Source organism: Colletotrichum lupini, chromosome 8, assembly GCF_023278565.1.
Source record: "Colletotrichum lupini chromosome 8, complete sequence".
NCBI lineage: Eukaryota > Fungi > Ascomycota > Sordariomycetes > Glomerellales > Glomerellaceae > Colletotrichum > Colletotrichum lupini.
Genome location: NC_064681.1, coordinates 1,407,875 through 1,524,359, shown reverse-complemented (window position 1 = coordinate 1,524,359; position 116,485 = coordinate 1,407,875). Strand labels below are relative to the sequence as shown.

General features: G+C 45.5%; 30 protein-coding genes across 30 annotated transcripts; 18 read left to right on the top strand and 12 right to left on the bottom strand.

The window, feature by feature from the left end:
• Positions 1–2,271: 2,271 nt before the first annotated feature.
• On the top strand, positions 2,272–2,703 carry CLUP02_14921 (uncharacterized protein; the record flags this gene model as incomplete). The annotated part of the gene is made up of 1 exon (XM_049293847.1): positions 2,272–2,703. A coding segment is annotated over one exon (432 nt), but the record flags the coding sequence as incomplete, so codon positions are not given.
• Positions 2,704–3,132: 429 nt separating this feature from the next.
• Positions 3,133–3,837, top strand: CLUP02_14920 (uncharacterized protein; the record flags this gene model as incomplete). The annotated part of the gene is made up of 2 exons (XM_049293846.1): positions 3,133–3,392; positions 3,819–3,837. 2 exons carry the CDS (start codon positions 3,133–3,135, stop codon positions 3,835–3,837), a joined length of 279 nt encoding a protein of 92 aa, XP_049150992.1.
• A 151-nt stretch (positions 3,838–3,988) lies between these two features.
• Positions 3,989–4,973, bottom strand: CLUP02_14919 (uncharacterized protein; the record flags this gene model as incomplete). The annotated part of the gene is made up of 2 exons (XM_049293845.1): positions 3,989–4,466; positions 4,537–4,973. 2 exons carry the CDS (start codon positions 4,971–4,973, stop codon positions 3,989–3,991), a joined length of 915 nt encoding a protein of 304 aa, XP_049150991.1.
• Positions 4,974–6,692: 1,719 nt separating this feature from the next.
• On the top strand, positions 6,693–7,894 carry CLUP02_14918 (uncharacterized protein; the record flags this gene model as incomplete). The annotated part of the gene is made up of 2 exons (XM_049293844.1): positions 6,693–6,762; positions 6,894–7,894. 2 exons carry the CDS (start codon positions 6,693–6,695, stop codon positions 7,892–7,894), a joined length of 1,071 nt encoding a protein of 356 aa, XP_049150990.1.
• Positions 7,895–9,737: 1,843 nt separating this feature from the next.
• Positions 9,738–12,367, top strand: CLUP02_14917 (Cullin family protein; the record flags this gene model as incomplete). Its single annotated transcript, XM_049293843.1, has 6 exons — positions 9,738–9,808; positions 9,878–9,947; positions 10,026–10,042; positions 10,093–10,178; positions 10,239–12,124; positions 12,179–12,367. 6 exons carry the CDS (start codon positions 9,738–9,740, stop codon positions 12,365–12,367), a joined length of 2,319 nt encoding a protein of 772 aa, XP_049150989.1.
• Positions 12,368–14,594: 2,227 nt separating this feature from the next.
• On the top strand, positions 14,595–17,254 carry CLUP02_14916 (uncharacterized protein; the record flags this gene model as incomplete). The annotated part of the gene is made up of 5 exons (XM_049293842.1): positions 14,595–15,078; positions 15,131–15,254; positions 15,310–16,786; positions 17,006–17,126; positions 17,232–17,254. 5 exons carry the CDS (start codon positions 14,595–14,597, stop codon positions 17,252–17,254), a joined length of 2,229 nt encoding a protein of 742 aa, XP_049150988.1.
• A 145-nt stretch (positions 17,255–17,399) lies between these two features.
• CLUP02_14915 (uncharacterized protein) lies at positions 17,400–17,981 on the bottom strand (the record flags this gene model as incomplete). Its single annotated transcript, XM_049293841.1, has 1 exon — positions 17,400–17,981. One exon carries the CDS (start codon positions 17,979–17,981, stop codon positions 17,400–17,402), a length of 582 nt encoding a protein of 193 aa, XP_049150987.1.
• Positions 17,982–18,474: 493 nt separating this feature from the next.
• Positions 18,475–19,020, top strand: CLUP02_14914 (RNA polymerase II transcription mediator; the record flags this gene model as incomplete). Its single annotated transcript, XM_049293840.1, has 3 exons — positions 18,475–18,516; positions 18,582–18,696; positions 18,761–19,020. The coding sequence occupies 3 exons, from the start codon at positions 18,475–18,477 to the stop codon at positions 19,018–19,020; spliced, it is 417 nt and encodes a 138-aa protein (XP_049150986.1).
• A 226-nt stretch (positions 19,021–19,246) lies between these two features.
• CLUP02_14913 (pyrimidine 5'-nucleotidase) lies at positions 19,247–20,616 on the bottom strand (the record flags this gene model as incomplete). The annotated part of the gene is made up of 6 exons (XM_049293839.1): positions 19,247–19,416; positions 19,471–19,932; positions 19,985–20,013; positions 20,066–20,150; positions 20,183–20,436; positions 20,510–20,616. 6 exons carry the CDS (start codon positions 20,614–20,616, stop codon positions 19,247–19,249), a joined length of 1,107 nt encoding a protein of 368 aa, XP_049150985.1.
• Positions 20,617–20,968: 352 nt separating this feature from the next.
• Positions 20,969–23,605, top strand: CLUP02_14912 (uncharacterized protein; the record flags this gene model as incomplete). The annotated part of the gene is made up of 1 exon (XM_049293838.1): positions 20,969–23,605. One exon carries the CDS (start codon positions 20,969–20,971, stop codon positions 23,603–23,605), a length of 2,637 nt encoding a protein of 878 aa, XP_049150984.1.
• A 6,669-nt stretch (positions 23,606–30,274) lies between these two features.
• On the top strand, positions 30,275–33,484 carry CLUP02_14911 (KH domain-containing protein; the record flags this gene model as incomplete). The annotated part of the gene is made up of 6 exons (XM_049293837.1): positions 30,275–30,787; positions 30,847–31,116; positions 31,173–31,634; positions 31,688–32,365; positions 32,419–32,616; positions 32,672–33,484. 6 exons carry the CDS (start codon positions 30,275–30,277, stop codon positions 33,482–33,484), a joined length of 2,934 nt encoding a protein of 977 aa, XP_049150983.1.
• A 1,289-nt stretch (positions 33,485–34,773) lies between these two features.
• Positions 34,774–36,833, bottom strand: CLUP02_14910 (uncharacterized protein; the record flags this gene model as incomplete). The annotated part of the gene is made up of 2 exons (XM_049293836.1): positions 34,774–36,543; positions 36,594–36,833. The coding sequence occupies 2 exons, from the start codon at positions 36,831–36,833 to the stop codon at positions 34,774–34,776; spliced, it is 2,010 nt and encodes a 669-aa protein (XP_049150982.1).
• A 500-nt stretch (positions 36,834–37,333) lies between these two features.
• Positions 37,334–39,028, top strand: CLUP02_14909 (uncharacterized protein; the record flags this gene model as incomplete). The annotated part of the gene is made up of 1 exon (XM_049293835.1): positions 37,334–39,028. One exon carries the CDS (start codon positions 37,334–37,336, stop codon positions 39,026–39,028), a length of 1,695 nt encoding a protein of 564 aa, XP_049150981.1.
• A 59-nt stretch (positions 39,029–39,087) lies between these two features.
• CLUP02_14908 (CT20 family protein) lies at positions 39,088–40,554 on the bottom strand (the record flags this gene model as incomplete). The annotated part of the gene is made up of 4 exons (XM_049293834.1): positions 39,088–39,134; positions 39,191–39,292; positions 39,356–40,282; positions 40,335–40,554. 4 exons carry the CDS (start codon positions 40,552–40,554, stop codon positions 39,088–39,090), a joined length of 1,296 nt encoding a protein of 431 aa, XP_049150980.1.
• An 83-nt stretch (positions 40,555–40,637) lies between these two features.
• On the top strand, positions 40,638–45,925 carry CLUP02_14907 (Spc97/Spc98 family protein; the record flags this gene model as incomplete). The annotated part of the gene is made up of 11 exons (XM_049293833.1): positions 40,638–40,646; positions 40,714–40,769; positions 40,853–40,940; positions 41,003–41,186; positions 41,246–43,952; positions 44,062–44,081; positions 44,147–44,287; positions 44,348–44,485; positions 44,550–44,656; positions 44,731–45,730; positions 45,801–45,925. 11 exons carry the CDS (start codon positions 40,638–40,640, stop codon positions 45,923–45,925), a joined length of 4,575 nt encoding a protein of 1,524 aa, XP_049150979.1.
• Positions 45,926–46,316: 391 nt separating this feature from the next.
• Positions 46,317–46,676, bottom strand: CLUP02_14906 (uncharacterized protein; the record flags this gene model as incomplete). Its single annotated transcript, XM_049293832.1, has 1 exon — positions 46,317–46,676. The coding sequence occupies one exon, from the start codon at positions 46,674–46,676 to the stop codon at positions 46,317–46,319; it is 360 nt and encodes a 119-aa protein (XP_049150978.1).
• Positions 46,677–47,046: 370 nt separating this feature from the next.
• CLUP02_14905 (uncharacterized protein) lies at positions 47,047–55,471 on the bottom strand (the record flags this gene model as incomplete). The annotated part of the gene is made up of 25 exons (XM_049293831.1): positions 47,047–47,188; positions 47,371–47,543; positions 47,618–47,692; positions 47,761–47,809; positions 47,882–47,968; positions 48,064–48,117; positions 48,253–48,381; positions 48,411–48,528; positions 48,687–48,775; positions 48,834–48,903; positions 48,963–49,095; positions 49,192–49,245; positions 49,324–49,416; positions 49,467–49,568; positions 49,660–49,787; positions 49,869–49,921; positions 49,999–50,118; positions 50,221–50,255; positions 50,323–50,514; positions 50,754–50,995; positions 51,049–51,329; positions 51,412–51,478; positions 51,769–51,868; positions 51,941–52,146; positions 55,465–55,471. The coding sequence occupies 25 exons, from the start codon at positions 55,469–55,471 to the stop codon at positions 47,047–47,049; spliced, it is 2,799 nt and encodes a 932-aa protein (XP_049150977.1).
• Positions 55,472–64,738: 9,267 nt separating this feature from the next.
• CLUP02_14904 (uncharacterized protein) lies at positions 64,739–77,848 on the top strand (the record flags this gene model as incomplete). The annotated part of the gene is made up of 4 exons (XM_049293830.1): positions 64,739–64,745; positions 70,514–70,552; positions 77,545–77,653; positions 77,716–77,848. 4 exons carry the CDS (start codon positions 64,739–64,741, stop codon positions 77,846–77,848), a joined length of 288 nt encoding a protein of 95 aa, XP_049150976.1.
• Positions 77,849–77,953: 105 nt separating this feature from the next.
• On the top strand, positions 77,954–79,778 carry CLUP02_14903 (cytochrome P450; the record flags this gene model as incomplete). The annotated part of the gene is made up of 5 exons (XM_049293829.1): positions 77,954–78,116; positions 78,174–78,324; positions 78,384–79,348; positions 79,401–79,684; positions 79,740–79,778. The coding sequence occupies 5 exons, from the start codon at positions 77,954–77,956 to the stop codon at positions 79,776–79,778; spliced, it is 1,602 nt and encodes a 533-aa protein (XP_049150975.1).
• Positions 79,779–80,389: 611 nt separating this feature from the next.
• Positions 80,390–80,706, top strand: CLUP02_14902 (uncharacterized protein; the record flags this gene model as incomplete). The annotated part of the gene is made up of 2 exons (XM_049293828.1): positions 80,390–80,520; positions 80,613–80,706. The coding sequence occupies 2 exons, from the start codon at positions 80,390–80,392 to the stop codon at positions 80,704–80,706; spliced, it is 225 nt and encodes a 74-aa protein (XP_049150974.1).
• Positions 80,707–80,752: 46 nt separating this feature from the next.
• CLUP02_14901 (rhodanese-like domain-containing protein) lies at positions 80,753–81,493 on the top strand (the record flags this gene model as incomplete). Its single annotated transcript, XM_049293827.1, has 2 exons — positions 80,753–81,092; positions 81,183–81,493. The coding sequence occupies 2 exons, from the start codon at positions 80,753–80,755 to the stop codon at positions 81,491–81,493; spliced, it is 651 nt and encodes a 216-aa protein (XP_049150973.1).
• A 285-nt stretch (positions 81,494–81,778) lies between these two features.
• On the bottom strand, positions 81,779–82,784 carry CLUP02_14900 (Yip1 domain-containing protein; the record flags this gene model as incomplete). Its single annotated transcript, XM_049293826.1, has 3 exons — positions 81,779–82,212; positions 82,276–82,666; positions 82,734–82,784. The coding sequence occupies 3 exons, from the start codon at positions 82,782–82,784 to the stop codon at positions 81,779–81,781; spliced, it is 876 nt and encodes a 291-aa protein (XP_049150972.1).
• Positions 82,785–84,995: 2,211 nt separating this feature from the next.
• Positions 84,996–86,842, bottom strand: CLUP02_14899 (forms a complex with the other RRN protein RRN6 and RRN11; the record flags this gene model as incomplete). The annotated part of the gene is made up of 5 exons (XM_049293825.1): positions 84,996–85,414; positions 85,467–85,835; positions 85,885–86,098; positions 86,147–86,659; positions 86,720–86,842. The coding sequence occupies 5 exons, from the start codon at positions 86,840–86,842 to the stop codon at positions 84,996–84,998; spliced, it is 1,638 nt and encodes a 545-aa protein (XP_049150971.1).
• An 846-nt stretch (positions 86,843–87,688) lies between these two features.
• CLUP02_14898 (eukaryotic translation initiation factor 5A) lies at positions 87,689–88,636 on the bottom strand (the record flags this gene model as incomplete). Its single annotated transcript, XM_049293824.1, has 4 exons — positions 87,689–87,759; positions 87,836–87,968; positions 88,037–88,303; positions 88,616–88,636. The coding sequence occupies 4 exons, from the start codon at positions 88,634–88,636 to the stop codon at positions 87,689–87,691; spliced, it is 492 nt and encodes a 163-aa protein (XP_049150970.1).
• A 1,612-nt stretch (positions 88,637–90,248) lies between these two features.
• On the top strand, positions 90,249–92,283 carry CLUP02_14897 (Vps52/Sac2 family protein; the record flags this gene model as incomplete). Its single annotated transcript, XM_049293823.1, has 2 exons — positions 90,249–90,687; positions 90,746–92,283. The coding sequence occupies 2 exons, from the start codon at positions 90,249–90,251 to the stop codon at positions 92,281–92,283; spliced, it is 1,977 nt and encodes a 658-aa protein (XP_049150969.1).
• Positions 92,284–92,478: 195 nt separating this feature from the next.
• CLUP02_14896 (GTPase-activating protein gyp10) lies at positions 92,479–93,855 on the bottom strand (the record flags this gene model as incomplete). Its single annotated transcript, XM_049293822.1, has 3 exons — positions 92,479–93,374; positions 93,454–93,609; positions 93,684–93,855. The coding sequence occupies 3 exons, from the start codon at positions 93,853–93,855 to the stop codon at positions 92,479–92,481; spliced, it is 1,224 nt and encodes a 407-aa protein (XP_049150968.1).
• A 2,222-nt stretch (positions 93,856–96,077) lies between these two features.
• On the top strand, positions 96,078–96,735 carry CLUP02_14895 (uncharacterized protein; the record flags this gene model as incomplete). Its single annotated transcript, XM_049293821.1, has 4 exons — positions 96,078–96,175; positions 96,251–96,452; positions 96,492–96,586; positions 96,636–96,735. 4 exons carry the CDS (start codon positions 96,078–96,080, stop codon positions 96,733–96,735), a joined length of 495 nt encoding a protein of 164 aa, XP_049150967.1.
• A 1,030-nt stretch (positions 96,736–97,765) lies between these two features.
• On the top strand, positions 97,766–102,063 carry CLUP02_14894 (thermotolerance protein; the record flags this gene model as incomplete). The annotated part of the gene is made up of 5 exons (XM_049293820.1): positions 97,766–97,996; positions 98,118–99,254; positions 99,309–99,820; positions 99,880–100,193; positions 100,247–102,063. The coding sequence occupies 5 exons, from the start codon at positions 97,766–97,768 to the stop codon at positions 102,061–102,063; spliced, it is 4,011 nt and encodes a 1,336-aa protein (XP_049150966.1).
• Positions 102,064–103,405: 1,342 nt separating this feature from the next.
• CLUP02_14893 (uncharacterized protein) lies at positions 103,406–106,794 on the top strand (the record flags this gene model as incomplete). Its single annotated transcript, XM_049293819.1, has 4 exons — positions 103,406–103,849; positions 103,911–104,420; positions 104,482–106,469; positions 106,548–106,794. 4 exons carry the CDS (start codon positions 103,406–103,408, stop codon positions 106,792–106,794), a joined length of 3,189 nt encoding a protein of 1,062 aa, XP_049150965.1.
• Positions 106,795–107,591: 797 nt separating this feature from the next.
• On the bottom strand, positions 107,592–114,892 carry CLUP02_14892 (class VII chitin synthase; the record flags this gene model as incomplete). The annotated part of the gene is made up of 20 exons (XM_049293818.1): positions 107,592–107,876; positions 107,934–109,878; positions 109,950–109,981; positions 110,070–110,131; positions 110,220–110,292; positions 110,394–110,516; positions 110,574–110,797; positions 110,838–110,981; positions 111,043–111,120; positions 111,160–111,197; positions 111,241–111,356; positions 111,427–111,518; positions 111,614–111,684; positions 111,756–111,821; positions 111,856–111,896; positions 112,005–112,121; positions 112,189–112,276; positions 112,320–114,542; positions 114,606–114,772; positions 114,824–114,892. 20 exons carry the CDS (start codon positions 114,890–114,892, stop codon positions 107,592–107,594), a joined length of 6,054 nt encoding a protein of 2,017 aa, XP_049150964.1.
• Between the last annotated feature and the right edge of the window lie 1,593 nt (positions 114,893–116,485).

Below are 116,485 nucleotides of genomic sequence, written 5' to 3'. Positions count from 1 at the left end.
TCTTTAGTAAAAGTATTTATAATATTAAGATTAAGAGTTAGTAAAATCGTTTTTATTAAAATAGATTAGTATATTAACGGGTAAGTAATATATATCTTAATATATATAAATATACTTACGTTTATAAAAATATTTCTAACTACTTAAGTTCTAAAGGCTATTCTATATAGATATACACTCTAACTAAATTATACTTCTATTTACGTATATACCACTAATTCGTTCTAATTTTATTAACTTTGTATAAATTTAGAACTCTTATTAAATTCGTTATTAAAAAGGTCGCCCTTACGTTATTTTTAGTTAGCTATAGTAACTATATTATTAACTTACGTTACGAACTATATAAGACTTTATATAGCTAATTAACTAAAACTAAGTTTAATAACTATTAAACGCTATTTAGAATAGTAATAATCTAAACGCATATCTTTTTTAAGCTACTTTATAGATTTATACCTTAATTATTAAGGGCTCCCTAACTATATTAACTAAAAGTACGAAGTTTAGTAAGGCTAATTATCTTTATTTTAAAGCATATTAATATTTTCGTATTCGTTTAAAATAATATATACGTAATAAGCTCTAACTAGAAGTTACTTTACTTAGTAAACTATAGGGCGGTATTATGTAAGTTAAGTAGAGATTAGAAGACTTTAGAATTAATCTTAGAGTATTATGTCACGGCAGTGGGCATCAGGGCCCCTGTGGGCCCCGTGGCTCAGCCTCAGGCTGCGAGGCTGAGCTCCCAGTGGTCACGTGACGAGCTGGACCGCTGGGCCCAAAGGGCCAGCTCGCCAGCTTCTGCCCACTGTTCTGTTTTTTCCCTCTTCACGTTAAGTCTTCAGTCAATTAGGTCAATACAGCAGCGTTCCGACCTGCCTCAAGTTCCCTTTCGTGACAATTAAATAGCTTCGTAATTACGAGCGATACTAAGGATAAAAAGGAATTATAAATATAATTATAGTTTACTCTAAACTATTTATTAACGAGAATACTCGTTTTTATTTTTATAGTATACTAAGTTATTTATTATTATAAACTTTATTTTCTTATTAAACTATTATAATCTTATTTTTCCTATCGTTTTTATCCTTTTTAACTTTTTTCTTAGCCTTTACTTCTTTTTTAACGATCTTTTTTTCTTACTTAATTAATAATTCCTCCTTAATCTTTATTATTAGTTTAATACTAATACTTATTAAAAGCCGTATTTTTAGAATATTTCTATACGTCGTTTTACTTAAAGTTTTAGTTATAATTAGCTTTATACAACCTTTTCCCTTTTTTATTAACTAAAGTTTAATAATTAGTAACTTAATTCTAGTTTAAAAAATAATAAAAAGTTAGTAATTATCTTTTTTATATAAGATCGTAGCTTTAGAAAAGAATTTTTTTAAACTTATAGCTTTATACGCTACTTTATAATATTCTAAAATATTATAAAAATTCTTTATATTAATTAAAAATACTATCTATTCTATTAAAAAAATTTGCTAGTTTATTATAAAATATAAAATAATAAATCGTATTATATCTTAATATAAAGTAAACGTTAAAAAGCGATTACACTAAACTTTTTTAATAAACTTTTTAATAACTTAGACGTTAATATAAGTCGTTATTTAAAAACCGTTAAGTTCGTTCTTAAAAAAGAATACGTTATATAATATAATAAAAATATTAATTATTAGCGATTATTTTAGCTCCTTTTTTATTTACTAAATACTTCGTTCCCGCTCCTTTAAGCTTATAAAAAGAGATTTTATTAATATCGAGGCTTATACGTTTATACGTTCTTATTATATAAAAAAGGCAAAGCCTATACGAGTATTATTATCGATCGGTCGTTTTAAAATAGTTTTACGAGGAGGTATTATAAAGTTAATTAGTTTAGTAACGTTTTATATAGAGACTAGAAGTTATTATAAATCTATATTATAATATTTATAAGCGAGCTATTAATTTAATAACTTAAATAAAGAGTAATTTTTATTTATAGGAGGGTAAAAAGTAGTAGTTACTTTTATAATAAAGTTATAAAGAGAAAAAAAACTTTTATATTGGGGTACGATATTATGCGATTTTATATATTATTATACGGTTTAATATATTACGAAATTAAAATATCTCTTAAGCTATAAATCTTTATAACCCCTATTTATAAGTTACTATACTAGTCTAGACCCTATCCTAGGTAGTAGGGTGACTGTAAAATATAATTTCTACTTTAATATATAAAAAAAGTGTTTTGGCAGAGTGCCTCTTGCAGTCTGCCGTAGGTACCTTCGGGCTTCACGCTTACGGGCCACACGGTCCTACGGCTCACGGAGGGAATCGGGGGAACGGACGGCGAGCGAGAGAAAAGGCGTGGCGTGCTGTATGCAGGTAGGGAAAGAGATGGATGGAGAGAGAGAGATAATTACCTGCATGCCGATTCCGCCATGGTTTTTAAATCCCATATCAACTGGCACACCCGACATGCCCGCACTTGAATCCGTGGCTCTTCTCGCAAAATCTCCATTCACATTCATCCTCTCGTTTTCCGTGTTTATGCCTGCTCGTCTCTCTTTCTACCTTTTGACTGAATGCCTGGGCTTATCACATCCAATCGCCAAATCGTGTGGAACATTGCAGTTACGGGGTGGAAATCTCGCAACTGACACCAGGGAGGAACGTCGGCTCCATCCCTCTCGTGTCTAGTTCCCTCCAGAGACATTCCAGACGGGCGTCCAGCTCCATATCTCTCATATCTCGCGGCTATCTCTTCACAACCACACCAGCATACCAATTCGCACTTTTTTTTCTTAACCGCCTCCATTATTGACATTGGCCACCTTCCTCCAGTCCCCCCCTCTCCCTTCCCGGAGCAATCATAATCCTCCTTTGCAACACCATGTCGATAACAGTTGGTTAACAATTCACCATCACCTTCTCGAAAGCGACCCATATCTTCTTTCTCCCACAGAAACCAAAGAACCCACATCTTTCTAAACCGATCGTCGCCCTAATTACACGCCTAATTGCACGTCTTTCAGACAAGCAAAATATCACTACACGGATTAGACAAACACGCCTAGAAAGAAGAAGACGAAGAAGAAAAGAAGCACCAACACAACAATCACAGAAAAAATGCTTCAAATGTCACAACTACCAAACCGGGCAGGCTACAGCCCTCTCGTGCCCTCACCCCTAAACCCAGACGTCCACGCCGTCGCGCCGCAACGCTGCCACCAGAAACTGCGCGAAAAGAGACGCCAACAGGGCCGCGGCGACGTGAGCCCGACCCAGAGACTCCTCCGCCACAAGGCCGCCATGGCTTGGAAGTCGGAAGCCCTGACGCGGGAGAGCACAATGTACACGAGGGACGAGATCCTCGACATCCTCGCAGAGTGCGATCGCCAAGACGAGGTCGCGGCGAGGGGGCTCATTGTCATGGCTACCTCGAATCAGCCGCCGTGGCCGCCGTCGTCCCAGAAGCAGCAGCAGCAACAGCAGAAGAAGCAGCCAAAGGTCCACATTCGGGCGGCGCACTGGAAGGAGCACGAGGGCGAGGAGTACGATTTCTTCTGCGAGGCTGACGACGACGCGGACGAGAGCGCGCGGCAGTGGGGGTCGCTCGTGCCCAGGCTACGAAGTCCCTTTTCCAAAGATAGCGCTCGCAGGGTTGCGTTGGCATTCGGGTTGATGTGTATCTGTGGATGTCTACCGGCCCTTCGAGCCCACGGCTTCCACATGTATTCGGCTACCGAGGCTACGTAAAATCTCATGGACCCCATTTCTGGCCACATTGAACAAGTCCACCAACTCGTCATCAGGCGGGATGAAACTTCATGATTCTAGCCCGACCCAAAAGCAAAAGAGAAGAGTCTGTCTATCGGAGCGGGGCTTTATCGTCATACATACATCAGGCCGAACCAGCTCACGTCTAGAGAGCATACATTACAAACATTACAGACGTCCATCATCCTACAAGTCGTTGCCGAGGCTACTTCTTCTCCTTGGTCGGGTCGGAAGGCTTTTCTTTATCCGTCGTGGGATTGGCATTGACCTGTTTTGCGGCTTCCTTTGCGGCATCGTCCGCGGCTTCAACAGAAGCCTCTTCCTCCTTGGCCTTCTTGGCATGGTTCACCTGCCAGATGGCCCGCTCAATTTCGACGCCCAGCTCGGGTACATCAAGCGTCTTGGCAATCCGTTGGCCATTGGCCTGCGAGAGTAGGATTGTTTCGTCCTTTGCGTTTTCTCCCTTGCCTTTCAAAGGCTCCGTGCTGCCAAGGGCTGGTTTCGACGGTGTTACGGTTGTGTTTTCTGGGATTAAAGGCGTATAAATGTCATTCAATAGCTTTGACGGGGACAAGGCCAGGAGTTTATTGTCAACGAGGAATCGGAGGTGCTTGCCTCCCTCGAGAGCGCGCCAATGCGACCAAGCTCTGTAGACGAGATAGAAGAATGGCAGATTAGGTATCCTAGGAGGATAATAATATCAGCAATGCACTTCTTCCACACAAGAGAATCGGAATCGAAGTTTCAACTTACACGGGCACCAGGGCGAACGGCGCCGAGATGGGCATGCCAATCAAGCACCATATGAGCTTCCTCTTGTGCAGCGCATCTCGTTCGGTGGCCAGTGTCCTGACGACTTGCTCAGCCTGCTTTGTTGGAATGATGGTATCCGGGAAGACCAATTCAATCTTCTCTTTGCCCTTGAGCTCCTCGTCCTTGCGTCTCGCAGAAATGGGTGGCACCGACTTCAACCCCCATTCTTCGTACGGAATTCGACGCAGGGCGTAGTTTCCATAGCTCACGACCTTCTTCTGCCATCCGCTCTTTTTTGCTTCCCAGCCAGCCCACAGCTTGGCTGCCCTCTTGCTGACCTTATCTGCCAAGCCTTGTTGGTTCGTCGTCGCAATGTTCAGTCGTTGTGAGTAGAGAAGAGTCCGACTCGTGGTAATGGGGAGGAGATAGAGACGCATATCGGACGACGAGGGCTCAGCCCGAGCGATGGGTGCCGGAGGTTGGCTGCTGCGACTAACTTCGTCTTCGTCGGGTCTATCGAGGAATATGCGACGCGCTGCCCCGCGGCAGTTGCGATGGGATGGAGGGGGAAGGGAACAGAGGACGCTCTTGGCTCAGAGATTAGCAGACAAAGCTTCTCCCAGTCCGCATGTCGAGTGAAATACTGAATTGGCCGAGGGGCGAAAAGAAAATCGCAAGTGATGGAAACCCCAGGCGGCCTCTTGTCCCTTGTCGAAGAAAGGAGGCAATTTTGACGTGTGTCGTGGAGTTCCAGGTCTGGAAGCTCTCAGCCTCTTGGACTTTGAAGAACTAGAGCCCTGCCCCCTGTCATCCATCTTAGCTTCTGGGTCAAGCTTCCTGGACTGAACCCGGACGCAGAGCAGTGACGCAGGTTGGCGTCATGGGCCGTTCCTGTGATTTGAGTGGTGCGCCGAGTGCGAGGGGCCACTGTTAGGGCGATACATGAAGGGGTATCCCCGGAGCTTAAGAGTGCTTGCATCAATGCCTATCGAAGCCCCCTGCTCAGCTGCGCGATAGGGGAAGATATGGGCCTGACACCATGTCTGTTATAGCTCAAAACCGACTGCCAAGCTGACGTGTGCCCCTCTATCACGACTGAATTTTCCTCTGATCCCAGATCGCGCTCGCGCAAATTGGCTTTCGAAACCCGCTAAATTCCTCCATCTCGAGGTCGTGACAGTGTGACTGCCCGCGCATTCGGGGAGTACGTACCTGGCATTTTCGCAGGCAGCCGGCATCGAGGGGCCCACCCGTCGGGTTGCTCCAGTTGTTAGATTGCTCCAGTGCGCCGGTGCTACCAGCCTTCCAATCGGGCTGTTGGACACACCTCTTTCCCTTTCTCTCCCTTCCGATTCCCTTCTCCCCAGCCCTTCATTTTGTCGTCCAGTCTGTTTGGCGCTGCAAGAGGTGTCTGGACTCTGCAGTCTTTCTGCAAAGTTTCCCGGTTTGCTGGAACGCCCGGGCAAAAGTTGCGGTCATAGACCTGCATGGCACAATCCGAGTGTCGTGTGGTCTGCTTTTCTTTTGGTGTTTCTCTCCGGAAACTTAGGCTGGCCACCGTCAGCTTTGGGATTCACCCTGGAGACAGAACCAAAGAACGGGACTGGACGGGGACGACGACGAAGCCAAGAAATAGCGACGCCAGCCAGCACCACTAGCTCATCTCTCCCCACGAGGACACAGCCGCCGCCTCCGCCGCCGTTGAGAGAGAGACACACAGGGCGCACCCAACCGTTAGGTTGCTAACTGTCTCCCATCACGCGCACCTTTTCTACCGTGTCTTTTGCCTTTTTTTACTTTACTTTGGACTTTGGACTTGATCACGGTCTCGTTACTATTTCGCCTTCTTGCTTTTCTCAAATCATAATCTTATTTTCTTACGTCTCTCACCCGCTCCTTCGTCCTGACGACTTTCCTTCTCAACTTGTGTACACAAACCTCGACGATCAAGTGCACGATATCACCTGCGATAATAATATCGATACCTCGCTTTCGTACGGCCTCGACCGAAAGGCGGAGGGCATATTAATATGCGAGCCTCTTTACACGCCATTGACGAAGCGTTCCACTCACGACGCTCACAATCGCAGACGGCCTCGTCGTAGCACCCCTCCTCTCGAGTTCAGCGTCCAGCCTCAGCCAAGGCTGCGACTGCGATGAGCACATCCAGTCACCCACCTGGCAGTTCCGCCTCGGCCGACTTTCGAGCTTCAGTCGGCACAAGCAGTACAGCGATCGATAGTAATGGTGCCCCGCGCATGCGCTTACAGCCGAAATCGCTCCCTCGTAAGGATGATCTCCGGCTTGTTCGGATCTTTGATTGAGTAGGAACCGGACTAATTCCCTTGTCGCAATAGCATGGATAGACTCTTACGAGACGCGGTATGGCAAACCCAGCGAAGATCAGCTTCAACTGCTATCACCCCCGGCCCGAGCCGTTCCACCTCACCACAATCACCAGCCTAAGGAGCCTGATCGTCGGGTGTCGCGTGACGGCTGGGTCGACTACACTGGCGACCCCGTCTTAGAGAAAGCTCGCCCAAACACAAACGTCCGGCTTACGGACTTCTTCCGCGGCAAGGGCGCGCAACACGGCCGAAAGTGGGATCACCTACGAACAGCAGAGCCCGTCATCGTCTCAGCACACAGGCCCGCAACCCAGGGCCCACCAGCAGCATGGAAGGACTTTCTTCACTCGTCGGCCTACGGGCACATGGAAGGAGAGCAGTCGGAGGTTGTGGACGTCAGTATGCTGGATAAGTTGCAGCCTGACTTCAACAAGCGATACGACTCGCACGCCCACAGAGACTTGGAGAAGGGATCGACGAAGCAGAAGAGAACGAAGACCTTTAGGCAAAGAATGTGGTCCCTCATTCTACGACACTACTTAGTGCCCCTGGTTTTCCGGCTTACAGTCATGTTCACGTCCATCATCGCGTTGGCTATAGCAGCCCGCATCTACGAAAAGGAGAACGCCAAGAGCAATGTCAGCCCGGAGCGCGCGCAAAGTATTGTCGCTATTGCCGTCGATACAGTTGCTGTACCTTATATCGGGTACATGCTTTGGGACGAGTACACGGGCAAGCCATTGGGCCTCCGACCAGCTGTCCAGAAGATTGCCCTCATTCTGCTCGACCTCTTCTTCATCATATTCAAATCGGCCAGCACATCATTGGCATTTGAATCGCTCGTCTTCCATAATGTCGAAGCAGGGCAAGTGAGGCAGCTGAGTCAGGCCCTGGCGTCGTTTATGCTGGCGGGTCTGCTGGCGTGGACCTTGAACTTCATGGTCAACATTTTCCGAACGGTTCAACGACTTGGAGGAGGCGAGGATGAAAGCTCTCACGACCGCATGTAGTTTTGGGGGGCATGGGAGGTGTTTTCTTTGGTCTTGTTGGGTATACCCGGTTTAGTAAAAGCCTACACGATAACTTCAGCGCGCAACAGTAGCTGCGGTCCTTCCTCTTTGTTCATTATACATATTTCTGGCTGTCTAGTCATGTTGATATCAACCTTTGCACAGTCTCAGCGATGTAATATGTGACTGGGCCTTTTGTGTGATGTATGTCAAAGTGCGATGTATTTTGGCATGTCAGATGAGAGGTGACAGATCTGATGCTTTGTGGCTGGGGATACTATTCACAACAAGTCGTGCCCGCCTCCTTGGCTCTGTAGAAGTGAATGACAAACATCCATAACAAGGTGGCATTATAAAGGTAGCAAAGCATGCGACTCAATTTCAGGTGGAGTTTGTAAGATGGCGAAAAACAGTCAGCAACAAGTAGTCTATATGTGATACGAGTTGACGTGGCCATATCCAAGATCCATGTATTTTGAGAAAACCAGACAGAATGTCGACGGAAGAGTTTTGTCATTTTGGAGTAATCGCTGGGGGGAGAAGCATGGTCAAGTCAGAGCCATGAGTCAAGACCTAAACAATCTTTATCCATGGAGCATCGTGTCTAGAAGCGATGGGTAAACACGTTCTTGAGCAAATGGGAATGACAAAGTTAGTCAGTCTAGGCATCTCAGGTGTAAACAGGAATAAAGTTAACTGTGGTCAAGAGTCCCAACTACCTTATGTATCCTCTTATAGAGTACCCTTGGATCGATAGGGTCTGGGTGGGTGCAAATCGAAAGAGAACAAGGTATTCGTGCCAATCAAAGAAAAAGGTAAGGCTGAGAAGTCCCAATGTCCCCTCGTTCCCGCCCCCAGCAAACCCTGAAGTGAGGTACCTTTACGGAGTAGGCTGTGTCTTAATTGCCTGGTCGCGTACCTGAAGCAGAAGCCCATAAAGCACGCCTTCCCTATCGCGGATTACCAAAGCTCATGGTTAAGGGCGGTCGCGCTCGGCAGAAACTCTCCGCTAGACCCTTCCGGTTGGAGACCCACTTCGCTCTCCGACAGCCAGTCCCAAGCACCCAGGCCTCACCCGGGTTTAGAGGGCAGAGTCACCACTCTCCACCACTCATGCTGTGACGGAGAGGTGGACGTGGGCTGGCCTGGTCTTGTCGCAGCCTAGAGCATGGTCGTGTCGCTACCGTATCCGTAGCTGGCCACCACCTCGAGACCTGGGTCCTCCACCACCGGACGCCGCCTCCATCTGCAGCGCCTCTCACCCAGCAAGCAAAGCAGCCTTTCATCCTACCCACCAGTCGACCAGTGTCTGCCTGATCGCGTTCACAGCTCTTGTGGTCCAGGCTAGAAACTTCTCTTCTTTATTTTCTTGCTTTCCCCTTCAAGGTGTTATTTGAGCGAAGTACGGCCTCACTTCCCTTCGCTCTGACTCAGACAAAGGCCGCCGTGTTCCTTCCCTTTTCCCCCAGACCCTGGTAACGTAAGGCAGCCTCTCCCTCCTTCCAACCCTTGCGACCACCGGCCTTTCCTTTGCATCTCCATTCTTCGACTTTGATTTCCACAAGCGTCCGAGTCCACGCCACGACATCAACCCTCCACCACCATCTACTGATTCTCCTTATCCTTCCACCAACGGCAGGACTGGAGATCCAAATACATTTTCTCCATCTCTTGCCTAGACGGGTTTTCTAAACTTCTCGTCTCTTGCAGCAGGTCCCTCCCCCCGCCTTCCACGCCGAATCGACCCCCGAACCAGCATCCGCCCCTCCCCCCACCACGACGGCCACGACGGCCTCACCAATTTCTTCCACAGACAGCGCGCTCGATCTGAGAGCTTGGGATCATGTCTACAGCCAAGATGGCGCCTGCCGTCCAGATGCCTCCAGTTCCTAACAGGGAGGACATTGGAGCCACGTGAGTGGACCTCCGCAGCCTCGCGACTCCGTCGCCGTTGGTCGAACACCCCGCGCTGACTGCGTACAGATGGAAGTACCTCGAGGCTGGCATCCAGCGTATCATGCTGGATCTTGAGCGTGGTATCGACATGCAGATCGTGAGTTGAAATGCCCAAAGCTGCTCCACGTTCCTCGTGCCAGATGGAAGAGTGCTAACCACTGCTCGCTCGCCACAGTACATGGGAGTCTACACGTACGCCTTGCTGACCGTTCACTATCTTCATCTTCTAACTTGATCTCTAGTGCCGTCCACAACTTCTGCACATCCCAAAAGGCTGTCGGATTATCCGTTCCCCAGGGAAGCATCGGATCAGGCAACCACAGAGGAGGTGAGCATGGAACACGCTTCCGTTGCTGCGTGGGGCAGCTATACTGACATCTCGTGATAGCTCACCTTCTCGGAGAGGAGCTTTACAACAAGCTCATCGAGTACCTCAAGCAACATCTCGAAGGGCTCGTTCAGCAGTCCAAGACGCACACCGACGAAGCCTTGCTGACATTCTATATCAAAGAATGGAATCGATACACGATTGCGGCCAAGTACATCCATCACCTTTTCCGGTATCTGAACCGACACTGGGTCAAGCGCGAGATGGATGAGGGCAAGAAGAACATCTACGACGTTTACACGTTGCACCTGGTCCAGTGGCGTAGGGTTCTCTTCGAGCAGGTATCGACCAAGGTTATGGAGGCGGTTCTGAAGCTGGTCGAGAAGCAGCGCAACGGCGAGACCATTGAGTATGGTCAGATAAAGCAAGTTGTCGACTCTTTCGTATCCCTCGGTCTCGACGATGCCGACCCCACCAAGTCCACTCTCGACGTATACCGCTTCCACTTCGAGCGCCCCTTCTTGGCTGCGACGAAAGAATACTACCAGAATGAGTCGAAACAATTCGTCGCTGAGAACAGTGTTGTCGAATACATGAAGAAGGCGGAGACGAGACTTGAGGAAGAGGAGGAGCGGGTGCGCATGTTTCTACACGCTGATATCATCACACCGTTGCGCAAGACGTGCAACCAAGCCCTCATTGCCGATCACTCTACGCTACTTCGCGACGAATTCCAGGTCCTCCTGGATAACGACAGAGAAGAAGATATGGCGAGGATGTACAAGCTACTGTCTAGGATTCCGGAGGGCTTGGATCCTCTGAGGCAGAGGTTCGAGACACATGTCCGCAAGGCAGGTCTGAGTGCTGTGGAGAAGGTGGCATCTGACGCCGAGAAGCTGGAGCCAAAGGTCTATGTCGATGCGCTGTTGGAGATCCACTCCCAGTACTCAGGTCTGGTGACGCGTGCGTTTGATGGCGAAGCCGAGTTCACGCGGTCCTTGGACAATGCCTGCCGCGAGTTCATCAACAGAAACGAAGTCTGCAAGTCTGGCTCCAACAAGTCGCCAGAGCTCTTGGCCAAGTACACAGATGTGTTGTTGCGCAAGAGCAGCACTGGCATCGAGGAGGGCGAGTTGGAGAACACGCTCACCCAGATTATGACCGTCTTCAAGTACATTGAGGACAAGGACGTGTTCCAGAAGTTCTACTCACGCATGCTCGCCCGCCGTCTGGTGCACAGTAACTCGTCATCCGACGACGCGGAAACGAGCATGATCAGTAAACTCAAGGAGGCGTGTGGTTTCGAGTACACCAACAAGCTCCAGAGGATGTTCCAGGACATGCAGACGTCCAAGGACCTTAATGTCAGCTTCAAGGAGCATGTCGCAGGTCTTGAGGGTCTTAAGACTACCCTCGACTCCCAATACTCCATCCTCGGTACTGGTTTCTGGCCCCTGACCGCACCAAACACCAGCTTCACTCCACCACACGAGATCAATGACGACTGCGAGCGGTTTACCCGATTCTACAAGAACCGGCACGAGGGTCGCAAGCTCACGTGGCTGTGGCAGCTTTGCAAGGGCGAGCTGAAGGCCGGCTACTGCAAGAACAGCAAGACGCCTTACACATTCCAGGTGTCTGCCTACCAAATGGCCATCCTGCTCCTTTACAACGATAAGGACAAGTACACTTACGAGGATATTTCGGGTATTACCCTATTGAGCTCTGAGGTCCTTGACCAGGCCTTGGCCATTCTTCTCAAGGCCAAGGTCCTCATTATGTCACCCGAAGGCAAGCCGGAGGCCGGCAAGAGCTTCCGCCTCAACTATGACTTCAAGAGCAAGAAGATCAGAGTTAACCTGAACCTCGGTGGTGCCAAGGAGACTAAGCAGGAGGAGGTGGAGACGAACAAGACGATCGAGGAGGACCGCAAGCTTCTGCTGCAGGTATGTCCATCCATTTCTATGACAGTGATTTTTCACGTACTAACAAGGTAACAGTCTGCCATCGTTCGTATCATGAAGGCCAGAAAGAAGATGAAGCACACTCAGCTCGTCAGCGAGACCATCAACCAGATCCGGTCGCGCTTCGTGCCAAAGGTTTCGGACATCAAGAAGTGCATAGAGATTCTGCTCGACAAGGAGTACTTGGAGCGACTCGAAGACGACGAGCTTGGGTACCTGGCGTGATGGGAAGTGGATCGTACTTTCGGGAGGAGGAAATACCCCCTTGCCTCTCTCGATGGCTCATGTATTACAACAACCTCAAAACTGCATACAACACCACACCCAGTCTTACCAGGCATTGATTTGACTTACCCAAACACATATAAGGCGTGTGCAGGTTCTTCGGCAATAGGACGGAGGAACACTGACGAATGGGATTTATTCTGCTTCGGGATTCAGGCAGTAGGCAGGTTGGGAGGTTTAGATAGTCGCATGCGGATTCCCTTGACTGTTTGAAAAAGTGTTTACACGGTGATGTTGGTGATGGCCAAGGAGAAGCCAGGTGATTTGGCCACCCTACGGGCCAACGGCGTAGATTAACAGCGTAGATACAGGGAAATTCTCGTGTTGAAGTGAAGTCTGCGGACCTTGAAGTGTCCATCACTTGAACTGCTGCGTTGCTGTGCCATGATTTTTCTCTGATGGGAAGGGATATCGTTAGTTGTGGGACAGGTAGGGAGTGATGCAAAGGCGGGTTCACGCAGCCAAATGAGTCGGAGTGCCTATCGCTGTGCGGATGAAGCTGCGCCGAAGCTAGATTGCAAAAAGCAAATCCTAGGAGCCCTGTTGACACAGCCATATTGTCTCTGGTTTATTTGAAAATTGAAGTAACGCTCTCTCTATGCTGGAGCAATCCCTAAACCTCTGGTCTTTGCTATGTGACTGGGCGGGGGGGAACCTCCATCGCGAGATGAGGAGAGTTGTGGCGGTTGGCGACTTTCCCTCAGTCACGGTATTAGGAAGAAACTATTCCAGTCAAGACAAATAAAGCAAAACAGCTTTCTCTCTGTGAATTATCCTTATCAGCTGTCATTTCTTGTGTGGTGTCGTGTGTTTAAGTGGGGAAGAACGGCTACTCGGTGTTGTGCGCCATCTCACAATATGAGTGACTCTGCCTCTGTTCACTGCCACATACGACCATACCCACTGGAAAACTCGGGATCCCGTCCGCTCTCCCATAGATAAGCCAGTGAGGGCCGGATTAGTAGTTGGGTCGGTGACGACCAGCGAATACTTGGTGTTGTATGTTTTTTGAAGTTTTGCTCGGTGATGATGGGGCCGTGGTGGGTTGAGGGATCCGCTGTGGGTGGATCTATCGCGATATTGGGGGCATTAGGTCAGGCGCGGCGGGGCTGTCTTTTGGCGTTTGCGTTGGTGTAATGTGCGACTGATTATGCTGATTAGTGTTAAACTACATGAAGAGAAAATGGGATAGATAGAGGTGTTGTTGAGATGGTTCTGTGTACTAGGTGTTGTGCGGTTTGAGTCCATATTCGGCGCAGCGTTAACTGAATCTTTAAATCCGTTGTATGTGGATCTCCTTGAAGACTTCAACGTGTGGTAGGTCTGTTGATATGTTTCCTCTGTATGTGTTTCAATATGTCTCATGATGAGAATCAGCAGCTTCCATGCCGACAGTTGTATGAGTTGATATGTAGCCTCTGTTATCTTGCATTCTATACACATGTATGAGGACAGGTTATCTGACTGTAGCTGGTTCCTGTCATGCTGGGTATGCAAGTTGGGACTTCTAGGTTGATTAGTGATTTTCTTCTAAGACGATACAAGGTCTTTTACTCGGCAGACCATTGAAGCAACTAATTGGAAGCAATCTTCTTCTTCTTCTTCTTCTTCTTCTTCTTCTTCTTCTTACCTATAATAGAAGATTAGGGGATCACTCACTTCCGTTGGTAATTCGCAATTTGGTTCAGATTTCCCTCAGGTAAGATCTAGTTGACGATTGTCTCTCTCAATTTAGGCCGTTTATCTGGACATATCCCAGGTTTGTACCGAATTTTCGCAGCCACCCCTTTACCACTGATGGTAGTCAGGTCCGCTGTAGCGGTTGCGAACGCCGTAGGGCGTCATGCGGGCAGAAGGCTGGCTGCGATTGCATGCTCAGCTTGCCAACCTGCGTCGTCCACACGAGAACCACGATTAGATCTGTTGTTGTACCGCAGATGGGCAGTGCAGCTTTATCGTACCAATCGTCAGAAATATCCAACATGCAGCCAAGTCCTCCTCGCCACGGGACGAAAAAGCCATAAGCTTATGCATGTCATTGAGGCCCCCACGGGCTCAGCCTGATCGACGATATGCATCTCTGATGCGTCCGCACATAAAGACCCGGTCCCCTCTATCAAGTCCAGTCGTCACCTCTAGTGTCTTAAAATGTTTGTGACGTCTCGAAATGGCACCTTACCAAGACTCTCCCCATACCGCTGGAGATGAGTCGTCTCCCAGACCTTCGTCTGTATCGTTCACAGATGAAGTGCATCACGGCAGAAACATATCAAACCAGCAGCCCGACAATTTCCAGAACGATGCTTCGATAAGTGACTATACTATTGTTCACTCCGAGGAGGAGTCCCGAGATGAAACCAACGGGCTTTCATCAGCTAGTCCCAAGGGCATCGACGAGGGGAATCTCAATCAAGCTGAGAAGAACGGCCTACTTCATCAGCCCCTCGGCAGAGTTTCAACCTTGAAACAATGGAACCTCGAGTTTACGGCACTCTTGACTTCTGTTTTCGCCTTTGTTGTTATGGTCATTCTCTTAGTGTTCAGCAATGGGAAACCGCAGCCGGCTTGGGCATACAGTGTTAGTATTAACACACTTGTTGCCATATTGACCACGCTCCTGAGAGCCGCGATGCTGTTCGTTTTGTCGGAAGGTAGGTAATATCTCCCCTCATTCTTAGGAGAAAAATCTGCTGATGAATTCAGTCATTGGACAAGCTAAGTGGTTATGGATGGCGGCGCCGCGTCCCCTGCGGCATGTCGAATATTTTGACAATGCTGGCAAAGGTGCTTGGGGATCGTTGAAGTTCCTAGTAACCATCCCCAAGCCGTATGCTATAATCTTATTCATAAGTAGATGGGATTTCCAGTAACACTTATAACAGAAACACAACGCTACTTGGCGCTCTGGTTGTGATCGCCTCATACGCCACTGGCCCTCTCTCTCAGCAAGCTGTCAAAACATATTCCTGCGAGGTCTCATCTGAGTGCACTGCTCGTATATCAATAGCCGAGCGGGTTGCGAGGCATGATTCTATGATCAGCGGAGCAGATACCAACGCGAAGATGAGCACCGCCATTATCAACGGCTTACTCGGTATACCTCCCGACAGCTCCCAGCTATTCGATTGTGAGTCGGGTAACTGTGTGTTTCAAAACGTTTCTGGAGTCACGCACTCGTCTGTCGGGGTTTGCAGCAAGTGCACCGACGTGAAGTCCGACTTGTTAGAGTTTGAAGACTCAAAGACAAGATTGTTCGGCCGATATCGTAACATTTACCGCTTCCACAAGGATTCGAATTTCTCCATCAACACTGGCGTTGAACCGGAATTGTTCAATGCAACAACAGTCATTGATTACACACATGAAAACCCTATCGTCACGTCCTTCCTGACGCTCTCGGTGGCAGGTTGCGTTGCGCAGCGTAACCCAGATGCCCCGGCCGATCGATACTGCAAGCATGACTATAAGAATATGCCGAGACTCAGCTCTGACCTTGATATTGTGGCTGCCAACTGCAGTCTCTATCCTTGTCTCCGTCATTACAATGGAAATGTCACGAATGGTACCCTAAATGAGCAATTAATATCGACGGAGCCAATGTCTAAAACGTCGAGCGGCATTAGTTACGCTTCAGTGATCCAGCCTTGCATTATTGACGACAAATCGTACGGCGTGTCCAACATTACAGACGCCCCTCGAGATGGCCTACCTTGGACCTCGTGGACCTCAGATGGAGTTACAAAGGAGGCTCCGCCTCAGTGTGTCAGAGCCATGGACTACCGCGAGTTCCATGGTATTAGATTATTCTCCGAGGACAAACTGAAAGGACATTGCAAACTCTACGACGTCACCGAAAATGGACCAACATCTCCTGAAGCCGTCAATGGAATCGGAAACTCCAGTCAGCTACAATGCGAAACAGGTTGGTGGCTTGACGCTCTCTACAGTGGAGGGATGGCCACATTTGACAGCCTTGAGGCTGCTCACGACAACATGTCTATCGCCATTACGAATCGAATGCGTCAGAATGGACTGACTTTTTCGGAGACGGATACATCAAACAGCTATAAGGAGGGAATCTGCAATCAAACCTCGATTTGTGTAAGGTTTGAGGGATGGTGGCTACTTTACCCTGCAGCTCTTCTGGCCTTGACATCAGCACTGCTCGTGGCCGCGTATGTTCAGAGTTGCCGAGACAGTGGGAGGCAACCCATCTGGAAGTCGTCAATCCTACCTCTGCTATTTTACAACATATCGGAGGAACAAAGCTCGAATGAGAGAAACGAGAATCGACACAGCAGCCGATCAATACCTCTTATACAACTCGAGGAATTGGAGTCTCGGGCCGACAAGACGATAGTGAGTTTTTGTGGCGGGAATGAAGGTGCTAGGTTCGTTGTCGAAGAAGGGGTGATAGAAGCCAAGTGAGATCTGGCGGGCAAGGACTTAAGTTTTGGTGACTGAGGGTGATGTGGAATGAGAATAATGTTATGGTAGCTTCGATGACCTCGGTATTCTATGAGCATAGTTAGGTAGAGAGAGACAGATTTCCTATACGCGAACTGATTACAGCCCTAGGGCGATGTGCTGTCTGGCAACTACCACTGTGCCTCCCTGCAGTCAAATGCTTCCTCCATCACGGCTTCTAGAGATAGCTCAAATGCCTCCCAGCGTCATGATGCTGTTTCAGTCAGAGATGGTGACCCAGCATATCGGAATATACGGTATTGTACAGCACTAGGCCGTTTTCTGCTGTGCAACACAAGATGAAGTTAAGTATTTGTTCGCAATGCAACATTGCTAGAGCCCCAGTACATGACCACTTGACTCTTCGTCTCAAACGAAGAAGTATGGTACTCTAGCGTCATGTTGATTCCCGACAAGTGCCTTCCAGCGGATTTACCCACCCCTGCGCGGTGTATCTCGCTGGCTTAGTGTCTAAAGTTGAATGCTCAATAGTTGAACCGAGACTTCAGTCACCCTCGGAAACTTTTGCTTTGGAAGCTTGGGGGATTCGCTTTCCGTTGTGTGTCAAGACAATCTGCGACTCGCCCTCTCCGTTCTCGGTATGGCGCATCGTCACCCCAATACCTCGCAGACCCTCCTCGTCAGCCCGTTGATTCCAGAGCATCTGCTGCACTGACCCCTCCCTGGAGCACGAGATGAATCCCATGGGCCAGCGGCTCCGTCCCAGAGACTCTCGCACGCCCTTGCTTGCTGGCTTCTCGCTGACCAGAAAGGCAATGACTCCTTCGCCACGCCAACCCACCGGGGCGCCGATGAAGGAACCTTCCAATTCCCTAACTATCGAAGGGCCGACGCGTTGGGCACCTCCTTTACACTGAATGATGACCTTCAGATTCTCGGCCCGGGAGGGAAGACTCCAAGTGCCGAGGAGGTCGATGCCCTGGTCGGATGCTCCGCCTACACGAATAGCGTGGATGCCGTATTGGGCGAGTGCCGAGGAGACTGTGTACTCGTAGTGGGTTCCGACGTAGACTGTTGATGCCACATCGAGTCCAGTACGGGTTGCGTACGCAAGGAAGGATGTCATATCATGATGGTTTGTTGATGGAGCGTCAGGGTATAGCAACTCCAGACCCTTCTCTTGTCGTTTTCCTAACGATGGACATGTCGATAGGGGAGCTGACAGGATTGATGAGAGAGCAAGTCGATTATGGCGAGACAAATGCCGAGGTAATGAGCGTAGTAGAGCCTGCATGCTCTTGGAATTTTTGAATCCAGTGTCAGGATTTCATGGAATTGGTAGGTAGGTTCACATATTGCGAGTGTTGAAGGAATCTTTCCTGTTGTTCTCAATTAAGTACACTCAGATCAAGAGGTTCGCAACAGTTGAAAAAGGTACGTACCGCAGCAGGCATGCGACCCTGGTCTGGCCAGTGCGTTCACGCCTAGGTGCATACCTTAGCAGCTGGCCCGCAGAACAACCTCCCGCGTCGCATTCACAACCTCCAAGGTTGTTTGTCACTGTTAACTTCAGCACTACAACCCACCACATCGCACGAACTTACTGCGTTACCGGTGCCATGGGCGACAGACTTACTCAATTGCAAGACGCTGTGGACCAGGTATGTTGATCTTTATTTCCCATCTCTCATCCGCTCCTCTGGCAAGTACTAACTTCTGCCGACAGCTTGCCCAGCAATTCGTCGCAAGCTTCCACTTCGTCCACCGGCGCCACGATCTCGAGCTGCTCGGACCCAACGATAAAATTAGAGAGGTCAAACAGGATCCGGAACAGAAAGAAGGTAGGTTATTCTATCATGATAGGTCCCAGCACGAAGGACAAATGCTAAACAAGCTCGCTCGCAGTCGATCCTCTCCCCGCAGACGAATTCAAGGACGGCCTAGCTGAGCTGTCGCGCGACCTCATCATCAAGGAACAACAAATCGAGGTCCTTATTTCCAGCCTGCCGGGTTTGGACAGTAGCGAAGCCGACCAGGAGCGCTATGTTCAGGAGCTGGAGGATGAGCTCAAGGTCGCAGAGAGTCAGAGGCAGGATGCGATACGAGAGAAGGACCAGATTCTGGCGAAGCTTGATGAAGTGATTAGAAGTGTTCGACGGCCATGAACCATCACATCGATCACCAGGACAACATTGCATTTGGGGTGTTTTGGGCGTTGAAAATGGGTCAAACGGGGGGTATTCAAGTTTAAGGATATCTATGAATTAGCGATACCCAATCCAACACAAAAAATGTGTTTCCGAGCCTTTTATCTCTCTGGCTTATATCCTCCTTCGCCCTCTATTCATTTCCGTCCACTGTCGTTCAATCATTGTCCAAAGTTATAATAGTCTAAGCGTTCTTGGACTTGAAGAATTGAGGAAAGGTGTCTCGCAGCTCCCTGAGGTGACGGATCTGATGAGCGGATGCAGGCGTCTTCGGCACAGGGAGATCCTCCTCGACGAGATGGGCTACGTTCCACCCATAGCCCTGGGCCTTTTGGCAGTTCAGGTAAGAGTCGTCTATGGCAGATGTTCAGCGTCGGATCCTTTGTCAGTGAACGAATAATGACATACCAACAAAGTAGCAATCCTCCATCTTCTCGACGCCCGCCTCACGCATAGCCCTCAAGTACATCTCCTTGGCAGGCTTGCAGACAAGCGGTGCCTGTCCATAGTCGCAGAAAGTGAGGCCATCAAAGAGATCGTCAATACCCAGCAGCTTGGTCACGCGCTTAGCGTGGTTTACGTAGGCGTTGGTGAGGAGCCACATGGTACACTTGCTCTTATCGACATCTTCGAGCAGTTCGCGCAGCTCAGGGTTCGGACTGAGGATATCCTCAAGAGGCAGGGCGTCGTCGACCTGGGCGTTGTATTCTAGAGGGTCGATCTCATGGTGGCGAACCAGGCCTTCAATCGCAAGGCCGTAGTTGGTGTAATACTCCTTGTGCAATTTCACGGCATCGTCCCACTGGAGGGAAAGGTGCTTTACGAAGTACTCGTCAATTAGCTGTGCCATGTGGTCCTGGACTTTTGAACCTTGTGAGAGTCAGTCTTGATGATGCCGTCCCGAATGTCTTCCAGAACTCACTCCTCGGGTAGAGGCAGTTATCAATGTCACTATGCGGTTGTTAGTCAAAATGTTTATCCGCATTGGTGAGGTTCAACTTACAAAAACAGCACAGGCTTTGAAGTTGACACTCCATTTGTGTGGGTTTTGCTGGTATTCATGGCTGATGTCGTATAGCAGGCGCCGTCTATTGTATGTCTGGGAATGGAGGGTGAAAACAAAAGGGGCTTGCAATGCTCAATGCCGCGCCTTGTTGTGTAAGGCCGGGTCTTTGGTGAAGGAAAGGACCGAAGTCGGGCTGAAGAAGAGAAGCTTCGAGGTATGTTTGGTGGGAGTCTGATCGGCATGAAGCAAGCGAAACCACGTTGGTCTGGAGTTTGACACTTATGTTTCTTTTCCTTGGACTCAAAGTTGGAATACCCCGTTTCTGGCTTACAAATGCAGCTTGGGGCTTTTTGAGGCTTTTCGCGATACTTTGGCAGCAGTATGGAAGGTAGTGTTGTTGACTCACGCCGATATACCTCGTTACGCTGTTGAGGTAATTACAGGAAGCTAAGGTACAGGGAGCTGTTTCCGGCTGTCGGGGACCTTGGCGCGAAAACATTAGTGGTGACTATGACCAAAATACGCCGAGGCTGGGAAGCTGGTGACATACTCGCTTAGCTGCATGGCCCACCCAAGCCTGAATCACCCATCCAGGCCCACAACTGATCCGCAAGATTCTTATAAGGATTTATCCTTGTAGGAAAAGTGCAGAAAGAAACCACTACAGATGGCCCACGACCCATTCCTTTTCCTCTCAACATCCACCAGCGGCACGACGCCTTTTCTTCATCTTCTACGACACTGCAGAAATTACTGCGCTTTAGTCTGCTACGCTTCGGGTATAGTCAACAGTGCTGATTCTCACGATATTGGTAGTTCTGTTTGTCTTCTTGAATTCCTTTCTTTTCGCGCTTTCTTGCTTGGCTGCGGAGGATTTCCTTGCGCAAATTGCATTTCGCCATGGCTCAAGGCCAGCTCGCATCACTACCGCCGTTGGCAAATGGGACTTTTTCGGGTCTTTCAAGAGATGAGCTACACCAGATACAACAGTACGAGAGAATCGTGCAGTTTCGCGATGCCATTCTTGCTGGCTCGCATTCCAAGATCAAAGTGCCAGCCCAGTTGGCGAGCCAAACATCGACTCCTGCCATAGCATCTTCATCAAACCCTTCTACACCAGCAAAAGAGACGAATGGAAGCACAGCGCAGGTTTATCAAGCTGGGAATCTGCAGTCGTTCGCGACCAACACGCCACAAGCTTCTCTTCCTGGTTTAGGAAACCCGCCCCCTGCTAATGCGAACCTGCCTGCAAGACCGTTCGTTGGCTCTGGCAAAACCGAGATCAATCCTATTTTTCTTCAAAAGTCTGATGATCTCATCAAGGCCGAGATACAGCTCCAGAGGCAACGCCTTGAACGGGCACTTCGCGACGAGGTCGATCAACGTCGGGCTTCTATGAAGGCCTCGGCGCAGTCGGAGCCTCTGGCCGACTTTGACCTCTCCGACGTCCTGTCCAAGGCTCTGACTCTGGTCCAAGCTGCTGCTCCTTCGTCTGTCAATGCTACACTGGCTGCTGCTAACATTTCAGCTGCAAGTGACTCCGTTGATGAGAACTCTTACTATTCTTCCCAAGTCAATTCGCCAGATTCCTCACACCGCAGTTCACGCGGCGGTAACGATGCCGAAGTCACGGCACAAACACAGAAGGCTTCCACCACAGGCCAGCCATTCGAAGATCAGGCGCAAGTACAAGCAAAGCAGAAGACCCAAGCTGGCCTGCAGTCCTCAAGACTCCATGCCTCTGCTACTCATCAGCCACAGGGCCAAGCCTTGAGCTCCAATCCCTCCCAGTCGCGACCAGTTCCAAGCAGACCCGATGCCGCACCCGAATTTTCGCGATACCCGTCGGTAGGAACGACGCAAAGAATGGATATGGGTGATAATACGGGGTTGTCTACATCAGGAGGTGGGAGCGGAAACACCAGTCGTTCTGAGGAGTCAGGCGTTATGGACCTTGACGACAGTGCTGATAGATCTGTCCCTGCCGCAGGTCAACAGCAACTTAGGGAGTCTATGCTCGCTCGCCAACCCTCGCCTTTGATACAGGTTCGCGCCCACAACATATCCCCCTTAGCGCCCCAGCCCTCCCATGTCTCGCCTCTTGCAATGGCCAGAGGTCAAGCAGCGGATGCTCAAGACTTGACCATCCCTCAAGGAACCACAGCTCAAGTTGCAGCACTACGCAATGAGCCCAATATTATTTCCAGTCCAGATAGCTCGCCGCAAGGGGGTAGAAGCGGGGAGAAGCGGAAGGGGAAGAAGAAGAAGAACGGCAAGAGGGCAGCCAGGCAAGCGCCAGACGAGCCTTACATCAAGCCAGAACCGCGATCGCCGTCTCCGATGAATGCGCCGTCTTTCATTCGGCCACAGAAGCGCCAAAGAAGACAGGGTGACGAGGAGCCTCGTTACACCCAGCCTGAGCGTCAATTTTCTCGATCATACAGAGAGGAAGGTGCTGCGCCCATGTACGATACGCAAGAGTACCGTCCACGGCCAGCGAGCCAAGCCGCGGCGATTGGTGACTATGGGTATGGAAGAGAGTACATTGAGGAGCCCCGCGTTATCAGCGGCGCCGAGTATGTGCGGCATGTGCCGTCGCCTGGTGTCTATGCTGTTCATGCTACGCCAAGTGAGGTGTACGCAACATCTCCAGCTAGTGTCGACCGCTACGGTAGGGAACCTGCACGATACTATCGTGATGGTTACGAAGTGACGCGCATGAGCACTCGTCCCATGACAGATCGCGCAAGATCTCGCTCACCCATCATGAGAGAGAGGGCATCCCCGCTAATGGGACCACCCAAAGCGCCGTCCGGTAGGGTTGTGGTAGACCCCGCTACTGGCCGTCGATACTACGAACCATCGACTGTTGTCCGTCAGTCTGTTGCGCCCTCACCACTGCGACCTGGCGAGCCGGAGGTTATTTACGAAAGAGCACCCATTCGAGCAGAGTCTAGGCGACCAGGCCCACCCCCTCGAGACGACGACGTCCTCTACCAGCGGACCTCGCCAGTGTACGCAGCACCGAGGAGAGTCGTCACACAACCCGAGTACGTTGCAGACCCTCAACGAATCTACAGACAGCGAGAGTATTCTACGAGGCCAATGGCACCCCCGGGCCAAGAATTCATCCCTGCCAGAGGTGATATGGAACAGCGGAGGATTATTGAGGAGGCTCCAAGAGAGTATATGATGCGGGCGACAACAGCCCGCCCTGCGGAGACGGCGGTACGCTATGAGCTTCCGCGAGAGTACGGAAGAGTTCAAAGTGTGAGGCCGGAGCAGATTCCCATCCAGGACTACGCTTCGACACCCATGCACCCCGACCCCCGTCGGGAGATGATTCACCCTGGACCTCGGTCCTACAGCGTGCGGCCTGCCGAGCCTCAGGTGCTGCGGCGGGAGTATAGTGCCAGGCCGGTGGAGCAGCAGCCTTACTACGGACAGCCGGTCCCCGCACGGGGCGAGCCGGAAGTGTCATACATTGATCGGCCCGTGTACTACACCGACGAGGCTCCTCGCCCAGTCTATCGATGAAGAACGTCGAGCTTTTGGTCTCGATATGAGACAGGCTTTATTATGCGGTATCGGAATTGGCGGATTGGCGTCGGAGAAAGCTGGGAAACAGCTTTCGGAACTCTTCTTTAGGGGGGAAGGATTAAAAAGTCTTTATTGATGGGACGGAGTTTCGGCAAAGAACAACCGGATGGAGGGGAATGGTAGTGAATACCTAGTCACTAGCGGTAATCAGCAGCACTGCGTGTACGTTTTATAATCAGCAAAATCCACTTGCAGTCATTCAGTCTATGTCTTTCACCTTCCGGTGATTTGCCCAGTGTGGAACAAGATGAAAATGTCCGTACGAGACATTTGGGAAGAATGAGCGAGGTAGAGATCCAAGAAGGAAACTATCTAGAAAACACGAGACAGCGTCGCATAAGTGACTAGGTCTCGGCGAATAAACCCAAATCGTGACGAAGTTTATCCTTTGCCTCATGAGAAAGGTGAAAGAAAGGACGACATCACAACGATTGAGTTTCCCCAGTCAATGGAAAGGTACTGTAGAAAAAGGATGGACTTTGCACAAACGAGCACGGACTTTGGGGCTCTCGGAGCGTCGTCTGTAGATTTCTTTCCGTTTTCCAATTTACCTCGTCCTTGCACTTGCTTGACCTTTGTGACTATGTTTCCGCTCTCAGCACCCGGACTATTATGTCCGTTCGCTCAAGTCAGGACACAAAAAGTGATGGTCACCATGAGGGCTATCCTTTTAGGTAGGCTCGAAGGGAGAGGCACGATTCGGTACATAAAGAAGCGGACTTAGGACCCGTCAAGTAGGACTCCAGTTGCTTTTTTACCTAAGGGGATATAGCAACACCACGGAGAAGAAACAACGCCCAGCGGGGTTTCTATGAAGTCATTGCGAACCTCGCTCAGAGTAATACCTGTCGGGTTTCCCGCGCTTCAAGTTCGTGTTATATGTGGGTGGGGGGTGGGGGGCTCAACGAAGATCTGTATCCGCAGAAGCAACACTGGTGATGACTGTACATGGAGAAAAGGAATACTGTATCCGTACTGCGAAAGATGGAAAAAAAAAAAAGTCAACCGAAGCATGGAGAGTGGATTCCGCTATATGCGAGACTGAGGCATATTCCCTTTCGTGCCAAAGTTGGGTTGGTCAGAGATCTTCTAGTGGGCGGATCTGACAAAGTCTAAAATTCTGCCGTCTGTCTCTTCCTCTTTTCTCGCAAAGTGCTGTTGGTCAAACGTAGATACACGACCCAGCAAAAGCCGGTTTTGTTTGATTAGCTGCTTTGATAAACTGATAGCGAGGGACGCTTCAGAAGGTGGCAGGGGAAAGAAAGGGAAACATCATCCATGGGAGGGGTCAACACTACCGATGCACACTCTAAACCACGGCCCATTGCCCAACATGCGTCTTCCGGCGGGTCCGGCACACGAACGTGTTCGGCGTCGTAGCCCTTGCATCAGGGTACTGCTCGCTCCGTATGGATAGGTGCAAAGAAAAACGTTTGTGACCGTAGACCAGCGCGCCTCGTCCAGAGAAGGTTTGTCAGTCATATTTCGCCAGCCAGGTTGGCTCCCAGGACGCCCCCAGAGAACACCAGCATGGCTCGTCGTTGCACTTATTTTTCTTGGTCCGAGTGCCGGTGTGTGGAGGAACAGTTCGAGGTTGAAACGTTCATTCCAGGATCATCGATCGACATGTCCCCTTCTCCAGGCTAGACGGCGAGAACGGCGGCTAGTTTGGTGGTTTGGTCAAGGCCGGGTTCGCGTTGCATATCGGCGTTGAAAGGGGCCCAGTCCGACCTCTCATCAAAACTGATCAGGTGCTTTTCCAGTGCTAACGTTGGGCGGCACCAGGAACCAACGCACATTCGAGCGGGCGTAGTAACCGTCTTCTGCGAGTCTATTCGCCAGGGGGGACGCACATCTGCAGTCGGCCCTCTGTGGGTAGAGCGCGGGCACCTTCTTTTTTTCGCTGGATGCAGATCAAGCAACCACACTCGTACCAGTGCCTGGTCCTGTTTCCAGGCGACGATACACTTAAAGGCATCTTCCCTGTCTCGGGAACATCATCGAGGGTAAGCGTCTAAGACAGGACCAGGTTTTCTCTGGTCTACGAGGGAAGCCCTAACCCCTCGTGGTGGTGTTTGCTTGACATGTGTCAGTTGCCCTCATCAAGCCACGCCGCTGTACATGGCGTTCGAGGTCGTAATGTCCTGTAGTATGTAGTAGTGAAAGAATCACCCCCAGCGATGGTAGAGGGCAACAAGTGAAGCCAATGACTAGTGCCCTGGCCAGGACTACACTGTGAAGTGCCGGCGCGCCGATGTAGCCCTATCAAAGAGCCAAAGAATTGGAGCAGAAGACGACCAATTCTCCGTGACCGTAACTGGCCAGAAGACGGCTGTGGTCCGTGGATGAATGGCGTGGTGGGATTCGGGAAGCCTTCGCTCGAGGCTCGAGCTCCCTTACGCCACGCCTAGTATTTGAGACGCAAAGCGGAAGGCGTTGGTCCATGGGTTCAGGGATGTTGGCCAACCTCAAGGCAAAATGCGAAAGTTCAGTTGAAGCTCCAACACGTCGGGGAGTGACCGTTTGGGAAGTCGCGGTGTTCGTTTTGTTGCACCCGGCCGATTTTCTCTTTCCAGATGGGACATGCAGCAAGGAAGGGGGTTGCATTCTTGAGTAAAAGCAGTAGTCGATACCAAAATCGTCGGGACTTGAGTCGGGAGCGTGCTGAAGTAACCTATATTTTGAACGGACTACTATCACGAAGATGAAGATTGTTGAAATATGCTGGAAAAGTCAACGTTGTGGGTGGCTCAACGGCGGTCAGAAGTCGCCCGACTAAGCGCTGGTAACACGACTGCCGGCTAGTGAGAAGCCGGGTCTGCTCGTCACCGGTTAACAGACCTGCATTGCTCCCGGGCCATATAAGTTGGTGTTCGATGTTGGAGAATGAGGACAATAGGAATCTTTGTCAGCCTCACACCAGACTGCGTTAGGTTCCGCAAGGGTTGCCTTTGGGTTAGGATGCGGCAGAAACGCTGACCACACTGATATCATGACGACGATGACAAGCCAATGAGAACAAGCAACGTCCATAACAACTTGTGCTGGCCTGGTGGTGACTCGAGTCGTAGCCTCCCGCAGATGGTAATGAAAGCTGTGTTTTGCAGTATTCGGTCTGCGGTACTCATGTGCCGTTCTTGGCTTCAAGCTATGCGTGGACATGAAGTTGACAAAGACCTAGGCGTTCGATGATGCATCCCGCAACGACGCGCAGTATATGATGGGACAGGCAGCAGAGATCGACCCATGTTGGCTGTCAGTCGCGTGCCCAGCACTAGGAATTCAGGATCGCCTGAGCGAAACGAGGGAGGGTCTCATCGACCGTGGGCGGTGGGCAGTGCAACGCGCTGGCGACTGAAGACTGGGGACTCGAGAGAGCGTGAATGTGAGTAGGTGGGGCGTTTGCTAGACCCTAATCAGCCAGACAAAATCCTAGTCTGTGATCGAGCTTCTGACGAAGCTCAAGTAAGTACAGATAGGGAAGTTATCCCATTCTCAGGCCTCTGACCTCAAGGTGAGGAGCCAAGAAACTTGCCTGGCTCAAGAAGCGCTGAAAATGACGCCTGTCCGTCCAATGTTGCTTGCCTCGTTGGTATTTGCATATCTCTCCGGACGAGGAGAAGTACAAGAAGAGTATGTCCCGCTGGGAGGCTCTCGTATGTAGAGCAGCATCTGATAGCCCGCTGTTGGTCTGGGCTCGCCGCTTGACAAGTTCCATTCCTGTCCAGGCACGCCGCACGCCGCTTCTTAGTAGGTGTACCTACATGAGAGTGGTGGCCAGTGCTGGAGCTGGACTAAGGGCTTGGGTGTTCGGGAGTGGTTGGTGTAGTCGAAAGTGCTTTCCCGCTCATCATCTAGCGACATGTACTTGAAAGTACATCTGTATCGGCCGGCCTTCCGAGTACCCGCGGGCCCGTCCAGGTCACGTTTCCCGAGTCCCTTACTAAGGTGATGCGGAAGGAGCGCAGACCAAGGCCTGGGCGTTCCTCTCGAAGCAACAACATACCAGGCCTTTATGAAGCTCCCTTTTCTCAAGCATTTCTGCTCATCCGTTGCGCTTTTTGATTATTGCTCAGTGAGTCGGCCATTGACATGAAAAATGCCTGGCTGCCAGTGGCGGCTTCGGGACCCTTGTTGTCTCCGAGCGGTAGGAGCAATACGTCAGTTGGGGAGTCCCCCTGAGGCTGTGCTTGAGGATGGGGAGATTGCGATATTGACTGCTCGCTCTCCAAATACAAGGTAAGTGAGCTTGTTTGCGTCCAGGGCAAAGTAAGCCCGGTAGGTACCTGGACAGGGTTTGGGAATTAGGGATCTCACCTGAAGGTCAGGTAGACATTCAGAAGACATCACCGGACATCGGACATGGCTTACCGTACACAGACCTGAAGAGATGGCATAGGTAGTTGGACACAGCCTTATTGCTCGTACGCGTACCGGCGGACCAGACTCGGGGCCCTGGATGCCTGCAACCGAATGACCTACCTGTCGTAAGCCGCATCCTCGCTCTTCAAGGTTGTTTACGCGTTATTGTCGCTCTACTCTGGTTGTAGAGGATAATTTGCTCGGGTTCCCTCGTTTGCGTTGCGTTACGGGACGGCAGCCCCTAGTCGGAAGCTTCCTCTCGCTCGTGTTAAGAAGGTCTGCACGCATGTCTCTGATATGTGCCTCTGAAATGGTACTCAGCGCGTGGCATGCAGACCGGGTGCGTATGAGAGTAAAGCACACCGTACATGCATGACGACGGTTTAGTACCCGGGAAGCTTCAATGTTTTAGCTGCCGCAAGATGAACGTGCTTCAAATATTGCAATGTCGCGCTTTCCATCATCAACCACTCAAGACTCCGATGCTTCGCCGGCAACGCACATATTACCTGGCGAGCTAAGGTAAAGTAGCGGGGGATGGCGGACGGAGGTAAGGAGCCGGGTCGCACCTTGGCATTCCCAATTCCCCAAAGCTCGATACATGGGAGACTCCAGTTTTTCGTAGAGATGTTAAAGCACTGAGCAGTTGTTCAATTTGAAAGTCTTGGTATAGTGTAATATTCTGTGGTAATGTGAAGTTGCGAGGTGCGATGTTGAACCTGCAGAATACGCCTACGCCAGTCTTGAATTTCTGTCGGAATTTCTTAGTCTTGGGTGGTGGAAGAAGGTGGAATGAGGAGAAGTGGAGGATGTGCAAGGAAGCTGAGGCAGGGCTGCACTAACAGAGGGGAGGTTCCTTTTCGCAGAAGAGAATGCTCAGAGCTACATCCCGCCGGTTTGGCCGGGCCCCGACGGCATCGGCCCACTCCCGTCGACCTTGACAGTCCCTGCCCTGTCACACACTTTACCACGTCGTGACAACAGCTCAATGGACTGCGGCCGCTATGAGTGAGCGAATCCCAAATGCAAGGGTGTGCCGTGTGTGGGTACATCCTCCAAGGGTGTCACTTAGCTACCTGCCGGAGGTACCTTACCAAGACTTGGTTGAGAATAACTAAGGTAATAAGTACCTGGGGGCCGTTGAGTGCAGGAAGAAACATCACACTCCTCACTCCATGCGTGGCTAGCAAATGGCATGCTGACGGCAACTTGTGAGTTCAAGTATCTCATTCTTTGGTGGTGGTAGCAACCTTGTGCTTCTTCCATTGCCCCTCCACAGACAGTGTTGCTATCCGGAACCTGAGCAGCTTCTACAGCCAAGCTCCCCGAGTAATGAATCCGTACAGTAAGGTAGGTACAGGACACGAAAAGCCCGAGATGAACTGAGTTAAGGGTCTTGCTGGACCAGATCTGCGCTCAATCTATCTTGTGACCGATGTGTGAGGTGATGTGCCCTGGCTGGTGGGCTGTGTGGATGGTTTGGTGGTTTCGCTGGGGGAAAGTTTAGTGGCCCCTCGCCTGGAGGGAATCGAGACTGGCACACTTTCAGTTCAACAGGGGCCCCGTTCAGCATGTACCACCTCAGTGTCCGGCGTCCGTGGGCCCAAAGATAGGGTGGGTATGGGAAGATACCTCGCGTTACCGCGACATTAGCGCCGCCGCGGATGTACCTCTGCATGTACCTACGTATTGAGACGGGGAACATCTGGGACTGGAGGAGGGAGGAGCCCTTGTGTCCTGTTAGTGAGAGGGGCCACACACCACTAAAAGTCGAGGAACTGGCTGGTTGGCCGCCAAAGTGGAGCCCTGACCTAGGACTGGGACTGGGACTGGGACGGGGAACTGGGAGTGGCCGGACCACCTTGCCATGGCATGCCATGCCTTGCTTAGTCTGGCCTGGGCCTGCTGCAGTGCGGCCTTGACCACCACGGGCACCTATGACCATCTTTCGCTGCATTCTGAATCTCTCGACTCCTCTTCTCTTGAGTTCTTCCACTCTCACACACCCATCCAACACATCTTCTTCTCTCCAGCAATCTTCTCTCTACAGACCCTTCACCGAGTCTGAGAGAGAGCTTCGAGAAGCGACACCTCTTCTTTTTTTTTCTTCATCCCCCCTTTTCCTTTTTTCTCCTTTGCCCTGCCCCCCTTCGTGTGTTTCGATACCCTCAATTGTCGTTCGCGGTCCGGTTCTGTGGCCTCCTCCCCTCCCTGTCCCCACGACTGTCTCTGCGAGCTCGCAATATGAACAAACTGGCAAACATGCGTCACTGGTCCGAGAGGATGAGCCCCAACTTTGGAATGGGTCGTCCCAACATGCCCATGAACCCCATGAACCCGAGAAGAGATACAGTTCCTCAACAGGCTGCTTCAATAAGCTCGCCTCAGCCTCTCGATGCTCCGACGCCAATCATTCACTATTCCTTCAATGTGCCATTCGCCTCCGACCTCGCCGGTCCCAACACTGAGGATATCCTTCACGCTACTGACGATGCCGTTTTGCGCTGGACCCACCCCGAGGACGTCGCCGACGACGTCCAGGTTCACGAGCTGCCTGTCCACACCCAGAATCTTGCCAACCTGCGCAAGGTCTGCAAGGACATCACCAACGGCCCTTTCCAGATCGAGGCTCATGTCATCTCAACGACCCCCAAGAATGCAAAGGGGCAGCAGGTCACTACTGTGTGCCTGTCGGGAACTCCGGAAATGGTCAACAAGAGCAGGGAGACGATTTTGAACGACAACCAGACTGTCTTGGTAGGTTTTGCATATACGGATGGGCTTGTTGGGCCGTTGATTAACCCGTGTCAATCTAGCGTTGTACGACTGTTGATGTTGAGGGCCACCTTGTCTGTGACCTGACCGCTGGTGCCTTGAAGCAGCAAGTGACGGACACCTTGGATTACATCTCCAAGTACTGCGGGGTCGACATTTTCTTGCTAGGACCCAAATTGACACCCGTGGTTGATGGCATGACGGGTGATGCCGAGATGCGTGTAGACCAAAGATGGCGAGTAGCCATCTACGGTGATATTCTCTCCGTCGAGCATGCAAAGGCCCGTGTGCTTATCCAAATTGACACTCTGGTAAGCTTGGCCAATCAACAGCATAATTTTGTCTCACTTCGCTAACCGTAGTGAAGCTCGGCCGAGTTGTCGATGCCACCAAGCTTGACCTGTCGATTCACCAGCTTGTGTGCGGCCGCCACCGAAAGAACATCAAGCTCATTGAGTCGTCGACTGGCACTGCCATCTACTTCCCGCCTCCTTTCTCCCAGATGTACCGATACTGCCCGCCTGGAGCAAGCCGCCGTGACCCTACAGACATCTTCATCACGGGCGAGAGCCCTCAGGCCATTGAGCTTGCCAAGCAGAAGCTTCACGAGACCGTTTCCCGCATCCGTTTGTACATGAAGGATGTCACCATTTCGCCGGCCAAAATTGACAGTGTCTTGCTTACCCGTCTCGATAAAGTTCGCAAGATCCTTGAAGCCAATGGCACCTACATCTTGTTCCCTCCTCTGGCAAGCCAGCGCAACATGGTTCGTGTCCAGGGAAGCGAAGGATTGCATGTTGAGCGCACCGTCCGCGAGGTCATGGCCCTGGTAAGTAATGCAAGAGAACACGACGAACACCCAAACCTAATGATACTCTACAGGCCGGACAGTTCTACAGCGCAGCATGGTGGATCCAACAGCCCGACAGCCGCCAGCTTCCGAACCCCGCCGACGTCAGAACTATGCTTGGTGATGTTTGTGCCAACTCGGATGCCGATTTATCCTTCGACAAGATGAACTTCTCAATCACCGGTTCTGATGATGCCGTAAAGGCCGCCTTGATGGTCATGTCTGAGATCAAGTTCCTTGTCCAGTCCCAGTACCAGATTCGCGTCAAGATTGAACTCGCCAACGAGCACAAGGAATTCGTGAGTGGCAAGAAAAATGGCAAGATTAATAAAATCATGGGTCAGAGCAGTGTACAGATTATTTTCGATGGCTTCAACGAGTATAACTTCAACATTGATGTCATGGCTGCCAGCTACGACTCAATGAAGCAGGGGCTCACGCTTGTCGAACAGGAGATGCCTGCTTCCATCTCCTTCCACGTTCCCGATCAGTACCACAAGCGAATTATCGGCATTGGAGGACAGCATATCCAGCGCATCATGAAGAAGCACTCTGTGTTTGTCAAGTTCTCCAACGCCATGGACCGCGGAGGAATGGGCCGTGAGGATGACGACGTGAAGGTCGACAACGTTATTTGCCGCACTCCAGCCAGGAACGCCCAGAATCTCGATGCTGTTAAGAACGAGATTCTGGAAATGGTCGACAGAGCCGTAAGTTGACCATATCAGTACGCCTAATCGCCAAGCTAATCGATTCCCTCTAGGACTCCGAGTATACCTCGCAGATCGTCAATGTTGACCGCCTGTATCATCGTCAGCTCTTGGCTCGTCTCGGTGAGATTGACGAGCTCGAGGGCAAATACAACTGCAAGATTGTGTTCCCTAGCACTGAGCAGGCTAGCGATGAGGTCACGGTGACTGGCCCACAGTGGCAGGTGCCTCATTGCGTCGATGAATTTTTGGTACGCCCACTTGAGACCTTTGCCGTTGGATCTCTCATACTAACACTCTGTCTAGGGCATGGTTCCTGACAACCATGAGTTGGTTCTCACCCGCACCCCTGAGTTCATCAAGTTCCTTGAGTCGCCCAGCTTCGCCCACGATCTTGTTCCGAAACTGAAGACGCAGTACGAAGTCGAGGTCACTGTCCATCAGGATGCTGATTCTGAGGATGGCTTGCCGGCTCTCGCCTTGCGCTGGACGTTTACTCGCAACAATGCCGGCGGCCTGCGTGACGCCATCGACTTCCTTCTTGCTCAATTTGCTACTGCTGGCGTTGAGGTGACCATTTTGAAGGGTTCAATCCCCCGGCCCAAGTCCGATTCATTCGAAGACTCGCTTCAGTACTTTGACTCGAAGCTTCTCCAACATGCTCCGGCCACCATCGCCGCCGATTCCCCAACCAAGGCGGCCTTCGAGGGGGAGGTTGCTCGCGAGCGGGGCACGATCTTTGATCGTCTTCGCAAGCCTGGCAGCATGACCTCCATCTCGTCCTTCTTGGACCGCCGCAAGAACAGCTCCCACTCGACCCACGCCAACTTTTTCAAGGGATCTAGCAATGTGTCCAAGTCTTCTCTTATTTCGATCGAATCTACCCGCAGCTTCAATGCGGACAGAAACCCCTGGAACGATAGCGGCGTTAATCTTCCAGACGACGACAACCCATGGGCCCACCGCCCCATTGGGAATGGTTCTGACAAGCTGACCATTCCCCAACCTGGTGACGTTACGCCACGTCACAGCACTCGAGCGTCCGGCGACAGCGGGCGCCCTTCTACGTCTCATTCTACGAATTCTGGATACCCCGGTCCCATCGGACCTTTCCGTTAGATTCCCGTCTTAGAAAATCTACTACGTGCAAAATACCCCGGCTGGATATACCCTGGCGTACAATACCCCCGGAACGTTGCTTCCGATGCATCGGTCGGCCGAAGTTATTGTTTTGCTTGCTTTGCTGCTGTTGCTCTTATCGTACTTTGTTTTACTTGATTTAGTTTCTTAGTCTTGCGGGTTTCGATAGTCGCTATCGCACGTGTTAACGTCCACTCTTTATACCCCCGAAGTCAAAAGGCGGAGGACAAAAAAGAAAAGATACCTTGTTTGCGGTTTGGCTTTGTTTGTTTATGCATTCAGCGCTCCTGGCGACCACGGTCACAGGGGAATCGAAAAAGCGAGAGGTCGAGGGGTCACATGGTTTCGCCCATAACTCGATGTTGATATTTCAGCAGCCAGGTCTCGCAATCCTCTACAGATCTATTCAATATAGGTCAAGCCCCGCACAAGATTTTGTCTCCTGCCGCCAAAGGAGTTGAAAAGTAAGGGCGTGCGAGGTCCTGAGGCCAGCAAGGAGTGTCAATTGGGAAGAGATGGAAATAGGCCGTTATACTCTCAGTGTGTGGGTTGGCTCAGCAAGTCCGCCAGGCGGTGAAAGGGAAAATTGTTATGGCGGCAGGCCAGTATGGCGCAAGATTCAGCGGCTGACTGAACTGCAAGCGGGAGATGACGACGGAACCGTATGGATACCTGCAGGCCTTTTTTTAGTTTGACCTTGAAATGCAACGATACCCATGGTCATTCAAACCACCGTTCCTTATTCTGTGTGATGTGTAATTGTTGATGGCAGTTGGAGCTGTGAGGTTATCACTTCAACATAGAGGATCACGAAAGGCGATCTTTGAATCGATGAGTTGCGTTCGACTGGCACGAAACAGCTGCCACGGTTTAAAGTTGAGACCAAATGCACAGCCAACGGTTTGGCGAACCCCCTTACTTCCCATGGTACCTTTCTGACGCAGAGTGCTGTTGGCAATGGCGATCTAGGACGTATCTTCACACATTTTGGGCATCACAGTCGGTCAGTCTCAGCAGATGTTCCCCAGATTGTATATTCCCAAGAATGTTGTACAAGTTTTCCCCGTCTTGCAATCTCTCTGTTGCAAGGCTCTATGGTTTACACATGCACGCCGGCATAGGTCCAGACGATAACCCTCCAAAAGCTGTAATCTTACAAGATTCATGCCCCAATCCCCTTAGCAGGAGACAGCCCCCTCGAACCTCACAACGACTAGATTACCCATGTAGAAGCCTAGTCCCCAGTCTCACAACCATAGAACATCGAATCAAGAAGCAACTGGTCCAACAGAGACCTTTTCCTGCCGCGTCCTCGCCTCCAACTGTGCTTTTTTATCGTGAGACCGCTGGACGCGCCGCTTCTCCGTCTTGAGGCTCGCGAACCGGCCCTTGGCACCGTGCTTGATCTTGGTAATCATATCAGTCGCCTTGCCCTTGTCTACGTCGTCGGCCGTCAGGGGCTCCTCCTTGAGGCGGAGTTTGTTAAGAAAGTCGAGCTGTCCCTGCGTGGGCGGGCCCTTGCGCCAGCGTTGCCAGCGCTGGACGAATGTGTGAGGGTAGGTTTCCGAGTTGGAGACGTAGTTATCGCTACCGTGGACCGCGTCGGCAAAAGTTGCTGCTTGGAGGAGCTCGCGAGGCGCGGAGTAGGGGGATTTGGCGACGCCTGGGGGCAGCGAGCGGATTTCGACGGCTTGCCACAGGAGCTGCTCCTTGCTTTCATCGTCACTGGTCTTGGTCTGGGCGCCGGCTTTGAAGAGTCGAATGTAGGATCCGTTTGGCGCGCAGAGGACGTACTTATCTTGGCCGACTTGGACCCACGCGTACTGACTTATGGCCCGTATGTGCTGCTCGCCAGATGTGTCCTCGATCAGATCAAATACGGAGTCGTAGTCAGTGAAAGTGACCGATCTGGTGGGCGTAGTTGATTGAAGCGCAGGAGTATTAGAATAAGCTTGGTCCTGACGAAGCTTCTCTGCTTCTTTCCTGTCCTTAATCTTCTCCATATCGGCCGTAGTCGCTTCGCTAACCAGCTCGCTCGGATCCAGACCAAAAAGCGTTGGTGTAGTGATGATGCCGGTTTGGAGACTGGAAACCATGTCGATAACATGGCAGTCGGACTTCCCCTTATGTAACCTCATGCCTCTACCGATCATCTGCACCAGAAGGTTACGAGATCGTGTTGGACGAGCAAGAATGACGCAGTCGATGTTTGGGATGTCGGTTCCTTCTGTGAAGACTCCGCAATTCACAAGCACGGGGAACTTCCGATTTCGGAACTCCTCGAGAATCTCGGCTCTCTCGACTTTGTGCGTGTCTCCTGTCACAAACCTTGCGTCGTAGCCGTGTTTGCGGAATGTTTGCGTCAGGCCAGCGACGTGCGCAAGGTCGACGCAAAAGACCAGAGTCGATTTCCGATCGGATGCCTTGGCCAGCCAGCTCCTCACGGTGATTTCGTTGATCTGGTCCGTATTGACGGCCCTCGATAGTTCTCCCTGCTGGAAATCGCCATTTGCACCATTCTTGACCCTAGATAAGTCTGCTGTCGATTCCACGGTGGTGAACATGACAGCTGAGAGCCACTTGTCTCCAATCATATCTACATAATCCTTATGATAGACGATCTGGTCAATCGCGGCGCCCAACTTGAGGCCGTCAAATCGAGAAAAAGTGGCAGAAACGCCCACCAAAGACGGCGAGTCCATCTTTTTACTGTCGAGTCCGAAGTGACGCAGTACTCGCATGTAACCTGGTGCTACAATGTGATGCGCCTCATCGACGAGCACGAGCTTGAATCTTTTCGGATCAAACTTGTTGAGTCGGTCCCCGGACGTAAGGCTCTGTAGGCTGGCAATGGTGATGTCTGCGGCGCCAGAAGCATGCATGGAGCCCATCTCGATCTCCACGGTGCTGTCGGGGTATGCATTGGTGCAGTGCCTTGCCGCCTGCTCTACAAGCTCCCTCCTGTGAGCGAGAATGAGGGTCTGCGTGGCAATGGCTTCCCTTGGTTGGATTCTTTCAATTAGCTGGGTGAAGATAACCTGAAGTTGTTAGTTGCCTGTAATCATCAAACGTCATTTCAGGCACTGACCGTTTTGCCACTACCAGTAGCCAGCGAAATTCCTAATCTCTTGTGTCCATCTTTGAGGGACTGTAGCACGGATTGAATGCATTCTTCTTGATAGTCTCTCAGCTGTATCCGAGAGCTCGCAAATCGTGCTCCAGCATAGGGAACATGTCTCTCAACAGAGGTTCTGATGAGAATGGGAAGTCTCAATTCATTTACGCTGAAGGAAGGCGTCAAGATTTTCCGTGTGGCAAATGGTATCATGATGTGATGGCCTCCATTCTAGAAGAAGTTAAACATGAAAAAGGACGTTAAAGTAAGGTAATGAGTGTAGTTGGTTGTCGCCGTTGCGGAAACCTGGATGTGCAGGAGAGCAAGGGGCGCGCAGTTGCTCCAATCGATTGCCACAAATTATCCCCACACTCCCTAGATAGTACTTTCCTAGATGTACCCGAAGTTTCCTGGTAACACTCACACAGCAATCTTAGGTGCGCGCCTGTTAGAAGCACACAAGGAGGAACCTATGGTCCGCAATGCTGGGAAATCTTCCATCTTACAACACTGAGGCATCGCTCATCTCATATCAACTAAGAGACCTCATGTATCTTCGAGGCAGCCACCGATAGCACACATCAAGCCTGGAACCCAAAACGCAGGACTCGGCTTCTATGAGGCAAAAATTCTTACATGCTGGTGCTCTCATCACAACATGTACGCGACACACCGCCTAGGCCGAATTGTCGACTTCAGATTTTCAGACGAGAATGAGCATGGGGCCGGATCACGACTATTTGCAAAACCAGGACCCAGGAGACCATGACCTTGAGGACCTTGATAAGTCACCACCAAAACGGCAAAAGTTTGAACATCAGGAACAGCATTTTGCATATTCCGTCGCATCATCTGGCGACGATGAAAGTGGCACAGACGAAGGCCTCTCAAAACAAAAGCGACGGGCGCAAGATGAGATCGTGGAACCAGTTCTTAAGCGTCACAAAGGCGTCTTCAACAACAACTACTTGGATCTCTTGAACGGGGATATCCAAGATGTCGTTCATCACACAGCTTTCGGAGGAGACGATAATCTGCCCCCTTCGCAGATTGGCCTGACAACTTGGACGTCGTACGAGAAGAAGCTCTTCTTCGAGGCTCTCTCGAGACTCGGCAAGGACGACTTACCGGGCATCTCGGCCAAGATCCAGACCAAGAGTGAGATCGAAGTCCGCCAGTATATCCTCCTCCTGCAAGAGGCTGTTGAGGGAAGGGACAAAGAGCAGGACGGAGGCAACAAGCCAATACATCTAGCAGATTACCCTGCAGCCCTCGAGATTAGTCCGCTATGCTGCCACGCGCTCGACCAAGCAGCCGACGCACTTTCGTTCCGTCAAGAACGACACGAGGAGCTCGTCGAACAGAAGAAGTGGGGGGAGTGCTGGAACATCAACCTGGAGCTCGCGAAACGCATCGAAGGCGACCACGGACTGGACAAGGACCCGACCTTCGCGAGCGATCACGGACTGTCTTTCACCGAGGTCCTTCGGGTGAAGAGCTTCCTTCGTCTTCCCGAGCGCATCTTCATGAACGCATCCAATGCAGAGAATAACTGGCAGTACGTTAGCGAGGAACCGCCAACGATCAGAGCAACGGCATTGCAGGATTTCCACTCCCTTCTCGTTTCTGTCACCAAGAAAATTATCCTCACTACACTTTATATTGCGCAATCCCGGATCCGAGCCAGGAAGCACGTTGAACCATCGACGAGGAATCTGGTCAGGCGCAAGGACGTTGAGGCGGCAGTCGCATCGCTGGGTATGAAGCAGAACAGCAACGAGTTCTGGACAACATGTGCACGGAGGTTACGACTTCACATCTGCGATGACGATGCCGAAGATGTTAGGGACGACGAGGATGAGGAGCCAATGCCATATGACCGCGTGGAAAGCGTCTTGCGCAGGGAAGTGGATACCGAGCATCCGAGCCAGAGCTTCCCGACACCCCAGATCAAATTCGAGAAAGACGAAATGTCGGACTCGGCAGATGATGAGGACTCCGTCTTGGAAGAATCGAGTGATGAGGCACCTGCAATCATGGACGACGCAGAACGCGAGGCCGTCGAGGAGGCTAACGAGGTACTCGTCTACTCCGCGTACGACTTCCCCGAGACACATCGCACGAGAGAAGCCTTGAAGAATAGGATCAGGAACGAGCTGGCGCAGGAAGCGTATGCAGAGGCCGAAGATGCAAAGGCGAGCCGCGAGTACGAGTCGGACATGTGGCGGCTCCTGCAGCGACAACCCCCCGAGCCGTTCGTCAAGACGCAGACCACAGAGCCTACTAAGCAAGTAGCCAGGGCTGTGGAAGATGTGTACGATGTCGGGCGGAGATGGAGGGAGAAGTTGACGTATCACAGCGAGTGGGAAATGCTCGGCACGTCTCAGTTTCAGGACAAGAAAGCATGATCCCGGGTTTGGTCGTTGAGTTTGGTTCCTGTTCTTGATACCCATGGATTTGGATTTATCTACTTTTTGTTCTTCTTCTTATTCCAAGACCATCGTCCCATGCTATCTTATGCTAGTGAGTGAGACAATAACACGAGGCGTGTCTGATTACAATGTTCGTACCCAGTGAAGCATTCGTGAAGTCGCATATCGCGGCGGGTATCTTTATTCCACTAGGTCTGTCTTTATGGACAGCCGCCAGCCTGTTTGCTGTGGCGGGTGGGACTACAGTCGACTTTAGCTAATGCATCCGACCTCGTTGCTAACGTCCCCGACCCCGTCCTCTACCTCGGCCTCTGCCTCTGCCACGACCTCGGGCAGCACCTCTTGTCGAACGCGATACTGGGGTCCCGCTATCTTCGGCGCTCTCCTCTTCCTCCTCGTCTCCATCATCGGAGTCTCCAGAGCCGCCAGAGTCACCGGCATCACCAGAGCCACTACCATCGCCAGAATTGCTCCCATCACCTTCCTCTTCCTCGTCGCCGTCGTCTCCATCTTCTCCGTCTTCAGCCTCATTGCGATCATCTTGCTCTTCTTCGTCCGAGTCGGACCCGTCCTCATCCCCGCCCGAGTTTTCGTCATCATCGTTGTCATCTTCCGAGTTCGTCGAGTCGGCCTTTTCAGCCTTGCCAGCTTTCCCGCCCTTCTTGGGTTTCTCTGCCTTCGCCGGCTTCCCGGACTTCTTTGGCTTTTCAGGCTCTTCGACCTTCTCAGCTTTCTCGGCTTTAGCCTTGCCGGCAGCCCTCTTCTGACTCCTGGCCACCCGCGCCGATTTTGGAGGCGGCGACGCAGTGTCTGTGCCAGCATCTTCCGTATCCTCGACGGTGCTGGCGCGAGTCTTGGTCACTGTGGAGGCGCGCTTTCGCCGCCTGGTGTTTCCGCCAGTGTTGCTACCGCCGGGAGAGGGCGGTGGTGGTGTAAGCTCGAATTCGGGTGGTGAGGTTGGAGGTTCACTAGCATCGGCAAGGCGACGCTCCATCATCATATCGTCAAACTCGTCGTATGGAAGAGTGAACTCCTTGAATCGGTCGTCATAGTTGTCATCTTCTTGGGCGTCGTAGAAGTCTTCTCGCTGGTCGATCGTCTTAAGGTCGTACAAGGTGCGTAGCTTCGTCCAGATATGGGGGATACGTGTGTGGGTGTAAAAGTCGGGGTCAATTCCGTGATTCCGCAAGTGCTCGCTGATAGCAATCATCCTGAAGTGTTTGTGCATGCCTACGATTTGACTGTCAGATTCAATTGGGATTGCTAGTACCGATGAACTGACCTGCTGGTTTCCACCGGATAACTCCTTTGTAAAGAGATGAGAGTTGGTCGTCGGTCCACAGATTGTTTGGCCACTCATCCGCAGAAGGCTTGATCGGAGGCGCGCTCGCCACGGGAGTATCTGCAGCAGGTGTATCGACATCCATGGCATCTTCATCGCGAGCTGGCGTTGGCGTTGCGACAGCAGACACACTGCTGCGCACCTTCTTTTTGGGAGGCATGGCAGCGAGGGCCAGCGGCGTGGATTTACAGAGAATGCTCTTCCTGTATTCTGGCGCGTGTATATGTGGTGCTCGATGATGATATGGAGGAAGTAAGGCTGTCGTTCAGATGCTTCGGTACATGTTGAAAAAAGAAGCTTCGGAGGATGAGAGCTCTAGCGGGTTGAGGCATTGAGAGCTCTCGATTGGTTCCACCTGCTTTCCCGCGTCGCAGGGTAGGTACCTTTTGAGTCTTAGGCTCTTCAGCCGCCAGGAGCCAAACCTGCGGGGATGATCGGAATCGGGCAGAGACATGCAGGGGTCGTGCTCAGCAGGTTGTGCTTGAATGTGACGCGCCAGATCGCGTCGCGGGGCCCCTAGCTGCTCATTTAGCTTTATCCCTAAACGTGCCTGGGAGAAACGTCATATCGAACCTGAATCCTCAGAGATGCAATGTCACTGATTGCAGGCTTTGCGCCCCATATCCGTCTACGCCAATGTTCCACATCGCAATATCACCGTCGGCACAACCATGTTCGAGGAAGATGACCTTTCAAACGTCTTCGCGATTCCAGACTTCCGGAAGCCGTCCAAATTGCTAAATGACCAATTGCCAAGGGCCGACACTGGCTTCTTTGCTCTCGACCTGACAGGTAGAGCCTCTGGAACCCAAGATGATCTTAGTCGTCATACTGACCTACTTCATGTTCAGCCCCAGAGTTGCCTTCTTCATGCAGTCCTCCCGATCCTCAGCCCAGCGAACTCTTCACACTCCCTGCCATAGACCCTGCACCGCAGCAGGAGGAGTCGAACACGGACCAGATCCCCGATTTTACGTTTGAAGAGCCCACAGCAGAGGAAGAGGCAGAAGTGGCCGACTTCTGGTTGGAATTTGACAAGCCCGCCGCGAAGCTACCAGACTACCAGACTTGGGAAGGCTTCCAATCTCCCGACATACCCTCGAAAAAGCCGTTGTTCATAACTGAGGCTGGGCCTGGGGCATTTGATGCCTTGATTGGGCTTCAAGAGGATCCTCTACGTATTGGAAGTGCTGACTTCACCGTGGTGGAAGCTGGGACATATTGCAATGCGCTTCTAGCTTTGGCTCTGGGAAGAGACTCAGTGTTCTTCTCCTGGCAAGACGAGCATGAAGCCTTCAAGCCAGCCTTACCCCGGATCAGGATACCGGCATATTCGGGTAAGGCTGTCCAGGAAGTTCAGCGTTCGTGTCTTAAGTGTGGCAATACATATCGTCAACTTCGCAAGTTTGTCGACAGCACGTATTTGAAGAACCCGACTCCATGCCGCGTTGCTTTGGCGAGCGCTGTGGACAAGGCCCTGTTGGTTATCCAAAGCAGTTTCGCCTTGCATCACCAACACCCACGGTCGATTCTCCAAGTTCAATCGCTCGTCGCGCACATATACACTACTTTGCGCCAGTTTGAGTCCTTGGTGTCAAAGATACGACGAGATCATCTAGATGAAGATGTTTTCGTCATTGTATTCCAGCAGGCTCAATCTGCTGAGTACGCCGAGACCCATCTCAGAGATATGATGCGAGAAGTCCTCCGGCGAGTATCAAAACCCTGGATTGAGCTTGTCGAAGAGTGGATCGGCACACGGCGTGAACTTGGCGTTCCTCTGAGCAAACACGAAGTTGGAAGACAAAAGGGCTTCATCAAGGTGGAATCCGAAACCCATATGGACGATTTCGGTGACGAGGTCGACGAGGTCGATTTCCGCCTTGATACTGAGCGAATACCTAGCTTTATGCCGGAAGATGTTGTCAAATCTCTATTCGAGGTTGGACGAAATCTTCGTTTCATAAGGTCAAATCATCCCGGACACCCTTTGTCACAAGAGAGCACTATCTCTTCAAGTCGACCCCCGACAGTTGAGTGGCTTTTTGATTGGGACTCGGTCGTGCAGTTGGAGGATAGGATCCGATCATATGAAAGTGCGGTTCTTGAAGCCATCAAGAACTTTTCTCTGCAGGGATCAGTCGAAACAGCGGCACCAGCTTGGCCGATTGGAAACTCAGCGACCTATCAATTGCAGCTGTTTGGTCTAGACGAGAATCAGCTACAAAGCAGATTGGCTTTATCTATTCAGGACTTCGCCAAACCGATTGCCGACTCGACGTCCGAAGACCTGCTAGGCATCATCATTCGGGATCGCTTGTCTGATGTTACGACCGAGATCGCCAGTGCAGGCACTGATTTTACACCGCATTGGTCACTGCTTCCGATCCTCTCCTTCGGGTCCATCATATCTGCGCAATCTAGAGTCGTGGGCAGGGAAAGTCTGAAACTGCTCTTCACATCCCACAACTTGCGCGAGCATCTGAAGCTTCAGAAAGAGTTCCACTTGTTGAGTAACGGATTCTTCTGCAGCCGCCTCTCCCATGCCCTATTCGACCCAGATCTCGAGACGGCAGAGAGACAGTCTGGTGTTGCTCACCAAGGCGGAGTCATGGGATTACGATTAAGCGGTAGGGACACTTGGCCACCCGCCAGTTCTGAGCTACGCTTGGCCCTGATGGGAGTATTAACGGAAAGTTATGAGGGATCGCTGCACGAAGATTCAAGACCTCGAGATGGCGAAAAGAACGAACTCCCCGGGGATCTTAGTTTCGGAGTCCGGAGTCTCTCAAATGAGGAAATCGACAAATGCATGGATCCTACGGGACTAGAGGCCTTGGACTTTCTCCGGCTATCCTATAAGTCACCTGCAGCTTTAGGGGCTATTATCGCCCCCGTTATTCTGGTGCAGTATGACCGAATTTTCAAACTGCTACTTCGGGTGCTGCGGATGCAATATACTGTCAACCGTATCTTCCGCGATGTCACGGCTAGGGAGTCGGGCTGGCAAGATGTCGATGACGTATCTATTCGCTTCTGCTTTGAAGCTCGTCACTTTGTATCCAGCCTCAGTTCCTACATCTTCGATATTGGCATCGGAATGCCGTGGCAGGCATTCGAGAAACTACTGAGCCAAATTGAGATGGATCTCAGGGCCGAAGACCAGAGCACAGTCTCTACCTCAGTCCTTAGCCCTGATCGCCTGAGGGAACACCATTCTCAAGTGCTTGATCGAATCATGCTTGCACTACTCTTGCGCAAGCGGCAACAGCCTGTGCTCAAGCTTCTCGACGACATTTTCCGGGTCGTGTTGAAGTTCGCCCAATACTCGAGACTCCAAAACGAAGGGCGGAAATCTCGTGGTCAAGGTGACGCTACCGCCAAGGGCCTATACAAGATGTTTAAGCGGAATTTCGAGGTTTTCTTGGCGGTTTGCAAGGGCCTGAGTGAAAAAGGAGATTACGGAACGAAGGATACAGCTGGAGAGAAGCTGTCCTCAGGAAGAGTTGACGCACTAGAGGGAAACCCCATAGCTCAGCTTGTACTGAAGCTAGACATGTCTGGCTACTACTCTAAGGCATGATCGTTTGATGAGGAACGGTTGGACTATTGATGAACAGATAAGATACCCCAGGCGTTAGATCAATAATTAGCCACCATGTTGGAGTTCCATTATTTTCGCTTACAGTATCTATTATATCACCCTGTAACAATGATCCAAATAAGGGAACCGGTGCATTGAGATCTGATAGCAAAGACTTGGGATGACAAGCGGCCCCGAAGCGGAACATGGACGGGACAGGAGGCTAAGGTAGCCTGCCCCGCCAAAGTGATGCCCCGGCTCCGAACCCCCTGGCAGTGCCCCGCATCGCGTATCCCACCTGCCCGCGTTTGTTGATTTACTTCCCTCCTTTGGACGAAAGAAATCGTGCACTTGAACAAAACAAACTGAGCTCTCTTATTGCGACCCTCAAGCTCAACAATCGCCGAACAAGCTAGCACCATGGCTCGTCCCGGCCCCTCCGCACGGAATCTCACTCTCACAGAAGAGTTGGAGAAGTTAGAGCAGTCTATCACCTTGACTCTCCAGGGTAAGTACACCGCATCGAAGAGAACTTGGCCTATCCATTTCAATTCGGCTAACCGTTCCCTAAGAAATCGACCACAACTTTAGCAAGGCGCACCGTATCGTAACCACGAATATCTTGCCCATTGTAGAGCAATATGGCGAGCATTCGCGAAACGTTTGGGATGCTTCGAAGGTGTGTTGCGCTTATTTCTGTGACATTCTCATACTTTGGCACTCCAGCATCGCTAATACACAGCGAACCTGCAGTTCTGGAAACAATTCTTCGAGGCCTCGGCCAACGTTTCCCTCTCCGGTTACGAAGAGAACGCCAACAATGGCAATGATGAAACCGGCGCAACTGAAGAGGAGTCGACCGTTCAAGAAGATACATCCGTCGACTATACCCGCACACCCCAACAACAACGCACCGAAGGCGAAGACATGACCATAGTTTCGACCGCCGACTCTACTTTCCGTGCAGACGATTCCGTACTCGATGACAATGACCTCACTGGCAGCACACCCCGGCCACCTAAAACAAAGACGATGAAGCCGCAGTTCTCAAACCTCGAATCCCCCTACGAGACACTCAAGCGCGAGCTGAAAGGCGAGCCACCTGCACCGCACGAGGAGGACGACGAGAACGAGGATCTTGGACTCGAGGAGGACTCAACTGTCCTCTTTGCGCAGCACACGGCCCGTCTTCCGGACATGTCCATGACACCACGCTCCTCGTTCGCGCCGCCGCAACAGCAGCAGAGCCACAAGGACCCTCTCATGCACCGCATGCTTGATAAGACGTTCCGCATCCAGGCTACGCCGCACAAGGGTCCCACTTACCGCGTCTCGCCGCTGAAGCGCGACGACAAGAACAAGGAGAAGGAAAACGTACCTGCATGGCAGCAGGACTCGCCCATGTCCTCGCCGGTCATGGCCGTTCCAAAGCTACGTAGCGAGGCCTTCATGTCTCCTATCAAGAGCAATGCCAGACAGCGTCTTGCTGCCGCGACTGCATCTGCGGGACCGCGAACCCCGGGCGTGAGCGTGCAAACCCCAGGTGGTGCGAGGAAGACCAAGGACGTGTTTGCTACCAAAGGCAACTACGATGACGATACGACTACGGATCTCGGTGCCAAGTTTGATAAGCAAAGGTACGAGATCGACTGGGAAAGCGATAGTGACGAAGACCATGGGCTGTATGGCGGTATGAGTCCGCCCAAGACCATCCAGTTTGCACTTCCGCCGTCGAAACTGCTTCAGACCCCTGGTGAGTGGCTTTTTGTTTAATAAGAACAAGCTCTGCAGTGATCGATCCGTTTACTGACAAAATTTACTAGCTCGCGAGGCCAGCAAGCGCATTGTGGACGATATTCTGCTTACGGCTGGCGCCGAGCCGGAAAGCTCAGAGTATAGTCCTACGATGGTCAAGATGAACGAGGACATTCTCAATGAAAGCTTTTGATCCTATTTGAGAATATATAAGGCCACCTTACTGATAGACAAGATACCCTGAGTAACATTCATGGAACTCTTTGATTCTGATCCTTTCCGAGGATATTCGCTCCCATCAATCTAAGCATAAATCGGTATAATACGTGTTGCTTCGGACATTTGCCATGTTGTAGACGTCGAAGAACGTAAGAAATATTTTAACCCAGAAAGACCCCATCTGAATGGCGATTATTCCAGCGCGGCCGTCTAAAATGTAAGAAACCAACTCCCAAAACTCCTGTAAGTCCCATCATACAAGCATGGCGGCGGCACCATTTCCTTCTCCCGCCGCCGCATTCCATTTCAGTATTTTCTCATGTTTCCGTATATTCAATGGTTCTGCTCTTGCCAAGACGGCTCTTTTACAAGTCGGTGCGGATAGAGGAGGGCCAGTATGCAGCCTGCGAGTACATGATTTGCGTATTCGCGTCCTCGGCGGCCCGTTGGCGGGCAATCAGGGATGAAGACTTTTTAGATGATGATGATGATGATGATCTTGCCGAGCCGGCGGAGTGCTTGTTCAGTTTGCTCTTGAGGAGGGACATGGAGCTGCCGAAGCTTGACATTGAGGCGGCGTCTGCCTCCTTTTGATAGGGGGATGAGTAGGAGGCGGAAGAAGAAGAAGAGGCCTTTGAACCCTCTTGTATCGCGGAGAGGAGAGCGTAGCTGTGGCGGGTGTCGCCGGTAATGGAGCTGGAGAAGGTGGAGTGCATTCCGGACATGGCTGCTTTGATTGTTTGGGTTTGTGATGGTTCGGAGGAGGGTTTAATGGTGGGTGGTTTTGTTCGGATAAAGCCTCGGAATAGAATAGGTGATCTCGGTATCAAGATGGGGGAAGTAGTGTTCGATTGTCTGATTGATTCTGAATTGTTTTGATGTTGATGAGGATGATCCAGAAAGACAAACCTGAGGATGAAGATGGAAAAGTCTCTTACTTATACCAAGTCGATTCCATAGTTTTGAAATTCAAGACCTGAGAGTACGGTACTTTCCATGACTTACACACTTTGGGACTATGGACTTGAGATGTGGGTACGCATCTTGCTGGAAACCAGGTACCATAGCCCCCCAGCTGCGCGTCTCGACACGGCGTCATCGGTAGTCGTAGTCGTGCAGCTCGGAGGTGTGGAGCAAAGGGGAATCCGCAGGAAAGGGAGTCACGCGTGGCCGCCCGCAAGTCTGCCGGCCGGTATCCGTAAGATAAACGGTTCCCAGAGCAGCGGGTAAGCCTACACTACGAACAGAACGAACATCCGGAGCGGCACTTACGAACAGGGAGGGGGGGGGGGGGGGGCTAGAATAGGACGAATAGACGTTGTTCGGTAAGATAGAAACAGCCGTGTGAGTCATTACGCCCATGCGTCCTATTGTGCCTCATGCGCCTCGATGCAAGCTTGCCAGCCTCATTAGAGTCACGTATGCGAATCTTGGGACTCTGTGATACCGAAGGGTGCGTATGCTCCATGTAAGCCATACAAGGCGGAAGTGTAGGTTAGATCCTTGGAGGTGATCGTCTTGGGAGCCAACAGGGGGATGGGGCCGGGGATAAGGTAAGAGCCCCGGGGTGAAGATGCACCGGATGATGTGTACTTTCATAGAGATAGGGTTTGATGGGAGAAATGGCTTACGTCCGTTCGTAGAATTTCCGAGTAGACTATCTTACCTCCGGTACGAGTTTGCTGACAGACACGTCTGCCTGACGAGAAGCCCCATCAGCGGCAGCAAGCCCCCCAGCAAACTCAGAGCACCCAGGCCTACTCTGCCTAGATTCGCGTAACATTTCTTAGGCTTCAGCTGCATATCTACGGCAACGAAAATGTATCCAGTGTCAAGTGTGTATTTCTTTTCCACAAAGCTTGTGGTTGGTTCATCGCGAATGCCATGTGCGGCGTCATGGGAGTGTCAGTCGGAGTAAGATGCGGCCGACTTGGACTCGGAAGTGCCTACTGCACCGTAGCCCTCCCGCGATGTTTGGCCTCGTTTGAATCCATGCCAAGAATGCGGTGAAAAGATTCTCCAATCGTCTACTCAGTCACCCAATGCTTTGCGCCGAAATTTTCTTCACTGCAAAAGTTTCCTCCTCTGGCCTGCGTACGTAGCCGCACTTACACGGCCTTGATCTTGGTGTACGGGTCGCAATCTTGCATCCCGCTCATATCCGAGCTGACTCACTCCGAGTCACCTACCCCACCCGCCTTGCATTTCAGCAAACGGTTTCTATACTTCTTTTTCCCTCTTTCGCTGCTCGAGGTGGTGTCGTCAGGCGTGGTGGGGCCGGGTGACGAACGCTCGCTTCACAGACAGATCGGGGCCGGTGCCGAATCGCCCATGGGCAACAACGAGACCTTGTTCATTTTCTCTCTTCTTCTCGAAGCGTCTCGAAGAAGCTTGCTGATGGCTTCAAGAGTCTTGCCGGGCTCCGGGCTCCTATCATTGGAAGTGTTCACTCATCACACTGATCCCAATCGGAAGAGATGATCCGGCTGTATAACCGCAGCGGGAAAAGATCAGACGACAGTTCTTCGTGAATCGGGCGTTGATCGTCCAAAGACCCGGGCTTTGCAATGATGAAAACTTTCGACACCGGGCGCCGAAGAAACTTTGTTATTCGGCTAAAAACAAGCTTAATTATAATGGGGGGATGTTGCGTCGTCTACCCATACCGTAACGTAACTACGCAATATCGTTGTTCTGTTCGTTTTACTTGCGGTCAAACCGTCAGCACCCCTGACTCTGATGGGGGCCGCGTGGCTGGTTAGGTGCGGCGTAGTCTGTACATCCAATGCGACGCGCAATTAGTTGGTGAACTTGATTAACTTGGCTACGTCAACAGGTCGTCTAATTAAACTCTATTTGCCAGAGTTTGAAATCCAGTCTACTGCATCTGCTTCTCACCCGATCTATTCATCAGCTCTTCAACCTCTTCAGTTAGAACTTCATTATTCCCGGCTTTGCAATATCTTGCTTCATTGACCGCTCCGCATAAGACTTCACGTACATCATGGGACTCAGACACGACAGTTTTTCTCGTTTGTGGGCGATGGAAGTAGGATTCGGAGCACGAGGCGTCGCAAAACTCATATCGACGTGATAGATAACATGAGGTATCTCAGTAAGGCTCCGCTCCCCTGCGAGGTGAGGCTATGTGTCTTCATCATCAGCACACGCAAAAGACGCAAAGAGGCTTCGGTGATAGTTTATGTTGAAGGGATGGGAGGAGATTCATTCACTCCAGACATCCCGCTTGCGATTGTAATTGATTAACCACGAGAGGCTCTGAAACGGGAGACGCTTGAACATCGATCCAGCAGGCAGAACCACCATGGCACGAAGACACTCGGACAAGCTGGAGTTGCGCTCTAATTACACCGGGTCTGAAGCCAGGGAAAGGTGTTTGTTGATGCTAAAACGCATCGAAATTGTAAGGCTCTGCTCATAGCTGTCGCCAGTTATTCCGTCCAGCTTGCAGGGCCATGAACTCGTCTTTAGCTTCGATGCCTTACTATGCATACGCCTGAACATTTTTGACAAATACGGCCGGTTAAAACCTCTCGAGGTTGGCCGTCCGCGATAGACGGACTGCGAATGCCTTTCTGGCCAGTCTCAACAAAGGGCTATGAGTATTTCCCGCGCTTGTGAACCCCGCTTTGAAGAAACATTTTTGACGACGGACTAAGAAGTCTGTCCTGATATGATTCAAGTTACCATGAGAAGATTGCCAAGTGAGATGCAGTCGGATACATGTGGCGGACATGTTATGGCTTGCAAGATGACCCGAATCCTGAGTTTCGAAGCCGCGTAGAGCTCAAATATGTCAAACTTGAGCTCTCTCACTTAGTCAAAAATACCGAGAATGAGACTCAGGGTTCGATCGGCGGCAACCTATTATACCTCGGAATGGTCTAATTCCAAACACGCTGTTGTAAGAGCCCTGAATTCGGTGTTTAGTGTGTCAAAGCCTGAAGTACTACACTATAGAAGTGTCCACACTAACAAGAAGAGGTTGAATGACTTTTGGACCAAGCAGAGCAGATCGAAAGTCACATAGGGAATAACTCTGTAGGGAATTCAAGCGTCGATGATAATTCTAGATGGACCAGACAGCTGAGAAAGTTGAGTTCCGTACCGACGGAAATGTGGTCTGTACCAGTCAGACGGCAGGCGCTCCACAAACCTTAATCAGCGCCTCACTTCTGGTGAGGTAAGAAAAGAAAAAGAAGAAGGGCGTGATGACGTTCTGCAAAACGGTCTAGAAGCTAAAGCGACGCTTGAGACGCCGCAGCAAAGGCGGTGGCCGGGCGCTGTGACGGCTCATCAGGCATTACCCCGCCATGTCTCAATCGGAGCTTGGATTTGGCTCTTATCAACGGGAATGATGGAAATGATGAATGATGTGTGGAGGGGCAGTCTCGTATTCGTGTTATCACGTGACGCGATTGACGGTTGAGAGACGGAGGCCGAAGAGAGATCAGACGGTTTGATTGGCCGGGCCGCCCAGATCGCACAGGTCAGGGGTAGCTGCCGTTTCTGTTGGATTGGCCAATCGATGAGCTCCCGCTGCTGTCAGACGGGGGAGGGTCGCATTTGCACAACTCGTTGCTCAATGCTCCGAAATGAGAAACTGCCTGCTCATGTTGGTGGTGAGTGGAAGAGATTTACCTCTTCGGACGATTTGTGCATTCTCGTCTGCATGTTTTATGAAACGTCACTGGCCCCGTTCGGAAAGGCAGTCCACCGAGAGTGCATTGGTGTAATTGTAGGTACTTTTTACAATATTGAGTTGAGTGTGGTCAAGTCACCGACAGACGCCACAATTCCGTGGAGGGCAGAAGTAGACGCGTGTAGCTGGTACTTTGCTTGGCGCAATCCAGTTTGGCGGCGTTGCTGGCGTTGGTTTGCTCGGGTGGGTTAGGCAACACATGGTGATTAATTGTGACATTGACAGTTGCGTTGACCATAGGACTTGAGCTAATTGGACACGGCTTTCTCGACTCGACCGAATAGCGCTCAGTGTACGGAGTATCTGTTTGGGATACCTTACCTACATCAATCAAAATACCAATGCTCAACACCAGGGAACAAAACAAAACAGACCACAAAGAAAGAAGAAGAAGGGAAGAGAAAAGCTGAACCGCCAGAACATCAAACAACCCGCGGCTCCTTGTCTTGTCCGAGGATATGTGACGGTCGCATGGATACGAATACGTGGATAGGATGAGAGGTGCTGAGCAATAGAAAGATTAGCCCATGACAGCTTCAATTTCGCATCGCTGAGTGGTGTGCTAGATTCAGGGTCATGAACCAACCCCACGTCCGGATCTTGCGCCATTCGGCCTATTCGCGCCCCATGGACGGCGGCCGAGACAAGCGATGGGCTACCAATGAGGGCAGAAGAAAGGTCATTCGAATGCCCAGATGTCCATACGGAGCAGACAAAGGGGGCGCGTCACAGCCCACAGGCCAACATGTGGTGCTGGGCCGATTATTGTGTGCGTGTGAATGTTCGGAGGCGAGCTGCCCTTGACTGCTCGGTGGGCAATGCAAGCAATGCGGCCCTCTTTCCCCCTAAACGAAACGAAGCAACGACTAGGTATTAGGTAGGCAGTAGGTACCTTACTACCTTTGGTTGCTTGGTTGGTAAAAAGCAGGCGAGTTGGACCCAACAAATTTTGACACTAGTCCTCCTGGTTGCGCTATCATCTATGCGCCAAAGCAGCAGATTCTGTCCCGGCTAATTAAGCAAGACAGAGCCAGAAGGAACAAATTGTCATTTCGTTTGATCTTGGACGATAGGCAGGCGGACATTCCACTTACCGGCCATCCGAGCACTTTGCGATAGTCTCATGTATTCATACTGAATTGAACTGAGACTGTGATAACCGCCCCGCTCCTCCCTTTCACTTTGCGCCGCGAGCTATATCGAAAATCGTAGCAAGGATGGGAAAGACTGCTCATCGAAATCTGACTAGAATCAAAACCCAATGACCTTCTCTGGGGTAAAGTGAGTTTCGCTACTCGAGTTCAGAGAGCATGAGCTGAACCAGGTACTTGAGCAGAGGACGCACAGAGACGGACGCACTGGTAAGGCAAGAAGAGACTTCCGGCTCACCTCGCCGTCCGATGGTCCCTGAAGACGGGAGTGCTTGGGCGATTGAGGCCTTGCGTATGCTTCGAACAGTCCATAGGGTCTCCCTATTGAGCAGGCCGCAGAGTGAGGTGGTATTGATCAAGAACCTGGATAGAAAATTCAGAATTTCAGTGAGTTTATATATAAACTAATAATAACCCCCCCTAGTTAAGGTAAGAGTCCTATATATAATAGTAAATACTTAGTTATTAATAGATCTCTAAGTAAATTTTTAACTAATTAAGGGCTAAAAATATTTTATTATATAATCGCTTTATTACTAGTTTAAATATTATAAGTTTTATATAATAAGGGAATATACTACTTTACGCTTTACTAAATTATTTTAAAAATGTTTCTTAATTATATCTCCTTTTAATTATATTAAAATTCGCCTATTATAACTAACTCTATAGAATTATTTTTATAAAACTTATTTATTATATATAATAATAATATTATTTTAATATTTTTATTTTAATAAAGCGAATTTAATTTATTATAAAATATTTAAGAAAATTTAAATTACGATAGCGTATTTATTTTATATCCTAATTTCTATAAATATCGAGCTCATATTTATAAAGAGTTAATTAAATAAGTAAGTATTATATAAATTAAACCTTTATACTAAATATTAATATAATACTTAGGTTATAAATAATAATTCCGATAATTATATTATTATTTTTAATAGCTTAAATATCCCTACTAAAACTTGAAATAATCGAGGTATTGTTATAATATAATCGTTTTAATATATAGCTAATATACCTAAGTTTCTTCTAATTATTAATAATAGAGTTATACTTATTATCTTAACTAAAGCCTTATTTATAAAAGAAATCGAGCAGCTATAGGATATAATATATTTAACTTTTTATTTTTTAATATTAGGAATTATTAAAGAATAGTAGATTTAATATAATACCTAATAAGGTATTATTAGTTTTTTAATAACTAGTATTATTCTAAAAGATATACTTATAATATAATATTATTATACTTATTAAAGTAGTAAAGCCTATTTATATATACCCTATAATAAGTTTTATTATATAATTATTTTAAAAAACCTCGTTAAGAAGTATAATATATTATAAAATAGAATTAAGATATTTAATATTATAAAAAAGATTATTAAGTAAGTCCGGTTATTTAAAAAATATTTTAAAAACGTTCTAAAAACGTTTTAAGAATATTTTTAATCGTTTTTTTTTTAAATAAAGTATTATTTATATTATATACGCTAGATTAAAAAAAGGCGTTATATATTAAAAATAGAATATAATATACTTCTTTAAACTAAAAAAGATATAATATAATATATATATAAGATTACTTAATAAAATAATATAAATAATTTATAAAAAACTTAATAAGAGCTTATTAGTTTTTAATAATAGATCTTAATATACCGAAATTCGTATTCTTTATAAAGACTTATAAATTATTACTTTTATTTAATTTTATTAAATTAGAAATATTATATATAATATATTAAAGTAGCTATAAATAAAATAGATACGTAATTTATAAAAAAAAAGGGTTAAGAATACTATATATTTATATTGAATTATTAAAAACGTCCTACTTATAATAAGCTTATTAAATATTTTATTAAAAAATAAGGTTAATTTATTATTAACTAAATAAAACTTATTTTAGATTACTATTTAAACTTAAAATAGTAAAGTATTTTATTGAATATCGATACTTTATTTTAAAAGATATTAAAATAATACTATTTATTATCTTAACGTCTTATAATAAGCATAACTATCCTCTATTATTACTAATTAAAACTTTAAAAGCTATTATTTAAAGTATTTTTTAAATTTTTTAAAAGATTAATAAACTAAGTACGAGTCTAAACGCCTTTTTTTAATCTTTTTAACTCTAAGAATTCCTAGCTAAGAATAAGGGGTAAATAATTATAAATATTTATTAAAGCTTTATAAAGATAGATTTTTTATTCCCCTAATAGAGTAATCCGCCAGGGCCGTACCGTGTATTACGTATTAAGGAAAACTAAGTATAATACGCTCTATACCTAATTACTAACTAAAATAGCTCTTAACTTTTTATTACCCGCTTATAGAGCGAGCTTTATTTATTTTAATACGTATAAGACCTCTTAATATTAGCCTACGTAAGTAGCTAAGTTTAGTATAATTTATTCTTTTATATAAGTATTACTATTACTTAGGGGGTCCTATAAGAGCTATTTAAGGCGCTAGCTTATTATCCTAATTTTATATATTTCTAACTTATTTATCGTAATTATTATAACTAAGCTAGTATTAATATACTAAATCTTAATGTCCGTATTAGCCTAGTTATTTATAGTATTCGTATTATTACTTAGCTAAATTCCGTATTATTAAAAAGTATTTTACTAATCTTTAAGTATATTTATATTAGTTACGATAGCTATAGCGTTAAGCTAGTTAAAGAGGGCGCCTAGCCCTAGAGGGGTAGACTTATTAATAAGTATTTTTAGCTTATTAATTACTAATTATATACTAAAAATAGAGTAGTAGTTTATATATTAATAGGTTTATTTAGTAGATTTGTTTAGTAAATTTATTTAGTAAATTTATTTAGTAAATTTGTTTAGTAGATTTATTTAGTAAATTTATTTAGTTTAAATAGAGAGTAGCTTTGGGCGATATTAAAAGCAATAAGGATAAAAAAAATCTTTGCGAGCTCTAAAAAGTAATAAATATTAGCCTATTTAGCCCTTTTTTTTAAAAACCTCTACGTCGCTATTAAAATTTAAAACCTTTATAATTAAGGGCCGCCTCTAACTATTACGGCTAACTATTATAGCTAACTATTATAGCTAACCTCTATTATTAATCTTTTTAGCTAGTGCTATTACTAAAGAGGGTAGCTTACCTATCCTAAATTAAATAGTAATTTTCGTATTAAAATTACTATATTACGTTAAGCGCGTACTTAGGATATATTACGCGTATTATATAATTAAAAAGTATACTATATTATATAATTTCTCTTAAAAGCGTAATCTTATTAAGGTCGATTTTTTATATTTATAAAGCTAGAAAAAAACTACTACATAGCTTATAATAAAAGTATTTTAAAAATATTTTAAAAAGGGAAACCGTTTCTAAAATATTTCTAAAATATTTCTCATTAATACCTCGCTTAATTAATAATAACTTATTATTTTATAAAAAGCTTTCCGTAATATACTAACTAAGTAAAATATAAATAAGAACTATATATTATAACCGGGTTTTATAATAAGATAACTAAGGTTTTTTTAGAAAACTAGCTTTTAATACTTAATAATATAAATATAGTCGAGATTTTTTACTTAGTTTTATATATTTAGACTAGTTAGTATCTCCCTCTACTTATCATAATTAATAAATATATATTAATAATTAGCTATTATAAATATTAACTAACTTTAATAGTACTTATAACTAAAATTAAAATTTAATATTACGGGATTTTATAACGCGTTATAAGTATATTATAACTTTATATCGCCCCCCGACGGAGCAATCCGCCAGGGCAGTACTATATATTACGTATTAAGGAAACCTAGGTATATTACGCTCTATACTTAACTACTAATTAAAATTAACTAACTCGACCGTTATTTTTTTTATTAACTCTTAACCTTCCCCTATAGTCCTCTAAGTTCTAATTATTTAAAGGGCGAGTTATATTTATTCTAACGTATATAAAACCTCTTAGTATTAGCCCGTATAAGTAGCTAGATCTTATATTATATACTCCTTTTTATTAAGGGTTAGGGGGCCCTTTATATATTCCCTTATATTTATAATATAGCTTATATTAAAGGGATTTTTAGCTTTATAAAATATAATTTCTAAGTTAGTATTAATATACTAAATCTTAACGTTTATATTAGCCCGGCTATTTACGGTATTTATACTATTACCTAACTAAATTCTATATTATTAAAAAGTACTTTACTAATCCTTAGGTATACTTATATTAGTTATAATAGCTATAGCGTCGAGCTAGCTAAAGAGGGCGCCTAGCCCGAGAGGGGTAGACTTATTAATAAGCATTTTTAGCTTATTAATTATTAACTATATATTAAAAGTAGAGTAGGTTCTCGTTGAGGTAGTAGTTTATATATTAATAGGTTTGTTTAATAGATTTATTTAATAGATTTATTTAGTAGATTTATTTAGTTTAAATAGAGCTTTAAGCGATATTAAAAGTAATAAGGATAAAAAGAACTTTTACGAGCTTTAGTATAGTAAAAGAGTAGTAAATATTAGCCTATTTAGCCCTTTTTTTAAAAACCTCTATGTTACTATTAAAGTTTAGAACCTCTGTGGTTAAAGAAGGCTACTTCTAACTATTATAGCTAATTATTACGGCTAATTATTACGGCCGACTTCTACCGTTAACCTTTCTAGCCGGCGCCGCTATATAATAAAGAGGGTAGCTTACTTATTCCGAATTATATAGCGGTTTTTATATCAAAATTACTATATTACGTTAAGTACGTACTTAGGGTATATTATACGTATTATATAGTTAAAAAGTATACCGTATTATATAATTTCTTTTAAAAGCGTAATCCCGTTAAGGTCGATCTTTTATGCTTATAAAGCTAAAAAAAACCACTATATAACTTTATATTAAAATTTTAGCATTATAAGCCGTTTTTAATATCTAATATAACGTTAAAATATATTTAAAATACGCTTTAATAAATACTTATTAATTATTAAACTAAAAATAAAAGTAAGAAATCGGGCTAAGAGTTTATAAATTAATATTAAAGAATTATTTCGTATTTAATAAAGAACTCGTAAAGGTTTAGTTATTAATTAATAAAGTAGTTCTATAAGAGATTAGGCTATAAGGACTTAACTAGCGAGGCTATAACATAAGTATAAGTATATTATAAAATTAAAGCTTATAGAGTCCTTTATAAGGGCTCTGCTTTTTAAAAAGTTCTTTTATAATACGATTTATATACTAGTCGCTAAGTTATTAGCGTCCTATTACTAGTTATATCCCGAATTTATTATAATTACTCCCCCTTTACGTAACTTTAGCCCCTAAAGTTATTACGTAATATCTTTTTTTTAATGCTAATAATAAAGCTATTAACGTCGTTATTTATAATAGATTCCGTAAGGCGTTAATAATATTCTTTTTTACTTAGGAATAAGGTATTGCTCCTATCTCTTTATTTAATAAATACTTTATTATTATTATTTAGTAATAGCGCGCTAACTAGTTACTAAGTTAGTAATATATATTCGTAGTAAAGTATTCTGACTATTATAATATATAAGAGCTTACTTAACCTCGCGGTTATTATTATTATTAAGTTATTAAGTATAATAAAAGATTTTTTCCCCGTTATTAGTTACGTATTTACTTTTTTTCCCTCTTTTTATTTAGCGACCGTTTTGCGAATTCTTTCTTATATAACTATACTTTTCTTCTTATAATATTTTAATTCTATATCGTTTCCTAATTACGACTCCCTCGCTATATTATTACTAAGTATTTATTAAAATGTTTATTATTTTGCGTATTTAGGATATACCTAATATAAAATATAATTTTAAAAAGGGCTTTTATAGTCTTCGTAACAATACTCTTTATATATACTACTTAACTAGCTTATATTATAATATTAATAAGCTCGTTTATATTACCGGCGCTTACGTTACTAAGTATATTATTTATTAAATTAATAAAAAGAAGTATTTTATTATAAGTCGTTAAGTCCTTGCTAATTTATTATTAAAATATTAGCTAACGATATTTTTTAAGTTTTTAAGGAGCTATATAGCGCCGCTTAGTTTATTTAAAATATTTTTATAGAGTTTTATAATACTAAGGAGTAGGGTAGCTTTAACTTTTATAAGTATAGCTGCGTTTTTTATACTTTTAGTTATATTATTAATACGTAAAAAAAGGTTATTATTTATATTACTAACTTATTAATAAGTAATAAGGCGAAGAAGGTTTATTTTAAATAGGTTACTTTTTAAGAACTCGCTATTAACTACGAGTATTTAAACTTATTAATTTTAATTATAATAAGTTATTAGTAATCGTTTAGCGAATTTTCTTTTTACTAACTTAGATTTCTTTTTTTAGGCTAGTATTTTTAATATTAATAATAAGATTAAAATTATCTCTTATTTTAATTACTTTTAGCTAGCTTATTTTTATAATAATAGCTGTATAATTACTTTATAAAATAATTTCGACGCTCTAGCTTAGTATTATAAAAAGACTCCTAAGGGCGTTATTATTACGTATATTTAAGAGTTTTTTATTTTCTTTACTTTTTATAAATACGTTATTAAGTTTTTAATAAATAAAGTACCTATTTATATTATTATTATATATAGCGCTACCCTTATTTCTTATAATCCTAAGACTCGGACTCTTATTAAGAAGCGTATTTTTATTATTAACTATATTTTTAATAATAATAATAAGCGGGACGACTTTAGGTTTAAGTTTAATAAGTCTTAGCGCGAGGATACTAAATTTAAGGAGCTCGGTAATAATTTAGAAAATTCTTTTTTTTAATATTATAATAAGCGCCGCTATTTTAATATTAATAACTTACTGACCCCTATTCGTAACGCTTTTTTTAATATAAATAAGGGTGCCCTAGCTCTTAGTTATATTATTCTAAATTTTAATAAGGCTAATATTACGCTCTTCTTATTTTAAATAAAGGCTTTATAACGGCTTAATAAGGCTATTATTCATATTAAAGTTAAAGCTACGGGTCGTAATAAGTAGTTTAATATTAATAAGTTTTTTATAAATATTAATATTATTAAAGTCCCTTAGCTTAACTAGGATTATAAGAGCGTTATTTTAAATAACGTCCCCCGTCCCCGACTTATTATTAATAATAATAGCGTTATACCCCCTATTTTACTTATTATTTTACTTCTTATTATAGCTCCTATTATACTTCTTATTATACTTTTTATTATAGCTCCCGTTATACTTTTTATTATAACTTTTAATAATAACTAAGTAGTAAACGCTCTACGAACTATTATTATTAATATATATAATGCTCTACGTAATTTTAACTACCTCTTTTTTACTCATTATAATATTAATAAGGTTAACGGCCTTATTCTAAGTAGTTAGCTAAGTATATATACAAAGCTTCTTTACTTTTTACTTACTAAGCGGATTATTATTACTAATTATTAAGTTTTAGAAATATATACTAAAGCTATTATTATTATTATTAGTATTGTATAAATTGCTCTTTTTACGTAGTTAGATCTTAGCGATTTTTTGGTAACGTATTACTAAGGGTTATAATACTATATTTTTTTTTTAAAATTACGCTAAGCTAAATAAAAAGGGTTTTATAATATATTATTAATTAACTTATTTTTAGTAACCTTTTACTACGAACTTAACGTATATTATCCTATTTTATATATACCCTTTTTTTTATAGCGTTCGAATTTATTAATTACTTCCGCTACTTTTTTAAAATACTTAATAAGCTCTTACGTATTATACTTAGTAAACTACTTAGCCTATTTAACGAAATATCGTAAGTTTCCTTTTTTATTTTATATCGTAACGATTTTTTTAACTTCTTAAACGTCTTACTTATCCTTTAATTTTAAAAAATTTATTATTTAGTTACTAACTATTCGGTAATTTCCTTATAACTTAAGCTAAGAAACTAAGAAAATATTATATATTCTCCGATATTACTTTAGTAAATATACTTAGTAAGCCTATTTCCTTACCCTTTTAGCTATTATTATTTTAATATATCTTAGCGCTAGTTTATTATTTTTAAATTGTATATTCTTTATTAATAAGCCGACGACCTTTCCGTAATTAAACTCTTTTAGAGTATATTTTTTATTATAATAAACTACTTAGCTCTTAGAGGCTTATACTTACGCTCGTATAGCCTAGGCCCTAATCTCTCTAATTTTCTAAACCCTTTTTTAAACCCCTTAAACTATAGTTTTATAATTAAGTATATATTTAATATACTTAGGGTAGTAGCCGTATAGTACTATATATAGGGATATTTTTATAATAAAATATTAACTATTATTATATATAAACTCGGCCTTTTTTAGTTACGCTACTTACTTATTTAGCGAGCCCTTAGTATAAATCCTTAAATACTTTTTTAATATTTAATAAGTTCGCTCCGTTTAGCTATCTATTTATAAGTAATACGTAGTAAATAATTAGCGACGCATTGCCCGTTTTTTAATAAACTCTTTTTAAAATACGCTTATAAAAAGCTTATCTCTATTTATAATAATACTTTTAGGTATACCGAACTTATATTCGACTTCTTAATATAAAATACTTATTATTTATATTACGTTAAGTATTTTAATAGTAAGTAAGAACTTCGTAAACTTTATTATATAATAAATAATAACTAAAATATTATTATATTTTATATTGTTATTACGAGCGCTTAGTAATAGCCCCGTAATAAAATCTATAAATATTTCTTAAAATAAATATAAGGGTAGTAGTAATAACTATAGCTACTTATATAGCTTATATTTTAAAGTTATAACTCTTAAATAATACTTATAGTTCTTAACGTATTCTTAAATATCTTGTTAAATATCTTTTTAATAAAACTTCTTTTAAATTAGCTCGAGAGTTTTTATAGCTCTTATATAACCTACTTTATAGTTATTATAATATTAATAAAAGATCTCTATTTAAAAAGACTTTATTTAAAGAATAATAAGTCTTTTTTTAAAAAATAGTATACTTTATTTATTAAGTGAATATATTCTTAGCTTATTAATTATAGTATAAACTCTTATTAATTATAATATATAGAACTCGTTTTTAATTTATAATCCTTTAACGAGTTCCTTAGTTTTTAATAAGAAATAAGAAGCGAATACCGTTTTACTTTTTATAAGCTTTTTTATAACGGGGCGTAGGATATACTATTTTAATATAATAACCCTAGCTCTATTTAACTCTTTTTTATTTTTATTAAACCGTTAACGAGCGTTTATTAATAACTCTCTTGTTTTTTTATTTCGAGTTATTATAATAATAATTATTACTATTTTATTAGTACGCCCTATAATACGTTATTAATATAAGGGAGAGGATTCCTTATTTTTAGAGCTAGCTAATATTTAGCTAAGATTACGAAGGGAGGCCTTAATTACTTAAACGTATATTTTAATAATATTTTTTTATTTTTTTAAGCTAATTATTTTTTACCGGACGTTAAGTAGTAGTTCGCTAATAAGACGTAGTTTTTAAGCTAATATAAAAAGAACGTTTTTATAAAGTACTTCCCTTTTTATATAGTCTAGCTTTTTAAATAGACCGTTCGCTAGGTTCGTTTTCCTTAGTTAGTATTTTAGATTAAAATTAAATATTAATAATTTATATACTTATTTTATAAGCTTTTTTTAAAAGTCCTGCGCTAGTGTGCTAATTACTTCCTTAAGTACTTAGTAATCCGTTAGAACTATAAACTTTTATAAAAAGCCCTAGAGGTAATAAGCTTAATACTCTAGCCCTTTTATTATAATAAATAGTTCTTATTAGCCCGTGGCTTATTACTACTCTATATCTATAAGCTTTTATAATTAATAAGTAACGGGTTATTATTTTTTATTAGCTTATTATAATAAGATTACTATAATAGCTTTAATTAAAGCGTCGGTTTTTATTTATATAATATGTTATAAGTTTTAGTATATAAGTATAGTTATTAAAATAAAAGCGACCTTTAGTTAATTAAACGTCTCGTTTACTTTTTTAACTTATTAAAAGTCCTTTATTTACCCTTTTTTTATTTTTAATAATATTATTATCGGTATAATAATACCTAAGTATTTAGTAATAAACTTTTAATAACAGTTATAAAACCCTAAGAATACTTAGATATCCCTAATAAACTCTAGCGCCTTTTAGTTAGCGATCGTTCGTACTTATAATAAGTTAATTTTAATTCTTTTTAATATAATAATATAACTTAAGAACTCGACCCTCTTTTAATAAAACGAGTACTTCGATAGTTTAGTAAAAAGCCTATATAAATATAAATATTAGAGGACTTTTTTAATATCCTCTATATACTACTCCTTTATTATTAAATAGATTATTAAATCGTTTATATATACTATATAATAAGTATTTAATAAATTAGCGAGCGCTTAGTAAATATATATTTAGAACGTCGTAAGTACGTTTATTAGCCTAAAAAGTATAATAATATATTTAAAGTAACCGTATTAGCTCTAAAACGCTATTTTTTATTAATCTTCCTTTTTAATTTAAATACGGTAATAAGTATCCCTAATATCTATTTTTAAAATCTATTTTACTTTGCGAAGCCTATTTAAGAGCTCGTTAATAAGCGGTAATAAGTATTAATTTTTTATAGTTACTTTATTTAACTTATAATAATTTATATAAAAGCGTAGCGTACTATCCTTTTTTAATATAAAAAAGATTAATACTTTAGCCTTACTAACTAAAGGTATAATATAACCGTTTACTAAGTTCTTAGTAATATACGCGCGAAGCTCATTAAGTTATTTTTTATTTAATAGATAAATAGGACTATATAGTAGTTTAGTACTTAGAACTAGGTTAATAAAGTATTTTACCTCGCTATATAATTACGGTCCCTTTAATAATTACTTATTAAACGTTTTTATTTTTAATTAAAGTTTTAGTAATAGACCCCCTCGTAGTTTAGTCTTTATTACTCTTATAATACTTCTTATAGTAGTAATATATAATATATACGCCCTCTCGTAATTTTTAATAATATTATAAGCTATTACTTTTAGTTTAGTAACCGAGATAGGCTCGTATAACTATATATTTATTATTATATTAATATAAATACCCTCTTAGCTTATTAATAGTTATGATAATAAAAAGTTTACTATTTTTTTATCCTTATTAATTATAATAAATAGTTATTAAATCTTCCTTAGTTACTTATAATAGTTAATAAAAAAGAGCGTTAATTAATAAGCTTTTCCTTAGCTTACGGCTTTACCCTAAAAGTCCCTTAATAAGGGAGCTATGGTAGTAGCCGGGGTTAACCCTAAGTAAGTTACGAGCTTAGTATTAATAATATTTATTTTAGAATATATATTTATATTAACTTTTACTAGCCTTTTAATAATACTTCGTAGAACTATTACCCTACTTTTTATAGTTATTTTTATTAATACCCTCTTAATACTTAGCGTAAGCGTATTAAGTATATTACCTATACTTACTCGTTTTCTAACGAGTTAACTTCTATAACTCTTAGCTTAATAATAACCCGTTAAATAGTTATTAACGTTAGTTTTAATTAGGGGTACGTCGGCTTATCGTCGCCCCTATTTCTTAACTTATTCTTTTAGTACTTATTAAATATATAACCTATTTTATTATATATAAAATACTTAATATTATTATTACGACGCTTTTATAATAGCTCGGCGCGAGTATTCTTATTATATAATTTTTATAATATTACTTTTAATAAGTTTTTAGAGCTTAGCCCCTTAGAGCTCTCCCTACTTTTTTTTTTATAAAAAGGAGATATTTAACGCGGTTATTTTAATAATAAATATAGCTTCTTTTTACTATTTTTTTATAACTAGTTACTACTCTTTTATTAATTTAATAACTATAATTTATTAGCCTTATAAGCTATATTACGTACTCTCTTAATTAAGACCCTATAACGAATTAAATTATCCTATAATTAAAATAGTAATCTAAAAAAAAATTAATATACCTTTATTTTTAAATTCTCTATATTTTTTATATTTAAGTTATAATAAATTGCTAATTACTTAGTAAAGAACTAAGTAGGGGTCTAGCCCTTTTTTAGTCTCTTTATCTTTAGCTTTTTATAATATTTTTATTCTTAAGTCTTAGGGTTTATATATTATTAATAAATAAACGCTAAGAAATCACTTTAAAAAAAGGGGATCTTAGAGGCTCTTTTTATAATTATATTATTATATTTATAATAATAAGGATATTTTAAATAGGGCCTATTTAATATACTATTTTATAATACTTTTTATACAAAGCTTATTACTTACCTCTATAATAATAATCTAATTTACTACCTAAGTACTTATAAACTCTTTTTTAATCAGTTTATAATTATAAAAAAGAGGTTTTTTATATTTTTATTAATTTAAATACGTCGCTAGTTACTTAGTAAGCTATTAAACGAGCTCTTCGTATCAACGCTGTTTTTAGTTTCGATTTTTAATTATTATTTTTATTATTTTATAAAAATAAGTTATTATTAAGCTTATAAGGTTTACTAAATTAGTTATTTTAATATTACCCGCGCTTTTATATACGCCTTAACCTCGTACGTTTAGTAATTAGTTATTAATAAACGCCCCGTTTATAATAAATAAGGTCTTTAAAATATTAACGGGGTAACTAGCCCGTAAGGGTAATCTATTTTAATTATTTTTTTTATCTAGCTCTTTTATAAACGTTAGTATTTAAATAAAACTTACTCTATAATAAGCTCGTTTTCTTAAATAGAATAGGGTTAAGTAGTTAACTTTAAATAGTTATAGCTCGTTAGTATTAATAGCTCTTTATTAATAGCTAAGTATTATTTTATTAATGTTCTGTTCGTTTTTATAATTTATTATTATTTATATTAGTTATTTTATAAAAGTAAAAGCTTTAGAATTATAAATAATTAGGCTATAAGTATTTAACTAGCGAGGTTATAATATAAGTATAAGTATATTATAAGACTAAAGCTTATAAAATCCTTTATAAGGGCTTTACTTTTTAAAAAGTTCTTTTATAATACGATCCGTATACCGGTTACTAAGTTATTAGCGTCTTATTACTAACCGTATCCTAAATCTATTATAAGTTCTTAAAATAAGAACTTTAATAACTTTAGTTTTAATAATTATAATAATTTTAATAATACTTAGTTTTAATACGGAGTAAGTATTTTATTTTTTAAAATACTTTTTTTATTAAATAAAAGTCGAAACCCCCCGAGTTCTTTAGTACTTTATAATAGTTTATAAAAATAAGCTACTTAATTATAAATGTAAATAAGTATAAATTATTTTATATTTAAAAAACAATAATTAAGGATTAATAAGATCTAAAAAAATAAAAAACGAAAGGAATAGGAGTTTAAGCTTAAATAAGAACGTAAAGAGTATAAATTTTTAATAAACTAGGCCTATAAAGAGCGTAAGTTTATTATAAAATAGGATTACTTAAATAGGGTAATAAAAATAAAAATAATACTCAATTAATAAAAATAGAAGTAAAAAATAAGCTAGTAAAATAAAAGCTCTTAAAATATTTTTATATTTATTTCTTTTTTAACTTTATTTTTATTTAAGTAATTTAAAATATTTCTTTTATAATATTAATATAAAGTATAAATTAATATTTATAATATTTTATTAAATTATAAATAAGAATGTTTTATAGGTTTTATTAAATATTAATAATAAGAAAAATTATTATTTTAATAAAGTAATCCGTTAGGGCCGTATTATATATTACGTATTAAAAAAGCTAAATATATTACGTTTTATACTTAACTACTAATTAAAATAATTCTTAACTTTTTATTACTTATTTAATAAGTAAGTTATATTTATTTTAATATATATAAAACCTTTTAATATTAACTTATATAAGTAGCTAAATTTTATATTATATATTTCTTTTTATTAAAAATTAGGGGACCCTTTATATATTCTTTTATATTTATAATAAGAATTAATAAGGACATATAACGAATTAATACGGATATATAGCTTTTAAGGATATATAGTATTTTTTATTTTTAATAAGTCTAAGAATTTATTGTTAATAAGAATTAATAGGGATATATAACGAAATAATACGGACGTATAGCTCTTAGGGATATATAATATTCTCTATTTTTAATTAGTATAAAAATTTATTATTAATATACTTAGATTTTACTACTATTCTTTAAAGTACTTATCCCTTTTCATAATCTTTTTTATATAATTATATTTTAAAAAAGCTTTATTACGAAGCTATTATCGACTTAATACGTCTTATATCCTCTTTTTTTTAAAGCTATATTAGTTTATATATTATATAATAGCTCTTTTAATAGCTTACGTACCGAGTTTATATTACTAAGCTTAATTTAATAGCTTAAATAATTAAAATTATTTTATAAAATATTAACACTCTAATAATAATAATATACTATCGTCTCTTATTTTAAATAAAAACTATATTAATATAAATTAGTTTTATAAAATTAGTAATCCCTATATATATAGTAACTTAATAAATAATATTTTATTAAAATTATTATAAAGAACGTGACTATTATTTTACTATTTATATTAATATATCAAAATAAAACTAACTTTTTATTTTAATTAAAAATTCCTTAATAAAACTAATATAGTAGTTTTTTTCTAGCTTTATAAGTATAAAAGATCGACTTTAACGGGATTACGCTTTTAAAGGAGATTATATAATATAATATACTTTTTAACTATATAATATATATAATATATCCTAAGTACGCGCTTAACGTAATATAATAATTTTAATACGAAAACCGTTATTTAATTTAGAATAAGTAAGCTACCTTGTGGCGGTACCGGCCGGAAAGGTTAATAATAAAAGTCGGCCGTAATAGTTAGCTATAATAGTCGGCCGCAATAGTTAGAGGCAGTATCGTACTTACCGTACTAGAGCTCGTAAAGATTCTTTTTATCCTTATCGCTTCTAATATCGCCTAAAACTACTCTCTATTTAAACTAAATAAATCTACTAAATAAATTTACTAAATAAACTTACTAAACAAATTTACTAAATAAATTTACTAAATAAACTTATTAATATATAAACTACTACTTAAATAGTTTATTTTTAGTATATAGTTAGTAATTAGTAAGCTAAAAATACTTATTAATAAGTTTACCCCTCTCGGGCTAAGCGCTCTCTTTAGCTAGCTCGACGCTATAACTATCGTAATTAATATAAATATACTTAAGGATTAAGTCTATCGAAATAGTGGGAGTATCTATTGATACTGTGTATTAATACCATGTAATCGATATTGAGAACCGCCCGAGCAACCAGCAAAGGCAGAATAAAGAAAAAACAAATACTTAAGGATTAATAAAGTACCTTTTAATAATATAGAATTTAGCTAAATAATAATATAAATATTATAAATAACCGGGCTAGTATAGATATTAAGATTTAGTATATTAATACTAACTTAGTTATAATAGTTATAATAAACGGGCCGGAGGTATATAGGGTTAAAATAATAAGCCGGCGCTTTAAATAGCTCTTATAAGACCCCCTAAGTAATAATAATACTTATATAAAAAATAGATTATATTAAACTTAGTTACTTATATAAGCTAGTACTAAGAGGTCCTATATATATTAAAATAAATAAAGCTCGCCCTATAAATAAGTAGTAGAAAATTAGGAGCTATTTTAGTTAATAATTAAGTATAGAGCGTATTATACCTAGTTTTTTTTAATACGTAATATATAGTACGGCCCCGGCGGATTGCTCCGTTGGGGGGTTAATAAAACTAATATTTTCTAACTTTTTATTATTTTTTAATTCTTATTAATATATAGTCCTCCCTTTTTTAATAAAAGATTTAAATAGTTTATATTCTATTTTATATATTATTTTTTTAAAAAGAATATAAATTACTTAGTATACTACCTTTTGGTTTTAAATATTACTAAAGCTTAGTCCCTCTTTTTTTTTTTAATAAATCTTAATAACCTACCTAGCTTATTATAAAATAGTTTAATAATATTCTTTAGCTTATTATATAAGTTATTAAAATTAATAAAAAGTTAATAACTAGCTTTATTTAATAATATAAGTAAAGCTATTTATAATAAGAAACGTAGGGGTTTTAAATAAACCTATTTATTAAAGCTAATGACCTTAAGGAATCGCTTTTATATTTAAAAATAATAAAAAAAGGTCTAAATAAGGCTAATAAAGCGGTTTAGCTCGTTATTTACTTATTTTATTACATATAGGATATTTTATTTATTAAATAGCTTAATTAATACTATAGTTAGCGAGTATTTAACTAATTTCTTTTAGTTTATATAAGCCCTAGTATTATAAATATCTTACTAAGTAAATAAGGACTTTAAGAACTATTTTTAAACAATAATACGTATATTACGTACTTAAATCCTAACTTATTAACTTATAATCTTAATAATATCCTTAACTAGCTAAGTAAGTTTATAATAAAAAGGGTATATAAATATTTTAAAGCTAGGCCTATAGTTATATTAGCTATATTAAAGATCTTTATATTATTATAATAACTAGTATCCCTTAACCTTAGCCTTAATAATTAACTTTTATTTATAACTGTATTTTTAAAATCTCTATTATTTTAGACCTATATTATGACTAGGCTTAGAATATTTATATTAATTATATTAAAATATATATTAAATATTCTTTTTATTTTACTTATTTTTATAACATTTTATAATACTAAAGCTATTAACCTTAATAAAAGTATCAACTTAATTAAAAAGAGTATTTATTATTAACTCTAAGTTACTAAGAATTAATAAGTTTAAGGTTTTATTTAAAAAAGGGGAAAAGGATTTATTATTTTAAATATAATAAAAAACTACGGTTTAAAAAATAATAAACTTAAAAAAGGGTTTTATTATAAAAATAAATAGGGTAGTAAGTTTATTTAAGAATCTTACGTTTCTTATTATAAATATCTTTATTTATATTATTAAATAAGGCTATTTATTAATTTTTTATTAATTTTAATAACTTATATAATAAGCTAAAGAATATTATTAAACTACTTTATTATAAAATAAGAAAGTTACTAAGATTATTCGTTAGGGAGAGAGGGGTTATATTCTAAAAAAAGTCGTAAAAAGGTAGTTCGCTAAGTTTTTATTATTCGTTTAAAAAAATAGTAAGTAAAATATAATATAAGCTTTATATTAAAATAATCGTTTATAAAAAGTTATATATTTTATAATATACTAATTAAGAGCTTAATAATAAAGTTACGCTACTTTTTAAAATTACTAACTTTATAAAATTAGTTAATATTAGGGCAGCTACTTTTTAAAAAAGGAGATAATAGTAATTAACTAAATAATAATAAGAGGCCGTAATTAATTAATAATCGCTCTTATAAAAAGAGAAGTTTTTTAATAATAGTATTATTTTAAAATTAGCCTTAGGGAACGTCTTTAATTCTAATTATAAAAGCTATTATAAGTAAATATTAAAAGTTAAATTTCGAGGCTTAATAATATAATTTAAATATAAAAAGAGTAAAAGAATAAAGGCTTAGGATACTTTATAAGTATTTAGTAAAATTTAACTATATTAATAATTCTTTTTTAAACTAATTAAAAAGTAAAATAGTAATGCTCATATAAGAGCGACGCTTATATATTAATTTATAATACCCGTATATTAATTCCCTTTATAATAAGCTAAGTAAGTTATTAAAATTTATTAAACAAAAAGAGGAACTAGGCTTTAATAATATTTAAAAAAAAGTAATATATTAAGTAGTTTATATCCCCCTCAAAAAATAATATATAAAATAAAATATAAGCTATCTAAACTCTTTATTAAAAAGGAGAGGATTACGTATTAATAAGAATTAGAGAATAGTAAAAAGCTAAAGAGTATTAGTTTTATTAAGGAATTTTTAATTAAAACAAAGAGTTAGTTCTATTTTAATATATTAATATAAATAATAAAATAATAATTACGTTTTTTATAATAGCTCGAGTAAAATATTGTTTATTAAGTTATTATATATATAAAAATCGCTAATTTTATAAACCTAACTAATATATTAGCCCTTTTAGCCCTTTCTTTAAAAACCTTTACGTTACTATTAAAGTTTAGAACCTCTATAGTTAAGGGCCGCTTCTAACTTTTACGGCCGACCTCTACCGTTAACCTTTTTAATTAGTGTTACCGTAAAATAGCTTACTTATTCCGAATTATATAGCGGTTTTTATATTAAAATTACTATATTACGTTAAGCGCGTACTTAGGGTATATTATATGTATTATATAATTAAAAAGTATACCGTATTATATAATTTCTTTTAAAAACGTAATTCTGTTAAGGTCGATCTTTTACGCCTATAAAGCTAAAAAAAAACTACTATATAAAACTAACTAATATTAAAATAGCTTTTATTTAAAATAAAAAACGATAGTATATTATTATTATTAAAGCGTTAGTATTTTATAAAATAGTTTTAATTATTTAAGTTATTAAATTAAGCTCGGTAATATAAGCTCGGTATATAAGCTATTAAAAAAGCTATTTTATAATATATAAACTCCCCCTCCCTTTAAAGTCCGGTCCGCCTCATTAGGGGCTATCTTCGCCTTTACGGGTAAGCTAGTTTATTAGGGTTAATATTAAGTATTTTTATTACGTAATAAACTTTATAACTAATAATAGCCGGCCGTAGCCGTTACTAAATACTAACGATCCCGCTATAATATATTAATCGCCCTCCGAATAGCTAAAAACTACCCCCTATTTTCTATTTTATTTAATAACTCTAGAATATCCCTTTTAATCTTTCTTAACTTACTTCTATACTACGTTTTTAAAGTATTAATAATACTCTAAAGTTAGTTAGGCATTTCGAGGCTACTATATTATATAAGCTAGGTACTTATTAAAATAATAGCTATATTAATATATATCTTTTTAATTTTTAAATTAATAGTATTTAATCCGTATTCCTTAAGACGGCCGTACTATAGTTCGGGGTCCTTTAATATAATATTTATAAAATCGAACTTCTAGTTATTAAAGAAGCCCTAGGGGTCGATAATAACTATACGTCTTAGTATTTCGATAGTATATATTTAAAGTAAATAATTTAATAGCGATAGTAATAGTAATGATAATAGGGCAATAGTAATAGGGTAATAGTAATAAAGTAATAATAATAGACGGCGAGGGAAGCGTTTTTTAATTTTAATAAAAGAAATGAGGTAACGAATATATATATATATATGCGAGTCGAAGTTAAAAGCGTATATTAATAATAAGAAGGTTAGTATTATTTTTAATAATAGTAACGAGGGTATTTCCGATACTATATTATTATAAGCTATTATTATTTAGAGGGTAATAAACTTAGCTAAGTGGGCGTAGGCTTATAAAATAGTAGCGTTAAGTACTTAATATTACTATTAATAATCCGTAATTATAAACTTTATAAAAGGGAAAGTTAAAAAGTTAAAAAATCTAAAAAAATAGTCTATTAAGATAGTAGGAGTATTTATTACTACTATATATTAATACTATATAATCGATATTAAGAACCGCCCGAGCAACTAGTAAAGGTAGAATAAAAAAAAATAAACTCCCCCTAACGGAGTAATCTACTAGGGCCGTACCGTATATTACGTATTAAGGAAAACTAAGTATATTACGCTCTATACTTAATTACTAATTAAAATAGTAATTAACTAACTTAACCGTTATCTTCTTTTTATTAATAGCTCCCGACCTTTCCCCGCGTAACTATTTAAAAAATAAGCTATACTTACTCTAACGTATATAAAACTTCTTAATACTAGCCCGTATAAGTAGCTAAATCCCGCATTATATACTCTTTTTTATTAAGAGTTAGGGGGCCCCTTATATATTCCCTTATATTTATAATATAGCCCATATTAAAAAGATTTCTAATTTTATAAAATATAATTTCTAAGCTAGCGTTAATATACTAAATTTTAATATTTATATTAGCCCGGCTATTTATAATATTCGTATTATTACCTAGCTAAATTCTATATTATTAAAAAGTACTTTACTAATTCTCGGGCGTACTTACGTTAATTACGATAATTATAGCGTCGAGCTAGTTAAAAAGGGCGCTTAGCCCGAGAGGGGTAGACTTATTAACGGGTATCTTTAGCTTACTAATTACTAACTATATATTAAGAAGTTCTTATCGAGGTAGTATTTTAATTAGCTAACCTCTTAACTAGTTATTTAACTAGCTATCTAAGTAGTAGTTTATATATTAATAAATTTATTTAGTAAATTTACTTAATAAATTTATTTAGTTTAAATAGAGAGTAGCTTTAGGTAATATTAGAAGCGATAAAGATAAAAAGAATTTTTATAAGCTCTAAGTAGTAAATATTAGCTTATTTAGCCCTTTTTTTAAAAACCTCTATGTTACTATTAAAGTTTAGAACCTCTATAGTTAAGGGCCGCCTCTAACTATTATAATTAATTATTATAACTAATTATTATAGCCGACTTTTATTATTAACCTTTCTAACTAGCGCTACTACGTAAAAAGTAACTTACCTATTCCGAATTATATAGTAATTTTCGTATCGAAATTACTATATTATATTAAGCGCGTACTTAGGGTATATTATGCGTATTATATAATTTTTTTTAAAAGCGTAATCCCGTTGAGGTCGATTTTTTATACTTATAAAGCTAGAAAAAAACCACTATATAATATATAAACTAATATAACTTTAAAGAAAAGAGGATATAAAACGTATTAAGTTTATAATAACTTTATAATAAAGCTCCCTTAAAATATAATTATATAAAAAAGATTATTCCCCTAACAGAGCAATCCGCCGGGGCCGTACTATATATTACGTATTAAAGAAAACTAAGTATAATACGCTCTTTACCTAACTACTAACTAAAATAGTAGTTAACTAACTCGACTATTATCTCCCTTTTATTAATAACTCTTAACTTTTTACTACCTACTTATAAAATAAGCTTTACTTATTTTAATATATATAGGACCTCTTAATACTAGCCCGCGTAAATAGCTAAGTTTAGTATAATCTATTCTTTTATATAAGTATTATTATTATTTAGGGGGTCTTATAAGAGCTATTTAAGGCGCTAGTTTATTACCTTAACTTTATATACCTTTAGCCTATTTATTATAATTATTATAACTAAGCTAACGTTAATATACCGGATTTTAATATTTATACTAGCCCGGCTATTTATAGCGTTCGTACTATTACTTAGCTAAATTCCGTATTATTAAAAAGTACTTTACTAATCCTTAGGTATATTTATATTAATTATAATAGCTATAGCGTCGAGCTAGTTAAAGAGGGCGCCTAGCCCGAGAGGGGTAGACTTATTAACAGGTATCTTTAAATAAGCTTATTACTTATTAACTATATATTAAGAATAAACTATCTAGGTAGTAGTTTATAAGTTAATAGGTTTATTTAGTAAATTTATTTAGTAAATTTGTTTAATAAATTTATTTAGTAGATTTGTTTAGTAAATTTATTTAATAAATTTATTTAGTTTAAATAGAGAGTAGCTTTGGGTAATATTAGAAATAATAAGGATAAAAAAAATCTTTACGAGCTCTAAGTAGTAAATATTAGCTTATTTAGCCCTCTTTCTAAAAACCTCTACGTTACTATTAAAGTTTAGAACCTCTATAATTAAGGGCCGCCTTTAATTATTATAGCCGATTATTATAGCTAATTATTATAGTTAACCTTTATTATTAACCTTTTTAATTAGTATTACTACGTAAAAAGTAGCTTACCTATCCTAAATTAAATAATAGTTTTCGTATCGAAATTACTATATTATATTAAGCGCGTATTTAGGATATATTATATATAGTATATAGTTAAAAAGTATATTATATTATATAATTTCCTTCAAAAGCGTAATCCCGTTAAGGTCGATCTTTTATATATATAAAGCCGGAAAAAAACCACTATATAAAAAAGATTATAAAAAAGAATAAGTATTTTAAAAAAAAGTAATGAAATTTAAATATATTAATAATAAATTTTTAAACTAATTAGAAATAGAGAATATTATATATCCTTAAGAGCTATATATCCGTATTAATTCGTTATATATCCTTATTAATTCTTTTTTTAAAATACTTATCTCTTTTTATAATTTTTTTTATATAATTATATTTCAAAAAAGCTTTATTACGAAGCTATTATTAATTTAATACGTTTTATATCTTCTTTTCTTTAAAACTATATTAGTTTATATATTATTAAATAGCTTTTTTAATAGCTTACGTACCGAGCTTATATTACTAAGATTAATTTAATAACTTAAATAATTAAAATTATTTTATAAAACACTAACGCTCTAATAATAATAATATATTATTATTTTTTATTTTAAATAAGAGCTATATTAATATTAACTAGTTTTATAAAATTAACGATCCCTATATATATAATAACTTAATAAATAATATCTTTAAGTTAACTTATTACCTTATTTACTCTTATAGTTATTTTTTATTTAAAGCAAAGCGTTTTTTTAATTTATAACCTCTTATTATATTTTAAATAATTAATCTTCTTCTCTTTTTATAACTTAAATCCTAAACTTATTAATTCTTAGTAATTTAAAATAAACTTATAATACCCTCTTTAACTAAGTTAATAACTTTATAAAAATTAATAAATTTAGTATTATAAAGCGAAATAAATATAAAACTCGAGGCCGAATTATTTAATATACTTTTTAATATAATTAGTTTAGTAAGCCTAGGCTTATATAAAATATTAGTATTTAATAGCGTAAGTTTTATAAATATAGTTATAAATAATAACTTATTATTAAGGCTTAAGAAGAGGATAAGTAACTATTACGTTATTATTTAAACTCTAAGTATAATTAATATAATTATAGCCCTAGTTTTAAAGCCTTTATATACTTTTTATATTATAAACTTATTAAAGTAGTTGAGGATATTATTAAAACTATAAGTTAATAAGTTAGGATTTAAGCTCGTAATATACGTATTATTATTTAAAAATAGTTTTAAAATCTTTATTTACTTAGTAAAATATTTATAACGCTAAGGCTTATATAAATTAAAAGAAACTAGCTAAATAATTATTAATTATAATATTAATTAACTATTATTATTATTATTATTATTATTATATAAAATAATAATAATAATAATAATAATAATAATAATAATAATAATAATAATAATAATAATAATAATAATAATAATAATAATAATAATAATAATAATAATAATAATAATAATAATAATAATAATAATAATAATAATAATAATAATAATAATAATAATAATAATAATAATAATAATAATAATAATAATAATAATAATAATAATAATAATAATAATAATAATAATAATAATAATAATAATAATAATAATAATAATAATAATAATAATAATAATAATAATAATAATAATAATAATAATAATAATAATAATAATATAAATAAGACTATATATATATATATATATAAAATATTAATATTATAATTATAAATAGTAAATTGACTATATATATATATATATAAAATATTAATATTATAATTATAAATAGTAAATTGTATTAAATATATAATTATATAATAAGCTTATAATTTATTAAAATAAGTTAATAATTTATTAATTTATTATTTATTAATTAATTTATAAATATTATAAAAATTAGAAAGATAGAAATATTTAAAAAGTATTTAAAATATATTAAGGAAATATTTAAAATATAGTAAGGAAATATTTAGGAAATTTTTAAGAAATTTTTAAGAAATTTCTAAGAAATTTTTAAGACATTTCTAAGAAATTTTTAAGACATTTTTAGGAAATATTTAGGAAATATTTAGGAAATATTTATAATTAATATATTATTTACTTAGTATTTATAGCCTTAACTTATATTTATATATTTATTACGAATATTTATTTATAATATTACGGTATTCTTAATTTATATAATACTATTTTAAAAAAGTAAGTAAAATACTTCTATTTTAATAAACCTTTTACTTATAAACTTCTTTAGACTAATTATTCTTTATTATCCCTTAATCCTTAATTATACTTTTTACTTATTTATATTTTTAATAAAAATCTAGGTAAAAATAGCGGGGTTTATTTAGAAATCCGTTTTATTATTATTAAAATTATTAATAAGGATAGGCTAAACTGGCTTATTTTTAATTATTTTACTATTTTAGCCTATTTATTTAGGAGTTTTAAATTTTTTTTTAAAATAATTAATATTAAATATAATAATATAGAAGTATTAATAAAATAATTTATTAAAAATATCCTCGTTTAGTACGAGCTTAGGGTAACGGTATTTATAAAATACTAAGTAAATTAGCTTATATATATTAAAAAGAGGGTAAGTTATAAAATCTAATTAAGAAGAACGTTAATTAAAAAATAAGTTATATTTATTATAATTAATAGCGTTTTATAATTTATAAACTTTATAACTCTTCTCGGGGCCGAGCTAAACGTTTATTTTTATTTCAATAACGTCTTATTAAAAATAATTAGTTTTATAAATTAAAAATATTTTAAAAATATTTCTATTTATAATACCGTCCTTTTTAAAAAAGATAATAAATAACGCCTTATTATTTATAATAGCTTTAGGCTTTTAAAAAATATTTAAGGGCGTATTTTAGCCCTTTATAAGTAATATTATTTTAATATAGTATTTTATAAAAACTTATTAATAAAGCTAAAAATATTAATATAAAATAAGAAGTAATTTATAAGTAACCTTAAGGTTAATAATAATAAAAAGGGATCCCTTATAAAAAATTATAAAATTAATATAATAACTCTTTTTGAGGTACTTTTTAAGTATATTAAAAATTAATTAATAATAGTTATTAAAGTAAAAGTTATTAATCTCTAAATAATAATAATAGAGTTCTTTTAATAATAAGATTACTTAACTTTATTATTATAAAAATAAATAAATAAATTATATATTTAATTATAATAACAAGGATAAAACTTATACTATTAATCTCGAATATAAAGAGATTTTGAGGCCGGCCCCTCTTATTATTAATATAAAACTTAAAATTATTATTATTATAATAATAAAAAAGTATTATAAAATTAATTTAAAAATGTTTTTAATTAATTATTAATAAATTTTAAATACGAGAGTAAGTTTTATAATAAAATCTTTTAATAAAAGTCGTAATAAAAAGTAGAAGTTTAAAAAAAAGGACGCGACTTAGCTAAGGTAAAAAAAAAGTATAAATCGGAATTATTTTTTATTAATTAAGTAGTAGTACCCTAATTAACTATAATTTATTTTTAAAATATTTCTAACTTAAGTACCTAAAAATAAAAAAAAACCGAAGTCTAATTAGTTAAATTTAGCTAGGATCTACTAATATCTAAGTACTTATTATTATATACGGGACTCTTACCTTAACTAGGGGGGTTATTATTAGTTTATGTATAGACTCGTTTCTCAAGGTAGAAAGACCTTAGGACCCCCGTTCGCGCCTACGTGTGGTGGCAGGGAAGGTAGGGGAGGTACAGGTACATCCCAGTGACCCGTCTTGCAGAGACTAGGACCTGCCTCGTTCACTTTCACCTGGCCTACCACAACGAACAACCTCGTCCGGGTATCCACCTCTTACCATGCCCCCCGTCCCGTCCCCGTCCATGCCCATGGTAATCGAACTCCCTTCTTTAATCTTTTGAACATGTCTTTCCCTCCCACTTCTCACCCTCAGTGCTCCTAATCAGCCTCCACCGAGAGTGTTGTTCAACTCACCTACCTCGCGCGGCATTCTCACTGCTGCCTCCTTTCTCTCCGAGGACCTCAACAAGCGCAAAACTCACTTGTTTGTAGCGTGTTGCGCCTGAGCTGTCGACCGACCCTTTCGCGCCCTGATATTTTTTTTCTCCTTAGCCCGGCCGGCCTCCCCTCCGAATACACGCACCCCGATTTCGATATTCGAACCGACCACGATGGATTCCAACGCGACGACCTTCACTTCGGTGTTGGCCAATGCCAAGCTCGGCAATGTCAACATTCCCCCTCAAGTCGACTACGTGATCGAGAAAGTGGCCAACGCCAGCATCGTGACGATCCTTTTCACGCTGCTGGCCCTCGCTGTCGCATATGACCAGAGTAAGTGATGCGCCCAGGACTGGCCTGGGAAATGGAACAAAATCTGACAAGCCATAGTCAGCTACATCACTTCCAAGGGCTCCATTGCTGGCCCTACCTTCAAGATGCCCTTCATCGGCCCCTTCTTGGAGTCTGTAAACCCCAAGTTCTCCGAGTACAAGGCTAAGTGGGCCAGCGGCCCTCTCAGCTGTGTTTCTGTCTTCCACAAGTAAGTCGTCTATCATATACACACATACTTCTAAGTGTGATGAGGTCTGACGGTGGCAGGTTCGTCGTCATTGCTTCGACCCGCGACATGGCCCGTAAGGTCTTCAACTCTCCTGGCTATGTCAAGCCTTGTGTTGTTGATGTCGCCCACAAGCTCCTCGGTCCCACCAACTGGGTGTTCCTTGACGGCAAGCCGCACGTCGACTTCCGCAAGGGTCTCAACGGCCTCTTCACCCGCCAGGCTTTGGCCTCTTACCTGCCTGGCCAGGAGGCAGTGTACAAGCAGTACTTCCAGGAGTTCCTCCAGATTACCAAGGATGCCGGCGGCGAGGCCCGTCCTTTCATGCCTGCTTTCCGGGATGTCATGACCGCTGTTTCGTGCCGCACCTTCGTCGGCTACTACATCTCCGACGAGGCCGTCCGCAAGATTTCGACCGACTACTTCCTCATCACCGAGGCTCTTGAGCTCGTCAACTTCCCCCTCATTCTGCCCTTCACCAAGCCCTGGTACGGAAAGAAGGCCTCCGACATGGTTATCGGCGAGTTCGCCAAGTGCTCTGCCAAGAGCAAGGTTCGCATGGCTGCCGGAGGTGATGTGACCTGCATCATGGACGCCTGGGTCAAGTCCATCCTCGAGTCCAAGAAGTGGCGCGAGGCCGAGGCCGCTGGCAAGACTGAGGGTCTCGAGAAGCCCCACCCTCTTCTTCGCGAGTTCTCCGATTATGAGATTGCTCAGACCGTCTTCACCTTCCTCTTCGCCTCCCAGGATGCCACCAGCAGTGCCGCCACTTGGCTCTTCCAGACCATGGCTCAGCGCCCCGACATCCTCGATCGTGTCCGCGAAGAGAACATCAAAGTCCGCAACGGCGACCGCCATGCTGAGTTGAACATGGACCAGCTCGAGTCTTTGACCTACACCCGTGCTGTTGTCCGCGAGTTGCTCCGCTACCGCCCTCCCGTCCTCATGGTGCCCTACGTCGTTAAGAAGCCCTTCCCCATCACACCCGAGTACACTGTTCCCAAGGGTAAGCATGTTATCGCCCTTGAGTAGTTTGAGTGAGTACTGATTTGAAATAGGCGCCATGGTCATTCCCACCGTTTACCCTGCACTCCGTGATCCTGAGGTGTACGACCGCCCGGACGAGTTCGATCCCGAGCGTTACTACACCGGCGATGCGGAGGAGAAGGGCGCCAAGAACTTCCTCGTTTTCGGAACCGGTCCTCACTACTGTATCGGCCAGACCTATGCTCAGCTCAACCTGGCCCTGATGATCGGAAAAGCCTCCGTCATGTTGGACTGGGTGCACCACCCCACGCCCAAGTCGGAGGAGATCAAGGTGTTCGCTACCATCTTCCCCATGGTATGTTGGAAATCGTCCCATAAAAGAGTGAAAAACAGGAAACTAACAGGCGTAGGATGACTGCCCTCTTACCTTCAACGAGCGCACGGCATAGGTCTCTTATAACTCTTTTCCCTAGGCTGCGGGCTGGCAGTGATTTCGCCCAATGAATGAGCTGGGCCCGGCTGACGCTGCAAGACCACCGCTAGCGCGCCCCTGTCAGTGTCAGACACCACTTTAATCGACTCTCGGAACGGGAGGCTCGTAAAACTCGAGTCGAGATTGGTCAACGCCAGACCCCTAGACTAAAACTTGTAATAGACGTTTATGTGTACATAATTTTTTCAGGAGAACAGTCCTAAAAAGAGCGGGCGATGCCGCGGACTTTGAGTTGTTCAGGGGCTATGATCCCTCAACGAGGATGGATATTGGGTAAACGGCCGATCCGAATGATGCTGGGTGACGATAGACTCAGTTCAGAGCCAATGGCTAAAAAAGAAACTTCAAATATCTTTGAGCCCCCTTGTGCGTTGAGTAACATGGACGTTGATGAACATGAGGAAGCCGCGGAGCATCAACCGTAGAAATGAATGCCGAATGGACGTCAACCAAGACGGTACGCGAGCGGTTGTTAATATCACACCTATTTTATCTTTTCCTATTGGATCAATATTAGTGAATGGGCCCCGGAAAGGATAGTATCTGATGGTCGGCGAAATAGATATAATGGACAAGGAGCCGGTGAAAGCCAAGTCGTCGAACAGAGATGAAGCCCGCCCGAGTGCCATCAGTGGAGACCGGCCAAAGCTGCAGGAAAAAAGCGGGCAGCACTGTCATCAACGCTGCACGGGCGCCAGGTCCCCGGGGCCCCGCCGTCCCTTGGCCGAAAGGAAACCCGCTAGAGCTTCCCGCAATTAATTTAAAGCTCTCCAAGCTTCCAGCTCCCAAGTTTCTTAGCTACTCCCGTCCCCGAGACGCTCTCTATTCACTTTGACAACCGCGAGATTTATTCCATTTCAGGCAACTTCTTCCCTCCCCAATAGGCCCCTCCAAAAAAAAAAAGAAAGAAAGACAGAAAGACAGAAAGAGATGGCTTCCACAAGGAGCGTATGCGCCAACGCCCTCCGGGCAAGCAGCCAGCTCGCCCGCGCCCCGACAGCGGCGGCCACGACGAGACGGTCCTTTGCCGCCGCGGCGACGTCGACTCTCTCCGCCCGCGTCGTTCCGGGGAAGACAACGACTCCTCTGCGCTCGAGAGCTGCTGCAGCAGTGACGACGAACCCGCATGCGACAACGGCACGCTTCTTCTCCTCGGAGAAGGAGAGGGTGGAGGACGACTACCACCAGATCTCGGCGAACGGGAGCAAGATCTGGGACTTTGAGCAGATGGCGGAGCTGGCAAAGGATCCCGGCAACGTCGTCATCGTCGGTACGTTTCGCTCCCTCACAGCCACAGGCTGATCATTCATGGGATTGTTCGTTCCATTTCGGCTAACCAAACCCACCCTTTCTACAACAGATGCCCGCGAACCACACGAACTAGTAGAAACAGGCCGCATTCCCACCGCGCTCAACATTCCCGTCGCCACGGCGCCCGAGAGCTTCCTCATCGCCGACGAGGACTTTGAGGACCGGTACGGATACCCGCGCCCGAGCAAGGACACGGAGCTGGTGTTCTACTGCAAGGCCGGCGTGCGGAGCCGGGCGCTGGCGACGCTGGCGAGGGATGCTGGGTGGTCCAAGGTCGGGGAGTACCCCGGGAGTTGGTTGGACTGGACAAAGAAGGGGGGAGAGGTTGAGAAGGGCGGAAAGCAGATTGGGCAGGATTGAAATAGCATCAGGTTTTCTATCACGCGGTTGGAGTGTATGATTCAAGTCTTGAGATGTGTGTCATACGACGCGGCACACGGCATGGTAAGATAGACGGCGACTTTTGATCATGATATTCGTTGTACAGATATGGTACATGAAACCCTACACTCCGGCGGATGACACAGCATCCCCCATGTTCCAAAAGTAGACAAAATGCAAGTGACGAGCTCCTTTCGCACGCTCTTCTATAACATTCTCTGAAAGGTTCTTCTAGTGGTGACTTTGCAGAACCCCAAGGGTGAATCAAAAGGTGGGAGGCGCTCCCTCGGCAGGGGGGTTAGCGGGCGTAGCGGGCGGCGCCGCGGGGTCCTTGCTCGCGACGGGACTGCCGTGGGCGAAGAAGAGGATCTTGATGGCCAGCGAGAGGCCGAGGTGGAGGGCGACGACAACGACGAGCAGAATCTTGCTTGTCTGGTGGTCGGTGGCGCTGAGGACGGGGTAGAGATTGCGGAGGAGGAAGGCGACGGAGAGGCCGCAGCCGACGGCGACGAAAACCCAGTTGAGGATGTTGATGGGGGACCAGCTGATTAGGGCGACGGGGATCCAGATGAGGTTGTCGTAGCCGTAGAGAGCCCACTGCTCGAGGAGGTTGGCGGACTCGGAGCCGAAGTAGCGTAGGGCGAGGTAGAGGGCGACAGGGACGAAGAGCGTGTAGCCGTAGATCAGACCGGCGGCACCTGTGAGGAGTAATGTCAGTGATCATCATGGAGGACTGTAAGCTAATTGTCAAGGAGTCTCACCACTCAAGAGCTTGAAGTCATAGGCAAACGGGCCTGACCCTGTGCTCGCAAGGTACTGGCTGATGGTGCCGCCGAGGAAAAGGATCAAGACAACGGTCGTGGCGATCCAGAAGGGGCCGTAGAGGTCAGGGTTTCCCTCCAAAACGTCGAGGAAGTTGGCGCGCGGGTACAGCGCAGCCCAGCAGCGAGAGAGTACGGCCGAGGTGTCGACGTCAAAGTACTGGGCGTAAAAGTTGATGCTCCAGAGGAAGCGCTTCGAGGAGCCGGACGATGCTGTCGCAGGCGGCGGGAGGCCTGACGCAGGCGCCTTGCGAGTGCCCGGCGTCGTGTCATTGAAGTTAGAGCTGTGGAATTCGAGATCGTCTTGAAGGTCGGTATGGCCGAGGTCGCCCTGCGAAAGGAAGTGCGTTTAGTCTTGGGGGCGTTCGCGAGGAAGATGTAAGGAAGGGAGCTCTCACCTCGTCGTCGACGTCCACGACGGCGTCGTATCCGGACCCGGACCGTGACATGATTGGCTATTGAAGCTGAGAAGAATCCGACCTTGGTTTCCGACACTACTTTATGCCTCGTCGAGTTGTGGAAATGAAGCTCTGGGCTGCTGGGTCGTCGTCGTTGGCGATCGTGAAGTCGGACAAGTTGGGACGGTCGATACGTGTGTACGTACGAACACGGAACACCTCGAGCTTTGGACAAGGTGTCGTAATCCCACATACGCAGTTTGGCCCTGCAGCTCCCTGGGAAGAAAAGTCTCCACTAAGGGACACATCCCTGTAAGGGCCATACCAACGTTGCACTAATGCGGATAAATCGCGTCCCAGTTTTATGCAAGCACACGCCATTTCACTCCATGTGCTCAGAATTTCGGTAGAAGCATTAGACACTATCTGATAAGATCAAAATTCAGAAGTTCACATGCATGACGTGCATCACCAAATTGAACGAGATATGGTTCTGAGGCTCTGTATTTCGCTACTGTGCTGATCTTTCACTGTAGTCAATGGAGCATTGTGAGGCAGGTCAGTCGCCATCCCGCATCCATCATAGTATGTCTCTCATGCTCATTAGCATCTCCATGCTGCACTCAGGACGCCTAGGCGCGCTCTCTCGCCAAACGATTTTTCTCTCAGCCTCCAAACATCATTTGTTGATGTACGACAAGGCATAAACGGGGTAGTCCGGGTTGTGTTTCCTTTTGACATTTGAGGTAGGAGGGCGACCAATTCAGTTTTTATTCGACGAACTGCTTGCCGATGGAAAGTAATGCTACCACAAAGCCCAGGAAAATTCGTATCCCTGCCATCCTCTCCAGAATGCCAGAACCCGTGACGCCGCAACCGTAATGAATCGTCTATTTGAGCTTCTTCTTAGGGCGGAGCTGGTTGGTGTGACCGCACTTGCGCTTACGGCAGTTGGTCGCACGGGGGGGAAGACGAGCCTATATGATTCCATGTTAGGTTTTGCTTAGGTCGCGCGGCCGACCTGGGTTGGCGGGGGATGAGAGTAGAGGCTACTTACGTAGCACTTGCGGCAGATCATCTTGTCGCAGTTGAACTTGGAGGCAAGAGCCTTGAGGGAGGGCTCAATGATACCACCACGGAGGCGGAGGACCAAGTGGAGGGTGGACTCCTGTTTGGTGTGTCAGTTTCCATGTCTCTTTGACCCATCATATCTTCATAATCTCCAGCGACCCGAATGCTTTTCTCCCCCTCTTTTCAAGTGCCCCGCGCAAGGAGACTAACCTTCTGGATGTTGTAGTCGGAGAGGGTGCGGCCATCCTCAAGCTGCTTGCCAGCGAAGATCAGGCGCTGCTGGTCAGGGGGGATGCCCTCCTTGTCCTGGATCTTGGACTTGACATTGTCGATCGTGTCGGAGGACTCGACCTCAAGGGTAATGGTCTTACCCGTCAGGGTCTTCACGAAACTGCAACCACCATCGTCAGCACATTCGGCGTTTTCGGACTTCGTCGTCGCATGGAAAGAGATTTTGTTGCGCTCGGCATCGGGCGGGAGGGGTGTTCGGGGTTGGCTCACATCTGCACTACACGCAAAATATCGTTAGCATCGCCAAAAATCAACAATCAGAGCAGCGGCGCGCAGCATGACGCCGTCTCGCCTTGCAGGGGGCTCTCATCACTTACTCTTGCCGACGTTCGTGAACTGGCTGTTGTTACCGAGAAAGTTCTGGTGATCGCGGCAAATAATTGGTGGGGCGGGCTTGAGAATGAGTGTTGAGGTTGCGGCGCGAGCGACCGACAAGCCCTAATTAGGGCACGCGGGTACAGACATGGTCCGAGCGTTCATGTATGTGCGAAAGTGAGCAGGCTGCGGAGGGCTCCCTGTGGAAATTACGGGTCTGCCCGGTGTCACCCACTCACTCTTGAGTTACGATGACCTACATACTTCAACAGGCTCATCCCCTAGTTACTCTACTATCCTTGTGTTCTTCGCCATGGAAAAGTCCATATATGCCGATGAATTGGAAGTGGTCTCTGGCTCATACAAGATGCTCGACACTGGGAACAATAAGGACGAAATATACGGGTTTTACATTTCGTTCTGGACAAACACTCCTTTCTACTTTAAGGGTATCTCGACGCTGATAATTCCAACTTGTACACTTGTGCCCATCCTAAGGAGCTGAGAACACTTACATGCCCACCAACTTCTGTCTCTTGAAAAGGGCGTATCACAGCCCGTAATGGCCTTCCTCAAAACGGAGCATTATTCGGTATATGTCGGCTGCTCAGTATCCGACTCCATAGAAACGAAAGAACGCGATCGTTCACGTCTTTCGCTGGCTGCCCTGCGTTGCTCCTTTTGCCAGGTCACAATGTGGCCCTCGAGCATATTGACGGCTCGCACCAACATTGGAACGGACAGCCCTGCCAGCCGCGCCGCCAGCTGAAAGAAGTCCCTGCCTATGGGAGGAAGGTCTTCCTCAGATTTGTATGAGTGATATCGACTGGTTCGCAAACATTCCTCCTCAAGTCTGTTGTGTGCATCTGAGTCGACAAACGATGCAGCCTGTGTTTGGACAGCGCGCAGCCTTCCAGCCATCTCATCCCCTGTTGTCTCGGACTCTTTATGTTTGAGGGCTTGCTCGTCGACGGGAAAGTACCTCGCGAGTAGGCTCTCTTCGGCTAAGTCGTTGTCAATTACCGGATCAGCAAACCCAAGGGTACTTTGACTTACTGTGTGCTTCAGTCAGCAGTGAAAGGTGTGTAAAGTACTCATCTAGCTCTTTCGGGCTCATTGATGTGATCTGAGACGCCGTAACGCCTGTGTAGTCAACGGTAGATGTAGCTTCATCTGGAGCCAAGGCTGGAGTCATTATCCTCTTCCATTCTTTCCAGTCAAGCTTAGGCACGATGAAGTTGTTCTCGTCCTGGGGAGCTGGCACGTTGTCCTCGAGTGGGAAGCAGTGCATCGCAGCAAGGACAAGGATGGTGACCAGGAGAACTTCTGGTTGATTTATGAGACGGATTCGGGTCTTCTCCAGTGGAAAACTGAAGGTTAAGTTGGCGATGGGTGGAACGCGGCGCGCAATCGCTACCGTCTCAACTGGGAGTCGTCAGTCGAGTCCATCTTTTGTCATGGCCAGAGAACCTACTAGGCAGGCCCAGCTCGCGTGCATACTGTAATGTCATCAGGACATCGTTGAGCGGTGGGAAGATCATGCCGTAATTGAGATGATACGACAAAGCCAGATTCATGACTGAAGCGTGCAGTTCTCCATTCTCGAAGGCAGCTAGGTTTGTCGACTTCAGCGGTGTTGTATACCAAGTTGGCAATCGATCACGCATCTCCTGAGGTAGCTGGCGATACTGTGACTAGTTAGGGAGGATTCAAATACGGCCGAAAGTAGTACCAACAGCTTCTTTGTACGGGATGCTCCCCCCTCTCGCCCACTTGCAAAGATCACCAATACGCGTGGGTATTCTCAGCAACATGCACCCCAGGAAGCAAAGGCCTAGTGTGTCAATCATTCGGGGTGCCGGCCACTCGCTCCCATTCTCTCCTGTCCATCTTTGTGCTCGTCGGTTCCGAGACTGGTGCTCCTCATCTTGGGCGAGGTCAAGTTGCGAGCTGAACAGCGAGGGCTCTCCCTCCGAGGCCGAGTCATCCTGAACAGCTGTCGCAGCTCCGGAGATGCGAAGATCCCAAAGATCGCGGACAGTCGTCTCTAGTTCCGGCTTATGTTCCTTTGTGGTGACCAGCCATATTACCTGCTCTCTGAGGATGAGCTGCAGGCACTCAAGATACAAATCTCGTGCTTGCTGGCCGGTGAGCACTCGTCTGATGCGCTCCTTGATCTGCTTCTCCTTCCGAGCCACGCGACCCTTCTGGCCGAAATCCTCATCGCCAAGGTCAAATTCAACATATCCCTGGTTGAAAGTGTGAGCTGCGGCTCATCATAGGAGGTGCAAAGCATGGCTTGGACAAACTTGAAGCTGGTGGCCTTCCTTGGCGCAGAATCTCAAACCATTTTCGAGATACCATTTGCGGGAACCGCAAAATTCACATCGTTCACCTTTTGGAAACTTATGAAGGTCCCTCTCCGGGGCCATGGTGCTCTGACTGATAGGTTGGTCGTACTTGGTTGCAAAGTTGATCTAGGCAAAATCGTCACCAGATTGGTGAAGTTTTTGACAGTGCGCGGTGCCCGTTTCTCGGGACGCACCTTTACCAGGCAGGCGGAACCTGGCAGGCAGTTTGTCACAAAACAGCCCCCGAATTATATGATTTTCAGACCAAGACTTGAGAGTGCTCAAAAGGACTATCGAATTTAGGGATTTTGAGCATTTAGTTTTAGGTAAGTAATATGTCACATAGCTTAACCAGCTGAGTCTACCTCACTCATTCTGACAGCCCACGATAGCTAAGCCGTCATCGTGAAAAGGAGCCTATCAAAACTTCACGGTTCTTACAGATGAACGAGGTAAGACTTATAGATATAGGAGCAACAACATGCAGCTTGTAGTCGAATCACTTTCATGGGCATCACACATTTGGCGTTTTCACTAAATCTGTACGTAGAGTTTGAACGAAAAACAGAGACCGCGTGGTGGAGATATGTACCGCTTTTCCATCGGACAAATCTGCTACCACCGCGAGGCTCTCCCTTTTTTTTCACCTATCCCATTGCTAGTCTGATCGTCGTTAAGAGTCTGTGGGACAGACAAAACAAAGGAAAAAAGTCGTGCGACATGTCTTGCAGTTGTCAAGTTCGCGTACCCAGTATCAAGTCCTGTCCAGATATAGCCTACGCAACGACTGACGGGGATACCGTTAATTTCGAAGCGCCAAGAAATATCGCAAGAAATGTCCCCAGTCTGCCAACATCTGCCAGCAAGGCCGCTTGAATTGAGCGCTTGTGGAAGTCATTGTCTGATGATATGGTAGAGTTGCAGCGCTTAACCCTGCTTGGGGGCCTCCTTGGCCTCAACGGCGGCCTCCTCACCCATGGCGGTAAGAATGACGACGTCTGTAGTTGTTAGTTATTGATGACCTCTTTTGTGTTGCTCGACAAGCTTGTCGTCGTGAGGGGTGGGAAGTCTTACTGGTGTCCTTCTCGTCAATCTTGAAGAGCTTGTTGATCTTCTCACCAATCTCGCCGTCGGGAAGACGGACATCGTCCTTGAGGTCACCATCGTCGTTCATGAGGGAGAGGAAACCATCGTCGGAGATATCGATCTGTGGAGGGTGTCATGTTAGCAAACAAGGCCCATATTGGTAATGTAACGAGACTTGTGGCAACTTACGAGCTGGAACTCCTTGCGGGAGACGTTGGGGACGTCCATGTTGTGGGTGGAGGGAGAGAGATCCTCAAGCTTCTTGCCGGTGAAGATGTCGATGGCGACCAAGTGAACCTTGGCGTGACCGTGCTTGCCAGTCTTGGAGGTAGACATGTCGACGATCTTGCAGGGGCGGCCCTTGATAACGACGTGACCGTTCTTGCGCAGAGCAGAGCACTGCATGGGGAAGGTGAGAGACGCACCGGCGTCGGTGGACTCGAAGGTCATCTCATGCTGTTCGGAGACGATGCGTTAGCGGTTGAGCCAACTCAAAATATGGACGTCGTTCGGCATGATGATGGCAGGAGGATGGAATCGAAATTGGTGTGGTATTTGATGCTCGTATGCGTCGTGTGTTGCCCGAGTTTCTGTGCAGAGCCGTGGTGCGTTGAAGCATCCGCGGGGCTCTCTCGCCAATGTGGATGCGGGGTGGTCGATTTTCGCCAAAGCAACCGACATCGATCGCATTCGACCACCACAACCACCACCACCACCAAAAGAGACAGGGCACGGAGGGGCATAATACAGCTGTCGCAAAAGACTCACCTGGGCGTCGTCGTTGGACATTTTGAAGGATTGACTGGAAGATGTCTAAAAAATCGAAGGGAAGATGTCGACAGGCGGAATTACCCAGCAAAAGACGGCTGATATTTTTTGAGGGGGGAGAGTTGTGAAAGGAAGAGAGCGGGCAGAGGGGGGAAATGGAGGGGAAAAAAGGAAGGCGAGGCGGGACTAGATAATTTTTTTCCTGGTTTTATTATTGGTTTTTTTCACTCCTAGGCCCAGATTCGCGCCCCTCTCAGTCTCTGTCCGTGGCTTCCCAAGCGTTGTGTGGGACAGGTGCAGGGAGCACTTTCGCAGTGAAAAAAGGTGGAGTGTGGGCTTTCTTCCCTTTCTTTTCACAGATTGAACCTGTGAGGCCCCTCCCCGAGTGACATTGTCGCCGGTGGATGACTCTGCGGTGAACAAAGTACCCATCTAGGTTCTCCCGTCCATCGACCTTTGGGTCTTCCTACCTTATGCCCAAGACACCACACCGTGTAGGAGCTGGAGCTCCTTACCCGCATCACCTGGACGCCGCTTGCTCGAAATTAGGCCGCTGACCGCCTGTGGAATGCCCCTATCTGATCCATCCAGGCACGCCAGGTCTACCTCAGGTAGTCGGCGAGGGTGGTTGAAGGTTTCCAGGTTCCCTCCCGTCTCCCAAAGACTCAATCGGTCAAAATGACTTCCCCTTCACAGCGTTACCCGAAGGACAATGAAGCACATGGGCACAGTCCACCGGCCCTGTGGCAACGACCTTTTTTGGGCGCTAATGCCGCCATGCCAAAACCTCGCGGGCCAGCAACCCTTGCTTCTTTCTGCCTTACCTGCCATCCTCGTTGACCTCCGATATTAGCCTTCCACTTTGGCAAGAGAAGGTCCGGACTACGGGAAGGGATTTGAACAGTATGCGACGGACTTTCGAACATCCTAAAGGGAAGCTGTCGTGCCTGAATACCTACTCGACTAGGCAAGGGATATCATTGTCCAGACATTGTGGCAGGTTCTTCTGTGCCAAGTTCCTGTATCTAAGACGAGAGCTTCGTGAGGTATACGCACCCATTCGCGTCCAAAGATACACCTTCACATTGTAACATGCAGGAGCTCCCCTCCGACACAGTCCCAGCAGTCCGAGCTACTTTTACCTTGGAGATGTCGCGGATTCTGCACGACATGTGTGCAGCCTCTCTCCCATCCATACCAGACGCATCAATGGACCGTTAATTGCTCTTCAATCGCCCAAAGTCCTGCCCCGCACGTTTCCAGGTTGTTTGCCGCCGGCCCTCACTCCCAATTCTGCCCCGCACTTTCCAGACTTCGACCCCTCGAAGACAAAGGGCCCGACCCCTGCCGCGCCACAGGGAGCTCCCGTGGGTACGTATCTTGTGGCTGGTGCTTGTCATTGATCGCTCACCCAATGAGAACACGTCGCTCTCCTAAGGCCGTCCAGCCTTGTCTACTGCCTCCTGGGGGTAAGGTAGGTAACCAATGTCACAGGTGTACATCTTTCAAAGAAGCCAGACGCCGATCCCGCGATTCTACAACATCACCCGTGCGATTTGCGAACCCTCGATGACATGGTGCCCCGTCCTGTCGACCACATCGCTTCTTAGCTTCTCCATACCACAAGTCCACCATGTGGCTTGATCGGCTTGCAGCACAGTCGAACTCGTCTCCCTCAGCGTCGCAGCCTGGCAGTCGACCATACTCTCCTCTTCCGCGACGAACCTCCAGTAGCCCCTATGTGACCTCTCAACGACCTGGCATTACACCAAGAGGCTCACAACTCTCGCTCGTCTCCAACGATTCCTCGAACTCCTTCCTAGCTTCACGGAGGGTCAATGGCTCAGGCTTGAAACAATCCCAGACAACCTACGACGGACCGGATTCGGTTGAGATCTTGGGCCAGATCCTAGATACAGCGCCCGCATCCGAGGCAGCAACGATCACAATAAGCGAAAATGACCTCGAACTAGACTTCAGTTTTGAAGGTCTGAGCTTGCGAGAGCTCGCAAGCTCCGACGAGATCGATAGAAGCGATGCGGATAGCTACCGGCGGCAAACCGCAGAGGAGTGTATGAGCTCCTCATTGGCTGGCACAACTGTCCGCAGATTGCTAATCTTTGAGTTTAGTCGAAGCGAGTAAAGCCCAGTTCGAGGACCTGCATCGATCAATTGCAGCATGCGATGGGGTTCTAGGCTCAGTAGAGACCAACCTGACCAGCTTCCGTAATGACCTCGCGGCCGTCTCTGCAGATATCGAGACCCTGCAATCACGTTCTGCGGCGATGAACGTGAGGCTAGACAATCGAAAAGCAGTTGAAAAGGCTTTTGGTCCAGTTGTCGAGGAGCTCAGCGTCTCACCCCATGTGGTGTCCAAGATATCTGAGGGCCAAATTGACGAGACATGGGTCAGGATGTTGGCGGAAGTGGACAAACGAGCTACAGCATACAAGAAGTCGGTTTCGAACCAGGGAGAGAGCAAAGCTTGGGCAGACCTTGGCCCTCTACTGGAAAAACTGACAATGAAGGCCGTCGAGCGGATACGGGACTTCATTGTTGCCCAGATCAAGGCCTTACGATCCCCTCACATCAACGCCCAAATAATCCAACAGCAGAACTTCTTGAAGTTCAAAGACTTATACACTTTCTTGCACAAGCATCATGCTACTCTCGCAGAAGAGATCAGTCAGGCTTACATGAACACCATGCGATGGTACTACGCAAATCAATTTGGACGATATCAAAGGGCATTGGAGAAGCTTAAGCTGCACATTCTCGATAAGAACGACGTCCTTGGACACGACGAACCCACGCGAAGAGCCACGGTGTTGTCTGCCACAAAGCCAGCTGGGCCGCCTCATGATGCCTTCAACTTAGGACGGCGTATTGATCTCCTGAAATCGGGTAACGCTGCTGCGATCTCCTCTTACCTGGCCGAGGAAGACCAGACAACACATTATCTAGAGGTACCTTTCAGGAACTTCAACCTGGCACTCATAGACAACGCTACTGCGGAGTACACATTCCTGGCCGCCTTCTTCTCGCCCCCATTGTCTCTGCAAGCGGTGTCACGACAGTTCAACTACATCTTCGAACCAACATTTGCGTTAGGCAAAACCCTCACCAAGACGCTCACTGCTGAGTCGTACGATGCCCTGGGGTTGCTGTTAAGCATCCGCATCAACCAGCATCTTGCTTTTGAACTGCAACGGCGCAAGGTGCCAGCTGTGGACGGCTATATTAATATGACGACAATGCTTCTATGGCCGAGACTACAAGTCGTAATGGACCACCACTGTGAATCATTGCGGCAGCTGATGAATACTTTACCCACAAAACCTAGGGCGGCGGATCAGAATAAGCTATCCGCCGCGCCGCATCTCGTTACCCAGAGGTTCGGCCAGATCTTGCAGGGAGTTCTGGCGCTGAGCACAGAGGCAGGAGACGACGAGCCGGTGGTAACCAGCTTGCGTCGTCTGCGGTCAGAGGCAGAGGCTTTCTTGACGCGGTACAGTCAGTCTTTCAGCGATAAGCGGAAGCGGGAACGGTTTCTTTATAACAATTACTCGTTGATTTCAACCATCATCAGCGACGTTGGCGGAAAATTGGGCACGGAGCAGCAGGAGCATTTCGAGGGCCTCAAAGCGGCATTCCAAGAGGGTGCTTGAAGAGAGCGCAGTACCAGGCACACAGCAGTTTGTTGGATTATTTTGGCATTGGCGCTACATTAAGGGGTGCTTGACTGCCAGTGGCATATCACTTTGTATGATAGCCTGTTTTTTTTTACTCTAACCTGGGGGAATCTAAATGTACATGATGACACAAGTCTTGCGAGGGCTGTTCAGGTCGTCATCCACTCTTGACTAAAAGTTGTGCGTCCAGGTCGTTCCGTTGGACCACTTATTGTACAGAGCTGCCATTGCAGCTATCGGACTGGGGTTTCTTCTGCCCAGGTAAACGGCCACTAGACCGATGACAACGGCCAGTCCGGCGGCAGCGGCCCCCTTTCGGTACGCCCACATCACCTTCATGAGCTTTTGCCGGCGCTCGAGGGCCTTGAGCTCCGCCAGCTGTTTCTGGAAATATGCGTGTCCTTCGTCCATGGTCTGCTTTGAGCATTCCTCCACGGACCGCGCCGTCCGTAAGGAGCTGGCTTTGGATATCTTGCGCCACTGCGGTAGCGACTCGGGTGGGAATCGCTCGTAAAGCGCAATCGTGCTCGCGATTAACGCATCGAGGTCCATCTTCTGCGGGACCTTGGAGAGGATGAGGTGGAGCATAGACGGATCGTCCTCCTCCTGGTCGAAGAGCTCTTCGCGGCGGTTCAGGACGATCTGGACGTACATGTAGATGCTGAAGACGGGTTCGCGGGTAAGGAGGGTATCAAAGAGGCGGGCGATGTCGCCGTAGGCCTGGATATCGTGCGCGTACATGGTCAGGGTCCCCGCCAGGGCGTAGAAGGGTTCCGTGCCGGAGAGGTGGCGCTTGAGCTTCGGATCGGCGGCGTTGAGGATGTCGGGGATCAGCCTGAGCTGCGCGACGGTCGGCTCGAGGCTGGTGAGCATGAAGTCTCGGATGCGGAGCACCGACAGTCGCGAGACAAGGCGGGCGCGCCATGGTGGTTCGAGGACCAGCATGAAGACTTGGCAGATGTCATGGTAGCCTTGAAAGTAACATAGATATGGGTATCGACGGAGGACTTCGACGATCAGATCGGAAAGCTCGTTTTTGTTCTTCTCGAGTTCGGTGTCGTTCTGGTCTGTACGTAGAGTTTGTCAGCTTGCTTGTCGCGAGTTCGCAAGTCCCTGTTGGGACACAGCAGAACGGAGTGGTCTCACGGTTCGGGTAGTATATGAAGGCGCGGTTGACGTCGAGCGCAACTTGTTCCTCGTCCCTATGACTTGGAAGGGTTTTCCATGAGACCTTCTCGTCTATACCAGCTGCGATTGTACCCTGGAAATCCTCGCTATCTGGAAGGCCTAGGAGTATAGGCCCTACACAAAATGTTCCGTTAGCCTCGGAGCGTCGCAGGACGACGGCGCCGTGGTTGGCACGCTTTACTACTGACAGGCTTTCCGGCGCAGAGTGTCGGTAAGAAACCCGCCCTTGGTACTAGCCAGGCCTTTGAGGGCTTCTATGTTCTGCCATTTGCACGCCTCGAGGATATCGGTCGTCTTGCGCTGTTCCTGATCTACGGGGGCCGCAGAGTCAGAGCTGCTCAGCGCATTCTTTTCGTCCATCGAGTCTATTTCTATGACTCCTCTGTGTTTGCGAGAAGTGGAGCGTGACGAGCCGTTGTTGGAGTCGAGGGGTTGTGCTCGTCACGGGAGCGTGCGCATTATGTGGCTGCGAGCTCGGGGGAGGTATATGCGCGTCGCTATCGCCTAGCGTTACGGACGCTGGTTTGACAAAGAATGAGGAAGCCCATGAAATCCGCAATGGTGAACTGGCTCTAGGACACTGCTTCAACGACTTGAAGTTGAGGTTGAAGTGGGATGCATTACACGCGTCCACGATCTGCCAACGAGAGATAGACGATTGGTTGTGAGAACAGGGAAGCTGGAGGTCCAAGAGCTGCCACAAATGTGACAAGCCAGGTTATAGCGGAGTTTCCTCCACAGCGGATCTATGGATCTGTTTCGAACCATTGAAGCCGAGGCTTAGCGTACGTTTGGAGCAACTTCACCAGGGACGTCCGGCCCCCATGGCCTGGATCGCCGGGACGGGACGCACGGGCCAGATAGGGCGAACCTGACTTGAGCTGCCATTAAACGCCTTGTGACACTACTCTGATATTACAGTGAGGTACGCTGTCACGCCGTCTAGCTTTGGGCAATTGCCAAAGCGAGGCGAAATTTCGGGCTGGCATATTTTCGGTGTGATCCTGTGTAAATCCCGGCTCAGAAACCGATTCACCTATTCATGCGTGTGCCTACTTTAGGTGCTTCACGGCCGGCATCGGCTGCATTGGACTGGCCTTGGGTCAGGTACCACGTAGGTCTACCTATGGCGGTTAAACAACTCACCAAACCTAGGCATTACGCTACCCTAAGACGGTCCGTAAGACAATCTCGTCAACATCCTGTCAAATGTGGAGGTCCCAAGGGGGTTCTATGACATGGAAAAGTCAGGTTTCCCAACTTGAGGAGTTCACTTTAATAGATGTTAGCTAGGTTGTTGGGGGTTAATTGCGCTGGCACAACGGTTGTTAGATCGATCGTAGTCTCTGAAGATGCGTTCACTGCCGACTGCTGGACCAGAGACCTTGCTCTGGGCCCTCCAGTTCAAATCATTCAGTTTCTAGCCAAGACAGCCCAAGTGACTCCAGACATGCATCGTGGTCTCGGTAAATTGAGTACGTAAGGGCGGTTCTTTGTTGAGTGGCATAAGCGAGTAGCATCTTTTAGTTGTCTCGTCGGCTATGGTGCGGCCGACGCTGCCGCTCCGTTGACTCTCTTGAGTACAGTATTGGCGCAAAGGAGAGACTGTGGTTTTTGTCGTGCATGAACATGATTCTTCTCGAGTGAAGGATTCCTCGAGTCAGACAGCTGTGCTCAGAGCCGGCAGCTGTAAAGGTTGACAAGCCGGGCTTTCTCCGATCCTGGATCGGGTCGGGCAATGTCTAAGTTTCTTTCAAGTCAAGATCTCGAAATCACGAACTTTAGAACATCCAAGGTAATATAACCCCTGGCTGGCTGTCCTGCGCCCCCTGCTTTTCTGGAGTATTCCAGACCCGCACACCAGCCCTGGTCCTTGAAGGTGTATTAACCGATGCGCACTGATTTCTCACTTGGTATCGGACTCGTGAGGGTGACTCTATCAGACTGTTAGCAGAAAGAGGCTTCTCGAATTCCTTTTCAGCGAAAGGTCTAAGTAAGCACGATTAGACAGGTCGACAAGAGTTATGGTACAGACACATAGAAAGACGGAGGCAGAGGGGTATTCCAGCATGGCCGTATTTAGGTGAGGAGATGTCAAACAGTGTCCGAGGTAAACGACATCTGAGACAGTGGAGGCATCCGAACCTGCAGCGGAAATGGCCGGCCAGGCATCTTGCAGCAATCCGGCGATGCAACTGTTCACGTCGTGGTAAGGTAGGGTATGGAAGTTCTTGGTGGTTGGTGCAGCCATCCGTATGTGGGACTTACACCCACACCAATGGAAAGAAGATATTCAATTGTCTTCCTACCCAAGGGCAAGTAATGGTTTCAGCTGGGTAGGGCAGCAAGGTCTTGAGGGAAGACCATTCGTTTACCCAATCAGCAAGAGCCCGCGGTTCATTCCAGCTTTCTTCTTATGGCGCCAGGACGTGCCCTTCCAACTGTAGGCACGTAGGGTAGGGTACATCATTGGCGTAACCATGTACTGCGTAGAAAGAGGCCTAGACTACCTACCTACCTTTGATTGATTAGTATCAGATCGACGTCACCTTGCTATTGGATGTTGGACATAGGGTTGCAAGATGGGACGACAACGGCGGACGAAGTCGTTTTCTTCAGCTTCCCCGCCGTCAGTGTTGCCCGGTCCCTACCTAATTCGCGATGAACTGTACACGACGGAGTACTGCCCACGCGCAATGATCTCACCTACTACTAACAAGGCATTTCAACCAGGGCATTCAACTGTCTTTCACAGACAACGGGGCTCTCGAGGCAACCTGAACCAAGTTCCCGCTCAGCCAGGGCTGCCTGCCTATGGCTTGGCTGCCCGCCTCAGCAAGGAACACGATGGGTACCTCCCCGTCGCGCATGCACGATGCTTCAGCAAGTCAGCAACAATCCACATGGCTAGCTCACCACCGACGTTCCATTACCTTACTGACCGAAGTCCCGTCACAGTGGAGAGAGAGCCCGGCTGAGATGCAAATCACACGCAGTGGTCGAGACACAACCCAAGACACAGCCCAGGTACCTCGGCCGAGAAGGGTATTTTCCGCGAATTCAACAAGCTGCATTCTTGGGATGTTCTAGGGTACCCCACTTGAAGTACTGCGAAGGGCTTGAGATGAATCAGGGTCCAGCGCGCCACAACGCCAACCGATCGGGTTCTCATCGAAGCCTTCTAGGGCCGCAAGGAGCAGCGGCAAATACCCTACCTGTCCCGACTTCATATGGTTGTAATACACTCTGATTAGCGATGATTGCATAAGATGACTCGGGTTGCTAGGGTTCTGGGTGCCTCAGACTTGCATTCTTAGGTTTACGCTACCGAGATCGAATTAGGCGAGGGTTGTAAAGTAGAGCGTTGTCCGAGGTAAGGTAGGCTGGGATAAGGTCTTTTTTCTTTGATCATTGATGCCTTAGTTGGTATGTGTGATGTTTGGTGGTATGGTAGCCAACCACTTCTGTTCCACGGTGTTTTGCTCGCGCCCACGCACATCCGATGTGCCTGCCGCCCTACATCACATACCTACCTTACTGCACAACCAGGGCTTACTGTACGTGCCGTCCCTATCTGCCTTACTTTGCTTTAGCACCGTATACTTGATCTTGCCTTACTTGCCCAAGGTAAGGCAAGGTAAGTTGAGGTAGGTGTCTAGGTAGGTAGATACTGACAAAAACGGTCATGCAAGGTGTTTTGCAGCTATTGGCTACCTGCATGCTACTGTCTCCCATAGGTAGGTTGGAAAGCCCTCACTTGGGACACTGAGGTGTGGTGAGGTGGTGCTTTCTCTCAGGTAAGCTCGTGCTCCAATACTCCATGCAACGTGGTGCCCCACCAGCTAGCTAACATGCCCGTACCTCTTGCCTTACACCCAGTACGACTGACTCTAAAACCAACCTTTGCTCCGCCCAACCGTCACAACCTGGAGCCATTCATTCCATGGCGCCGTTGCCTACCTGTCTCCTTGCCTCACCTCAGATTGTTCCTCAGCAGATAGCCCCGGCCCAGTCGCATTCGAGTCGTACGGCCGCTGCTTGCCATTCCAGTGGCCCTGGAATCGGAGACAAAATCACAGCACCGTCATACCTTACAGTCTGATCGGTTTGGCATTTCGAATCACGCGACCCGGCAATCTGGTATCCATATCCCCCGCCGCAAATCCGAAATACCTCTGTTCCGACTTCACCTCTCTCGGCCTCTACTCAACCCGTTACTACAGATTTTCACTCCACTGTCAACCATGTTGACATAACAAGACCTGTCGAAATGGCCTTCCAGACAAACGTCTTTAGAAACGGTGCTTGGGTGACGGAGACTATTGACCTCCAAACTGTTCTGAGGGGCTCAACCACAAATACCTCCGCTGTCGCTCCTTCACTCCCCGCTCCGCCAAGCTGTGGTATCTTGACGAGAACTGTCATCGATAGCCCCATTGCTCGATGGGTCTTGCCTGCTCGCCTGAGGTCTGCACATCATAACGATGTTGCCTTCGTTGGGGTGAGTTACTCAATATCTTTATCAAGCTCATCTGGAGGCTTGGATATACCATTCCTCGAGCCTCACTGCCCTTTTCCTTGCACAATATCTCCAGAGTATGTGAAGAAGCTTACAAAATTAGGATCGTTACGTGAGCATCAATGAGTTGCGCAAGGATGGACAGCTTCAGGAGGTGCTGCGCAAGAACGACTTTGGCTGTCGTATTCGAAATGCGCTTGTTATTGGAAACAAGTACGAGCACTTTCGCGTTGTCCCAGACGACCCTGGCCATGACCACATAAAAAGCGAAGACGAAGATGACGACACCCACATGGCCGACATTGGCTCTGGATCTGGCATCAGTACTTCTCATGGACAGTTCCCACCGCACTTATTGCTCCTCATCCTCGAATCAGGTTCCTTTGTCTTCCTCTTCATCAAAAGAGATGATGAGAGAGACACCCTGGAGTTCGTTGCATCGCCGTTCCACAACCCAGCAAGGAGATTAGGCCACTTGGGATTCCACGTAGCTGTCGATCCCAGGTCTCGCTATATTGCAGTCGCGGACGCCCAGAACAAATTTGTCGTTTACGAGCTAGAGTCCATGGAGGCAATGGGCGATCAGTTGATACTTGACAAGGCCATTAAACCCATTAGGGCGCACCACCCAAGAGCAGTCCAAGGTACCATTCTCAAGATGGAGTTTCTTTATCCTCGTCCCGAGGACGAAAGCCACGTCATCCTCCTTCTCATCATCGCAAAGGCCGATAGGTCTAAGATGGTCATCTACGAATGGGAGCGGGGAGACGATCTTGGCCAAGTGCTGGCCGAAGAAAAGCGTGGTCATCGCATCGCACCAGAACATCGCCTCCCTCTTCTCATCATTCCTCTGACAGTGAGAAGTTCCTTTTTCGCAGTTTCCGAACACGCGCTTGGCATATGCAAGGACCCTCTTCAAGGGCCCCCTAACATTGAAACAATCAATCCTTTCACCCACCCCGCGAGCCCTTTTCATCACGGTACTAGTGTACCCCTTTGGACAGCTTGGGATAGACCGGTACGGAGGCGGCGCTACTACGACACTAAGGATCTTATCTACCTGGCTCGAGAAGATGGTGTGATTGTCTTCTTTGAATTCAATACGACGGATATCCTGGGCGCTGCTATGAATGTTGGCAGCTGCAACTGCAATATTTCTACCGCCTTCACCACAATGTATGACGCTTACTCTGACGTCGCCATCGTCGCCGGTGACTCTGGCCCTGGGATGGTCTTTCAGGTAAGTTGTGATGCCAGTGCGTTTCACCAGACAGCTACTAAGATACTTGCCCAGCTCAAACCTCGGGAGCCTCTCGTCGAGCTTGGAAGTATCCCAAACTGGTCCTGCTCGGTTGATTTCGTCACTACAGATGCTTTGACGTCGTGGAATCCCGAGACTGGTCCAAAAGGGAAGCCTGTAGTACCATGGCGAGACAGAACGTTGGACCATCTGACTGCTCCAGACAAAGTTCTTTGCGCCTCTGGGAATGGACCGCAAGGCAGTATCACAGAGCTTCGCTATGGACTACCCGCTAATATTATTTCTTATTTTGAGCCGCTGCCAACGAGGAAAGTATGGGTTTTTAGAACCGCAGACGGGACTTGGCCATATCAAATGCTGATGGCAAGCCCCGGGACTTCCGAAGTGTTACTAGTATCATTTGATCTATCAAACGCGGAGATGGCTGATCCAATGACAACCCAATTTGACACAGAGTCTCGAACTCTGGCAGCGGAGCAAAGCCGAGACAATACCATCGTTCAGGTATCCGAGAAGCGTATCATTGCCATCGACCAGAATCACAGGTTTGTGCCCCAAAATTCGACCTCCACGTCTCACTCCGACTTTGCTAACGTTCTGATAGTTCAAGATATGAATTAAGTGACTTTGAGGGTGTGGGTAGGATAGCTGAGCATGCAGCCGTCAGGGGTAATTGCATCTGCGTCTCAACCTTTGAAGAATCTTGCTTCCGAATCCACATTTTCCGCACAGAAGGGACCGAAATATCCCTTACACAGACTTACCCTGTCGACGGCGAAGTTACGTGTCTAGCTCTCTGTTCTCTCGATGGACGGGAATGCGTACTGGCTGGACTTTGGCGACAAAACAGCCCCTACTTGGCCATCTTCCCGACAGACGTAACAGGAGAAAGGCCAGAGTTGATACTGCTTACCGCGGGTACGTCCTATCCTGCAAAACTTTGGAACGGTTGATCTAACGACCTGCTATAGACCAAGCAGCCCATGATGCGGAAGGAATTGACGCAATGGATATTGCCCCAACAATCGAGTTGGTGACCACCATCGTGTCGGTAGCGGAATCAGCGGAGCAAACAAGTGTAGTCGTGGGTACCCGAAGCGGACATCTCATCACGGTCCAATTTACCGCGAATCCCTTTCAACATCAGATTTTCATGGAGAGACTGGGGACAGTCGCACTCGAAGTTGTACCTCTAGAAACGCCATTGCTTCCTGGCTCGGTACTAGTTTGTTGCAACGACAATCTCCTGCTTCTGAGGGACTTTGGGGCCAGACGGCTAGGTCATTTTGCCACGAAGCATCGGGTATGGGCAACCGATCTGAAGCACCCAGCGACGCCATCGACGCCTATCATCTCTGCGGCGTGCATTCCCGCCGATTTGGGCGGTAACAACCGCGCGCCACTTGTACTTTTGTCGGGAGAGCGCATGTCATTTGTAGAGCTGTATTTGCAAGCTGGGCCGGTTCCCAAGACACTGCCACTGCCCGGCACACCTGCCAAGGTGCTATACTCTCAAACTCTACAATGTTTAGTTGTTGCAGTACAGATTGGCAAGAAGCCGACTGTCCTTTTCTTGGACCCCGAGACCGGAGAAGACCTCTCTCTTCCGCAAGACAAACATGGGAATGCAACAACATTCATCAGCGGCTTGGGAAACCAAGACGACAAAATTCATGCAGTATACGACTGGCTTTTCGTCAAAGACGGCATGACATTTCATTACCTCATCGTCACGACAGCAGGCGGACGCCTGTTGCTTGTGTCTCCCAAGAAGGAAGAGAGTCATGACCCTGAAGGCAATAGGAGAACGAGGATACGGTTCTCCACCAAATACAGGATAAAGGAAAAAGCGCCCATATATTCTATTGTCGGGGATGACGACAGCATTATCTACTGTGCTGGAAAAGTCCTTCACTGGGACGTCCTGGACTCCGTCGAAAAGAGATTGGTCCGCAAAAAGACATACGAGCTGAACTCGCCCGCCATCTCACTACGGATGGTGAACGGCAAGATCTCGGCGCTCACCCTAAGCGACTCCTTGGTGATCATCGATCACAAGGCAGAGAACACACACGGCGAAATGACCCAGGTCCATGCGGATCAGGTAACGCGGAAGTCGAACCACTTCTTTGATGTCGGAGATGATGCAGACCCAGAGCTGAGTTGGCCAGTGACTCTGCTGACGGGCATGGATCGGAGCTTCACGGCAGTCTGGACTCCTTGGAAACAGCCCAAGAGAGAGCTGGAACTTGTTGCGGAAGGACCGCTGCCCGCCAGCATCAGGAAACTTCAGCGAGGCCGTGTGCGGCCGGAATGGGTGGCGACAGAACATCTGCCACGGTACGGTAGTATACCTAGCACAGTAGACGGTGCTGAGGTGTTGGGCATCTGTCTCGACGGCTCGTTGATGCACTTCAGCCTACTCAACCTTCAAGCATGGCGGTTTCTGCGACTTGTTGAGAACCTAGCGCTGAGAAGTCCACTGCTGTTTCCCTACAGCTACGAAGTGTCTGTCGTGGACAACGAGGAATACGACGCGGAAGCGAAAGACACGCCAAAGTCGATGAAGCACATTAATGGAGATTTACTCCAGCAGTGTATCGACAAGCGGGTCCTTCGGGAGATAATGGAGGGAGACAGCAACCATGACCTTTTGCGAGAGTATCTGGACGGCTTGGATGATGGAAAGTGGACAGCATCTTTTCAAGAAGACAACGACCCCCACCTCACGAGGTATTTCGATCTCGCTTACGACATTTTGGATTACTTCCTTGCGCCTGTTCTCTGAGGAAGGCCATGGGCGGAGTCCTTCTTTGCGGAAGAGGCGATGCTTTCAATGGACAATCCAGGAGAAAGCCATGAGAAGAGTGGTCAGTACTTAGACTAGTTAGTAGAAGAGCCACCCTGGGCTCCAGGAAAGAATCCGAGTCCACTTCAAAACTTCCTTAGTCCGAGATGTAACTCTACATCTGTGACATTAAAGCGAAAACTTGTACGAAATTCTCCTGGACGACTGGTGAATACAGATTTAGCTTCATCTACAATAGCCTGGATCCTATCAACGACTAGCCATTATATGTGAAGCTCTCACACACGCTGAAGCGTCTGGGTGGTCACCCACTCAGGCCACTCTTTCCCACGACCTGACTTAGAAACATAATTGTGGAGCAGGAGGGGTTAACATGGGTAGCTTTGGTGCGTTTAGCGCATGCACAACGTCGTAATGTGAGTGGACAACACCTTGATGAATTTTGTTCGCACAGTGACCAAATTATTATCGAATGCCCTACATTTTCTTTCGATGTGAGTTGGCCTCACTTGGCCTGGAGTTAAGACGAGATATCACCATGTTATGTCCAGTCAGCGGTAGCATCCCGTAGAGCTCACATTCGAAAGAGTCATATGTACACCAAGAAAGACTATCCAGGCAGGCTCGAGATTAGTCATATTATGCCTAAAAAGCAGTCATTAAATAGTGTAGTGATCGCGGGTTAAGCCGGTGAAGGCAGGTCCAGCAACCTGACCTCAGTTGAGCTAAGTCAAGTACGAAATAGGTGCCTTGGGCACTGGAAACGCACCTGCACAATCTGAGGCGCTGCAAAGACCACCGTCACATCCTCCCTGGTACAAATGACATCCATGGCTTTTGCGGCTTTGCCCACCACCAAACTTCCAACCTAGTGCACCGTACGACCAAGACGTTGCCCCAAAGCCCGAACTTTGCCCCGCAGTGAATTGCCCTCCAGTTTTCCCGCTCGAGATTTTGGCCACTTCTCTCAACGACCTTCGCTCTTTCTCCCGGTTGAAGCCCAGACAAGACGCATCGCATCGTCCGTATTATGTCGTGTCGGCCCCGACAGAATCGCATTCAGGTCTCGGTTTCGCCACCTCATCTCTTGCATCGCTGAAAGAGCCCTTTTCTATCGTGTGCCACCACCAACCATCGAAACCCCACCCCATCCTTGGGAATTTCCGTCTGTCCCTCTAGCCGTCATTCACTGGCTGGATCGCCCACAATCGGCAGCTATTTAGGGTCTCTCCTGATTTAATTCTGCAAACTGGACACGGTCCTTACATAGAGACACTTCCCCAAGTCCTGTTGACGACTACCGACGTCGAATACCGTCAAGATGCCTCCCAAGAAGAAGGGCAACAAGGCTCGCGCCAACGACGACTGGGAGAATGAGCTCGGCGAGACTATCGCTCCTGCCGCCGCCGCACCCGCAGCTGATGCCGAAAAGCCGGCCGAGGGTGAGCCGGAGGAGGAGGTCAGTGGTCTCATGGCCACTCTGCGCAAGAACAGAGAGAAGAGAAAGAAGAAGGGCATCGAGGAGCCCGTAGCCGAACCCGAGCAGGAGGATGCCCCGTCACCCAGTCTTGCCGAGAAGGCCCCTCAAGAGGCGACCATGGACGACGAGTTCGCCCTGCCGGAGAAGAAGGGCAAGGGTGGCAAGGGAAAGCAGGCCCAGGCCGCTGCCCCAGCTGACGATGACGAGAACTCCGGCCGTGTCCTCACCAAGGCCGAGAAGGAGAAGCTGAAGAAGGAGAGAGAGAAGCAGCGCAAGAAGGAAAACGTGAGTTCGCAATGGCTCATTCTATCCATACGACCAATCTAACCACGCCCAAAATGCATAGGCCGCGAAGAAGAAGCCTGCTACTACCAAGGCAGAGCCCGCCAAGGCAGCAGCTCCCGAGAAGAAGGACTCCCCCACGCCCGCCGCTGCTGCCGTCGCACCCCCTCCGGCCGAAGAGAAGGGTGGCAAGAAGAAGAAGATCCCCGCCGCCCTGGCCGCTCTCCAGAGGCAGCAAGAAGAGCTCCGCCGCAGACAGCAGGAGGATGCTGAATTCGCCGAGCAGGAGAAGAAGAGAGTCGAGGAGGAGGAGCGAGCCGCGGAGGAAGAGAACAAGCGCAAAGAGGAGGCCAAGGCCCTCAAGAAGCAAAAGGAGAAGGAGAAGGTTGAACAGCTCAAGAAGGAGGGCAAGTTCATGACCAAGGCGCAGAAGGAGGAGAAGGCCCGTAACGAGCGGAAGCTCCAGCAGATGCTTGCTGCCGGCATCAAGGTTGGGCCGGGCGAAGAGGGCGAGAAGAAGAAGGCCGTTTACGACAACAAGAAGAAGGGAGGCCGCAGCAAGGCGCAAGAAAAGGTAAATTTCGAGCACGGTGTGAACTTCAAGAAGTCGCTGTCGCTAACTTACTGGTTCACAGGTCGACGAGGAGAAGGCACTAGCCGAGGCTGCAGAGCGCGCCAAGAAGGAAGCTGAGCGACTCATCAAGGAGGCCGAGGAAAAGGCCGCCAAAGAGAAGGCCGACGCGGAGGCTGCCGCTGCTGCCAAGAAGAAGGCGGCAGAAAGCGATCTGGAGGACGACTGGGAAGCAGCTGCTGCCTCTGACGAAGATGACGTCAAGGACAGCTGGGATGCTGACAGCGACGAAGAGGCAGAGAAGAAGAAGGCCGCCAATGGCAAGGCCGACAAGAAGGACGACGAGGACGACGAGGAGGACGATGACTCTGACTCTGAATCTGAATCCGACTCCGAGGACGAGAAAGAGACGACGGCCCGTCAAGCCGAACTCCAACGCAAGAAGGAGGCCGCGGAGCGCCGTGAGAAGGCTCACCAGGCCGCGTTGGCTGCCAGATCGAAGGACAACCTCCGTTCTCCCATTTGCTGTATTCTGGGCCACGTCGATACCGGAAAGACGAAGCTTCTCGACAAGATTCGGCAAACCAACGTCCAGGAGGGCGAAGCCGGTGGTATCACTCAACAGATTGGTGCCACCTACTTCCCCGTCGATGCCATCAAGGCGAAGACTGCCGTCGTCAACCCTGACGGCGCCTTCGACTTCAAGGTCCCCGGTCTGTTGGTCATCGATACCCCTGGTCACGAGTCCTTCTCCAACCTGCGCTCTCGTGGTTCGTCTCTTTGTAACATCGCCATTCTCGTCGTCGATATCATGCACGGTCTCGAGCCCCAGACTCTGGAGTCCATGAGGATGCTCCGCGACAGGAAGACTCCTTTCGTCGTTGCCCTGAACAAGATTGATCGTCTGTACGGCTGGAAGAAGGTCGATAACAACGGCTTCCAGGAGTCTCTGGCGTTGCAGCCCAAGGGTGTCCAGAACGAGTTCAAGAACCGTCTGGAGCAGACCAAGGTCGCCTTCGCCGAGCAGGGTTTCAACGCGGAGCTCTTCTACGAGAACAAGTCCATGGCCAGGAACGTCTCGCTCATCCCGACTTCCGCCCACACCGGAGAAGGTATCCCCGACATGCTGAAGCTCATTGTTCAGCTCACCCAAGAGCGCATGGTCGGAGCCCTCATGTACCTTTCCGAGGTTCAGGCTACTGTTCTCGAGGTGAAGGCCATTGAAGGTTTCGGTATGACTGTCGACGTTGTCCTGTCTAACGGTATCCTGCGCGAGGGTGACAGGATAGTGTTGTGTGGTGTTGAAGGTGCCATCACCACAAACATTCGTGCGTTGTTGACGCCCGCACCGATGCGTGAGCTGCGTCTCAAGTCCGCCTACGTGCACAACAAGGAGGTCAAGGCCGCCCTCGGTGTCAAGATCAGTGCCCCTGGTCTCGAGGGTGCTATTGCCGGTTCCCGCATGATGGTCGTCGGCCCCGACGACGACGAGGACGACATCATCGACGAGGTCGAGTCCGATCTGGCCACTCTCTTCAGCCGTGTCGAGAAGACCGGTCGTGGTGTCAGTGTCCAGGCGTCCACCCTCGGTTCCCTCGAGGCCCTGCTTGATTTCCTCAAGGACTGCAAGATTCCCGTCGCCAACGTCGGTATCGGCCCGGTGTACAAGCGCGATGTCATGCAAGCCGGTATCATGTTGGAGAAGGCGGCCGACTACGCCGTCATGCTCTGCTTCGATGTCAAGGTCGACAAGGAGGCGCAGCAGTACGCTGACGACGTCGGCGTCAAGATCTTTACCGCAGACATTATTTACCACTTGTTTGATGCCTTCACCAAGCACATGGCGGAGCTCCTGGAGAAGAAGAAGGAAGAGTCCAAGATGTTGGCCGTGTTCCCCTGCGTGCTCAACACGGTTGCAGTCTTCAACAAGACCGGTCCCATCGTCGTCGGTGTTGACGTCGTTGACGGTCAGCTGAAGATCAACACGCCCATTGCAGCTGTCAAGACCAACGCCGTCACTGGTGTCAAGGAAATCGTCAACTTGGGTAGAGTGTAAGTCCATGATCCCATTGGTCTCGTCTCTGACGAAGAAAAGGACAAGAACAATTTTGAAAGCTAACATATCCTTAGTACATCTATCGAGCGTGACCACAAGCAGATTCCCGTCTGCAAAAAGGGACAGCCCTCGGTCGCCGTCAAGATCGAAATGGGCGGCCACCAGCCGACGTACGGTCGCCACCTTGAGGAGTCTGACGTGCTGTACAGTCTCATCTCGCGCGCCAGCATCAACACCCTCAAGGAGTTCTACCGCAAGGACGTCTCCAACGACGAGTGGCAGCTCATCATCAAGCTCAAGCCCCTCTTCGACATTCACTGATTGTGCAGTATCTACTACTCCCATGTACCTGTCTCTTCTGTCTTGTTTAGCTACATGACGAGAGAGACAGAGAGAGGGAGAGACAGGGAGTCTGGAGGTGAAGAAGTATGAAAAGGTTGAATGGTATAGGAAGTGGGTCATCTGGCTGCAAGAAGGGACGGACATGAGGGTTTTTTTTTCCAAAGAAGTGATGTATGTGGATTTCTTGTCTACGAGGTGGTCTATCACCCCTCCAAAAGCATATGTTTGTTTCCATGGTCATTCTCCAAACCAAAAAAGATCGCAAGCTGTAGGCAAAGAAGAATTCAAAAGAGATATTCGTCTAGAATTTCTGACTTGTTTTTTTTTCTACGCCTCGAGCCTCTGGCCTCTTGAAGTGTTGAATGTGTGCATGTATCATGGTGGCCGAACGATGCATTGCGCATGGGTTCAAGACGGGTGAGACGGCCAGAAAGCTGTAGTCTATACTCTTCTTGAGGGGACATCACGAGGGGACATCGCCATACTTGCACAAATTCGAGTCACAGCCGTTGAAGACACTGCAGGAAATCAATGCCTTGATTGAACCTAGCTTTTATTTGACGTGTGTATGGAAAAGAGGCCTCGGTCATTGTCAAATTCAAGTCATTTCTCTCATTCCATGATAACCGTCGAAGCTGCTCTAGCCTGATAACCCTATGCCAACCCGAAAGAAACCATAACTAAGGGTCTATTCTATCATCTTCGTTGCTTCTCGCTTTTGTTCTTTGTTGTCTTTTTTTTTCAAAGTTTCAGACGTTGGTCAGGTCCGCAGGATCCTATTTCGTGCCCTCGGCCTCAGCGTCAGCCTTTGCGTCGGCGTCGGTCATCTCCTCATCCTTAGCCGCCGGAGGAGCCTTCTCAGCTTCGGCAGCTTTGCGAGCCTCCTCCTCGGCTTTCTTGGCGGCTTTCTCAGCCTCGACTCTCTCCTGAACGATGCGACGCTCCTCCTCGACCTTCTCGAAGTGGCGCTGGACGATAGGTCCAGCCATGGCGCGGATCTCGTCAATTTTGGCAACGTAGACAGCCTTGGTGGCGTCCTCGCCCTCATCGTACAGCCAGTCCTGAAATATAGGTTAGCAGCTGCTTTCAAGTCATATGCATTCTAGGAAATGTCTTACCTCGCTCGCCTCGAGCTTCTCCTTGATCTTGGTCTTCTCCTCGTCGCTGGCAAAGTCGGCATACTGGTCGTCGAGCTTGTTGCGAAGGTCGTAGATGAAGGTCTCGAGCTCGTTCTTCTTCTCCTCGGTATCGGCGACAAGCTTGTCCTCCATAACCATGGCAGACTCCTTCTCGAAAAGGGCGGTTCTTGCTGAGTCGGACAGGGAGGCTGTGCCGCTGACGATGGGAAGGTCGCCCTTGCGGACTTGCTTCTTGACCTTGCGGGTCTTCTTGGGAGCATCCTCCTTGTTGTCAGTCTCCATGGCCTTTTGAGGTGAGTAGATTGTTAGCTTCGGGATCTCTTCATCCTCGACAAAGGCGTAAGACGGGGGCGGGACAGATCGCAACTCCGTGCCGAAAGCTTGGCGCCGGCGTTTGAGCGGCGACTCTAAGCTATCAAGCACGTCGGCAGAAGAAAAGGGTTCGTAACGAGACGCCGCAACACTCACATCAGGGTCCTTCTTCTCGCCGTCCTTCTCATCCTCCTTAACCTCCTCCTCGACCTCCTGGTCCTCGACGTAGTAGCCGCTCTCAACGTTAAGAACGCCGTGGATGTTCACACGAGCCTTCAGCTTGCAGATCATGAAGTCGTCCTTGCCGTCGGCCTTAACACCCTTGACAGAGAAGCGACCAATCCACGGGTTGATCTTTCCGGGGAGATCTTGAGGCTTGGCGTAGCGGGCCTCAAGATCAAAGGGCTGCTTGCGGTAGAAGGTAAGAATCTTGGTAGAGGGCAGAACGTTGCCGCGGTTGAAGACAGTCAGGCTGGTGTCCTCGTCGGGAATATCGGGAGCCTTCTCCCAGGCGAACTCGATGGGGTAGCTCATGATGTCCTGGACAGTGAAGTCGCGGACACGGAAAACGGGGGACAGGATAGCGCAGCTGAAGGCAGCGCCACGGGCAACGGCCTCGTCCTGGTTCAGGGTGAAAGACAGGATCTTTCCGAAGAAAGCCTGGATGCGCTCCTTGAGGGCGGGAACACGGCTGCCACCACCAATAACCTCAATGACGTCGATGTCGTCCTTGGTCAACTTGGCCTCGGCAAGTGCCTGCTCGAGGGGAATGTGGACGCGCTGCAGCAGAGGCTCGACGAGGGCCTCGAACTCCTGGCGTGTGATCATGGCGGAAACATCAACATCGTTCATGATGGACTCGATGTTGACGGGGGCCTGCTGGTTGGCAGACAGGATCTTCTTGCACTTCTCGGCGGCAGCAATGGTGCGGGCCATGGCGCGGCCGTTGGAGTGGATGTCAATCTTGTACTTTCCGTTGAACTCCTTGCCCAAGTGCTCGACGAGAGCCTTGTCGAAGTCACGGCCACCAAAGTGGCGGTCGAAGGCGGTACCCTTGACGGCCAGCTCACCCTTCTTGAACTCAACAACGGAGCAGGTGTAGTTGCTGTGGCCGATGTCGATGAAGGCAACACGGCGGGGCTGCTCCTCGGGGGCGGGGAGATCGAGCTTGGTGATACCCCAGCCGAGAGCGGCAGCAGTAGTGTCGTTCATGAGGCGGAGGAGCTTCAGGCCAGCGATCTCGGCAGCATCGATGATGGCGCGGCGCTGGATGTCGGTGAACCAAGCGGGAACGCTCATGACCAAGTCGGAAACGGGAAGCTTCAGCTCAGCCTGTGTTGTTTGCTTGATCTTGCTGAGGTACATGGAGATCAGCTGGGTGTTGGAGAACTTCTCCTTCTTGCCAAGGTACGAGACCTCGACACCGACCTGGCCGTTGACATCGACGAGGGGAGCGGTAATGTACTGCTGTTCGAGCTGGGCATCGGGGTCGCTGGCGGCGCGGCCGGCAAGACGCTTGATGGAACCGACGGTGTTCTTGAGGTTGGAGATTTCTTGCGTCTTGGCGCTCTCGCCGAGGTATCGCGACTTGGGACCGAATCCAACGACAGACCTATGGATAACAGTTAGTCTGACTGCATCATCACCATTTCGGACGACTGGGAGCTATTGGTTTGGACGTACGGCGTGGCGCGGTTGGAGACTTCATTGGAAATCTAGATTCATTTGTTAGTCGTCGTTGTTCTGTCGCAAAATCTCTGCTTGTTTTTTTGGCGGGGGAGGGGCAGAGGTCGGGGTACGCACCACATCGACACCGCGATTTCTGGCGACGGCAATGACCGTCTTGAGGGTTCCGAAATCAACACCTAAAGGAAAGAACACAAAGGTCAGCAAGCATTCATCGAGGCGACAGATATCAAGGCGGTAGAGAACGAGAGAGAGGCGCAAGCATACCGACGACACTCATGTTGGGTGGTAGTGTTCTTTCTGTGAGGATATTGTAAACAAGGATTGTCCGGCGGACGTTCTGATGGCAGCGGGGTTGCGCTCACAACAACGCTCTGAGAAGAGGAAAGAGGTTTGTTGGGGGGTTCGAGTCTTGGTCGAGTGATGGTAGATTATTCCGACTTGCGGGAAGGGTATTTGCAAGCGGTCGAGTCGAAAGGTCGTCTCGTCGAAAAGGTTGGGGGGAGGAAAATGTCGAGTACAGACAAATGCAAGGTTTAAGAGTTTGTCAATATGCAAGAGAACCTGAAGGTGGGATGTGCGGGAGTGTGGAAAAAAAGTTGCAGTGCGCTCTAGCGTCACCAGGAAGAGTCTGGCCGGGCTGTACACCAAGTAAGTACTCTGAGGTAGGTCAGGTAGTGAGTGGCAGGCGACAAAGGTGGATGAGGTGGGCGGGACAAGGAAGACCGGGGAGGTCCAGGTAGCGGTAAGGTACGTGGCCACACCGGATTTACTTTGGGGTATTGGTGAGGCAAGGAGGGCGGTCAGGTACCTTTTTTGGCACGGTACCGTACACTGGGTTTGGGCTTGGATTGTGTGTGCTGTCAAGTTGGGTACCTACAGTACCTATGGCATCGACGAGACGTTTAGCGTGCGATGCTCTGTAACTGGAGCGTCTTCTAGCGGACGTTTTCTTTGCTTGCAAGGGGCGGTATTGCTGTGACAGTGCGCTCTGAGTAAGGTAAGGTACCTTGGAAAAGGCGACGATGTCTACCAAATGGTAAGGCAGGTAAGTACTCGGCGGGACGGGAATGACTTGAGCTGGGTGGACCCAAATGGAATTTTGACGGTGTCAGGGCGCTGAAATAGTAGTGGAGGCCGAATGGGAAAGAAGATTCTCCTTCGTTCTCTGTCGTTCCTCATTGACTTGGCCCCCTGCTCGGGTCACCGTGCCACTCCGCTACCACCGTGGATTTCTTGTGCTTGCTGCCCCTCCACGCTCTTCCTCCACCCCGCCGCCACCCCTCACCAATCGTCCCTCTCTCCAACTGGCTCCCACGGAAGTGAGGCAATGCAGACAGCAAAGAACCACATCCACGTGTAAGGTAAGGCTGGCAGGCAGATGGGCTTGCTCGCCGTTGGTCTCTACATGTCCGTGAGCCATCCATACATTCTACAGAGTTTGGGGGTATATTCATGAATGAATATGCTGGACCGCCTCGCTTTCGAAGCAATCAATCCATCCTTCGTGCCTTTGGCCAAAGCCATCCCTGTTCGGCAATAACGACAGTATGCCTATCATCCTTGCTCGTTTGTGTTATTTTGTCCAAACATCTGTGGTCAGCCGTGATGCAATACCTCTGACCTAGATATGGAGCACCTTGGACATCATCGTTAGTCACGGGGCTCGTCAATGTCAGGCTGCTCCCACGAGTTTGTTTTGTAAAGCATGCGACCAGACAATATGCTGCCTCTGCAGGTTGTTGCCAAGTACGATACGGTTCCGAGTCCACTTGAAGTTATCTAATCTTATCTTGGCGATACCCCTCTATTGGGTAATACATCATGCCCATGCCGCGATGATTACCAAATACATCTCCTTTCCCGACGCTTGACATCGTGTCCTTGATTAATATTACTTCACAGCTTCCAACCGTCCACAGACTCGGTCACTTGGCCCAGGTTCTTGTTGCTAATGTCATGGCACCGATAGTTCATGGATCATCAGTCGTATCCTAGATGGACGAGCAGGCTGCGTTTCCTGTCATTTTTAACCACAACTGCTCATTGCACCACGTCGTCAGCTTGCAAGAGTACGGATGCCTCCAAAATGTATTGCATTATGTAAGTATTGCTAATGGCTTTCTGGTCAAATGGGCTTTCCAATCCCCGCCGTGTCAGGCGTTGTACCTACAGCTCTTGCGCTATCAACCTATGAGGTTTACAAAAGAAATCAGAAAAGAATTAAAGGAAATACTCGAAACCAGTGTTGTCGGACGTCCTGACCTTCTCCTACTTCCTTATTGAAAGCCCGTTCAACGCCATGATATGCAAATTTATCCATTCTATCGCACAACGTCGTTGCTTCGCCCCCCAACGCTTCGCTACTGTCTTCTCTTGGGCGAGTGATCGCGGCTGTCATGGCCTCCGCTTGAGCTTTCACCCTCAGACTGGACATCTTCCAGAGGGATCGTGCGGACCAAGCTAGCTCTCGCAAGAGGGCTACGGCCGCCTCTGGCCGAATGTGTTGCGTTCATCCCTTGTCGTGGCAGGCCTTCTCCAGACTGTGGCCGTCCAGAAAAGTTGTTGTCAACAGAACCCATCCGGACATTGTCGGTGTACTCCTGGCCTTTATCCATCGGAATCGGAACGTCTTGGAATCCTCCTCTCTTCATCTCAGCATCGGAATATTCGTAAACCTGGCCAGTGGTTGTGGTCTGAGCTCCAAATCGCTTAGAGTTGGACAAAAACTGGTTGAACTGGCTCTGCTGTGCAAGCTCGTACTTCTTGCGATCCTCCTCACCCATGATACTCTCCACACGACGGGGCATGTAGACCGAGTTGCCAGCGGTCTGCGACGACACCATACTATCAAACGAGTCGCGTGACTGCAAAGCCCATGCCGGACCGAAACCACTAGGACCGGATCGGTTAACAGTGACTTGGGAGTCGTCAGCGTTGACATAGAATCCAGCTGCAGACTTCTTTCTGGCAGCGAAGCGTCCCTCGATTTGCGATGGCGGCTGTACGACGCTGTGCTTGCGGCCCATGGGGCCCATGTTGCCCTTGCCGCCAGCGATGCTTTCCTTTCGGGCCTCAGCGGCAGGAATAAACGTTTCGGGCACGATGTTGAGCTCGTCTCCACCTTCCTTGGCTTGTTCAATGGCCTCTTGAGCAGTAGTCCCAGTATCGGCAGTGGCGGCATCAGCTCTCGGGCCTCCCCATGTTCTCTGACCAGCCGTGAAGATACCGTAAACCATGTAAAACCAGTTGAAGAAGGGGTTCAAGATGAACATGATCGGGTACAGCCAGATCTTGTATCGACGGAGCTTGGCACCAAAGTACAACATCATGAGCCAATTGAGTCCGAGAGAAATTGCAATGAAACCGACCGGCAAGTTGTCAACCTTCTTGGAGGTGGTGATGATAGCGAGAACCATGATGAAGAACAAAAGAGCCGTGGTTCGAATGGTGTTTTGCATGAATCGAACCAGAACCAGGATAGGGTAGCGTTTCCAGAGACGCCAATCAGTAAGCATGCAGACTTCGTTGGACAGGAAACCCAGGAACCAACGTCTACGCTGCTTGATAAGGGATCTGTAGGTCTGGACAGCCTCGGTCTTGCAGAAGGCGGAGGTACACATCTGAATCTGATATCGCTTCTTGGCTCCGATCATGAACAAATGCGTCAGCCAGCGGTCCTCGCCTAGATGGCACTTGGCGAAGTCGAAAAGATCCTCGCACTGCTCAGCTTTATCGGCAAAGTAGTACTTGGCCATGCGGCGGAAAGCAGAGAATCGAAGCATCGTCAAAGCACCGGGAAGGCAGGTGACAGCGCCACATCCGGACTCGACAGTTCGCTCGAAAAGTTGGCCATGGATATACTCCATGTCTTGGAGCAGTGTAATCAAGCTATACTTCTTAGTCGTAGACGTGATAACACCGGTCATGGCCAACATGTCTCTGGGGTTACCAGGGCTCATTTCCATATCGAAGACGAAGTTCTGCAGGCAAGTAGGGTCCAGAATACAATCGGAATCGATGAAAAGGATGAATAGGTTGTCGTTTCTCTTGAGGTAATGCTCGTAAACCTTGTCGATAAGCTTGAAGGTAGCCTTCTGACAATGACGCTTGCCGCCATGGGGGAATCGGGAGACGGTGATACGGGCGGATTTGTATGAGACGTCGATGCTCTTGGGGTATGTCTCCAACGTCAGCGGGACACCCAGCTTCTCGAGAGTGTTCAGGTAGAGTTCGTCTTCCTGGTCACCGTCGAACGAGAGAAAGACGTGAATGCATGAGGGCGGGTAGTCGCAGTCGACGACGGAGTTGATGGCAACAACGAGAACATCAGGGTCCTCCTTGTAAACGGGCATAACAATAACGACCTTTGGTGCCGAGACTTCGTCCAGAACCTGCTTGATTCTCTTCGTTCGTCCGAGCTGGTTGGTAACAAGCTGATAGACGCAGAATAGCCATGGGATGGTCAGAAGACCAGCAAAACTCCAGAAAGCGAACCACTGAAGGACATCGACCATGTTCGTCGGCCAGTACTTTACGACAGCACTGGGCAGAGGCAGAGTGACGATCATGATTGGGAGGAAAATTGCTCTAGTGAGAATCGTAAGCTCAACCATCTTTCGTGTGAGAGGATTGCGTGACGCTTCCACTTACCTGAAACAAGTGAACAAGATGCCAACAATGACTGCCAATACTCGAATGGACCAGTGCTCGGCCTTGACGAAGACCTTCCATAGGCAGTACAGAAATGCAGCAATCCATAGGAACCATTCGAGGATGGCTGCCAACATCACCAATCCGACAATGGAAGTGTAAACAATCTGGGCATGTCAGCAAGTGAGGATGTATATACAAGTTCCAGAGGGGCTTACATCCTTGGGGGCCCAGTAATTCTCATCACCAGGCTCCGCCATCTTGACAAGATAACTGTAGTCTTCCATCGTGTCTAAGAAAAAAAAAAGTGCGCTGAATCGATGATACGCGAGCGGTGGAAGCAAACGCAGCCGGGCAATGAGCCGACCGAAAACCGCAACTTCAGCTGGATAGAAAAGGTCCACGTCACGGTGAGGGAGGCGGGATCGTGCAGATAAAGCGTGTTGTCGTCGGGTAGTTGCAGCTCGCTTGTACGGCGCGTACTATGTTTAACACTCGTTTTCTTGAATCCAGTCGGACGGGTGTGTTGGGCTGGAGTCGAGACTCTCAAGTTGTGCCGCACCAACGGAAGCAAGATATCCGAACAAAGTAGTCGGTAACCGCGAAAAGGCGAGCTCTGATGGTTCGGCCGTGAACATGGGCAAAGCCACCTTTTTCTTCGAGTGAGGTGAGCTTGGGGTGACTTGCGATGGGCCGGATGAGGAAACGACTCACCTCCCAGTAGTGACCGGCCTGTTCAGATTGGCCAAGAAAATGTCGGTCGCGACACTCAAGCTCAGATGGGCTCTTATGAGGTCAACGAGTACATCATGAGCGGGGATCAGCCAGAGAGGACAAAGGAAGATCGCAGAGCGACGGAGACTAAAAGAGACGCTGAGTAGAAAATCAGATGACGGGAGATGTTGGCTGGCTCCTACTCGTCTTAAGAAGCCTGGGGCGCAACATGGAGCAAGACGGAAAAGGAAAGGGCACCAAAGACGGGGGAGGCGCGAACAGGGTTCGAGGCTCGATAGAGCCGCGCCCGTCTAGGATCGATCCGGTACCTCACAGACCGATGAAGGGGGGGGGGGGGGGTTCTGGATGGTCCAAGTTGAATAGGTGGGTAAGGAGGATGATTAGGTATTCAGCCCAAGGGGATCAAGCAAACAAGCAGGCAAGCAAGCAAAGAGCAGCTCTCAGGGATCACCGACCTGCACGGATCACATTAGCCAGTTGATGGATGGGCGCCAATGTCAAGCCAGGCGAGGCATCATTTTGGCGCGGATAGCCACCCGATTGCGCACATGGAGGGGCTCTTGGTATTGCGACCGGCCGGTTCGAGTTGCAAGCTGTATGCCGAGCGGGACCTAGGAGACGTGTTTCTACAGTTTCCTAGACGTCCCCGGCGCCTGGTACATGGCAAGATTGACGAATCGGGTTGCCGTCGTGGCAATAGCCTCGCTCAGAAATGCTGGATGAGTTAACCGGGCAAGATAGTTAGAATGGCATGTGGTACGACTGTCAGGACCCTTGGTGCGACATGCCTCGTGTCTACAACTTTCCACGCAGCCGGGTTCTCGACGGAATGCTAATCACGCAAAGGTGGTTTAGGGGTATCACCCGTCCTCGTGGTCTCGTTTAGATCCGCGATCGTTGCTGAAATATGATGTGCTTCTGATGCTAACGGCGACTACGTAGGTCAAGGCTCTCGTTGCTGGGAACAACTATGAGTAGGAGACGGACGTGATCGTCAACTCTGGAATGCACAGCCCAGCCGAGCCCCGCGAGAGTTCTTCCGCACACCTTGTTGGATCTGGGTCTACCTTTCCTGTCTGAACGAACAGCCCAGACCCGTTGGGGTAAGGTAGGTATCCTGCATTTCCAATATCTGAGCATATTTG